Consider the following 121896-nt stretch of genomic DNA (forward strand, 5'->3'; position numbering starts at 1 on the left):
GCATAGCAAATGACATAAAAAATCTACTGCAATATTCGAAAACGTGCAGTCAGTAGTATCAAGGTCCTCCAACAATCTTAACAACATATCGTACCTCGAGCCAATTTTCAGCAACTTCCTCCTGGCCATCTTTTGTAATAAGCTGTTTGAAAAGGCCATATTGGTATCTAAGTCCATAGCCCCATGCAGGGTAGTTTAGCGTCGCCATTGAGTCCAGAAAGCAAGAAGCAAGTCTTCCTAAACCTCCATTACCTAAAGCTGCATCCGGTTCCTGTCAGTCATTACAGTAAACAGCTTAAGCTAATTACAGTAGACTACTATCCCGAGTGAAATCAATTGACATATATCACAATGTTAGAACAGTGGTGATGAGAGTGGGATAGTTTGACTACGTTGACGTGTTATTAAATCATTTTGGAAAAGCATATCAATCAAGAACTTGTGCAATCTAGAAACGGTAGCTAGTCGCCTTCAACATTTCTCATTTTAGAGCAGAGTTTCAGTGTTAGTAATAGTCAAACAAGGCAAGACAAAGACTCAATTGAACAAAAACTACTTCGAGTGGCTAACCGTCAACAGAAATAAGTAAGTTCCTACAGAAACCTGACCTGCCTGGCTACATCCTCTAAACTGTATCCGAGCTTAGTTAAAGCATCTGCATAAGGTCCGGTTAGCCCCAAGTTACCAATAGCATTGAGTAAAGCTCTTCCCTGCAAGCACCAAAAGCATATTAAAGCAACTCACTCCAACGAGTGGCGTCTGTAGTTATACTCGAAATAAGGGGGAAGCCTAGGTAATCTAACCTGAAGAAATTCCATAGACAAGTAATATGCCTGCTTTACATTCATCTTTTCATAGAATTCGTATGTGGCATTCCAATTTATAATGAGCGTATCTCGAACACTCTCTGCAGTTGCATAGTATGCCTTGGGAAGTTCAAACTTCCCAGGAGAAAATGATGGCGTGAACTCTGCGTGATACTTTATACTTGACAAAACAGACGTGGAGTCCGGCTGAAAAACATCTAATGTAAATCCTGAAAATACCAAAAACAAACATTTATAAGTCCAATTGGAATTGCTGATCTCCAATCAACAAAGGGTCCAAATAATGTATGTTGCTTCTCTACTTCCGCTATGTTAATAGTCGTTAAGGAGTGAGAACTCCACTATATACGAAATTTTCAAATTACACCTCTATAAACAAACACAACTTATTCCCTCCACCAATGCACGACTCTAACACCCTGGCACGTCCAAGGCTGAACATCTGGAGCATGGATAATATAACGTAAGGTCTCAATACTAATTATCCAAAAACAGAAATGTGTCTTGAGCCTAGGGTCTATCAGAAACGCTTTATCTACCTTCACAGGATAGAAGTAAGGTCTACGTACACAACATCCCTCACTCAGATCCCACTGTGGGATTACACTGGCTATGTTGTCGTTGTCTTTCTAATACCATGTTAAACAAATTAGTAGACCTAGGACCTAAGTCAATCTCAAAAACTAGTTAACGAGGTGAGCATTGCTAATACCGTATAGGAATCAACTCATTTCCTTAACCAATGTGAGACTCTAACACACACGAACCCAAAAGTTCAAAACTATAACACTCTCTCCATTCAATTTGTTTATCTTACTTTCATTTCTAGTCTATTTCAAAAATAATGCCTCACCCCTTTTATGACAACTCTTTAATTTTTTAACTTTTCACCTAGTACGTTTAACACCACAAGATTAAAGAACATTTTAGTACATTCAACATATCTTCGATTTCATACCACAACAGGTCTTTACTTTTTTTAACTCCGTGTCAAGTTAAAACCAGACAAATAAATTGAACGGAAAATTATTTCAAGTACCTTCATCAGAGGAAGAATCCTTAGACTTCTGCTTTTGATCACTAGCAACATTGCTAACAGAGAAACTTCTTCTTCTTCTTATAAAACTGAACAATAAAATCCTCCTTCTACTCAACAAAATGTTTGAGTTTTTGCTTCTGAAATTGTTATTAAAACTAGAAATACTTGAAATTGAGTTCAATCCAGAGACAGCAAAAGTTGCCATGATGTCTCTGAACTGAATTTCAAAATGCTAAATTTTTAGATACAAAATTTAATCAAAATAATTGTTGTGCATGTTGAAAAATGAGTGGAGCAACATGTGATTTGTTGTGTTTTTTTTAAACAAAACATGTACTATAGTATAAAAGCCTTTTGATTTTGATATTTTTGGGATTGTGTGGCTAGTAGCATTCAGGTTAATTGGACATGTAGATATTTTTTTCTTCCACTTTTTGGGAGTTAAGAATTTTTTTGTGTAATTTCCGCAATCTTAGTAGCTTAGCTATATGGTGGTTTGAGTTCAACAATTGTAATGGATTCGATTGAACTCAGTAACTTTTGTTCAAATTTTTTATTTATTTTTAAAATTTTCATCAAATTTGTAAAAATTATAATTTAGAACATAATAACTTAAAAGAACTAGAATTTCAAATTCGTAAACTTTAAATCCTGACTCCCCTCTGCACCCCCTCCATTCTTAAGAGTTTGAGCTCGAGAGAATATAGTCGTTTTTGGTAGAGAATATTGTTTTACCCCAATTTGAGATTTTATTCAGATTAGTCGGATCCTAAAACAGATACCAAACAACGAACGAAAATAATAAAAAAAGTAGGTGAAAAGGTGAGGTAAGAGGATAATATAACTTAGAGGTCGTTTGATAGCAGGGATAGTAACACCATTTTAAATACAAACTATGGGATAAAGTAATTCCAAAATTAGCTAATACCTCAATTCAAACCTGAAATAAAATTAATCCTTGAACTTATTATCGTTATCTCACGTACCAAACTAACGCTAAATGTTTGAAAAACAGGTAAAATTGCCAATAGCTGGTTTTAAGGGTAACCTTCCATTTTTTTTTCTCCTTAATATATTTGATCCATTGATAAAATAAATTCTTTGTGTCCATTGTTTCTTTCATTATAATTCACGACTTCTGAGAGGAAGAAATATCTGTAAAATTCAGTATTTCTTCCTCTCCCCTTAATTAATAATTCCCTCTTCATAAATAGATCCCATTCTTCAATCATTCAAAGGTAATTAATTATTTCATTCCAAAAAATTTTTAAATTGTTTTCTTCAATCTTGGTACATATCTTTATTTTTCCTTTGTTTTTTTGTTTGTTTTTGTTGAGGTTGGCTTTTGTTAGAGTACTTTTGACGTGGAACATAAATTTGTATATGTAAAAGTTCACGAATATTGCAACGAGCCATAACTTTGAAAATATAACGAGTGAAATGTTAAGCTAGCGTTTAACCATGGATTTTGAAAGATTATATTTAAATATTTATTTGGCCATGAAATTTGATCAAATTTTAAAATTTCAATCTTCAAATATTTTTCTCTTGATCTTGGTCATTTTTAAAAAATGAAATTTTGTAAATGGTTCTCCAAAAATGAAAAGTTATAGTGCTTTACCTTCTTCTAAAATTCATTCAGCTTTTTCAATTATTCGATTATCTAAGAGGGGTTGATGTCAGTCAACTAATAGTTATTATCTCAGAAAGTCAAGTTTCTTTTTTATTTCAACTTTTTTTCAGCAAAGAAAATGGTGTTCTGAGATAATAACTGCTAGTTGTATATATAGCTTGAAATCTAGTAATTTACAAGCAAATATGAGTGTTTTGGTTTATAATCTTGAAATTGTTTGCATTTCAGGTAAAGCTAAAAAAAAATCCCTTTAGTTTTGGAAAAATGTTTGGATTCAGGAAAAAAGCAGACTCTGCTACTCCTGATGAAAAAAATGGAACGAAACCTGGTCGGAGAACTTCCTCCGAGCCAGTTCTTGTCACACCAGATGACGATGATTCATCTGGTGTGACAAGGAACAAACATAAAAGTAAGACAGAGGATTTTGACAACATGTCTATGCAAGAATTGGAGGGGTATGCTGTAGACCAAGCTAAGGAGACAACAAGCTCGGTGAATAACTGTTTGAAGATAGCTGAGGATATTAGACAGGAAGGTGCTCAGACACTCGATACCTTGCATAAGCAAGGCGAGCAAATTCATCGTACTCATATGATGGCTGTTGATATGGATCGCGATTTGAGTAAGGTATTGATCATTTCAATTACTATTGCAATGAGAGTTCGATTACCATCTGGTGCACGGATAGTGTATACTTATTTTATAGACATAATGCATAAACAAACACTCGAGTATGCATATCCAGACACCTCAACTCGTCTCCACTGTGTCAATTAAACACTGCAACTTACAAAACATGTTATAACATTTGGAAAGTAGCTTAATTTTCTTTGCTCATTCAATGTATAATCGGAACATATGACATGAGAAAAGTTGACAATAATGAGCTTGTTTTCTGCATTTTAGGGTGAGAAGTTATTGAACAATCTTGGTGGCATGTTCGCGATGCCTTGGAAGGCAAAAAAGACTCACGATATTAAAGGGCCTCGAACTTCAAAAGGTTTTGTGTTCTCCTTCTTATCGATCGTGACTATGTAATCAACTTTACTGACTTTCATCTTCTCTGGCTTTCGTAGATGATAATCATAAAGGGAAAGGTAGTGCAAGTGAAAGGGAAAAATTAGGTTTATCAAATGGTAAAAAGGGGAAATCAGCCTCTAGTACACCTCCTCCTGAATCGATGAACGCTATGCAGCAAATTGAGGTACATTTCGTATACACAAAATTCAATGTAGCTAGCCTTCTTCCTATGGTAAAAAAAAACTATGTTTATGTTTAACTAGTCTGAGAAGTCGAAGCAAGATGATGCACTTTCGGATTTGAGCAACATATTGGGTGATCTAAAAGGCATGGCTGTTGACATGGGATCTGAACTTGAAAAGTAATTTTCTTCGAACTTAACTAACATTACATGATGTTCTTCTTCTTTGTTACTCTGTTGTTACGTTTCATTTTGAACACTTTCGACAAAATGTGACTTAGTTTTCGAAGTTAAAATGTGTTTTCATGAAGTGACTGTCAATTTTCATCTGTGGACTGTGATACTTTAACTAAGTTATAGCAATTGATGAACAACATGAGCCTCGATATCTTATTTTCTTTTTGTTTCTGCTTTACTGCCACCTCTTTTTCATCATTCGTTCAGTTGAAGGTCTATCAGAAACAACCTCTCTACTTTCTCAAAGTAGGTGTAAGGTCACGTGCACTCTCCACCCTGTGGGATTACACTGGTTTTGTTGTTGATGATGAACATGTAGCTCAAAACCGCGGTGATCAATGATCATACAAGTAAATGTATATACATTGACAATATAAAGAAGTTTTATGCTATTAGTGTAATTTAACATGTTATAGCACGTTGTCTGTTTCATTTTCTAGGTAACTAGTCTCACTTATTATCGATATGACATCATTTGCTTTTTTAATCCTTTTTTGTTAATAACACATGTTGTTGAAATGTGATAAATGCAGGCAAAACAAAGCTATAGATGATCTTGACAAAGATGTAGATGAATTAAACTCTCGAGTTAAAGGTGCAAATCGACGTGCACGTCAAATAGTTGGGAAGTGAAAGAAGAGGACTCTTGCTTTTCCTATGTTGCTCCGACTCTTCAAAATTGTTGTTGTACTCGTGTCAGATCCTCCAAAATGCACTACTTTTGGAGGATTCATGACATTTGTGAAGAGTCTGAGCATCATAACTTGCTTCGACGTCATATTTACTGAAAGTTTTTTGGCTTCAAGGTCTATTGGAAGTTTTGGTTGCTTCTTTTTTACTTTTTTTTTTTAATTCAATTTAATGTTATTAAGATTACCTTTTTTAATTCCAAGTTTTACTGTAAAATAATCAAATAGGCCTTTTCATGATTAGTTTACGGATCATGGATCGGTTCGATTCAATTCTTATTAATTTAACTTATTTGTCATCGTTCTATAAATATGCTAAATTGATGATCGAATTAATAAAGTACTCTATACTGATAAATTTAAGGAGTCATCAGTATGTTTTGTCCTATGATTTGATTCTACTCCAATTTTTAATATAGGATTTCTTAAAGGTTTTGACAACAGCAGCTATCATAATAAATACCATTTCTAAATTTGAAAATCCCTAGTGTGAATACTCACCACATATTAATCATTTTAAGAGAAAGAAAATTGAAAAAATATTAAATCAGACTTTATTACAAAAGATTATAAATAATCTTTATTTTCTATCATTAGGCTTTGACAACTCTCATATTAACCCCACATCTTTAAATACATGTCATTTTAAAGTTTAAGTCACTATAAATAAGAGGGTATTTTTCATCATCTTAATAAAAGTTATTAAATGAGTTTACATCTCAAAAAATATAGTGTACCAAAAAATTAAACTCAACTCGAAAATTGGGTCACTCATTTTCTCGTTAATGAAATTTTTGTTGAATGTCTTTTTCTTTAATAACTATTTAATATTTTATTTTATTGTAACTTACCCTTTCATATTATGATACTGAAAAAATATTTAATTGCGATCTAAAAGTTTGTAAGTTATCATAAAAGCATACGATAGCCTAATATTTTTACTTATAAAATTAAATATTTTGTTTATCTTAATTTATGTAAAAAATATTCAGGCGTTCAAACACTTAATTCTGACAACAAATTTTCAAATTGATTCTATAACTATTTTAGAATAAAATTATATTTAAAAACTACATGAAAAATACTACAAGTCAACATAACTGATAATCTTTAAAAGTTTTATAAAATCACAATCAAAGAAAAATTTGTTCGACTCCCAAATTAGCAACACATTCACATATTGGAATTTGATACGAAGGGAATACTCTCTCTATTCACTTTTACTTATTCAGATAAAAAAATAAATAAAAAATAATCGATCATTTTATACTTGTTTTACCTTTGTGATTAATGTTTTAGTTATGTTGAATTCATTTTTTTCAATAGTAAATGACTTATAATAATTAGAGGTAGTACGATAAAATTAATTTTTTTTAAAAAAATATGTCATATCTAATATGAGCGAGTAAATAATATATAACTCAATGTTGGGTTATAAAGGTGATTAGGGCGTTATGCGAAAGCTTATAATTTGCAAATCATATGACAATAAATTAGATGACATATAAAACTATACTAAAAGACATAATATTATTATATGATACGACCAATTGGCATACATAATTTAAAACTAATAAAAAGAAAATATTAAAACTGTTGAGAGAAAAATTTCTCCATAAACAAAACTCTCTAAACGACTATATTTTGGACTCTATTTTGTTATACTATAAGAATAAAGATCTTCAATCTATAATCTCCAAAAAAATTTGGAAAGAATAAACCAAATATGAAAGAAAAATATATTCATGAAAAGTAAAAATATTTATGGTAATTTTTTGTCTTTTACTTTGGGAAAAAATAAACTTCAAATAAAGTAAGAAAATCAGGGCAAAATCTAACGCTCAAAAACTCTGATTTTTTTTCATATATAAAAAACTTCTTCCGCCATATACAAAATCCTCTCTTTATATACATCTCTGTTTTACTCTGTTTCTTTGTTTTGCCTATAAAAAAGTTCAGAAATCACCATGAAAGCAGCTTTGTTTTCTTCTTCTTCGGGTTCAAGAATGGCTTGTAAATGTATATTTTTAGCTTATTTGATCGTTTTTACCTTCTCTTCAATGGCTTCAACACAAACCCAAAAATTCCCAATTCAACAATCAACGAAAAAACACGATCAAGAAGATCATCTTCATTCTTCTGTTATATGCTATCAACTCCAAAGAATTCGCTACTGCCCACCATTTCTACCGCCTCCGTCATCGTCATCGTCTTCATCAATGGATGAAATTGACCCAAGATATGGTGTGGAGAAAAGATTAATCCCTTCTGGTCCTAATCCTCTCACAACTGAAAAAACAGAGCATCACCATTTTCATGGAAAGAAAGTTCAATTCTTGGATTATTTAGTTACCCTTTTAGGATTTCACAGTAGAAAAATTGAAGAAGAAGAAGCCGATTCGCGTATGTCATCAGAGTTTTTATTTTTTGTCAGTACTATATACTAAGTTTTAAGTTTTTAGTTCTTGTTTTGTTTGTGTTCAGTTATGCTTTTAAATCTAGCAGACGATAACGAGGCTCGAGAATTGATGTGTATTCGAATCATAATAGCTAGTAATCGTCGTTTTTTCATCTTTAATAGCTTCAGAATAGGTTGAGAGAAAGAGAATAAATGTTTGATATGCAGTTAACACCTTGATTGGATGGTTGTTAACTCTATCTCGTATACTATTTTTTGATAGATTTATTTTGAAATTGTTAATGCGTGATATTATGTAATGATAGATAACGATACAATCTATTTCAAATGTTGTATTCATTATTACAATACAATCTGATACGATATCATATGATACCAACACTATAATATAATATAATATATTATCAAATAATACGCAAGAACCATTCAAATAGTGTTAGCTTGTTAGGGGTGTTCGTGATAGAGTTAAAAATAATTCAAAAAAAAAATCGAACCAAATTAAGAAAAAGTAGCTTAGAGTGTAGTGTTAAATTTCAGGGGGAGAAATTGAAATTCAACACAAAAAGAAATTTAGCTAGTTATTAGCTGGTGAATTCATTCTCAACATTATGAAAATTTCTTATTTAAATCGAGACAAAATCAAATTGTTAGCCTAAAAAAGAAATATTTGATAAATTGGTCATTTAAATTATTGTGTGTTAGTTCTCAAAACACTCTTAGTTTGATTTATAAACAATTTTGTTGGTTGTTAACTAATACATTCACTCTCGACATTTATGAAAATTTCTTTTTTTTAAATAGGGACAAAATCTAAATGCCGGCTTTAAAAAAAGGATATTTGTGTGAACTGCCTTTTAAACTTTTTCTTTCACTATGTGTTAGTTTTCAAAACTTTGTCCCTTTTTAGTTATAAATATTTCAGTTGGATGTTGGATAGACATTCACTCTGAATAATTATGAAGCTTTCTGTTCAAATAGGAACAAATCTGAATATTGGCATAAATTAACCTTTGGCTACGTGTTAGTTTTCAAAATTTATCCCTTTTAATTACACATAATTCAACTAACTATTAGATGACGCGTTCCTGAACATTTATGAAAGTTTGGTTTTTCATGTAGAAACAAAATTTGAGTATCAACCTCTTAAAAGGGATATTTACATAAATTAATTAGCCTTTTAAATTTTGCTTTAGTTCTCAAAATGCTATCCCTTTTATTACAAAGATTTCAGCTGGCACATTCACTATGAACATTCATAAAAGTTTCACTTGTTAAATAGGAGCAAAATTTGTATATTGGCCTAAAAAGAATGTTTGCATAAATCAGCCTTTTAAATTCTACATTTGACCATGTGTTAGTTCTCAAAACTATGTTCTTTTATTACAAATAATTCAGTTGGTTGTTAGCTGACGCAGTCACTCTGAACATTTATGGAAAAAATCCCTTTTAAAATGGGAGAAAAATTTGAATGTTAGACTCAAAACTTTATCCCTTTTAGATACAGATAATTTAGCTGAATGTTAACTTGCGCATTCACTATGAACATTTATGAAAAAAAATGTTTTCCAATAGAAACAAAATTTGAATGTTGGCCTCAAAAAGAGATATTTGCGTAAATTAGTCTTTTAAATTATGTCTTTAACTACATGTTAGTTCTCAAAACTCTGTCCTTTTTAGTTACGGATAATTCAGTTGGCGGTTCGCTGGCGCATTCACTCTTAACATTTATGAAAGTTTCCCGTTTTAAATAGAAACAAAATCTGAGCGTTGAAAACAAATATTTACGTTAACTGGTCTTTTAAATTCTATAACTATGTATTCGTTCTAAAAACTTTGTCCCTCTTTGTTATCAATAATTTCTTGATTGTTAGCTAGCGCATTCACTATGAACATTTATGAAAGTTTCTTTTTTAAAATAGTGGTAAAATTTAAATGTTAGCCTAAAAAAAGATATTTGTGTAAAATAACCTTCTAAATTTTACCTTTTACCTATATGTTATTTCTCAAATGGAAAAGGGTCAAAATTGCCCCTGAACTATGCGAAATAGACCACTTATACCCTCCATTACATTTTGGGATCAAAAATACCCCCGTAGTTATCTCAGGAGACCACAAATACCCTCAAGAGTTAACACCCCAATCTTTTAGTGACGTGACAAGCCACATGGGACTAATCCCTCCACCTAAGCATTGCCAACTAAGATTCACTACAAAAGAACTTGACTTTTAGTGGCGACAAAATCGCCACAAAATCCCAAAATATTGCCACTAAAGGTTATGAGTGATTTTTAGTGGCAACTAAGGCTCCAACAACCATTCGCTAGTAAAACCTATTTTTCAACAAAAAAATATGATAATTAATTTTCGATTGCGACCTAATTTTCTAAAATAAATAACTTGCAATATCCATATTAAAAACATCCTATATTATTACGAAAAATAATCAAAATTACTTCTCGATTCAAATCTCCTACTATATATATATATATATAATGCATCATTGTACATTTTATACATTTACATATGACATAAAAATAAAACATATAGTGTCTTCAAACTCCTTCTTAATCGATAGCATATTTGTTTTTTTAAAAACAATGAAGAAAAAAACACAAAATTAGAATTTAATGTTAAAAACTTTTAGTGACGATTTTTTGGGCTTTTGTGGCGATTGTTGTTGCCGCTAAAGGTCTAGTTCTTTTGTAGTGAATCCTAGTTGGCAAAGCTTAGGTGGAATGATTAGTCCCACGTGGCTTGTCACGTCAACAAAAATTTGGGGTGTTAACTCTTGAGGGTATTTGTGGTCTCTTAGGATAACACCTGGGGCATTTTTGATCCCAAAATGTAACGAAGGATATAAATGATCTATTTCATATAGTTTGAGGGCAATTTTGACCCTTTTTCGTTTCTCAAAACTCTTGTCCCTTTTTTCCATAAATATAAATCTTCTCCACCATATACAACCCCCCACCCCACCCCATCCCACCCCCCTCTCTCCCCTATATATTTACTCTGTTTCTTCTCTCTCTGTTTCTTAATTTTGACTCTAAAAATTTCAGAAAATCACCATGAAAGCAGCACCTTTTTCATCTTCTTCAAGTTCAAGAATGGCATGTAAGTGTATATTTCTTGCTTATTTGATCTTTTTTTCCTTCTCTACAATGGCTTCATCACAAACCCAAAAAATCCCAATTCCCCATTCAACGAAAAAACACGATCAAGAAGATCATCATTCTTCTGTAATCTGCTATCAACTCCAAAGAATCCGTCACTGTCCACCATTTCTACCGCCCCCATCGCCTCCGTCATCGTCATCGTCTTCATCAATGGATGAAATTGACCCAAGATATGGTGTGGAAAAAAGATTAGTCCCTTCTGGTCCCAATCCTCTGCACAACTAAAAAAACAGAGCATCACCATTTTCAAGTTAAGAAAGCTCAATTCTTGGTCATTTTTCTTAAATTTCGCAGTAGAAATCCTCGAAGAAGAAGAAGAAGGAAGGAATCGATTCGCTTATGTAATCAGATTTTAATTTTTTTTTTGTTATTACTATATACTAAGTTCTTAGTTCTTGTTTTGTTTGTATTCAAGAAAATTACTATTTCCTTTTTTGTTTTTGCAAAAAACAGAGTATTTGTGTCTGATAAAAGCAGCAAAAACAAGTCTGGAAATAGTTATGATTTTAAATGTAACAGAGGCTCGAGAATTGACGTGTATTCGAATCATAGAAATTAGCTAACTAGTTAGCTATCGTCGATATGCTCATATTGATGACGTTATTATTGATGTGATCAATTTGATGTTATTCAAGAGAAGTCCATGAGTTACATTTAATTTTTGTGGTAGCTAGCTAGCTACATTAAATATAGTCATGTAAATATAGTTTCTTTATGACATGTATTATTCAACTTCAATTTAATCTTGAATCCAAGTTTTTTAATTATTATTTCCAATTGTGTTGTTGACTTTGTTTTTTTCCTTATGTTGTATGAATGGTTGTTATTCGTTATTCATTTATGAGGTCGTTTGGTAGCGGATAAAAGTTATGCAGATAATAATAATAGTAATGTATTATATTTTGCTGGTATTAGTTATGTAACATGCATAAACTAATACGTAAATACATTCCTACATTAAATATCTTCTAATTAGCTATCAAACGAGATATTATGTTTACGAGATTTAAAACCTATGTAACGCATCTTTAAAATTGTTGCCAAACCACTCATTATGGTTTACGTGGCATGAAGAAAAGGAACAAAATGTATAGAGAAATTAATCAATGTGTCAGTGAAAAGAAGTCATGCACTGCATGAGATTCCTAGGTATTGACATTTATGATTTGGTTTTTATGCAGACATCTATACTTTGGTTTTCATAAGTCTTTTTCTCTTTAACCTGTTCGATATTTATAGCTCGATTAAATTTGAATTTATATTAGAAAGTTCTACATTGAGAATAAAATGTTTTCTAGTAAAGGCATTATCATACTTAAAGGGGTTCGAACTCCAAACATTTTGGTTACGGGTAAATAAATATGTATAAATTATAGGAACCACATATTATAAGTACTAAATAACATCCTATCCCTTCTAGTTTTCTATTTACCAAAAATCCCTTAAAAATGATGTTTGCGGGATACATAGCATTGTGCACGGGATACGTTAGGTTTGATACATTTCACATAGCGGGATACATAGCGTTGTGCACGGGATACATGCAGGATACATAGTGTCGTGCACGGGATACATAGCGTTGACATTTCACATAGCGGAATACATAGCGTTGTGCACGGGATACACATGTATTGGCTGTAAAAAAGGTGGGAAATCTTTATGTATCTTACAGATTTTATTAATTGGGGGAAATAAGGGATTTTTGAAATAAGTAGGGATAAATGGATATTAAGGTAAGTAAAGGAATGTAGTTAAGTAATTTGTCCAATAAATATTTACCACTCTATCACTAATTTCATAAATCATTTTATTCGAGAAGCAAAATGTGACAAGTAAAGCTGAACGGTGAAAATATACTTTGTATTCCAAACCCATAAATGCATTCCGTGTATCTGCCTGATGCATTTATCACTTGATCATGATCTAGTGGATCCATTTTATGGTGAGTTGAAATTAAAATTGGTTCACGTTTTAAGTTAATGTTTTAACTATTTTTTTATAATTTAACTTATCATGTCATAATTTTCTTCGAAAAAAATATAAATTCAGTTAAAATAACCACTAAAGTAGTTTAGGTAAAATAAAATAAACTTTGAAAGATTAGAAAAACAACATCGAGTGAACATTCAATCAATCAACTCAAGTAAAGCAAATAGTCTTTTATAATCAAGTAAATAAGGTTGGTTGATTGTATAAAATTCAGTTAATATAACTACTAACCGAAATATAAAACAGTCTATTTGTTTCTAATTTTGTTTTAGAGTGAAACTAATATTTACGCACTATAACTAAAACAGTTTTAGCGGAAGTAAATGTGTACATTAACAAAGAGTGTGAAAGTCTTTATCAATATAAGTTAATTGATATTGAATTCAGTGTCGTTATACGCTTTAGGCCTTTAGCGGCATGTACAAAGAGTGCTAAAATGTAATTGTCACTAGTAATTGCCTCCATAAATATATATAGCCGTAATTAAGTTATTGTTATTAATTAACTATTGCTGAAAATCATTTTTAACGTAGTAACAAACTATTTTAATCTAATTACAATCTCCATTTAGCTTCTATGAAAAATATTTAAAAGATATCTACAAAAAATGTATACCTCATCTTCTTTTTTACCATCCCCCCCTACCATTCCCACACTTCTCCCCAAATGAAAAAATCATGAAAATATATTCAAAAATAAAAACTCAATTATTTTCAACGGAAAAGGTTCAAAAATACCTCTAAACTATCGGAAATAGCTCAGAATTACCCTTAAACTATATTCTGGCTCAAAATTACCCTTTTCATCAAAGTATTGGGTCATGCTTACCCTTAAAAGTATGTTAAGTGCCACGTGGATGCCACATGGACGCCACATAAGCGACAAACATTTCCCACTTCCACGTAGACTAATAAGATCCCTAATATCTAATTTTCCCCTCATTTCTCTTAAGAGAGGACATTTGAGATATCTCTTCGTAACTTTCCATCCTTGTGGTGGCTAATTCAGTCATCGGAAAGTTACAAAGAGATATCTCAAATGTCCTCTCTTAAGAGAAATGAGGGGAAAATTAGATATTAGGGATCTTATTAGTCTACGTGGAAGTGGGAAATGTTTGGCGCTTATGTGGCATCCATGTGGCGTCCACGTGGCATCCACGTGGCACTTAACATACTTCTAAGAGTAAGTATGACCCAATACTTTGACGGGAAGGGTAATTTTGAGCCAGAATATAGTTTAAGGGTAAATCTGAGTTATTTCCGATAGTTTAAGGGTATTTTAAAGCCTTTTCTGATTTTTCAATTTGACCAAAAATAAAGAGACAATGAATATAGAATAAATGTCCTGAAATGATTGTGATGATGACACAAATGATGTGGTAGAGTCATAATATAACAGTACTAGTTGGGAATGTATATATGATTCATACGAACGTTTCCAAATTTATATAAATCATAGTAAGATTTCAATCGAATTGTTACGTTACTTCAATTTATTTTGACCCATTTATTTGAAAAGTCATTTTGAATTCAATAATCAAATCATGACTCAACCTGTAAAAACGTTAAGTGAGTTGAAATTGCTTTGTCACCTTAGAGTAAGAACTAGCTCACATGAAACACTTTTTTACTTTTCATGATTATAATGAATAGCTTTTACCATGCTCTGAGGATCATAGGAAGCATTAGTCATGTGACAAGGGGTGAAGCTAGCATTTCAGTTATGAATTTGATTGAACGAATAACGTTGTATTTGTATTTTTAAAAATTATTGAATATATATAAAATTTTAATTTAGAATTTAATAACTTTAGAAGTCTAAAATTCTTGTATGCAATTTATCCCAAAATATCCAATAAGGCAGTCATCTAAAATATAATTAAGATTACGTTTAGTGCATGTGTTGACATAAAAATTATGAAAATTCAAAAAAAAAAAGGAAAAAGAAGGAAGTATTTTAGTTTTTCTTTTGATTAGTTGAAAATAGTATTTGAAAATTTGAGTTATATTTGGACATGAATACGAATTGAAATTATCTTTCAATTTTTGTGAATAATTTAAAGTAAAAAATTATGACAATAGGGGTTTTTCAAATTCCAAAAAAAATCAATATTCAATTTAAAATTGAATTCTGGAATTTTTTTTAAAAATTATCCTCATCCATACAGAAATTGGTCTTGTTAGAAATTTATAGTTGAGATAATCTTTTAATTTATTTTTGAGGGAATGCCAATTATTTTCTTACCAAACCTCATTAGAATTAACTTTCCTAGAATCGATAGGATAATATAAAAAATCGATCTCATTATTATATACAAAAAAGAAGAAGTTGTGTTTGTCTTAAATACTGCTTTTTTTTTTTTTTTAATATCTTAGATACTGCTTAATCCCAAAATTAAACCTTTTTTTATTTAAATAACATAAAGCAGGAATTTCAGACCATAAAGGATAAGTTAAATTTGTGAAAGATATAATATAGTTAAAGTAGGTTTCAACTTTATAATGTCACAATATACATATTTTTTATACCATCATAGTAAACGTATATAATAATATAATAATACGGTGACCTAAAATTGACATTAAATAGAAAAAATATATTAATATTGTAAGAATTTCTTACACCGCTAGTGGATATTATATTATTTTACTTTATTTATACTATAACCTTTAATCTTTAGATTTTACAATTATAATACTTAATAATATAAATTACCTTCTATTACGAGTCAAAATTGTTGGTAGTGTAATAATTCTTTACATTGTCAATATATTACATAAACTCAAAATCCTACTTGTAATAATAAGACGAAATTTATCTTTATCATGTTGAGTCCTATCAAAATTTGAACTCTTAATATCTCGAATAAAAAAAGAATGATTAATATTTTTTCTTAAAAAGAATCGTAGTATATAATTTAATTTTGTAGTAGTAGTCAGCTAGGATTCATAATCCTTTAGCCACTGTATTTTTTTTTCCTATATAAACGTATCAAACTTCAAATTTTTTATTACATTCTTCTTCTTGCTCTCTCAATCTTTTATTTTTATTGATTGATCAATTAAAAAAATGGTTTCAAGAAGAACTAGATTTTTTTGTTTGGTTTTTTTAGTTTCATCATGTTTTTTTAATTTGTCTAATTCAGATGAATTAAAAGTTATGGTGAAAGGAGTTACATCTATAGCCCAAACAGATGATAATTTCATATGTGCAACTCTAGATTGGTGGCCAGAAAATAAATGTGATTATAAGCAATGTCCGTGGGGAAAAGCTGGTCTTCTTAATCTGGTAAATATTTTTCGATTTTTATTACCTCTCATAGTTTTGTAGTTCTGTTTCTGTCTATAGGAAACAATCTCCCTACTTTGTTAGGAGTAAGGTATCACACAGTAAGGGTAAGGTCGACTACTCTGGTTATGTTGTTGTTATGTAATTATTGAAGAGAAAAAAAAATTAGGAGATTTTTTTTAATTTATTGATTTTTATTTTTATTTTTTTTTGAATTATGTAGGACTTGAAAAACAGGATTCTTGCAAACGCTGTTAAAGGTTAGTAGTACTAGTACTATAGTTTATTGCATTAATTTCTTTATTATTATATGCGCGCGTAAATATTTTTAAAAAAAAATAGGATACCTATTAATATAGGTCGACATAATTTGAAAATAATATTAATTTTTTTATTCTTTGAACAAGAATCTAGCCTTCAAACAATCATGTTCATTTAAATTCGATATGTTTAACGTGAATATAGATTTATCATTTATGTATAACAATTCGTTAAAATTCTAACAAATATTATATCTGAAGCTATAATTTTAATTGTACTATGAGTTTTGTAATAAGTATCTTATAACTCGAACTTCATCAAGTTTAAGTTTTGAATCTATCCATTATATTACCCTGAACAAACTAGTATTTTTAAAATTTAAATTAGAGTTTAATTTTGAAAAGTTGTCTTTTACTTGGATGTTCTCATTGTTTTCATGCCAATCTTGTTTTTACTCTCTAAAAAAAATTTTGGTAAATATACGTTATATTTACACTTTTTTGTTTTGTTTTTGCTTCTAAATAATATTTTATAATCTTAATTTTTAAATTTTAATTTTTTGCAGCATTCAATCCACTAAGACTCAGAATAGGAGGTTCATTACAAGATCAAGTTTACTACAAAGTTGGAAATTACCCCAAAAATTGCTCAAATTTTGAGAAAAAATCTGATGGACTTTTTGGATTTAGTGATGGCTGTCTTCACATGAATAGATGGGATGAATTGCATGACATGTTCAACAAAACAGGGTAAGCAAAGCATTCCGCGTTCACCTAGGGTCCTGACCCTCTAACGGGTGTAACGTGACCCCCCTTCATTCTTGGCCTTATTTTATTTTGTTCGATTCAAGAATTAGTTATGCATGATAATAAACACTAACTTATGATCAATCAAACACGATATTACTTATGCTGGATTTTATGTTGAGATTATATTTGTTAGTATAACTCCTAAACCTAAGTTTTTTTTTTTTGTGAAATTTATGCAGGGCTGCAATAACATTTTCATTCAATGCTTTAATTGGAAGAATACCATCAGATGAAAATAATACAACTCTTTGGGTTGGAGATTGGAATCATTACAATGCAAAATCATTGATGAAATACACTATCAATAAGGGATACAAAATTGACTCATATGAGTTAGGTAAAAAATAAATTTTGTGCAAAAAATCGTTTTTTTTTATTTAAAAAAAATACTAACATCAATTTTTGATAGGTAATGAGCTTTGTGGAAGTGGAGTTGCTGCAAAAATAAAGGCTCATCAATATGGTAATGATGTTAAGAAATTGAAGAAACTTGTCACACATATGTATCCTAATCCTGCTAATAGACCAAAAATCTTGGCCCCTAGTGGATTTTATGATCAAAAATGGTTCCAAGAGTTCCTTCAAACAACCGGTCCGGGCGTAGTTGATGGATTGACACATCATATTTACAACCTTGGAGCAGGTATGTACTGATGTATGTTGTTGCATTCCGAGGCAGATCCAGGATTTAAACTCTGTGCTAAAAAAATGTTTGTATTGGTACATTGTAGGTGTTGATCCAACTTTGATTGACAAACTTCAGAATCCATTTTACTTGAGTCAAATAGCTCAAACTTTTAAGAATGTTGAAAATGATGCTAAGTTGTTTTCACCATCATCTGGACCTTGGGTTGGTGAATCTGGTGGAGCTTATAATAGTGGTGGCAAAACCACTTCACACACCTTCGTTAACGGTTTCTGGTAACTCTTCATATCAAGCCTGATAACACGTGATAACACGTAAAACAAATGTTCTTATGTTAGTATTGGTGTTGTTGTAGGTACTTGGATCAATTGGGAATGACATCAACTTTCAACCATAAGGTATACTGCAGACAATCTTTAATAGGAGGAAACTATGGTCTTCTCAACACAACAAGTTTCATCCCAAATCCAGATTACTATGGGTACTTAAAACGCGATTCTCGTGATCTAAAATTTCCTTATTTCATACTAAAGTTTAGGTATCTTACATGTTTCTTGATGATATCTGCAGTGCTCTTCTATGGCATAAGCTTATGGGAAAGAATGTGCTTTCTATTACTCATGAAGGCTCTCCTTACATCCGCACTTACGCACATTGCTCAAAGACAAGTGTAAGTTACAACAACACTATCAAAGATTTCAACTTTACTATGGTCTTTTTCTGAAACAGTCTCTCTACCTCGACGAGGTAGGAGTAAGGTCTGCATACACTTTTCTTGAAAATTCTTTGTTTTTGTCTTCAGGGTATTACAGTTCTACTAATCAACATGGATAAGTCAACTACCTTTGATGTCTCTGTTGTCAATGACTTGAATATGTACGCTGAAAGTGTTGCGTCTGTTGAGTATATAAATCCAAATCCTGATAGTGTTGAGTCTATACATCCAAGAGAAGAGTACCATTTGACTCCAAAAGATGGAAACATTCAGAGTGATGTCTTGTTGCTAAATGGAACTCCATTGAAGCTCACTTCCTCATTGGACATCCCGGTACTGAAGCCTAAGCTCGTTGATCCAACGTTGCCCATCAGTGTTGCTCCTCAATCTATCGTCTTTGCTACCCTGAGAGGGTTCCAGGCTCCTGCTTGTGCATAGAGAATTCACAGAGTTTAATTTATTAGTTTAGTTTTTAGATATGGATAAATACATTAGGTCCTTCTTATCAATATGTTTAGAGAAGTTTCAGATTAAACTTTAGTTTATTTTATTGTTTTAGTAAAGTTGCTTTATATTACATTGTCAGTTTTGCTTTCTTTATTTCCTCTGTTGGTTTCTGATTAAGGAATTTGAATCTATATAACCTGAAAAGAACTCAAGATTCCTACTTTTTCAACTTTCTTGACATACCTAAAGTACCGCGGTTTTTCGAGTTTCATACCTGAGTATCCTACCTGAACTGAGGTGTGCTTTGATAAATAGTAGGTGATAGTACAAGTAGGAAACTCGAAAAAATGGGATACTTAAGGTGTGTTTTTGACGTCAACTCTTAAACGGAATTTGAATCACTTCAAGAAAAAGCAAAGCATTTAGCACAAGAAAAGAATGCTTGATAACTTTGTTTGAAGATCCAAAACCAAAGCCTTACATGCAAAGATACCTTAACTTGGTCATTAAAATTCCTTCAAAAGCAGCAAAGCTTTTATACCTGACAAAAAAGCTTCCTTTTTTCTTGTGCTTCTTCAAATAAAAAGTTTGTCTGATCTTTGAAATAGCTTCAATATAAGGCTCCATTACACAAAGAAAGAATGGATATGCTTAAGCAAATGAGGTAACGACCGTCAACTTCAAATTCTAGCATAAGAAATAACTTTTTTCGTCGTGTTGCAATTAACACAACTGTTCTAGGGTGAAATTTACCGGTATAGGAGAAGAAGAGAAAGGAAGCAGCAGCAGCAGTACAAGAGATAGAACAATACCACCACAGAAAACTCAACCTTTTAAAGGTAGTAACTCAGACTCAAAATCTAAATCATGGGAAAACAAGAACATTCTTAAAATTTAGTTTTTGTTTTGGCAGACACGAAAAGATTACCTAGCTGGTTGCACAAACAGTTTATAAGGACAATGAGTCGTGATTATGATTCCAGTGATAGCGTTGACTATCCAGCTGCGGTGGCTGCAGCTGCATTTGCTGTAACATCAATTGAAGAAAAGAGCGAATATGACCACAGAAGGACAAATAGTGGAGGTGATAAAACTTTGACAAATATCAAAAGTAAAGCAGAGGATAATGATAAGAAACCTGAAAAGCTTTCAGGTAGGAAGAAATTTCAATTGTTTTCTCGTCTTTCTTAGTTCATAAGAATCATAATAAACGAGCTGTAGATGGAACGAGGATTAGAGGGCGTGGCTATGAACCATGATGTCAGGGGTTTGAATCCCTCTTCTCCTACAACTGGTCCAAAATGAAAATACCTTACCCTCTGGGGGTAGGAAAATCGACCCTTTTCCTCTCAATAACCAATTCCAGAACAAATACACATCCTCGTGATTTCTATCCAGTCACTTAGGCATTGAAAAATTGAATTACAAAATTGTGAAATGAATAAATAAGGAAATCAAGAAATAGGTTCAACAAATAGTTTGAACCATTGGATTTCTTAGTTAAATAAAGAGGACTAGTCATTTTATTTATCATCCTAACATGTTTCGCATTTTCTTCTTAACATTTTCTTGTAACAGATGAAGCTTCAAAATCAAGTTCAAAACTTCCATATAAAAGTGATCCAATAAGGTCAACAACAATCAATCCAGAGCCAGTTAAATCTGTGCCATCTATTAAAAAGAAACCAACTTTTGGAGATAGCAAACCTGAAAGTGAAGTTGTTGAAAAGGCCAAAAAAGCTCCATCCTTTAGGAAAATGCCAGCGTTTGGAGATAGCAAACCTGAAAGCGAAGTTGCTGAAAAGGCCAAAAAAGCTCCATCCATTAAGAAAACGCCAACGTTTGGAGATAGCAAACCTGAAAGTGAAGTTGCTGAAAAGGCCAAAAGAGCTCCATCTATGAAGAGAGCATCTACATTTCCAGACCAAAGCATTGATATCAGACCTCCCAAGGCTCCTGAGGTTCCTGTTTCAGCTCCTGCTGTTCCGCCAACTAGGCAATCTTCATCACAACCAGGCATGGCTAAAGCGCCAAATACAATAATGCCTGCAAGTGGAAATTCTCAGGCAGATATTTGGGAGAAAGAAGAAATGGAGAAGATCAGAATAAGGTACCTTGTTAAACTGATGTCTTACCATTGACATCACACTAGAAAACCTTCACTTATACCCTTTTCTCCGGAAAGGACAATGAAAGTGATATACCTGCATATTGACAGTAACATTTCATTGTTCTATTTTATGAACTACTTGTTACCCTTTTACTAAGAAGAGAAGTTTCAGGTACAAGAAGCTCATACATGAAATTGTGGACTGGGAGACAAAGAAGAAGAAGAAAGCAAAGCACGACTTGGAGAAAGTTGAGGTTGATTCTATCTTAAATTTCTCTTATAGTTGATCTTCTGGAATTCATTTATTTACCAACCACATACTGAATGAAATTACAGGCTGAACTATTATCAAATGAAAAAATGAAATTACAGGCTGAATTAGACAGGCGTAGGGCAAAAGCCAGGAAACATTTCAACGATGAGGTTGGAAGGATTGAAGGCATTGCAGGAGGGGCCAAAGAACAAGCAGATCAACATCGAAAGAACGAAGAGCTAAAGGTGATAGAGAAGGCAAATAAGATCAGAGTCACTGGAAAAATGCCATCAACTTGTTCATGCTTTTAAAAGTACCATTCATAAGAAATCTGTAAAAAATGTAAATTGGTAGATCCAACTTTAACTAAATTTGTTGGAAAAACATGCAAATATACTAAGGCACAATACTCACCATGTATAAGCTTTCATAAGATCATCACAAATCAATAGTGATGTCAAGTTGTAATCCTCTGGAGGGAAATAATTATATCTCAATACAATTTTAGTAGAAAGAGCAACCCCACGATATCATTCATCCATTAACAATAGCAGATACAAACTTTGAAGGAAAATTAACCTTTACCTCCACAAAAACCAATAACTATTTACACCATCTCTTGATATGAAAACTAAGATCAAACTGATGAGACATTGTTTACTAGTGCAAACAATACTATGTATTACATCCTCGAAACTCTAAGAAATAATTCTCAAACAAATTGAACAGAAATACTTCAAGAAGTAATCTCTCTCACCAGCCAATCTAGAGCAGGATAAGCGAAGTATATAACTAGCAAAGATGGAAGTCCAAAGAGAATTGTGATCACCAGGTATAGAATCAAGATGCCCACACTGGAAGGTATCACAAATATAACAACCAGAAGAAGTACAACAACCAACGGAAATTTGGATGTCAACCGGAAAAAGAAATCAAGGGACTTCTGAAGAGAAAACTGAGTCCTTTGCATTGTAGGGGTATCATTTGTATTGCTAGGACCACTAGTGCCAGACCCCGAAGAGTCTATACGATGAGCCCTCCTGCAGTTCATGACAGAACTCGGGGTCCTGGTATTTGAAGTACAAGGGGAGGAGCACATTAATTGATCCCTGTATATGGCAGACGGAGACTTCATCCTGTCACCATTTCTGCTCTCCACCATCCAGAGGAGGAAGAAGTTCTTGCTAGGAAACTTGAGATTTCCCTGGTAAAACAATCTAAGTGTCAACAAATTACACCATGGGCAGGAAACAAACAATGGAATCTGGATTTGTTGGGTGGATATCTTCACGGAAGCCGATTTAAGTCCCAACAGACAATTTTTACAAAGAGAGTGGCCACACCACAATACATAGGGAACATTCTCAACAATGTTAAATGATTCCCAACATATTGGGCATTCTAGTCCTTCCTCAGTGCTTTCATTAGAGCGGATATCATCGTCATCTGAGTACTCATGACAAGTTTGACTGGGCGTAGCAGAATCCTTTTTCTGACCAAAGCTTGTGATGACATTTGAAATGGATTTCCACATAGAGACGGAACACTAGTACAATAAGGATCTCAGAGAAAACACTTTGTTCAATTCAAAGCACCTCTTTTGAACCTGAAATATAGAATTTAAAAAATGTGACGTTTATCATCCATCTCTAAGAAAACAACTATGAAAAAGAGAAGAGCTGATGTTTGCACGCCTCATAAACAGCAATCACAGCCCCCTCCGATAGTTTTCAACAGAAATAATGAATAGCTTCATATCATTATGTATCAGCAAGAAGAAATTAGTTTTAATATTCACTAAATTGCTAGAAAAACAAAGCATCTAGACCCCCTCCCATCCAAAAAGAATACCTGAAATGGACTCTATTTTCCCTCCAAGTGGTGAAATTGTAACTAAGGTCAAACTTATTCCTCCAAACGAACCCTTTCGATGGTATGAGCAGATGGGCTATCGACTGCTATGTTGGCAGAAAAGGAGATTTTTACTGGTTTCTGCACCTTTGGTACTAGTCAAATCATACTCTTGACTGCACATTCAACCATTCATCTTAACATTCAAATCCTTACAACCATAGTCCTACGGATATTTTAGTGCTTAACTCCTATAAAACATCATGGGTTCACAACATTCTATAGAACTTGCCTTTCATTTCGGTAGATATCATCTAACCATATAACACTCCTGTAGCAATCCTCCATTCAGTCATCCTATTTTAATTTCATATATTATGTCTTCGTCTAAGAAAATAGCACCACCATTCTCTAAATTTCTACCTTATAATTTGTAATCATAATTCAGTTCTAGTTTCACCATTGTTGCCATAAATTGTGGTAATTTACCGGATATGCATACATCAATGTACTCCTCAGGTATATAGTTAGAATGTATCCTTTCACAACAAGATTATCCTTCAATCAAAAGGAGATATCTTGACACTAAAGATTCAGCTCTTGGGTAGTACTCCTTCAATCAGTCCAGTTTCGAACACACTCTTAAAGGAGGAAAAAACGACCTTGGCCACTCTAGCTCATTTTATTATAACAACAATGATGATGTCATTATCGCAAGTTAGTCAGGGTCGATTATATGTCTCCTCACAATTATAGAACTTCATTCAGACCCGAGAAATTTGACATGTACAATTAGATTCTCTACATTTTCTACTAGCATACGAATCTCTAACAACACTAAAAGCCCCCTAGCAAAAATTAGACCAAAATTTACTTTTTTTTAAAGATTTTACCATTACCTATCCCCTTTAACACATTCCATCACCATAGTTTCGCATCTATACACCGATGCATTAAGAGGTCGATGTTGAACATGACTAATCATCTCAAACGACCTTTTTTCATTTCACTCTTTATTTTTGCTACTTGCATATTCTGCCAAACATGATCATTTCTAATCATATCTAATTTTGTACAACTGCACATTAATTTTGAAAATGATGACAGTCGTAGGGGTAAACTTGCGTACACACCACCCTCCCCACACCCTACTTGTGGGATTACACTGTGTATCTTGTTGTTAATGACAGCTATGGGATCTGAAGCCATGTCCTTCCGGAACCAGAGCCTAAATTTGACACCTTAAACCACTCTAGTTCATTTCACACTCCCAAAATTTACTAATCCAATGACAAGAACTGATTCAAACAGTCATTAACAAAATACATAGCATTACAGGCACACCAGCAAAATTTCAAAAATCAAAACTTTTCCTTTATAAACTAAAATTAAAAACATAAAACAAGAGAAACCACACTAACAAAGCTCCAAACCCCCAAAAAGGGGTTAAAGCTAGAATCTTGAATTCCAATTTCCACAATACTTGGCAAATCAACAAACATTCCATCAATCACAAAATACCCACAAAAAAATTCAACCCCACAAACAGATTCATCCATCTCACATGTAACAAAAATTCCAAAATACAACAAATCCATAAAGTTCATAAAAATCCAATCTTGAAATCAAACAACCATCAAAACAAGAATTTTTTTTTTTATTGCAGAATCAGAAATGTAAGATTCAAGAAAAGATGAACTTACTTGAATTAAAAGATGATTTTCAGAAATTGCCAAAAAAAATTATACAGAAAGAGAAGAAAAAGAGAGACCAAAGCAAATAAAAACGGGATTTTTTTTGTGTAGGTCTCTCGTTTTCTTTCTTTCTTTCTTTCTGTATGTCTGTATTCGGAGAAAACTGTGAGGAGATTTTACGTGGGACTATACTGTAGATACCAGGTAGACAAGTGGAATGTTTTTCTATTAAAAAAAATATATTTTTAATTTTGATAAAACTTTTTTTTATGTTTTGTTTTGTTAGGAAAAATTAGTAGGTGTAGGAGTACAATTTTTTCTTGTGTTGCTATTTTTGGAATTTGTTGAAGAATGGATTTTTGCTATATTTTGATTAATATCTACTTTGACGGCTAAACTTCATTAAATGTGGGGACAAATATATTATCGGTTAAATTTCTTTCAATTTTACGTAATGTATCAAAATTATATGAATAATGTATATATATATATATATATATTTTTTGTGGAGAGGTTAAAAAGAATAATGCAAAACATTTTGATTCTTTGTTTCATCATGGCACACACCCCGACTACCACCATCATAAGCACCTTCCAGCTAAGAGGATCAGAAAATATCTTTTCGTCATACAATTTTATAGATTCGTATTTTTTAAATAGATGAATTTTTGTCATTCATTTATCATGTGACGATCATCTTATGATACGATAAGCATATTATGTTGTGATATTTATAGACGGGAAAATAGCTTTTTAGTCTTGCTTATCCTTGAGGAACTGAACTTCCTTGAGATAAAAAGTAAAGTATGAGGTAATAGACAATTAAGAAAAGATTATATTTTTAATACTAAGTTCTATAAATAAACTGACAAAACATTTATTCACGGATTTTGTTATAGTTTTTGTAGTTGCATAGCAATTTTATGGTTGGGTTGATTAATTACTTGCGTGTTAAGTTCTTTTCATCTAAATGGTTGTATGTCTCTGTAATGTATCAATTTTGTATAAGCAATATATAATCATGCATATACAATGCATAACTATGTATCAGTGATGTATATTAATTTATATACGTTATTATACAATATTTATATTGCAGTAGTTCATCTTTATCAATAAGCTGAATTTTTTTCTATTCTTGACCAGCTCAAATCTCCTTTAAATAGTTTTAGATTTTAGTTTTGAGTTCCTTTCAACATATCGGGTCTTTCAATATATGATTCACTCAAAACAATATAAGAAAAAGTGATGTAAATATCAGAATTTAGACTTAGCACAAACTTCATTGGTAGACCACAACTTCATTAGAAATGCAAAATGATGAATACCCACTTAATTATAAAATGACTTCAATACATTATTGAATTTATTATATTCATATTATAATTATCATTTTATCTATTATTTTTTTAAAAGTATATCAAATTAATTACATAAGTCACGTTACTTTTAAAGTTTTTATAGCCAAATTTTTTTTGAATCAAATCAAAATTATATATATTCTACTACTTGACATGTACATTAATATTTGCATGGCAACTCATAGCCACACTGTACATGTTACCATTATTACAATTCAAATCAAACTATAGCTAAAAATCCTAAAAAAAAAACTTTAGGAAAGAAATCAAAACAAAAGAATTGATCAACAGATGATGATATTCTATGTTACAATTAGTCTATACTTCTTATTATTACAATAACAATAATAACGTATCTAGTATAATCTCATAAATATTATTATTTGAAAAAGCTTCCAGCCATCTTAAGATAATCTGTTTTGTTCCCATCTTTCTCATTAGAATGTTTGGTGGGGCTACGATCGCCATCACGGTCGTCGGAATCTTTCTTGAACATACCTTGAGCCATTTTCATGACCCCACCCATCCCACCTCCAGAATCTCCATCCTCACCCCTTGGACTTCCATCACCGTTGTCCGACTTTTTCTTGAGAAATCCTTGAGCTTTTTTTATATAATCGCCATACCCTCCACCAGATTCACCATCACCTTTCTCTGGATTATCATCATCTCCAGATTTTTTCTTGATCATTCCTTGAGCTTTTTTTATGTAATCACCATACCCCCCTCCAGAGCGACTATCATCTTCATCTGAATGTTCATCATGTCCATGGCCCCCAGATTTTTTCGTGGGCATTCCTTTACTTTCACCACGTCCAGATCTCGAGTGATCATCATCATTTTCCTTTGAACGTTCACGGTTGTCACGGTCACCAGATTGTTTCCTAGGCATTCCCTTACCTTTCCTTGTGTGCTCGCCATACTCATCTCCGGAATGATCATCACCTTCCTCTGAACGTTCATGTTCATGTCCATGACGGTCACCAACTTGTTTCTTAGGCATCTCTTTACCCTTTGTCATATGTTCGTCGTGGCCTATGATATCATTAAATAATATGATCATTATACATTCAATTTAGATCAAACAAAGGTCCTCTTTTCAAGATTTCATCATCACTCAAAAAGCAAAAATAAAATTATTATGTGTTTGGTCAAGAAAAAAGAATAAAAAAATTGTAACATATAATACAATCAACTTAGGTATCTAACCGCTTAAGCTTTTAATATAACAATGACATGATATACATACTCACCTCTAGCACGATCATCATCACCTTCCTCGCGATCATGACCGTAATTGTCACCAGATTGTTTCTTTGATGGCATCTTCTTCTCTTTCCTGGCATGCTCTCCGCGCTCATCATCATCATCTTTTGCATTGCCCCGTGGGCGGGACTCCGATGAGTTCTTGCGCTCCGCATTACTGGAAGTACTTTTTTTGGATCCAGCACCAGCACCAGCTTTGTTGGGTTTCACATTCTTAAGCTCGTAGCCATGGAGATAATCCTCAGCTTGGCCGATATACTTACCGATTCCATCATCTCCTAGTTTCCCGTAATGGGTAGCGGCCGCAAGGAGGTCAGCGGCGGCTCCGGCAAGCTTTCCGGTGTCCAATTCTTCTTTTGGCTTGCCCTCGCCTCCGCCACCTAATTGGGACTGTGCAGCTGCAGCCACCAACTTCGCGCTAGCCATTAGCTCAGAGGTTGTTGGTTGTTTGTGCTCATTTGGGTTAGGAGCACCGCCTGCCGCCATCTTACCACCACGACGGCCGGCTCCGCCGGTCTTGACGCCACCACGGCCGGCGCCAGCGGGCCTCTCGCCGTCACTGTCGTCGTCCGACCGGCCACCACCTCGACCGCCGCCGCCACGGCCGCCGGACTTGACGGAAGTTTTCCTCTCAGGGCGGTCATCGGAATCATCCACGTCATCATGATGTTTTGTTCGATTGGAAGTTTCTTTGTCATCATCTTTATCTTTGGAACTAAGAAATTCTTTTCCTTTAGCAAAAAGGGCATCCATAATTTATTTTTTGTTTTAGATAATTAATAAGAAAATTAGTATAGTAATATTACAAATTGAAGCAAATAAATGTGATTCAAATGAAAAAAAATGATAAATGTGAAAATTTATATGAAAGCTTTCGAGATTTTTACTGAAAAAATGAGAAGTTACACAAAAGTTTCGTAATTTTATGGGTGTAGAGTAAAACTTATACAAGTGAACAACGATTATTTTCCGCATAACACTAAGGTCCCTTCCTCAAATTAAAAGAATAAAAAATGGATTATCTCACAATTAATATTAATTAGTACGCATTGAAATGTTGTCAACAAGTTCTCTTTATTTCTTTCTTAAATACTACGGTAAATCAAATTATACTTTTTTGATTTCTCATTTAGTGTGATATTCATATTTAAATTTGTGTTGAAAAAATCTTATGTAGGCAAATTATATCAAGTAAATTATGACGTAAGAAGTAATTCAAGGTTAGACGTGTATAAAAATAGACCAAGAAAAAAGGAAAATGGAAAGTTTAATTGAAGGGCTAATATAGAAAGAGCGTGTTTAAGTTGCTGCCTAACACTTGCTATAAATAAACCGACAGTATTTTTATGGAAAGCTTTCCAAAGATATAATGATTCTTGTCAAGGCTAGCTTTTGCTTTTGTTATTATTTTAGATTTAAAATTAGATTTAGCACAGATAGAGAATATAAAGTTTCTACTAATAATTATAATTTTATTCCCTTTTAAGACAAAGAAGATGTATAATTTAAGATGTAATTTAAACAAGTTCAAATATGTTGTGTAAATGAATAATCGATTTGTAAACACATTCAACTCAATTAATATATAAGATAGAGATGATATAGAATGATGATTAGATCAACAAATATGAGATAAAGTGATGATCAGTTAAAAAAAAATTAAATTCAGAAGATGTAAATAACAAAAATAAAAATGTTGAAATGGATATGTGGACATACATATACTAGAAGCAATTAGATATTCGAAGGTCTTGAATTTGTTATGTTTGATATCACTTCTTATTGTTTATAATATTTTATGATTTGAAGATCTATCAAAAATAATTACTTTATTCGATTTATAAAAATGATCTAATTTGACTTGACACAAAGTTTAAAAAAATAAAGAAAATTTTGAATCTTATGGTCTTAAATTAAAGTTATGTTAAATGTACAAAAATGTCTTTTAATCTTATGACCTTAAACATGTCACGTGGAAAGTTGAAATCAAAATATTATTAAAAAAAAAAAATTATTCTTTTTTAAACAGATTAAAAAAATAAACGGAAGGAGTATCTCTCTTCTTTTCGCAAAAGCAAAGAAGATATCACTAATAAATTCAAACAAACACAAACTTCACGGTAAAATCACACTGAAATACACACAACTTACATACATATTTTATTACATAAATCCAACTCCGGCGCCGGCGCCGGCAGTGGACAGTGGCAAATTAAGGGGAAAAAAAACTGAAATATAACATCAGCCATAATTAAAAGCATAGACCATAATTAAAAAAAGCTAATTAGACTCTAATTACTTCTTGCCTAAGAAATCACCAGCCATCTTAAGATAATCAGCTCCTCCACTTTTTTTTTCCTCCTCCTTGTCTTCTTCAACAACCGGCGCCGGTGCTGGATCCGATGCCGGAGCCGGAGCCGATTCCGGTGCAGGAGCGGGTGCTTTTGCTTCTTCAGCAACCGGAGCGGCGGCCGGAGCCTTATCGCCACCGTACTGGTGGAGATAAGTTTCGGCTTTCTCAACGTACTGTCCAATTCCTTGAGTTTCGTCTAATTTTCCATATTTCTGTGCAGCGTTGAGGACATCGGCAGCTGCTTCAGCTACTTTTTTGTTATCAATTTTGTCGGAATCTTTGTTGAATTGACTTTGAGCGGCATCTGCTAACACTTTAGCACTGGAGAAAAGCTCTGTTGTGGAACCAGATTCCTCGCCTCCGGCTTTTTTCTCATCGCCGGCTCCGGCGCTCTTAGCCAAAGATGAGAGAAAATTCATGATTGTTTTTAGAAGAAAATTGAATTGTGTGTTTATGTGTATGAGATATGATTTGAATAGTGAGGAGGTTGTATATATAGAGTGTTTCTAAATAGTTATTTTTCATTACTCTCCTTCTACCATGTATTTGAATTTGTTCTACTTGAGCTTCACGACAAATTATTAGTTTTATCTTTAAATTATTGATAGCTTTAAAAATATCATTTTATTTGATTAACTGAATTTAAATATATCACAGATTTTTTATTATGAGTAAAATACAATCCTAAATTCTCATCAAGTTTAGTGTTTCAACAAATCTTTCGACTTTTTATTAAGAGTTTCATACTTTTACACGAGTTTGAAACCACTTTTTATGTCATGTGACAGATCAAAGAAGTGTATCTAAATTTAATTAATCAAGTATCAGAGTGTTTTTAAAATTGTTAATAATTTAAAGACGAAATTAATAATTAACATTAAATTCAAAAATGTTTTTAATATTTCGAGAATAAATGGATGATAGTGAAGATTTTTTTTCTTGGGCTTTAATGGGAAGGTGGTGTGAACTGTATGAACGTGTCTAATGGGCCCCCACTCTTATGGAGGGGCCAATTAAACGTGACTGATCCAAATCAAGAGAGGTGTCGGCCACACACATTATACGCGATTTTTCCTCAAATAATTAAATTGCTTTCAACTACAAATAAAGTACTATCAAATTAAAGTCTCTTGATATTAATTAATGTTCATTAAAGACCATTTAATTGTCTATCCACTACACTTCAAGTCTACAACTACTCCCAAATTACTTTTACACCCCATCTTAACCATAACATATCTCGTATAATTCTATAAATCGAATAATGTATAGAAATATTTAAAAAAAATGTACAAAAAATTTGATAACTAGTTTAGAAATTTTTTCTCCTACACACCTTGACGTTATGATAGGATATATTAGAAAACACAATATTTGTATTCATTATACTATTGTCTAATTATTTGTTTAATAGGATTTTAAGATAGAGATTAAATCTGTATATATCTTTTAAAGTAACTATGGTGAATATATCATTCGTTTTCATATATATTACAAACTAATAATACATTTAGTGATAGCATGGCACGACAAGAAAAAGTAAATGTGATGATGGTGAAAAGGAACTCGAGATGACAAATAATTAAAAATATATATTTATATTAAATTTCTGTCGGCAGAATATACTATAACGATGCCACAAATTTTGGCCACTCCTTTTAATTATAACATGCATCATGTATAAACAAGGACAATTATGATTTGGTGGATAGAATTCATTCAGTACTTTACCTTTATTATAGATTTGAGTTCGAATCTTATTTTTATAAAAAATCTTGTTATCGAATACTTTTATTTTAAATAAATCTTAATCAAATTTCAATACGAATATGAAAGTTCTAACAGGAAACAAAGATATTATTCATTGTGACACAATGGCCCCATAGTTATTGCTTTGCAAGGTTGCCTCATCATTAGGATACTTTATTTCAATTTGACTCCATAAATGAAGGATTCAACTTTCTTCATTTGAATTAACAAATAAATAAATAGGCAACACCTTATTATATTGTGTTGTTTGTGTCCGGTTGATCACGAAGTTTTAAAAATCAATTTTAAAACCTATAGTATAAATAAAAATAAATCATATATTTGAGTAGTTATGTATTATTCATTTATTAAAAGTATAAGTAAAAAATAAAAAAATATTTATTTTTAATATAAAAATATGTTTTTTAGATTAAAAATAAATTGTCTCACATCAAATTGTGACAGAGGATTTTAGACGTATTTGATGGATTTTTAGGATCTCTTATTTTCATACTTCGTTTTTTTTTTTTTGAGGCAATGAGTATAACAATATTATAAATATCAACTTTGCTAAATGACATTTTAAAAAATGGGGATTTACAACTTGCTAAAGTCGAGTCAAGTCACTCCTTCAATACAAAAAGGATGTGGCCCGACTACGAGGGTCCCTATAAACTTTAGAGAAACTTACGTAAATAAGTTATAGTTTGAATTATAATTATTATTAATAGATATAGTTTGTATAATTATAATTCATAGCAATAGTTTGAGAAAAGAGAGAGACAGGTGAGATTCGTGAGAGAGAGGAGAGATGTTAGATACATAGAATGTATTCGATGAATATAGATTGTATCAAAAGGAATACATGTTGATACAAACTATATTTGATACATACATGTTGTTAGAGGGAGAAGAGAGATGAACACGATTTGCAAGAGATGCTAGATCTCTCTCTATGTCTATGTGTATATATAGTGTGATTTTTTATTGAAGGAGATTCGAATGAACCTGTTTTGACGCAGTTATATTTTGTATTGATCCAGTTATTTAACGGTCACTATCTTATATATCCTTCCACAAATACTTAAATTGGAGGAGTATTGAGTAAAATCAATCAACATGTTATAGAAACTTTAGCTACTTGTAAAATACGTTAATTTTCCTTAATTCTATTTCTTTATTATAACGTTTGTTTATTAAGCTGATAATTAGGCCAATTTTAGGAATATTAAACTATAGGTTATAACATTAATGATTTTGAAAATATGACAACATAGTATCCATATATTCTCCCTTGTGTTGATAGAATGACCACATTGTGATGCTCTAATTTGTTCACAAAAAACACTATAAATAAATGTCAATTTATGTTGATATATTCACATTATTAATATGATGATGATGAACAATGGTGAATCCCCAGAGGAGTGTGCCTGGAAACACAGGTGCATTTTGGTCCCTTTTTTTTTCAATTGCTGGACCAAAATATATTTGTGTTCTCAGGTCACCCCTTTGGGGTCACCTTGTTTTTTGTATCGTATTTTGATCTTATATAATGATAGTAATTATTTAAATATATTTGTATTCATTATTTATAGATTGTAATATTTTTTACTCTTTTATGAGCATCTTTGAATATTACTTGATCGATTAAGGTATTGTCATTATGTTACTAAAATTTTCTAAAGTTTCTTATACTTATAATAATTTATTCATATATTAGATGCAGCTAAAAAGGTCATTTATCTTAAATAGTGCATTAGCCGTAAGAAAAAGATGTGTCGAATACAATCACTCATTCGTTGAGCTGGTCAAAATTGAGACGTATCGATATATTCTTTATTTATTTTTATCGAAAATTTCATTGAAGAATTGAATTTCGTCAACTCTAGCACCATCAAGGAGTTGATGGAATTTTTTTTTTTATTTCCCACTGTTGTTCAACAAATTTATTTATCGATATTTTAAGAAATTCTAATAATGTTCTCATAAATTCATTTGTATTCACTTTTTTTTTGTTCATTTGAAAACGATATGTTACATGACGAGCAGCTCGGTGCACTAATAAGCTCCGTTATATGCAGGGTCCGAAGAAGGGCCTGACCACAAGGTAAGATTAGAGCCTTTGTTAGGGAGGTCGGACTTCAATGCGTGTAGCGGAAAAAATGTAAAAGCAGAAGAAGAAGGAGTAGGAGTGTAAATTCCCATATTACCCTCCATTTCATCTCAAAACTACACATCGGCAAATTCAGAGTCTTCAGTTTCAAAACCCCACCGGCGCCAGCTAAAACCCTACTGACACTCTACCGTCCGTACAAATCCCGGCGAAAATGGAATCGGAAAAATCCTCAGCTCAAATCAACGACAAAGATTTGTTCAAAGCTGCTGAATCTGGTGATTCATCGCTCTTCAAATCACTTCCCGAAGAACAGCTCCTCAAATCCCTCTCTCTCCGTAATGAAGATGCTCGTTCTCTCCTTCACGTTGCCGTCTCTTCTGGACACACTGAGGTCTTTCAATCTCACCTCAATTTCAGTTTTTTAAGGGCTTCCGAGCCCCCTTTGGCGAAAAATTATATTGTAAATACAATGTCAAAATTATTTGTTATGCATATATAATAGATATTGAATCTCGTCTGTGTATTTAGTTCTTCATGTTTTTGAACACCTTTATGAAAATACTGGTTCGGGCCCTGTGCTTTTTGAGATAAACTTGAGTATTTTGAGATTAGGACTCTCCTGGTATCTACATATTTGATGTTTAACCTTGTCCAAGATTCAAGGTTTGTGAATTTCAACCAATATTTTGAAATACATCTTTGCAACAATAATAGGATGTACGCACACCTTAATCGGGTCAAAAGAAGTGTAATCAAAGTAGGATTGAAAGGAAAATAAGGATAACAAAATAGCAAGATAAGCAAAGCAAATAAAGCAACTTGTAGTAGTAAAAGGGTGGGATTGAAATGAATCTTTCTCGGCAGTCAGCGAGTGTGCACACGCCAAAACTAATCCTCTTGTTTTAAAATGTATCATATTCTATGTTTCTCGGACTCTTCAAAAATGTTGTCAGGGTTCGTGTTGGATCCTTCAAACATTGTGTATTTTTGGAGTATCCAACATGGGTGCAATAACATTTTTGGAGAGTTTGAACAACATAGATCATATTACCAATTTGATACAGAGAATTGTAACTTATTGTACTTTTGTGTAGTAAAAGATGAATTAGTCTAGCCATATCTAGTTCTGGGAGTTAGTCGAATTGACTTTCAACAAGGGGAAGTTATTTAAAAAAATATTTGGTTAAAAGGGGGACTGACTGATATAAATCACATTTTTTTTTCGACATTTGGTAAATCATAGTAAAAGAATTTTATGTTTGATTCTCCACGTAGAAATGAAGTCAAACAAATTGGGGGAGAGAGAGAGTGTGTGTACAAATTTTATCTAATTCCTGAATGTGATGTTTATAAAGTTGAATATCGGGGTTGATGTAATAACTTTGTGAAATTTGGGTTTTGGTGATGGCATTTAGGTGGTGAAGATTCTTGCAGCTGCTGATCCCTCAGTGAGTGGTATAAATAGTGGTGATGAAGAAGGTTGGGTGCCGTTGCACTCTGCAGCAAGCAGTGGTAATGTGGAAATTGTGGAGATTTTGCTTAGCAGAGGTGAGTAGTATAACAATTTGCGTTTTGTTCTAAGCTGAACATTTTATCTATGTCATATAAAGGTTTTATCTTTACAAACTTCATCAAAAAGATTCTATCTTTACAAAACTGGAAACGATATGTCAAAATGAAAGTAAAAGATCCGAAAGATTTCTATGCATATAAGAGAATGGTTTTCTATAGAATTTCAACCTTTTGGAGTTTAATTAATTTGTGTGCAATAATTCCACTGACTTGTGGATTTGAAGGAGTAGAAGAAATTGAATTGATGTGCTAAACACATATGATCATGGATGTACAGTTAAAACTATAGCATTATTGAATTTTCCCTATGTTCATTGCTATACCATCATTTGCTCTGTTATACTCAATGGACAAGGTAGTAGTAGATCTAGCTGGCCATTACTATAAAAGCTATTCGACATCAATGGTATTATTGATTGTTAATTTATATACAAATCTTTTGCATTTTTCCCACCTGACATCGCAGTGGTCAGTCATCTAGTAATCAAATGATTCACAACAGAAACTGAATTGTAACAATTTGTGCTTTTTTGCCAGTCCATCTACGCATTCGTGAATTTCACTAACCTGTGAAAGTGTACCTGCTTTTGTCAGCATTGTTTAAAAAGTTTCAATGAATTCAGTTCACTCATTTTAATAGTTGAGCCATGAATTTGTGATGGTAAATGTGAATATATTTGTAAATAGGGGCTGATGTAAATCTGAAAAATGATGGCGGCCGCACTGCTCTTCATTATGCTGCTAGCAAGGGTCGAGCGAAAATAGCTGAACTTTTGATTTCACATGGTGCTAAGATCAATGCAAAAGACAAGGCTTGTAATCTTATGCTTTGGACTACTCATCTTCTTGAAAAGCTTAGTATGGTTAAAATTATATTTGAAAGTAAGGGTGTTCATAACTTCTTGCTTTTGGTTTTATTAACATGTGATATAGGTAGGATGCACCCCATTGCATCGTGCAGCTAGCACTGGGAACTCTCAGCTGTGCGAACTATTAATTGAGGAAGGTGCTGAAGTTGATGAAGTTGACAAGGCAGGGGAAACACCTTTGATGACTGCTGTTGTATGTGGCAATAAAGAGGTAATTATGCAGAACTTATTTCCTTCACAGGAGTTAAATGTCTTAAATCTTGTTCATGAGCTATATGGATCGAAAGGATCATAAATATCTGACAAGTGAACAGTTCACAGATCCCACCCCCTCTTTTTTTTTCTTTTCTTTTTTCCGTGTGTGTTTGTGAGATAAGGGAGATCGTCTTTTCTTGAAAACTACATTACGGGACAAACAGTGACACATTGTGATTATGTTTACTTGACAGGTAGCTTTGCTCCTCATAAGACATGGAGCAGATGTTGACGTTGAGGACAAGGAAGGGTACACTGTTCTTGGTCGAGCTTCTAATGATCTTCGCCCAGTATTGGTTGATGCTGCAAAGATGATGCTCGAAGGATAAACTCCATGACCTTATAGTAGCCCATCAGAAAATGCAAGCCAACTCTGTAAATGTTCAACATGAAGCGTGCTCAGCTAGATACAGACCAATGAATATCTTTCTGAAACTCTTTTAGTTGTATGGGAGGAAATCTAAATGATGTTCTGACTACTGTATTGTTTTCAACTAACTTAAACAGATATGTTCACTCCTTGAGGAAACAATATGTTGATATATTGAGTTTTAAAAAAAGCCTTGTTGAAGAAGACTTGAAGAAGGTTTTGGTTAGAATTTATCCATTGAAACTTGTTAGGATTGGTATTAAAATGTTGAATATAAATTTTGGATCAAATTTTGAAGTAAAAAATATGTTGGTGAAATTTCTTATGGTTGGTTCTATTTGGTCCTTAATATAACGAGAAAATAATATAAAGGACTATTTCAATCATGTTTGTATATTAAGGACCAAAAGGAACCAAACGATCAAAATGGTCCTTAATGTATAGTTTTTGGTTCCATTTGATCCTTAACTGATAAACATGATCAAAATGGTGTAGAGATTGGTACGTAACGTAGTTAGAGAGATTGCATCTGACTGACCCCGAGGCTCAAGGAAAAATGAGCAAAGGAAATACATTTGTTCTTCTTTAAAATGGTCCAACTAACAAATGATGGCCCAAAGCCCAACAAGATAACTAACACTTCCATTTGGTTGAAATGAAATGATGGCCATTTGTTTTCTTATGCTTCCCTATCTTCTTCTTCTACTTTTTGGTCTAGTGGAAGCAGAGCAAAAGCAGAAATATGACTATGGCTACTCATATTTCTCCAATGGCATCAATGAAGCAATTTCCTTCAACTACCTTCAATCTCCTTCAACCATTCCCATCAGTCTTTCAAAGAAAACCAGCACTAATTTCTTCACTTAGAAAAACTCCTCTTCTTCTCTCTTATTCATCTCCATCCCCTTTCGAAAACTTCACATTTCCCAAGTCATTCGTTCCGCTTTCTGCTTGCCTTGCTATTCTTCTATGGTCCTCTCCTGGTAATGTTAGCTTGATCAATCTTTATTTTGCCCCTTTTGTTATGGTGCTATTGTTGTTTACATAGTTTTGATGTTATATGTTTGAGCTATGATTATATAGGCGGATATAGAATTTGAATTTTAGGACGTATCATATAACCATTCCATCTAATTTGACATTAGTTGGTGGACAGAGTTACCTGGTACTCATTAAGCCCCACATTAACTTCACATTAATCCGATGTGGGACTCAAGTTCCACACCTTGCAATAGGATCATAAGAAATCACCATGCTTGTGTGTGTTAGACCATTTCTAACCCTGGGCCAACTCTGCAATACCAATGTCACCATCCAAAACATGACAGACACGAAGGGTGGTGGGCGTCTCTGATACCATTGGTACAATCCAAGGAGAACCACACCTCAAAAGCAATGTAGGACTTAAAGTCTCGTACCTTGCAATAGGATCATAACACGGACCTAGCATATATTTAGAGCCTCTCCATAACAGGCTTCTTAGTCTAGTACAAGGCTTACACTACTGCCAACTCATAAATGGTAACAATGAACATTTAGGTTTGAGGTTGCTAACCTTCTTTTCTTTCTTTTGAAATGTTTAGTTTGTTTTCCTTTACTAGTTGTACATTAAGATATTACATCAACACTAGAAACTTCAGCTAATGGAAGTGTATAAGCTTAGCAAGATGAAATAGTATAAGCTTGAGATGCAACGGAAGTTTAAGTCATCGAATTCCTATTGACATATAGAAATATCTTGAACCATGCATATACACCTTGTTTTGTTGCTTCAATCGATTCTCTCAGTTTCTTTTGGATAGTATTTCAATAGAACGTTACTCGTGATACATTGAGTTCCTATTTACTTCTTAGTAATGGACATACATTTCACATGATCCTTTCGTTTTATCAGTTGTCAATGCTTGACTGCTAATGTGTTTCTATTGCAGCTAATGCTGGATTTCTTTCGGGTTATACTGGAATAGAATCAGTTCCTGGCCCTGAATTACCTAAGATTGATTTTCTTAATCGTTGGAACGGTATATTCTCAAATAACATTGTAAAAAAACATCTGCTAACATTATGCAGTAAGATAATATGCTCTTTTGTTGCAGATGATAATCAGAAAAAGTATGCAGAACTTGATGAAAATTCAAAGAGTCACCCCTGCTTAAACAGTTACTCGAAAAATCCAAGCAAAACAAAGAAAAGTAAGTTTTCTTTCTTGCATAGATTTTCATTTCGAATGATTAGCTTTTTGGTTAATAGGTAGTAGAGGAACGTGGAGCGAAGAGTAATTTTATGAGCATTGAACAATTTTTGTATTCACAAAAGAAATGTTTTATCTCATTTCTGTAGTATAATTTTTCGATGAAGGGGTGACAAGTGAAAGTTGATTATGCGCTTTCATCCTGTCTCGTAAGGTTGCATTGCATATGTTGTATATGAAAAGAACTGAGTAAGATCATTTACATCAGGCACCAACCAAATGGTAATAGTTCGCGTATTTTTCAGGAACAAAAAGTCAATTGAAGACAAGTATTGTTTACGAGGAGCTGAATGGGGAGTTGGAGATTGCTCAACAGCAGGAATGACACCAGAAGATAGAGATAGCTTCATTGCCATGTTGAAACAGAAGGCTGGTGTAGAATGAACGCGCAATTATGTACTCTTTATCGATAATGCTGGTTTCAATTTTCGAATGCAAAGAGTGAAGATTGAATCGTAATGGTGAAAATTCGCGTTAGGAGACGGGGAGTTTGATTGAGCCTCCAAGACATTAGAAGCTTTTAGTATAAGTAGAAGAACATGTCAAGGGACATTCTTCCATTGTTCTATAGCTTGTAAATACATTGCATGAGTATACTATGAGCTTGAGAGTGACATATTGATATTAGGAAAAAGAGTATGATATCTCCTTAAATTTGTCATTTAGAGTCATATAGCTATCGTTATAAGAGTGGCTCAATATATCCCTACTGTTACAAAACAAACTCACATATATCATTATCGTTACAAAACAGACTCACATATATCATTATCGTTACAAAAGTTGTTCACATATACCTCTGCCGTTATAAAAATGAAAATAAATTTAAATTAATTTTCTAAAAATTATGTATTTGATTTTTTTCACACATAAATTATTTTTTAACTTCTTGCTATTATTATTTGAGCTTTTTGTTTTTTTTTTCTTTCATTTTTTAGTGGAAGAGATATAAAAAAAAGTGTAAATGGAAAAAGATTAAAAGTTTTTTAAAAAAAACTAAAATTAATTTTTTGCAGCTATATTGTAATTTAGTTTTAATATTTGTTAAAAAATATAATATTTGGGGCATCTATAATAAATGTTACAAGAAAATAAGCGGAAAAAAATTAACTTTGACCATTAAAATAATAAATTCAAACTAGTCGATGAATAAAAATAGTCAAAAGAAGAAGAAAAACGTGTGAGAAGAATCAATATACCCTAATATGAATTATCTTTTTTTTTAATAAAAAAAATTAAAATTATTTTCATTGTAAAGTATATATAAGCTCTAAATAACAAAATTGCGAAATATTATAAGTAAATATTTTTATTTCACATTTTAGCCGCAGAAGAAAGAGAAAAGAAGAGAGAGAAAACTGTTGCATCCGAATAAGGCATAAAACGCATTCACTGAATGCGATTTATCAAGAACATCAGTAGTGAAGTTTTGCACCTTCTCCTTTACCAATATTTATTATTATTATTATTATTATATTATTATTAATTATTATTATTATTATTATTAATTATTATTATTATTATATTATTATTATTATTATTATTATATATTATTATTATTATTATTATTATTATTATTATTATTATTATTATTATTATTATTATTATTATTATTATTATTATTTTATTATTATTATTATTTTATTATTATTATTATTATTATTATTATTATTATTATTATTATTATTATTATTATTATTATTATTATTATTATTATTATTATTATTATATTATTATTATATTATTATTATTATTATTATTATTATTATTATTATTATTATTATTATTATTATTATTAATTATTATTATTATTATTATTATTATTATTATTATTATTATTATTATTAATTATTATTATTATTATTATTATTATTAATTATTATTATTATTTATTATTATTATTATTATTATTTTATTATTATTATTATTATTATTATTATTATTATTATTATTATTATTATTATTATTATTATTATTATTATTATTATTATTATTATTATTAATTATTATTATTATTATTATTATTATTATTATTATTATTATTATTATTATTATTATTATTAATTATTATTATTATTATTATTATTATTATTATTATTATTATTATTATTATTATTATTATTATTATTATTATTATTGTTATTATTATAATAATTAGGGGTGGTCATGGTTTGGATAAAATCTTATTCAAATAAAAAAAACGAACAAAATCAATTAAATAATTTGATTTGGTTTGATTTTAGATTTTTAAAAATAGATAGTATATGGTTTGAGTCTGATTTTGTTTTAAAAAATGAAGAAATAATCGAACCGAACCGAACCGAACCGACAAATATATAAGTGTGGATAACCACACACAGGTGACAATCAACATGCTTGTATCATATGTGTGGTTCCACACCTACATATACATTTGCCTATTTTTTTTCTCCGTTTTAATTTGTTTGTCTTATTTTTTAATTTTATATATTCAAAAATTACATAAAAAATACTATAAATCATTATAATTGACAGCTTAAAATATTTTTACAAAAGCATATAAAAAATTTGATTGCTTATAAAAAAATTGATTGATTCATAAAATTAATCTATTTGTGTCACAAAAAATGAGACAAAAGAAGTAACATGTATTATTAAATTTGCAAACTACGTAAAAAAGTATTGTAAATCTCAATAATTAACAACATATTGACTCTTGAAATTCTAATTTGTGCTACATATATATTGGGACAAGAAAAATAATAATATATATTATTTATAGATTATGTAAAAGGTACTATAATTACAATAATTAAGAACTTAAAATATTTAAAAATCATATCAAAATATTATTGACGTTTTAAATTTTATCTATGTCACATAAAGTGAGACAAAAAAATACTTCGTGCTAGCATGAGCACTTGTGTTTATATATATATATATATATATATATATAATAAATTCAAATTAGTCGATGACATTTTAGTCGCAAAAGGAAGAGGAAAGAAGAAAGAGAAAACAGTTGCATCCGAATAAGGCATAAAACTCATTCGTGAAATGCGATTATGAAGAACATCAATACAAGTTTTTTGCACCTTCACCTTTACCCATATTAGTTTATTATTATTATTATTACCATATTGTAATCTAATTTTTATATCTATATGTGTTTTTATTAAAACTTATTTATAATTAATTTTAAATATCTTATATGTATATTTATTAAAACTTATTTATAATTTGTTTATGAAAGCAAAAACGTCCAAGACAAGAACATTTATCTTATTTATTTATGTATATGAGTGTCTATGACAATTCTTGGTAGTCACTGTTTCCTTTACCAATATTAGTACTCTTATTTTATAATAATAACTAGGGGTGGTCATTGTTTAGATAAAAACCGATTCAAACCGAAAAATATACCCTAATATGAAGTATCTTTTTTTTTAAAAATAAAAAATTGAAAATTATTTCACCGTAAAGTATATATAAGCTCTAAATAACAAAATTGTGAAATATTATAAGTAAATATTTCTATTTCACATTTTAGCCGCTGAAGGAAGAGAAAAGAAGAGAGAGAAAACAGTTGCATCCGAATAAGGCATAAAACGCATTCACTGAATGCGATTTATCAAGAACATCAGTAGTGGAGTTTTATGTGTGTTTTCATTAAAAATTATTTATAATTTATTTATGAAAGAAAAAACATCCGAGACGAGAAAATTTATCTTATTGGTCTTATGTATATGAGTGTCTGTGAAAATTCTTGGTGGGACTAAAAATGTTATTGTCGCTTACTTCTAAGAAAAATGGTGAATTTTGAAGCTTTATTCATAGTAAATTCAGTTATAGTCGTTCTAACTATTTTTTGTTTTGAATGAATTGTTATCTCCTCTTTTGAATGAATTGTTTCTTTTATTTTATGTATGGTTGATAATCGAATAACAAACCAAATCGAAATCGATAACAATCAAACCGATAAATGTATATTACATTTCATTTGGTTTGGTTTTGACCAATAATCGATCCGCGAACACCCCTAAATTAATAACATTGTCCATTTCTTCAATTTTAGTATTAATGTTGATTATTTCTATGTTGGTTATCTTTACTAGTTTTGCTGTCAATATTTCTTTTTCTAATTTTGTTTGTCAGATTCTAACTTACGTATATATATCATATAACAACACTCACATACATTAATGAAACGTAAATTTCGTGATGAATGTATGATTATGATTATAATCTAAATATAGAAAAAATTAACCAACATAATAATTTTTTAAACTGTATTTATTATAATTATAATTTCAAAAAGTTACAAAATGTAATTATATTTTTGGATTTTATAGTAAACACACAATATATCGCATGTTGATACAACTCTTTCGCGTGTCTTCAACAGATACAACTAACACCCGCCTAATTCAGTTGATACCCGCCACCTATATATTTTGCCTGATTCAGTGATAATCATAACCTAAATACAACCCTTTAATTACACAAACTCTCCCGTCATCCATTTAATACATCACTCAATTAAATCTACATTACGTAAATATACAAACTATAGCTATGTTTTATAATGTCGAGCTAAATTAAGCCGTTTATGAAATTTTCTATAATCTACCCAAAAAAATATTAAAAAATTAATAGGGGAAGTTAAAAAGTTTATTTTATGGAAATATTTTTCTTTCACATAAAAGGAAAAAAGAGGAATATTCACAAAAGGTCCTTATTTAATTTAAAACTCTGACAAGAATTCAGAGGGCACCTGACTAATTAAAGAAAAATTATTAAACAGTGATTACAAAGAATAGAAAATGACAAAACAACCCACAATGATAAGTTAAAGCTAAAAAATTCCACAAATTCCCAAATCCACCCCTTCATCTCCAAAGGGAGTCTCGATTTTGGCTATAGCTCATTTTTGGACCCCACCCCTCCAGCACAATTCCCTCGTATTGCCAACCTAGCTTATTGTCTTGTTGAAATTTCACATCCATTTACAGGTAATTTTCTTGAAGAATTCTGAAAGGGTATGTGTTTTTGTTGATGATTTTGTTGATATGTTAATTTTTTAATGTTTTTATCTTTGTGGGGTTATGGATATGTGATTCTTGAATCTGGTTGAAGAACTTGTAAATTGTGTTTTGTAGGTATAGGTTCTGTTGAGGTTGTAATTTTGTTAAGTTTGATCAATTGGATAGTTTCTTGGTTTAATTTTAAAATGGGGTTGTTTTTGTTGATTTTGATGTAGTGATAATGAATTAATGATGTATTTCTCAATTGAATTTGTGGGGGTTGAGGTTTAGTTTAGTATGATGAGCAATTTTAGATGTAAAGATTGGATTTTTATTGGGAATTATACCTATTTCCAGCTTAATTTTTGTGGTGTTTTGTCCTGTGTATGGAGTTGGGTAATACTTTGTGTTCTTTTCAGGGGATTTCATTCTTTTGGTGGAATAAACGTGGGGTTACTGAATTTTTTTCAGTATGTGTTTGACTTTAGCTGTAATCGAACAAAGGAGAATATTCTGTTCTTTATGAAGGAATAGGAAGTGAGATTGGAGTTAAGAGAAGGAAATTATGTATCGGCCTGTAGCAACTACTACCCGAGGAGGGGTACCTACTGATAGTGGAGATTCTGTGGTGACACTGGATCAAGTTCCACGTTGGATTGATTCTGACGTTAGGTACTTGTATGAGAATGAAGATCCTAATTCCGATTATGCAGATCCTTTGTCATCTGCTTCAGGGTCTGAGGGCAATGCGAATGGTATCGTTTCCAAGTTTCCTGTGGATCACGAGATTAACTCCAAGATATACCTGTGGAGAGGAGACCCCTGGAATCTCGAGGTAGATGCTGTTGTTAACTCTACAAATGAGGTGAGAAGTAACTTCTAGATAATTCTATGTTGTGCTCTTTATATTTATTTTGATTTGGTTTATTGACATACGTAGTATTTGCTTCTTCTGTGGATCAACAATGTGCATCGTTTGTTTTTAAATTTGGAGAGTAAGGGATCATATAGTATGTGTGCTTGCATCCGTCCATCTGAGATGGTGGCAGAAACATGAACTTGTAGCTAACAAATTAGCTAAAGAATTTGGGTTTTCATTGAAATATTGAGTTCCAAGTAGGGTAGTTTTGTCTGATTCGAGTAAATACAGTAGGGGGTAGGGGATGCTTAAAGTTATATGCTTTTTCATGAGCTAGTGATCATGGTCAATAAGTGGGTTCAAAACTCAAATACAAAAAACCCTGGATGATCTCCTCTCATCTACCTAACCTTGGTGGGCAGAGTTACCCTATATGTATATATACTGGTGGGAGGTAGCAGGTACACAGTGCAATAGTTGAGACTTGAGGTGCATATAGTTATCCCAGGCACCACTGTTATAAAAAAGAAGAAGACTTTAAAGAGCCAAAAAAGTAGAGTATTTTTCAATCCTGTTTCTATTTATTTTAAGGGACGGGGTAAGTATGGTTAGGGTACTTTATCCATAAAAAGTGGTACAAGTGGAAGTATTTTGATTCTATCAACAATGGTGGAGGAATATCTTCAAATTTGCATTCTATTTCTGCTTTGCAAGTTTATCATAACCGAGAAGTACCTAGAAACCGACACACGTATATGTAGGTTTTGGATAAATCGTCTGTTTTTTCCTGGAAATATGTTTCTTACTTGACATCTTCCCAAAAGATTATCAGGTCGACCAGTGTGATGATTAAATTGTTTCCATACATACCATCTATTTAAGATATGTCTGCACTTGTTCTATTTTGTGCAATTTCAGTAATAATATTTGTAGAAATGTAGAGACCAGTGATTATTGCAATTAACTGCATCAAGAAAACACTTTTCTGCAGTGGAATTGTTGACAATTATACTTCAATTTTGTGCTCAACAGAATTTAGATGAAGCACACAGCAGCCCGGGATTGCATGCTGCAGCTGGACCTGGACTTGCAGAGGAATGTGCTACTCTCGTAGGTTCCTCAATGTTTCATATGTTTTCCAGATTTTTCAAAACTTAATTCCCTAATGGATTCACAAATAGGGTCAGAAGCATAACTTGTGGCAAGTGGCAACCAATTAAACCACAAACAGTTTCCTTATATTTTTTATGGGAGCAGTTTCTTTAGATTTATTTCTTGTACTTTCTGTTTGTTCCAGCTTAAGAATGCTATATAACTTCTTTTCCAACTGTTGGCCCTTGTATTCAATTTATGATGGTGACACTAGAAAGATTTATGTACGGTTTACGTTGTTTCATAGGGAGGATGCCGGACAGGAATGGCAAAAGTTACCAATGCTTATGATCTTCCTGCTAGGTGGGTGATTTGGGTTATTTTTATAAACTTTGTGCATTATTGTTGAGTATGTTTGTAACTGACTTCTTTTTTAGTTGATCTGCAATACCTTATCTTTACATATGCAAAACGATCACTAGTAAATCCCTAACTAGTCAAAGTCAGCTATGTGAACACCCTACATCTATTCTACTGCATCAAGGCATAGTTCATTCCGTACTCAATTATTTGTCTTATAGGACAAATCATGGATTCTTAAAAATTAGGGATTTTCTCAATCTCACATCTGTCCCTGCATCGTCATACGATCGGAACCAAACTTAAACGATTTCTGCAAAAAATCGGGCTCAGTGTAAAGGCACCACCAACAACTAACCTTAACTGCAACTGGTTGGTGGTGCCTATATGGATCCTTTGCTTTCATTGTGTTCTATTATTCGCTGAATCTGCAAGAATTCAAAGAAATTCTATTTCTTTTGAGACAACTTCCCTTCATGTGATTTTTGGCCCCTTTTAGTACCTTCAGTGATCATGGTATCACACCTATGGACCGGCATCCTTATCCAAAAGAAAAACCCACCTATGGACCGGCGTATTTGGAACTCTCCCTAAGAAATTTAGCTGTTTCCATCAATGCCCACTTTTCGAGTATGTTCACATAGTAAAAAAAATAGGGGTGGAATCTGTGAACAGCTAAGCTGGTCTTCAGTAGGAAAAAAAGAGCATATGTATATTGAAGTATGACCTGCAAACCACTCAGGGATATCCATGACCTTGTCTACTTCACCGAAATCTCATAATACGTGGTGTATGAGTTGGTTATGGAATTTCTATATGAAAGCCAGGTTGCAATTATATCTGGCATAATGATAAGTTGTTTCATGTTCATGAACAATGTGATTGTACTTGTGTTGGATTATCTAAATAATGATCCGATAATGTGAGAGTCTAAACAAATATTCAATCTTATTCTTTGACATCATGGTTGGGAGGTAGTACGGCATATCTCAATTCATGCCATTAGCCTAACTATATTGTTTTTTCCAGAGCTACTGATCAAAACTGAAGTCGTCAAGCTCCTATATCTTACTTTTTACACTTTACAAATAAGAAAAATCGTCATGCCGCTTAACAATTTTTTACTTGAATGGTGATGGCTGGGTGTTGACTGTTGAACAGTAGTAGTAGTATTAAATGCATTTCTGTATCACCATATTTTTTTCGTAGTAAAGTAAAATTAGTTAAAATAAATAAATAAGTAAATTACAGTTGATTAAGGTATGAAAAAAGAAAAAGAAATATTCAATGTTCTCTTCCCGTTTGAACTTAGTTCATGATTTTTCATTACAATTTTAGCATGGGAACAAATGCAGCATAATCATAAGCCTTTGACGTACTGCTGATTGAGTTTCGTGTGCAGGAGGGTCATTCACACTGTTGGTCCGAAGTATGCGGTAAAATACCACACTGCTGCCGAGAATGCTCTAAGTCATTGCTATCGCTCTTGCCTTGAACTTCTTATAGAAAATGGATTACAGAGGTTGTCTAATGGTCATATGTTCTGCGGTTTATTATTAATGCCGTGATTTTGTTTATTAAAAGGAAAAAGGGAGAGCCACTCCCTTGATTTCCTTTTTATTTGAGGTTTCAACTATTTAAAACGCTACTTACTATGTTGGTTTATGTAGTGCAGCATTGCGATGGGATGTATCTATACCGAAGCCAAAACTTATCCGCGAGAACCAGCTGCTCATGTTGCAATAAGTGATACATCTCTCTGCTTTCTTAATTAATTGCTTATTTGTTCGTTATTTGATTTTCAAATTAAAGATAAAGATAATTCTTTCCGTGCTGAGACTGGAAAGAACTGATATCTCCATCAGAAAGATTCCTCATATTAACTATATTTGTATAAATGTTTTATCTGCCAGTTGTTGAATGTAACTCCATCTTTTATTGCTTTGATTAGGAACTGTACGGCGGTTTCTTGAGAAACAGAAAGATAAAATAGAGGCAGTCGTTTTCTGTACAACTACATCATCCGATACGGAGATATATAAAAGGTATACTTGGTACATTGTTTTCTACCATATACTTGAGAGGATGCAAGCATTCTGTGTATATTGTTTTTGCTGTTAAAATTCACAGTATCTTTAATTTTGCAGATTGCTTCCTCTTTACTTCCCTCGGGATAATCATGAGGAAGAAATTGCCCGGTTAAAACTTCCTGCAGATGTTGGGGATGAGAATGGAGAGACAACTACAGCTGAGCGTAAAATAAGAATAAAACCATTGCCAAATGCAAAAGTTTCTAGTCCAAGGACCCCCCAAGCCTCTGTTGATCTATCTGTCAGTAATCTTGGTTTGTCCAGAAGGTTAGTGATGAATTAAGCAGTTCATTCACAACAAATATCATGTGAACAGTGGGCTTGCAGGATACAGTTTGAAGTGTTAAAGTTAGTTACAACTTAAAAACTGGTTTCATTGCTCATATCTCCCTCGAATTTTTGAATCTATGTGTATTACGGTAGAACGAAATTGAACAAAGGAAATTATTGCTTACATAAAGAATAGCTCCTGCTAGCCCTAAGCTTTTGGCTGTCGCTTTATAATATCACTACCTTTCAACTTAGAGTGTCCATTTGAAACAAATGAATTAGCTCAAGGTTTATGACTGGTCCTTTCAAAAGTGAAGACGCTAAAACAAATGTCATGTTTTTTTTGTGATTACAGTTAGAGACTGGTGTAATAAGTAAGAAGGGCCTTCTGAAGTGAAGCCTTATTTAGGTGTGATTAAACAATTTTGTAGTTGAACATAGTGCTGCATTCTATGAGTTTTAATCGGATGAACTTCTCCACCATTGTTTTGCTGGAAATTTAGCTTGCATTCCACTTGATTAAATCCTTTGATGGTGGAAGTTCTTCGCTCTCTTGGTGTCGATCAATAAATAAAGCATGATCCCCAAACAAAAAGATTACGTCATATATCTTAATTGACTATCTTTAGGTACATTTTCATCCAGATGGCATCAGCTTCCGTTATTAAGGACTTTGGAGATTACTCCACATTCACGTGTTTCCATGCCAGTATAATAGTCAAACTAAAGCACTTTTTGTACTTACAGCTCATCATTCTGTTTTCTCATTAATGAAAACCATAATTCATTATTCTTAACAATAGTCCTGGGATTTTTTGGTTTCATGTTACTTCTGATCATATTGCTGCAGTGAATTCTGGTTGTAAATTATAATCAAGAGGAAATTACATTAAGAAAGATACTTCCTGTTACTTTTACATTGTAATATTACTTCGATTAAAAATTCCATTATTGTTGTTTGTTATCTAGTTTCTACATGTTGAAATCATATTTGTGTGGCATATGACTTGATTATATATCGTTAAGCCAGACTGAGAAAAATTTCTTAAACAGGAGTTCATCCTACTTGGGTGCATTTTTGGATCCTGCTTTTATGTCCCTGATCAAAGACCCAGATCAGCGACGTAGAGAACAATGGGAAAAAACAGCCCAAGCGCAAAATAGTTGGAACTGCTTTAAAATGCTTGGATATGGTGAACTTGGGGGACCTGCTTTATCAGCTGCAGAAGAATATACCCTTCATTCTAGATATCTTGCAAAAGCAAATTCTATGAATCTTTCAGAAATTGCGGAAATGAAAATCGTGTAAGCAGCTTTCTGTAAATGATGTCTTTGCTCTCATTGTTTCTTGGTCCATGCTCTTGTCATATGAATGAGAATACTTGCATCTAACTGTTTGGAGCCTCAGATATGCACTTGAATAGAGTGAAAGTAGGACGAGGTCTGCATTTACCCGATTGCATGCAAAGGTTTTGTTAAATTAACATGACTACTAGATAACTGAATTGTTATTAACATATCCATGAATATGCCTCGCCTCACCTCGCTTATGTTAAACTTATGTTTCTCATTGGCTGTGTTTTCAGTTACCGAGGAGGGGTTGATAGTGAGGGTCGTCCAGTTATGGTAGTCGTGGGAGCACATTTCCTGCTAAGATGTCTTGATCTTGAGAGATTTATCCTGTACGTTGTAAAGGTAGTGATAATTTCTTCTAGATTGCATGAGATCTATCCATAGCAATTGTATGGTTCATAATTTGTTTTACTTCAAATTTTTTCTGCATGATTTGGCAGTAAATAGTTATTCTGCTTGTCACATTTCAGGAGTTCGAGCCTGTGATTCAGAAGCCTTACTCGATAGTGTATTTTCATTCTGCAGCGTCTTTACAGATGTAAGTTTTAGCTTCTGGCCATATTTTCATTGGCTCATGTCCTTATAATGGATAGACCTCATGGTGAAGTTTGTTAATTAGTATAAGTGAAAACAATCAATAATTTAGATTTAGATCTTTCTCTGATCAGAATGATAGACGATCTTCACCATCTCCAAAACATCTTGTATGAGCTTCAGAGCTAATGTGTATACATTGCCAGACATCATCATTTTCCTTTCTGAGTCATTTTGCTTTGAGGATCCTTTTATCTACAGTTCTTTGTGTTCATATGATTGATCAGTATCACGAAACATACAAAATAGCTCCCCCTCAAACCTTTTTCTTTTAATGCAATCCTTGATCTCAATGTGGTTGATTCACTGGAAGAATCCTTTCATAATACTGATTAATGAACTTCTGTTTTGTTTTACTTTGGTGGTTCAGTTGTGTCACTAGTTTTTTTTGTACCTCAACTTTGGCAATATTTTTTCTTAGATGCTTCCGGACTTTGTTTCGTTGTAAAAAAACAGGCAACCAGATTTAGGATGGATGAAGAGATTACAACAAATACTTGGACGGAAACACCAGCGTAACCTTCATGTATGCAATGCCTTTCCCATTTTTCTTGTCCTTTGCATGGTTTCATAAAGCTGGACATTATTCCTGTTTCTTTTGTCTTTCTAAATCTCGTTTCTCTGTGAGCAGGCAATATACGTGCTTCACCCTACCTTTGGACTGAAGTCTGCAATTTTTGCTTTGCAACTCTTTGTCGATAATGTGGTACCTATTTTCTTAGCACCTTTTTTTTATCTTTTTATCTAATCCCATTATTACTTGTAAACATACTCCATTCCATTTTCTCTGAAGCCTTGTCTCTGGGTAACTAATCTGCAGGTGTGGAAAAAAGTAGTATATCTTGATCGTCTTCTACAGCTATTCCGCTATGTTCCTCGTGAACAACTAACCATTCCAGATTTTGTATTCCAGTTAAGTAATCATACCACAATCCTTCATTTATCACGTCAGAATGTACGAGAGTTGAGTGCAACATGCCAGTTTACTTGATAGTATTATGCATTGTCCATAATTTTGCTCTATTGGGTGGGAAGATAATAGTTCCTACTTGCTTATCTTGATTTTAGGCTGGCTACTGTCTCATTATAGTCTGAATTTCTTGTCGAGTTCTGGCGCTTTCACATGTAGCAACTCAGAGGCAGACGCAATATGTGTAGCAACAATTATCTCCCTTCTTGTAACGAGTACTTACATAAAGATAGAACCCATCAGTTTAAATCTTAGATTTGCCTTTGTTGCAACTGTCATCTCACGTGTTTCTTCGAGTACTACTTGCATAAAGATAGAACTCATCATCAGTTTAAATCATGGATTTGCCTCTGTAGCAACATCATCTCCCTTCCCTTCGTGTAACGTGTACTTGAACTACTTGTCATCTCGTGATTGCAGGCATGATTTGGAAGTGAATGGAGGGAAGGGCCTAATCGTTGATCCTAGAACAAAATATGTTTATCAGAGACCTTAGTGTCCATATCCATGAGAGCTTCAACTAAAAGATTCATCAGTTAAACCAGCTATGGAGTAAATTGTGAGATAATGAAGCTTGGTTATCTCTTGTTAATTTCTCTGTTGTTTGTAATTTTATTTGTTGATTAATTTGTGCAGACAATGTGTCTTGTCTCCTGTGACAATAAAATGACCCCCCCTTCCCCTAACATTTTCCATGTAATGAATGTATATTATATTTAGAATTTGATTTAATATTTAGTGGACATTAATGCTTGCATTATGGTAGGCTGCATCACATCCCTTGGTTGCGGCCATTTCCTATACCCTACGTAAATGCTAAATATTCATGGACTAACACATGAAAAACTGATAAAATTGTCTAATTTTTGTAAATTGACCCTAAATGTCCAAAATGAACTTTGTAAATGGTGAGACTGTACGTACTGTTTCTCAACTCCTTTATAAAAGTTTTGCAAAGAAATCGTCTGGAAGCCATATCACCAAACTATTCATGGGTTAACACACGGAAAAACTGAGAAAATCGCTTAATACTGTAAATTGGCCCTTAAATGTCCAAAATGGACTCTAAAATGGTGAGAGTGTAAATATTGAAAATGATAAGATTGTACATACTGCTTCTTTAACTCTCCACAGAGGATTCCATAAAGGTTTCGCAAAGAAATCTTTCGGAGGTCAACTCCCTACGAAGGGTTCCATAAATGTTTTGTAAAGAAATCATCCGGAAGACATATTACGAAAAACTGAGAAAGCCTCACTTTCGAACAATTACTTTATGAAACCTTGCGTAGAGAGTTTGGGGAGCAGTACATAAAGTCTCACCATTTTCAGGGTCCAGTTTGAGCATTTAGGATTCATCATACAAGAATTAGGCAATTTTTTTTTCAATTTTTTTGTGTGTGTTAGCCCATTAATATTTTGGTGATATGACTTTTTGACGATTTTTATTTAAAACCTTTACGGAACCTTCCGTAGAAAGTTGGGGGAGTAGTACATGAAACCTCACTATTTTTGCACATATTTTGGACATTTAGGAGTCATTTCTCAGTTTTTCATGTGTTAGCCCATTAATATTTTAGTGATATGGCTTCCCGTAGATTTTTTTGTAAAACCTTTATAGAATTTTCTGTAGGGAGTCGGGAGAGTAGTACGTACAATCTCTATCATTTTTACAATATATATTGGCATTTAGCGACCAATTTACAGGAATTAAACGATTTTCTCAATTTTTCATATGTGTTAGCCCATAAATATTTTGAAAGGAAAAAATTACCTAATAGAGCAAGCTTATGTTCAGTATCTACCTGAAATATCAATAGTTGATAAAAATTCAATACATAATGAGAGTTAGAGTTTTATCTGTTTAGCTAAAATACAGTTATTTCTGAAATTTACTATAAAATAATATAATCAATTAATCACCCATTTGATGTTGTAGAAGAGCCAAGTGGCAGTGCACTATAAATACCCAAAAAAAATAAAAATCAATGGGGGTAGAATGAAAAATTAGTGGACGCCATTTGTCCGGCAGAAAACACAACTTTCCGGTGCGTCTCCGATCTTCTTCTCAGGTGATATTTCTGCAAGTGAGTACGCTTCTACGCAGTTATTATTAATACACTGTTTATTTCAAATCAAAACAGTAGTAGAAATTCGAGGTATAGGATTTGTAGTATATTGAAAGTTCATGTTTAATTTTAGATTAATGGGAGCAAATTAATATGATTCGAAACTGAATAATCAAAAGGCGAATCAGAATTAGAGAATGAGAAGTTCCTATGTAGTGTTAATTTTTTTGACGGGTTGTCTAGTTGCAATAAACATTATCAGGTGGATTAGCTCTAGTTCTTTGTTGTGAGCTGAGACGATACATTTTTTTTCCTCCTTTTAGGAGTTTTGAAGAACTGAGGAGGTGATTAGTCAGGATATAACACAGGTTTAAGTTTACTGAGGACGTGACTCTAGATAGGAAGGTATATGTATGTCGAGGATTAGGGTGGAAGGTTAGTAGGTTGCCTAGTGTTGTTGCACTTCATTCATGTGGTAGAGGCAGGGGGGTAGGCTCCTCTACTATTGTCCTTAATAGTTATTATTTAGGAATCACATAGCTTTTTTGTTCGTTGGTATTTATTAATATTTGTTGCTTCATTTGCTTTGTATCTTGCTTTTTTGGTCTTATTTTCTTATAATCATGCTTCAAATTCTTTGGTCTATCGGAAACACTCTCTCTACAAAGATCAACGTCTGTGTACATGCTACCCTCCTTAGAGCCCACTTGTGGGATTGCACTAGCGTGTTGTTGTTGGAATTGATTGCAGAAATACTCGAATTGCAATTTAGAAGTTCTTCTTTAGCCTGAATTTGCTCAATGAACATGAATTTAGTTATGTTTGGAGCTGCAATAAACATTTAGAAGTTGGATTAAATGAACCCAAATAGGAGGGTATGGATATAGAGGATTCATGTAGTCTACCAAAGTAATTTTTGTAGTTTAAATGGTAAACATTTAGGTTTTTTGTGAAGTTTTGACAAGGGTTTCTCCTTTCTTTTCTTTTTGAACCTTTCTAAAAGTCAGTATACAAATTTAAATTCCCTGAATTGACTACATCGATGCTGAAGTTGAAATTTTGAAAAGAGTAACTTTATTTCAGAAGTAGATTGAACGGAAAGGAAACTAGGTTCTTTGAAGGAGTAGGGTGAAGGAGGAGTTGTCCTGAACAGTAGCCATGGTGCAAAGTATGTCAATGAGTACTCTTGCAACTTCTAGATATTGTGGGGTTTGTGGATCCACCTGTTTGAGGAGGCAGTTTGGTCGAATAAAAGAAACCGCAATAGGTTTTAGGGAATGTCAATTTGTTTGGAACGATCGTCGGAAAAGCTTGTCCTTTGCAACCCACATTGATATGCTAAAGCCGAGAAATTTGAGAGTTCAAGCTGGATGGTTGTTTAAAGGAGGTGACCAAAGCTCAGAAGCAAGCATTGAGCGTAGCGAGAATGCCAATGAAGATATATTGATGTTCTTTTTCCAGCTGGACCTGGCTACACGAGTGCAGGTTACCATCTATGTCTGTGATGTGCTGTAGTTTTTTTGCTATATCTTTGATCATTGATTCACGAGTGTCTATCCTGCTTTATGCACAGTATGCTTTGAATGTGGAGCAGTATGAAATTGCACAACAACTAAGAGAGAAGCTCAATGAGGTTAGTTTATGCAGATATCAAATGTCCTGTTTTCATCTCATCTTTTACTCATTTCCCATTACCAGCTTTAAGCAACTGTTCTTCTTGCGATTTTATTGGATTTGATTTTTGGAGTTTGGATCTCCGAAATTGGACAAGCCAACGGATAGATGAGAATTGTTTACTGACTAGAATCAGCGTGCTTCTTATATGCTAATGAAGGTGGAAACAGAGGTTTTGAAACAGCAGGAATCCAGAAGGGGATCAGCCTCAAAGAGTGAAGCTCAAGATATGGCTATAAGCATCTTGCGTCTACGGTAAGCATACTCACATTCCTTTTGTTCTTTTTTGCCATGAGCTTTGAGTGCTGGATATCAAGCTATTTCTTGAATTGATTATAAAGATTCCACCTTTAGTATGTTCCAAAGGTACCTTTTGAAGCACCTCTGATTAACTTTTGCTTCGTGCAGTGCAGACCTGCAGAATGCAGTTCAGAGTGAAAATTATGATTTGGCAGCTAAATTACGAGATGAAATTTCCAAGCTTGAGGCAGAGTCTCTGACTACATCAATAAGAGCTCAGGCATATGAAAATGCTCAATATGCATTTCGATTAGGCCAGAAAGTGAAGCACAAGAATTTTGGTATGGAATCTTTAACTAATTGTTTGGAGTGGAAGGAACAGCCTTTGTCTAATTCAAAAGATAACCAAATGTAAAAACAGATACACAAATCCTCATATGTTCTCCATATAATTAACTTGTAGCTAAAAGTGATATATAAATTTGAGAGCCTTTATGAAGTTTCCTGGTAGGATCGGCAAATTTGATGATTTGATTAATTCGCAGTCTTTCATGGCAGAAGTTTTACATAGTAAATGCATGAACTACTTAAACCTCACTGAGTGATCAACCCTTGCTTATTTCTGATGTTGACTTATTAGGATACATAATCAGGAAGTGCCTTCAATATTTATCTTTTAGTGATGTGCAATACCCTGCATGGAGTGATGTGCTATACCTTGCATGGACATCTTGTGGCTCAATGTATCGAATGATATAACTATTCTCCTGACACATTGCTTCCTCCTGTGAAGATGCATTCCCTTAACTAACATTCATGGAGCCCCTAGATTCAGCTCAATTAGTAAATGTTACTCAAGTTATTTATAGTACTGAACCCTTATGTTGTGACTTCAGGATATCGTGGTGTTATATGTGGGATGGACCCAATATGTTGTGAATCAAATTCATGGATGGAAACTGCTCAAGTAGAAAAGTTGACTCGTGGTCCTGATCAGCCCTTTTATCAGGTTTTTCTTGTCACGTAAAAATATGTTTCATCTATTGCAAGCAAAGATCAATTCAATTTATCTATCTGAGCATGGTCTGGTATCAACAGTAATGCTTTGCGACCACATCCCAAGGAAAGATCAAATAACTTTCTAGCTGTGTATGTCAAATTGTCAACTATCTTTTTGTACTTTGTAGTCCCCTATCCTCCTTAATATCTGAAATTTACTGCTTATGCTGTAGAGTTCCACTTCCTGGCTTCATCGTCTCATAATAATCATGAAATGTTGCATATGTACTGTGCATTGACCTGATAATTTACAAACTTCAATGTGGTCCTCTAGAACTGCTTATCTGTTTGCAAACATATAAAAATACTTTTACCATCTAGGCCCTCATTTTAGCAAAAGTATGCAAGCTCAAAGAACGATCCTGAATGATGTAGAAATTTGCTGCCTTTTAGAGTTCTGTTCAAGATTGACGACCTCCAGAGCAAATAACTGTTTAAGCTTCATCTAATAAACATTTTCCTGATACAATCAAAAGAATTGTTTGGAGAACTTCTTATGCATGCTGTACAAGTTCCTGATCCTAATCCATAGTTCAAACTTCAGCTCTCATTTTGCTGCGTTAAGTGGTGCTGCTCCAAGTGATAATTTCTTAGTTATTACTTCTGATCTTTTTAGTTTGACTAAATATAGACATATTTTCAGGTGCTGGTGGATGTACATACAGATCCCAATCTGTTAGTGGCATATGGTATGTGAAATTTGTGACTATGAATAAGCATTTCCATTAACTAGATAATCTAGTGTGAGCCAAGAAAGGTCCATATACTGTGTGGAATTGTACTATATCACCTCTTAGAACTTTTTGCAAAATTTATTTGCTGTTTGTGTCTCATTAGTCTGATAATTGTTCATCATGCAGTACCTGAGGAAAGTTTAGTGGTGCCTAGCGAACCAGATAAGGTATGTATACAACTAATCTAAAATTACAAAACAAAGTTGTCATTCAATCTCTAACTTGGTGAAAAATTCAACCACGTGCAGGATAGATTTGATCATCCCTACACCTCATTCTTATTTTTTGGGATGGATGCTGCCGGAGATTTCATACCAATCAAGCAGCTGCGCGAGAAGTACAACAAGCCTCGGCATGAGGTGCCTTATGATCCGGACAACGAGAAGAGTGGAGAAAGTTCGTAGATGTGACCAGAGGTTATGTTGTCCTCTATGCAAGATTTGGATATATGAGAAATTTTCTTGATTGAAGAGAAATGCCCTTCCCTTTCCCATTATGGTGGGGTTTACCTCATTTTGAAAGACTGCAAAATATGTTTCCTGCACAATGTCCTTAGAATACACAACATAGTTGTGGAGGCTCTTGTATAGTTCTGGAGATTTTGGATGACCATGACCAAAGTATATTGAGCTGCTGTTATTGTCAGCCTGTTTCAACAGAAAATGGTCAATGTATATTCATGTTTTACCTCAAAATCCCTTTATATTTTCCTGTTTTTTTTTTTGGCACAATACATAAATGTGTCATTTAACTCGGCCTAGATGTCGTTGTTCCCCGGCCGGTGTCCGGTTGTAGCCTGACTAAATTCGAATTCGCGCCTGAAAGTTCCACATTGATTGTAAAGCGCTCTCTAACAAAGGTGATTCTGTACCCAGGAGGACTCGAACATGAGACATCTAGTTAAGGATAAAGAAGTACTTAGTTACCAATTCACCACAATCTTTGCTGGTAATTTGAATCATTAATTAATCCCCGCTTTAGATTTTAACTAGCAATTGAAACATCAAATCAATTCAATTGATTGGACTTTATACAATACCATAGTTATTCATACAACTACAACAATAACAACATAGAGAAGTTGTTTGCGATTAGACGAAATATAGTATCGAATAATAAGATAGTAAATATGAAAGTTTAAACAAGCCTCGATTAGCTATGGATCGGGCTCTTATATAAAAGTTCACATATTTTTCCCTCCAAATGTCAGAAGAAAAATGAACAACTCTCATATATGCTCCCTCCAAAACTCTTAACCAAAATAATGAAACTCATTGAACTAAAATTCAAGAATGATACAGTATATGCCACTGTTCAGATCATGTTCAAGCTCAAGATCAGTAGCACAACTTCACGCACATCTCATCATCAATGGTCTCCGCAAAGATCCACTTGCTTCCACCAAGCTTATTGAGTCTTATTCCCAAATGGGTTCCCTCAAAACTTCAAGACTCATCTTTGACACATTCCCAAACCCAGATTCTTTCATGTGGGGTGTAATAATCAAGTGCCATGTTTGGAATAGCTGTTTTCAAGAAGCCATTTTTCTTTACCACAGTATGCTTTGTCAACTATCTGAAACCAGTAGCTTCATTTACCCTTCAGTTTTGAGAGCTATTTCTGCAATTGGTGATCTGGGTGTTGGTCGGAAGGTTCATGGAAGGATTTTGAAATGTGGGTTTGAGTCTGATTCTGTTGTCGAGACGGCGTTGTTGAGTATGTATGGTGAACTTGGGTGGACAGTTTATGCAAGGAAGTTGTTTGATGAAATGTCTGTGAAGGATGTTGTTTCGTGGAGTTCGATTATTTCGAGCTATGTACGTAATGGGAAAGGTAAGGAAGGATTGGAGATTTTTGGGGATTTGGTTAAGGAGGGTGTTGAAATTGATTCAGTGGCTTTGCTTAGTGCAGTTGAGGGTTGTGGTGAGTTGGGTGTATGGAGAGTTGGGAAATCTGTTCATGGTTATATATTGAGAAAGAATATTCAGAGTGATGGGTCTTTGATAAACTCGCTTGTTGCAATGTATGGAAAATGTGGCGATACGTGTAGTGCTGAGTTGCTTTTTCGTAATTCTGTTGATAAGAGCACTTATACTTGGACAGCAATGATGTCCTGCTACAATCAGAATGGTTGCTATCATGAAGCGTTGGCGTTGTTTGTTAAGATGCATGAGTCTGATGTGGAATACAATGAAGTTACTGTTATGGCTGTTTTATGTTCTTGTGCTAGGTTGGGTTGGCTAAACGAAGGGAAGTCTATACATGGTTTTATAGTTAGAAATGCTTTTGATTGTGGCAATGATCTTCTAGGCTCAGCATTGGTTGACTTGTATGCTAACTGTGGCAAGCTAAATGATTGCCACAAGGTATTTGGTTCGTCTCAAGACAGACATATCATCTCGTGGAATATGCTCATATCAGGTTATGTGCATGAAGGATTTTCTGATAAGGCATTGACGCTTTTTGTGGATATGGTTAGAAAAGGAATATTGCCAGACTCGTATACTCTGGCAAGTGTCCTCTCAGCTTCTGGAGATATTGGGTTTTCTGAATTTGGCTGTCAAATTCATAGCCACGTTATCAGGACTGGCTTTTCTACGGAGTTTGTCCAGAATTCACTGATTGACATGTACAGTAAATGTGGACTTGTGAACTATGCGCTCATGATATTCAATGATACACTAGAAAGAAGTATTGTGACTTGGAATTCAATGATGTGTGGACTTACCCAAAATGGTTTATCTCGGGAAGCTATTAGTCTCTTTGATGAGATATACTCAAACTCGAGCAGAATGGATGAAGTGACCTTCTTAGCTGCAATTCAAGCATGCTCGACTATAGGATGGCTGGAGAAGGGAAAGTGGATTCACCATAAGTTAATCATCTTTGATGTGAGGCATGATATGTATATCGATACTGCTCTGACAGATATGTATGCTAAATGTGGAGATCTCTGGATGGCTCGAAGAGTTTTTGATAGTATGTTTGAAACGAGCATAATATCTTGGAGTGCCATGATAGGTGGTTATGGAATGCATGGTCAAATCGATGATGCCATCTCACTCTTTCATGAAATGGTAAATAGTGGAATAAAACCAAATGACATCATTTTAACAAATATTCTATCTGCTTGCAGTCATTCTGGTTATCTGAATGAAGGGAAATATTTCTTTAACTTGATGATTAACTTGAACATTGAACCCAAACCCGAACATTTTGCATGTCTAGTTGATCTTCTTAGTCGAGCTGGTGATATTGATAAAGCCTATGAAGTCATCACTTCGATGCCGTTTCCTGCAGATGTTAGTATTTGGGGTGCCCTGGTAAATGGATGTAGAATTCACAAGAGAATGGATATTATCAAGATGATCCAACAAAGGCTTGAAAACATGCAAACAGATGATACTGGATATTATACTCTATTATCCAACATATATGCAGAAGAAGGAGAATGGAATGAATCTAGAATGGTGAGGTCAAAGATGCGAAGTTTAGGTTTAAAAAAGGTCGATGGATATAGTATGATTGAAGTTGAGAAAAGAATACCAGCATAAAGCAAATGTCACATACTTCATTTGCATAAAGGGAAGTCTCAAGCCTATATTGATGCTCTGATATTGGAAGTAGCTGCTTCCATTGTTTTTGGATTTAAAGAACTGATTAGCCTGGGAATATACAATATTTATTTCATACAGACTCTAAATGGGGAAGGGGAGCGTTGGCGTAATTGGTAAAGTTGTTGCCACGTTACAGGAGGTGACAGGTTCAATCTATGGAAACAACCTCTTGCAGAAATGCAAGGTGAGATTGCGTACAATAGATCCTTGTTGCCCGACCCTTCCCCGGACACCTCTTATAGCGGGAGCTTAGTGCACCGGGCTGCTTTTACAGGCTCTGAACTGGAAATGACTGCTGATCTGCCAAAAACTGGCTAAGAGGGGATTTAAAGTTGTCCCTGGATCATCAGGTAATTTTCTTGAACGGCAACTCAACGGGAATTATGTCTGCTACGGAGCTCAATACTGCCATTCTCTTTCTGTCAAGTAGCTATTCTCATGGATTGAGCAAAAACTTGATACATAGCCCACTTTTTATCTCCAACCTGCCTTGGACTTCAGACAGCACTATGCTAACTAGATGAGATGTCCCTGATGACAAGTGTGTAACTCATAAGTCATCTGAACCAGGATCAAGAAAGAGGAGAAATGGAACGAAATGCATATTTCAACCTACACCAGAAAGAAAACGAAAACGAAAACGAAGACCCAAGATAAGAGAGTCCATAATCCATATTTTGATGATGCATGGCACCACGCGTTCTACTTGAAGCATTCAGAAAACCTGACTAAACACAACCAAGATTTTAATTTCCATGTTAATGTCATTGTTTGTAGAATATCTTCAACTTTTAAATTCATGTTTCTCATTCCAACTAATTATTATTGAATTTTAGTACTCAAGGTTTCATCAAAACATTGTCTTATCATTCATATTCTTATTAAATATGTTCTATAGAAAAAGACTTGTGGTCCAACAGACGTAGCAGAGGGGTGTAAGGGGTTCAATTGAATCGTTTTTTGTTAAAATTTAAAATTTGTAAATAGGGTAAGAATAAATTTATTTAAATTTCTATTCTCAAAAAAAAAAAAAAAAAAAAATTTATTTAAATTTCTAGTTTCATCGTTGATCGTGTTGTTATATTAGTATTATTATTCATTATTCTGATGGTCCCTTCCTTTGGGCACAAAGGGAATTAAGTGTGAAGTTGTGAACCACAGAAGAAGTGGAGAACCAAACAATGGACAGAATGTGGGAGTACACTGTCCAACCTAATACTTTTGGTAGGCCCAAACTTGAAATCTTTTCAAGACTTTCAGATATGTGTTGTCATTATTATACATTGCAAGATAACAAAAACAAGAAATAGAACAAAATAAATAAAAAGGTAATATTTTGGTTATTATGTCTCAATTCCAAATAAGTAAAAATCGAACTGACCATGTGAATCTTGAGTTTCCTCTATCCTATTATTCTTCCAACTATAGAGTTAGTCACATCTCTTTGTTCATATCTGTAGCAACGACATTATTCTCATAGTTGTTTATTTTACAATTATTGTTATTATGTGTTACTTGAGCCAAGCATCTTCTAGAAACAACCTTTACTATCTCCACGAGGTAGGGAGTAAGATCAGCGTACACTAAACCCTCCAAAGACCACAGCTATGGGATTAGATGGGTATGTTGTTGTACTTGTAATTTTCAGAGGCCAACTCCCATGAAGATCTTATGTTAAGATAAGAGGGAAAAAGCATGTGGAAGCCAACAACATTCACTGAATAGCATTAATAAAATGCTAATAGCACAAGACATTATGCAGCATCTTGCTGAATACAGGGTCAGTAGATCCAATGGCAGAAACATAATAATGGGGGCTCCAAATTATGGAGCAAGAACAAAGACATGTACAACAACAATCCCCATGCAGCTAAAAAATTCACTCCTGAAATTCATAAAAGAAGCTCCCTAAATCCGTTAATCGGTTAATGTCACTCTATGAGCGATGAATGGATGAAATTACAGCCTCGTTTTCCCTGTGTTTTAAGTTAACAGGACAGCCGAAGGAGTGCCTGCAGGGCATCTTTGTCTCCGAGGGCGTCTAGGTGTCTTTCCCCACCCTGTTAGGCTTTTATTGTCTTCCAAACTGGCTTCAATGTTATTAAGTTGGTGTGTTAGTGGAGAACTCGTTGTTGTTGTGGTCAAAACCGGGGCTGGGGTACTGGTGTCCACAACTTTTTTCCGCCTTCCCCTAGTACCTCCATTTCTTGTCCCATTCCTTCTTGTCAAACTGGAGTTCCAAGTATGGCCTGTTGCTCTCATCAACCCTCCAAATATCTGAATGTCTTCGGTCACCTCATGCCTTGACAATGAAGCTAGACCGGGAAGGATATCCCTTTGGAAGTCCCTCCGCTGTCTTCCCCTCCTTGCATTCCCTCTTCGGGGTCGGTTTGTTAGTGAACTGGCTCCTGCATCTTCCACTGTTTGGACTTCAGGAACAAATGGCTTGGGCATGTAGTCTTCCTCCTTGGTCTCTGTTAATTGCAATGTCATTGCTTCAAAGTAATCAATTTCCTTAAAAGCACTATGTGTAACCATCATGTTGGTGTTCTTGCATGTAATTTCTTTAGCAGATGGAGTACTATCTAGCTCGGTTGCACAAGAAGAGACCACATCAACAAACCATCGAAGAGATGTCAGAGGATCATCAGACGTATCACTGTGTCTTTCCTCAGTCGAGATGCAATGAGTGGATGATGAGATGGCAACTATTGCTTCTGCTGCAGTCCTGAGTAATTCCTCCTGTGTTTGCTCAGGTTTATGGTTAGGCAGCTGCGAAGATGCCTCATGTTGCTTCTCATCGTCTTCTCCAGGCAAATCATCTTGTTCATTGTCCATAAGTACAGGGGCTTCGAGGTCTATATCCAGAATAGTCTTCACACTGGCCTTATCGGTTACAGCAGAAACTGGTTCTTCTTCATCCTCAGTAATACATGAGTTCAAATCAAAGTGATTCCTGATGTTCATAGCTTTTGTCTCCATCACTTTCTTAGTAGCAATTTGTTCTACAACATAAGGTTCCTCAGCCTCAAGCATAGAAAGGTCACAAGCCACGTTAATGTCGATCACCATACTCCTCTCTTGTTTGATAGTTTTTCTCTCAGGAGAGGTACGAAGATTAGCAGAAGCAAAAACAAGTGATGATGACGACTCATTTCTGGAAGCAACGGGAATATCGAGGATTGGAACACCAAGAATTTTTCTTACATGTCCCATCTCGCACACTTCTTTTGCGGTCTTCATATGGTGATGTTCCAAAGCTGATGGATCACTCTGGCAGAAAGGAGAGTTTGAGTAAGCCTGGACAAATCCTGAATCTGCTGAAGTTCCACCTATCCTTGTATTGACGTCCTCATTTTTATAATTTGCTTTAGCTTTAAGCCACGGCAAAACTGTCACAGGGTCTTGACGCTCTCTTTTTTCATTACTAAACTCAACATCTTGCCTGGGAGGTTCCTCACTGAGTGCACTTGTTGCTAGCACATTTAAGTTGAAACCTTTTGCAGATTTCACATCCGTATTGTTAGAACTAATGAGAAAATTCTCGCATGCATTATTAGAGGAATGTTCAGATGTAAACCGGTCCCCCTTAATGTAGCTCAAAGAGTCAAAAGCACCTGAAGGGACGTGAATTGGTGATTCTTTTGTCCCAGATGAGGACCCATGGTAGAAAACATTTCGGTTGGGTATCCCACTGGGACAGCCTGGACGCACCCTAGAACTGCCACCATTAGCTTGCCAATAGTCTCCAATTTGTCTCTGAGATGACTGTGAACCCATACCAACTGCTGCAGATGAGTTGAAAAATGAGTTTGTATGCAATGAGGATAACCTCTGAGTAAAGCTACCGTTTGGCTTCTCCCAAGAAGAGACAGAATGCGGCCACGAACTGCTAAATTCAGAGGAACTTGCACATGGAAATGGACTAGCCATCTTGGAAGTAACAAATGGTCCCACTTGAGTATAATTAGACTGCTCACCATTTCTGTGAGACATATCTAAACTATGTCCTGTTCTATCTTTCCAAATGCCATCCTTAATATGGTGAACTAGATGAGCGCCCGGAGCTTGATAGGCTTTGTTAATCATTACTGGTGCTTGATGGGAAGCTGCAGGGATCTTTTCTTCTTCGAGACCTCTTGGTAATGAAACTGAGCTACCTTTGATATTACCTGCAAATTGAAGCAACTCAAGATAGGTACAAATGAATTCCGGAAGCAGCTAAACTCAAGAAATATACAGAAGTTTCAGAAGAAACTATTACCGGTTTCATATGCCGAAACCAACCACTCCCTCTCTTTGCCTCTACTGCGATTGTATAGGTTACTTAAAGACTCATTTGGGCTGGCACAATTGGAATTCCAAGGCAAAGCCACAAATGGTGGATTTGATTTTGCAGAAGCATTTATGCTTCTAGTCTCTTTATGATTATTACCGTAACCAAGAAAATCAACAGGATCAGTTGCTTCATCAAGCTGCGCTGGTTCATTTAGGTCAGCCAACCCAATTGAGCTTCTCAAACATGAATTGGATGTTGAAGCATCTTTTCGGCTATCACCTTTTGCAGCCCCATCAACACCAAGAAAATTTTTTTTTCCATTCTCTTGAGGAACTACATAATTTCCATTAACAGGATAACTAGGATGTAAAGATCCTGCATTATCTCGCAACTGCCCACCATCTTCTGTATCTATGTAATCATCGGCTGGAAGGTGAAGATCAAACAACATTTTCCGGACCTTTGAGGGCCTAGCCTCCAAAATATCACAGGCTTTCGAAGAATAACCATTTTGCATTTGAACTCGACCAGGCTGTACAACATCTCCTTTTGAAGAACTAAAGGGAGAATTAACATTTTCAGTACCAGATGTAGATGGTCTAGTATAACTAGAATTTTCCAACGGAAAGTTTGCGATGTGCCATTTCCGAACATCCTCAGATGGTACTTGAGGTCCTAGGTGACTGGATGAACATGATGGCTCCATTGATGAGCGATATTTATGCATTTCCTTCCTTTTAAATTCGTCCATCATGTCCCTTTGAATTCTGTAAAGGCGATGAAGTTCCACCACCTACAAGCAAACCATTGCATAAGTATATTTGTAACACCATTGCCACAAGGCAAAAAAAAAAAAGGATTACATGACAGATGAAGAGATTTTGAAGCAGGAAGGTTTAAGAGACCACGGCATTAGGATATGTAGAACCATACTGAAAACCAAAATTTCCAACTAACCTCTCAAAAAAGAAAAGAAATGGAAGCATTACCTGATTCCTGAATATGGCCTCGTGTTCAAGCATTGTCTGCTTTAGAATGTCCTTATCATACCCTGGATATGCATTAGTTGTAGTCCTCGGGGTGAAACCATTACAATATTGCCCGTTTGGTAATGTCTTATCTCCATAAGATGGGGTCCAACTGCTGCTGTTAGAATCCTCATTAAGGTCCTTCATAGAGTAATAGCTTGGTAGGAATCCTTTGTAGTGCACTTGTGTTCCCATTCCTGCCAAGATTTGGCATCAAAGAATTTAATTAAAACCAAACAGTTTATTCTGAATAAACTTTGAAATTGTTCTAAAAAGATGACCACAATGAAACAGAATTGAGATACTCAGAATCTACACATCTATTTACGAACATATGATCCCAACAGATTACAGCAAACACCAACGGCGGCATTATGTAAAGCACATCTATGTTGAGAGGGCCAACATTCCTTACACATTTAGCAAAATGAAGGTTAAGTGATTTAGACAGAACTTTGGTATCAAACACGTGCTAGGGGAGTGTATGACTTCAGAAAAAGATGTGCTGTAGAATAGATAAGAACAAGTAGAACACAAAGATGATCAATTGAGGAACAAGCCTAAGATGGTTTAGCTATATCCCACGTAGACCTCCATATGCACCGATTTACAGGTGCAACACCATGATGATTGAAAATAATAAAAGAGGACTTATCTAAATCACATGACGGTAGTTGTATCAGTAGACATACAATTTCTTGAAATGATGCCGGAGTTGGATTAAAAAAAAAAAAAAAAAACAGGCTCAATAACTGATAGCAGGGGTAGAGATTAAGACTAAGTTGTGGTTACTCTTACATAAAGTTCGGTGTTCCTCAAGAGTATTTTAGTTATGCGTTGAGACTTGTATGTTTGTGTAGGGGTAAGTATGATTCTCTAATTTTAGAGAACCCCTAACTTGCCTTGAAAGACAAACTATTTTTGCCAACTAGAGGATATCTTCATTGACGGGCCCATGGGTTATACCCTAAAACAGAAAAGAGGAAAAGGAAAAAAAGAAACTATTCTGCTTCAAGTAACATCTTTCAAAAGCAACCACGACAACTTTCCCTTACATAAATCAGCAATTGATATTTTATTAACATTTCCATATAACCGGTTGTACAGATTACAAATTAATGAGGCCAGATCAGCACATGCAAAATTATCTCCAGGATTAGCAGAGTTTGCCCACGGTGTCTGAACTTGTGGACTTCTTCTCTTTTGTACTCTTTCCTAAGTGTAACATGCAACAATTCTTGGATACTGGAGCATGTAGTCAGCATCGAAAGATAACTATGTTTATACCAAGTAAAACAATCCAAAAGACCTTTAAAGGAAAAATTGCACAAGAGCAACCCCAAGTACTGCACGCACTCTGCACGGTTCTCACCAGCAACATGGGGGAAAACTCCTTGCTTTTTTTTTCTCCTAGAGCATACTTTGTTAAAGTTATGTTCACACGCACCCATTTCAAGATTTCAAATTAATTATTCTGTATAGCATACAGTAACGAGGAACCAACTCTTCTTTTTTCCATAATTAATTACAACCACAACATAGTGCCCAAGGATAGCAGAGGAAACAAATAGTAATAAGAATTTCAGGACACCTTGAAGAATTTTATGAAGAGAAGATCAATAGCATAGATACTATCCTGGAAAAGACTATTACAGGTTGTTATTTTTTCCCAAAAAGAGGAAACGCAAAAAATTGTTCTGCTTCAAGTATATCTTTCAAAAGCTAACTTCGATTACTTTCTCTTTACAGTTTACATAAATCAGCAAGATTATCTCTGGGAGTAGAAGACTTTGACCACTATGTACAAGAGACAATTCTTGGATACTGGAACATGTCACCAGCATCAATAGAAAACTGTTGTTTCTACCGAGTAAATAATCCCAAATAGACCTGTTGTAAATATTCTTAGAAACCTAACCGTCAAAGGACAAATTGCACTAGAGACACCCAAGCATTGCACGCACTTTGCACGATTCTCACCAGCAATATGGGGGAAAACTCCTAGCTTACATCAAATTACTTACAAAATAGAATCAAACAATACAGCAAATGTAATACACAAGTAAGGGTAAGAAAGCAAATGATCAAATATCTGAAATGATATGAGAAATAGTAAAAGGTGATGGAGTACTGCTATCTGAAGCTTAGAAACAGAATCACTTGTCTGCATCACTAATGATATCTTCCTCCATTTCTTTCTTACCCTGTTTCTTTTAAAGTTCTTTCACACAGATAGAGAGAGGGGATGGAGGAATAAAGGGAAGAGGAGAAATCGACTCACGAGATGTAAGACGACTTTCTCTATTTAAAGATGCCATAACCTTTAGAGATGTATCACAATAAAATGATAATTAATGAACTATTCCTTCTTGATTAATTCGTTAATGTACCTCTCTTGCATCGAGTTTAACATGCGATGTTCTTGGATATTAGAGCATGTAGTAAGCATCAAAGAAAAATGTGTTTCTACCAACTAAAATAATTCCAAATAGACCTGCCAAAAATATTCTTAGAAACCTCACCATCGTGATTTTTAAAGGACAAATTGCATGAAAGCAACCTAATTACTGCACATACTCTGCACGATTCTCATAGGCAACAAGGACAAAAAAAACCTCCTAGCTTTTTTTCTCCTAGAGACTTTCAACATCCAATATGTGAGAATTCCATGGACATTTTCAATTACTATTCTGTTAAAGTTGTGTTCACACGCACCGGTTACAAGACTTAAAACTAATTACTCCTGACAGCATAGGGTGATGAGGAACCAACTTGTCTTGTCCATTGTTAATTAGAACCACAATGTAGTGCCCAAGGATACAAGAGGAAACAAACAAGACAACAGATACTGATCAAAATTGCAATTAATTTGGAAATTTGTCTCTAAGCAGCACCAAAATCCAAAACTATCCAATTACCGTAATCTACTCATGAAGACAGAAACAAGACTATCAGAACGCCTTGAAAAATTTTATGAAGAGAAGATCAATTGCATGGATACTAACCTGAAGAAGATTCTTTCAGGTTTATTTCCCAAAAAGAGGAAATGGAAAAACCTATCCTGCTTCAAGTATATCTTTCAAAAGCTTAACTTTGACGGTTTTCCCTTTACATAAATAAGCAATTAATACTTTGTTAACATTTCCATGTAATTGGTTGTATAGATTACAAATTAATAATGCCAGATCAGCACATGCAAGATTATCTCTAGGAGTAGAAGACTTTGCACGCAACGTGTGAATGTGTGGACTTCTCTTTTGTACTCTTTCCTAAGCTTAACATGAGACAATTCTTGGATACGAGAACATGTAGTCAACACCTTCCCCTTCGCACTTCGCTCACCCTATCCATCCGTGCGCTGACAGGTAGGGCTTATCTATGTGATTCGCTACGCTTGCCTGCGCCTATCGGCTGATTCTATTGCCTGCCGGTTAGCGAAACTTTTCCGGTAGTCAAAAGATAATTGTGTTTCTACCAAGCCCTTATAAAATAATATTTAAAAACCTGTATTTCTACCAGGTAAAATAATCCCAAATAGACCTGTTAAAAATATTCTTACAAAAACCTTGCCATCATATGTTTCAAAGGACAAATTGCACCAGAGCAGCCCGAGTAACGCACGCACTTTGCATGATTCTCACAAGCAACATGTGGAAAAAATCCTAAACTTTTTTGTCTCCTAGAGCGCACTTTCAACAACACACGAGACTTTCGTGGGCATTTTCATTTACTGTTTGTTAAAGTTGCGTTCACACGCACCGATTTCAAGACTTAAATTAATCGCTCCGTATAGCAAGGGTAGCAAGGAACCAACTCGCCTTGCCCATCATTAACAAGAACCACAATGTAGTGCCCAAGGATGCTAGAGGAAGCAAACAAGACAATGGACAGTAACCGAGATTGCAATTAATTTAGAAATCCATCTCTAAGCAACATGAAAATCCCCAACTCTCCAATTATCATAATCTGCTAACAAAGACTAGCAACCAATCTTGTAATAGCATATAAATTGGATTTTAATCTACTCCACTCTCACCATGAACTTCCTAAATTGGATTTTAATAACTAGTATAGGTCTTTCTTCTAATAAAGTCTCACTCTTTACTCATGCAATTCAAAGTTTAAACCATTACCCAAAACAACTCACTTTATAAGCAACAAAGTTCCAATCTTTTTCAACTGTAAGAGTAAATGAAGCACAAATCACTTTAAAACCAACAAAGTTCCAATCTTTTTCACTTGTTAGAGTAAATGAAGAAATCATAAACACAAAAGCCACAAAAAAGATCCCAAATAGAGAGGATCACTAGTAAACTCGAGAACTTAATCAAATCTACAAATAACATTAAAAAAATGTATAAACACAATTACCCATAGAATCTAAAACCAAACAAAAAAACAAAATAGACTTATTTTGTCCTTGGATTTTTAAAGTCAAATAAGAATAAATCAAGCAAAATATACAAGAATTTACCTCAACCCCACATCTTGGCAGCACTTGTTCTCAACACCCTTTTTCATGGATTGAACAACACTTGCAGCAATTCAAGAATCATGGAGAATTGAGTGACCCCAAAAAAAAAAAGAAGCAGAGGAACAAAAGAGGACAAAGTAATAAATAGTACACTAATAATACTCCCTCCCATTTTACATGATGTAGTAATAATAATTATGAAAGAATTAGAAGAAAAGAACAAAGTGGGTAGTTTGCTAACACCATTGAAGAAACTCAGATCCTCATAAAACTGAAAAAAGATTGGAGATTTCGATTTGCTGGGGCCACAACTTCTCAGAAACAAAGAAAAAGAAAGCTCTTTTTTTTTAGAGAGAGAAGGGAAAATCAAGAAGAAGAGAGAGAAAGACACAAGTTCTATGAGACTTCAAAGGTTGTGTAGTACTATATTTTTGTAAAATATGAAGAAAGAAAGAGAGATCCCAGATAAGAAAATCTTCACACAAACAAACGAGGCTTCTGTAATAACAGTGGACATGAAATTTGTCAACATTCGGTCTCTTTTTATTCCTCCGTTTCAATCTATTTGATTTAACACAGAGTTTGAACATTACCAAATAGCATAACTAAATATTATTATAATATAACATGATATAAAAAAAAATCATTAAGGTATAAATAAACTCTCAAAGTAATCTTAACTTATGAATATGCCCGTCTAAATAGTTTAACTTCTCTACACTATATTAGTTAAACATTCAAACTTATAAAATGATTATCAAGAGTCAAGACTTGTATAAAATGTATATATTACGTCAATATCAAATTTTTATGAGGCATAGTAAAAATAAATTGAAGTGTTTAATTTATTAGTTATTGATTTAAATCAAATTGAGGTGTATAGATGTGCACTCTCAAAATTGATGTCAAATTTGAGAGTATGTTAAACGTATTGCGCCAGTAAAAAAGTTAATTTGAACTAAAAAGTAATTAGCTAAATTATCCCTATTTATTATGTATCTCAATTCATTACTCTTCCTTATTGATCATATTGATTTGTTTCCCATATTTATTGTCATTATAAATAAATAAAATATGTGTGTTTTTTAGGAAATGAAAAAGAAATGGACATTTTCTAGATTCTCTCCACCTTCCTTGCTTTTAGTACAGATATTAGAGTAATAAAAAAAGAAAACTGATAACCCCCTTCCCTCTTTCCTTGTCACATTATACTATAGATATAATATATAAAAATATGTCTTTTAATTGCCAATAAATCTATTTAAAAAAAATAATTTGAATCTTTGAGAAAAAAGGTGACTAATAGCATTAATAAAATATTTATAAAAAAAAATGCACGCGTGTTTTTTCAGTTAATTTTGAGTGCCTTTATTTTTGTTCAATAGGAATTTCTTTTATTCCTCATATATTTGCAATAGAATATTTCCTTTATAAACTTTACTTGTACCATTAAAATACTGTAAAATGATTCTTTTATGGTCTTTATGTCTTAGTCCTATATTTCTTTTATTTAGTCTAATAAACAATTCATACTTATAATGTTAAAACACGAGAATATACATATAAATCAAAAGGACGATCTTGTATATACAGTGTAACTTTCCTACGACAACGAGGTTACATCATAGAGATTTAACCCTGAGGGGTAGCTCAGCTGGTAAAGGTCTGGGACAAAGTCCTTCAGGTCGCCGGTTCGAGCCCCAGCAGGGCCACTGGAGGCATTACAAACCGGCCGCGTCTCCAGGGCCCCGTGGAACTAACCGTGGTGGACCCGCCTTGAAACAGCGGGACCCGGTGGGTACAGCTAGTCGGGTTCGCAAAGCGACGCCCGGAAACCACGGTAAAAAAAAAAAAAAAAAAAAAAAACATCATAGAGATTAGATTAACACAACACATGAGGGATATAATAGATGCCTATGAATTTTCCATCATTTCATTCTCTGAAACAATTCCTGCAATCACAAAAACATGTACAATGACAATCCTCATGTAGCTAAAAAAAAATTCACTCCAGAAATTCATAAGATGAACGCGAATCGGTTAATGTCATCTCTATAAATGATGAATGGATGAAATTACAGAGTTATTTGCCCTGTGTTTTAAGTTAACAGGACAGGAGAAGGATTGCCTGCAGGGCATCTTTGTCTCCGAGGGCGTCTAGGCGTCTTTCCCCACCCTGTTAGGCTTTTGTTATCTTCCAAACTGGCTTCAATGTTGTTAAGTTGGTAAATTAGTGGAGAGGTTGTCGTTGTTGTAGTCAATACCGGGGTACTGGTGTCCACGACTTTTTTCCTCCTTCCCCTTGCACCTCCATTTCTTGTCCCGTTCCTTCTTGTCAAACTGGAGTTCCAAGTATGGCCTGTTGCTCTCATCAACCCTCCGAATATCTGGATGTCTTCAGTCACTTCATGCCTTGACAATGAAGACAGACCAGGAAGGACATCCCTTTGGAAGTCCCTCCGTTGTCTTCCCCTCCTTGCATTCCCTCTTCGTGGTCGGTTTGTTAGTGAACTGGCATCTTCTACTGTTTGGACTTCAGGAACAAATGGCTTAGGCATGTAATCTTCCTCCTTGGTCTCTGTTAGTTGCAATGTCATGGCTTCAAAGTAATCTATTTCCTTAAAAGAACTATGTGCAAGTGCAACCATCATGTTGTTGTTCTTGCCTGTAATTTCTTTAGCAGATGGAGTACTATCAAGCTCCGCTGCACAAGAAGAGACCACGTCAACAAACCATCGAAGAGATTCCAGGGGATCATCAGACGGATCACTTTTTGCTTCCTCTATTGCAGTGCAATGAGTGGATGATGAGATGGAAACTATTGCTTCTGCTGCAGTCTTGAGTAGTTCCTCCTGTGTGTGCTGCGAAAATGCCTCATGTTGCTTCTCACTGTCTTCTCCAGGCAAATCATCTTGTTCATTGTCCATAAGTACAGGGGCTTCGAGGTCTATATCCAGAATAGTCTTCACACTGGCCTTATCGGTTACAGCAGAAACTGGTTCTTCTTCATCCTCAGTAATACATGAGTTCAAATCAAAGTGATTCCTGATGTTCATAGCTTTTGTCTCCATCACTTTCTTAGTAGCAATTTGTTCTATAACATAAGGTTCCTCAGCCTCAAGCATAGAAAGGTCACAAGCCACGTTAATGTCGATCACCATACTCCTCTCTTGTTTGATAGTCTTTCTCTCAGGAGAAGAACGAAGATTAGCAGAAGCAAAAACAAGTGATGATGACGACTCATTTCTGGAAGTAACGGGAATATCGAGGATTGGAACACCAAGGATTTTCCTTACATGTGGCGTCTCGACCACTTCTTTTGTGGTCTTCATATGGTGATGTTCCAAACCTGATGGATCACTCTGGCAAAAAAGAGGGTTTGAGTAAGCCTGGACAATGCCTGAATTTGCTGAAGTTCCACTTATCCTAGTATTGACGCCCTCATTTTTACAATTTGCTTTAGCTTTAAGCCATGGCAACACAGTCACAGGGTCTTGATGCTCTCTTTTTTCATTACCAAACTCAACATCTCGCCTGGGAGGTTCCTCGCTGAGTGCACTCGTTGCTAGAACATTTAAGTTGAAGTCTTTTGCAGATTTTACATCCATATTGTTAGGGCTAATAAGAAAATTCTCACATGCATTATTAGAGGAACGTTCAGATGTAAAACCGCCCCCCTTAATGTAGCTCAAAGAGTCAAAAGCACCTGAAGGAATGTGAATTGGTGATTCTTTCGTCCCAGATGAAGAACCATGGTAGAAACCACTCCGGATGGGTAGCTCACCGGCACAACCTGGACGCAACCTAGAACTGCTACCATTAGCTTGCCAATAGTCTCCAATTTGGCTCTGAGATGACTGTGAACCCTTACCAACTGCTGCAGATGAGTTGAAAAATGAGTTTGTATGCAACGAGGATAACTTCTGAGTAAAGCTACCGTTTGGCTTCTCCCAAGAAGAGACAGAGTGCGGCCACGAACTGCTAAATTCAGAGGAACTTGCACATGGATATGGACTAGCCATCTTGGAAGTAACAAATGGTCCCACTTGAGTATAATTAGACTGCTCACCATTTCTGTGAGACATATCTAAACTATGTCCTGTTCTATCTTTCCAAATACCATCCTTAATATGGTGAACTAGATGAGCGCCCGGAGCTTGATAGGCTTTGTTAATCATTACTGGTGCTTGATGGGAAGCTGCAGGGATCTTTTCTTCTTCGAGACCTCTTGGTAATGAAACTGAGCTACCTTTGATGTTACCTGCAAATTGAAGCAACTCAAAGATAGGTACAAAAGAATTCCGGAAGCTTTTAAACTTGAGTAATATACAGAAATTTCGGAAGGAACTGTCACCTGTTTCATGTGCCGAAGTCAACCACTCCCTCTCTTTGCCTCTACTGCGATCGTATAGGGTACTTAAAGACTCATTTGGGCTTGCACAATTGGAATTCCAAGGCAAAGCTACAAACGGTGAATTTGATTTTGCAGAAGCATTTATGCTTCTAGTCTCTTTATGATTATTATCATAACCAAGAAAATCAACAGGATCAGTTGCTTCATCAAGCTGCGCTGGTTCATTTAGGTCAGCCAACCCAATTGAGCTTCTCAAACACGAATTGGATGTTGAAGCATCTTTTCGGCTATCACCCTTTGCACCACCACCAAGAAACAATTTTGTTCCACTCTCTTGAGCAACTACATAATCTCCATTAGCAGGATAACAAGGATGTAAAGATCCTACATTATCTCGCAACTGCCCACCTTCTTCTGTATCTAAGTAATCATCGGCTGGAAGGTGAAGATCAAACAATTTTTTCCGGACCTTTGAGGGCCTAGCCTCCAAAACATCACAGGCTTTCGAAGAATAACCATTTTGCATTTGAACTCGACCGGGCTGTAAACAATCTCCTTTTGAAGAACTAAAAGGAGAATTGACAATTTCAGTACCAGATGTAGATGGTCTAGTATAACTAGAATTTTCCAAGGGAAAGTTTGCGATGTTCCATTTCCGGACATCCTCAGATGGTACTTGAGGTCCTAGGTGACTGGATGAACATGATGGCTCCATTGATGAGCGATGTTTATGCATTTCCTTCCTTTTAAATTCGTCCATCATGTCCCTTTGAATTCTGTAAAGGCGGTGAAGTTCAACCACCTACAAGCAAACCATTGCATAAGTATATTTGCAACGCTGTTGACACGAGACAAAAAAAGGATTACATGGCAGATGAAGATATTTGAAGCAAGAGAGTCCAAGAGACCACGGCGTTAGGATATGTAGAACCATACTGAAAACCAAAATTTCCCACTAACTTCACAAAAAAGAAAAGAAAGAAAAAAAGGGAAGCATTACCTGATTCCTGAATATGCCCTCGTGTTCAAGCATTTTCTGCTTTAGAATGTCCTTATCATACCCTGGATATGCATCAGCTATAGTCCTTGGCGTGAAACCATTACAATACTGCCCGTTTGGTAAGGTCTTATCTCCATAAAATAGGGGCCAACTGCTGCTGTTAGCATCCTCATTAAGGTCCCTCATAGAGTAATAGCTTGGTAAGAATCCTTTATAGTGCACTTGTGTTCCCATTCCTGCCAAGATTTGGCATCAAAAAATTTAATTAAAACCAAACAGTTTATTCAGAACCTATGCATCTATTTACAAACATATGATCCCAACACATTACAGCAAACACCAACGGCATTTCAAACTCCTGTGGGCATAATGTAAAGCACATCTATTTTGAGAGGGCCAACATATCCTTACACATTTAGCAAAATGAAGGTTAAGCGAGATTAAACAGGACTTTGGTGTCTAAATGCAGATAGTTCAAATATCTAATTCCAGGAGGATTAAAAGATAAATTTTATCCAAGAAAACGTAGAATAACATGATACATGAAAGCACACATAGAATTAAAATAGATATTCTGTAGCACACAAATATGACAAATTGAGGGAGCTAGCCTAAGATGGTTTAACTATATCCTACGTAAACCTTCATATGCACCGGTTTACAGGTGCAAACACCATGATGATTGAAAAAAATATAAGGACTTAGACCTAAATAACATAAAGGAAGTTGTATCTATAGACATACCATATCTTAAAATGATTGCAGAGTTAGCTAAAATCTAAGCACAACAGGTTCGATAATCGATAGCACGAGTAGAGATTTAAGACTAAGTTGTTGTTATACTTACATAAAGTCCGGTGTTCCTCAAGAGTCTTTTAGTTATGCGTTGAGACTTGTATGTTCGTGTAGGGGTAAGTATGAGAATTAGAGATTCTCTAATTTTAGAGAACCCCTAACTTGCCTTGAAAGACAAATTATTTTCACCAACTAGAGGATATCTTCATTGACAGGCCCATGGTTATACCCTAAAACACAAATAAGAACATCAGAACGCGTTGAAGAATTTTATGAAGAGAAGATCAATTAATTTTATGAGTTCCCTTTTACATAAATCAGCAATTAATGTTTTATTAACATTTCCATGTAACCGGTTGTACAGATTACAAATTAATGATGACGAATTAGCACATGCAAGATTATCTCCAGGAGTAGAAAACTAACAATTTAATAGAATCAAACAATACAACAATTTAATACACAAGTAAGGATAAGAAAGCAGATGATCAAATATCTGACAAAATGATACGAGAAATAGTAAAAGGTGATGGAGTATGCTATCTGAAGCTTAAAAACAGAATCACTTGTCTGCATCACCAATGATATCTTCTCCATTTCTTTCTTTAAAAGTTCTTTTACATAGATAGAGAGAGGGGACAGAGGAATAAAGGAAAAAGGAGAAATAGACTCACAAGATGTAAGACGACTTTCTCTATTTAAAGTCACCATACATGAAAACCACCTTTAGAGATGTATCACAATGGAAAATGATAATTAATGAACTATTCCTTTCTAGATTAATTAGTTCTCTTGCGTCGAGTTTAACATGCGACGAGTTAAAGTACTTCTCTTGCGTCGAGTTTAACATGCGACGATTCTTGGATATTGGAGCATGTAGTCTGCATCGAAAGATAAATGTATGTGTTTCAACCAAGTAAACTAATCCCAAATAGACCTGCCATAAATATTCTTAGAAACCTCACCTTAGTATTTTCAAAGGACAAATTGCACCAAAGCTACCCAATTATTGCACGCAAGCAGCTTAATTATTGCACACACTCTGCACGATTCTCATCGGCAACAAGGACAAAAAACACCTAGTTTTTTTTCTCCTAGAGAACACTTACAAAATCCAATATATGAGACTTGCATATACTTTTCCAATTATTCATTTGTTAAAGTTATGTCCACCAGCGGTTTCAAGACTTAAAACTAATTGCTCCCTATAATAGCATACAGTAACAAGGAACCAACTCGTCTTGTCCGTCATTAATTTGAACCACAATGCAGTGCCCAAGGATACAAGAGGAAACAAACAAGACAATGGACACCAGTCAAGATTGCAATTCATCTGAAAATTTGTCTCTAAGGAGCACCAAAATCCAAAACTCTCCAATTCCGTAATATACTCATGAAGACAGAAACAAGAATATCAGGAGGCCTTGAAGAATTTTATGAAGAGAAGATCAATTGCATAGATATTGTCCTGAAGAAGACTCTTTCAGGGTTTTTTTCCCAAAAACAGGATATGGAAAAAACTATTTTGCTTAAAATATATCTTTCAAAAGCTTAACTTCGACGGATTTCCTTTTACATTAATCAACAATTAATGTTTTGTTAACATTTCCATGTAATTGGTTGTATAGATTACAAATTAATGACACCGGATTAGCACATGCAAGATTATCTCCAGGAGTGACTATGCACGCGACTTGTGAACGTGTGGACTTCTCTTTTGTACTCTTTCCTAAGCTTAACGTGCAAAAAATCGTGGATACGGGAACATGTAGTCAGCATTGAAAGATAACTTTGTTTCTACCAAGTAAAACAATCCCAAATATACCTGTTAAAAATACTCTTGGAAACCTCGCCATCATGATTTTCAAAGGACAAATTGCACCAAAGCAGCCTAAGTATTGCACACACTCTGCACGAATCATACAAACAACATGTGGAAAACATCCTAACTATTTTGTCTCCTAGAGCGCACTTCCAACAACGCACGAGACTTTTGTGGACATTTTCAATTACTGTTTTGTTAAAGTTGCGTTCATACGCACCGGTTTCAAGACTTAAAATTAACTGCTCCCTATAGCATACAGAAACGAGAAACCAACTCGTCTTGTCCATCGTTAAATAGAACCACAACGTTGTGCCCAAGGATACAAGAGGAAACAAACAATAATCAAGATTGCAATTAATCTAGAAAGTCGTCTCTAAGCATCACAAAAATCTTAACTTTTTTTCTCCTAGAACACACATTCAACAACACATGAGACTTCCGTGGACATTTTCAATTACTGTTTTGTTAAAGCTGTGTTCACACACACCGGTTTCAAGACTTAAAACTAATTGCTCCCTATAGCATACAGTAACGAGGAACCAACTCATCTTGTCCATCATGAACTAAAACCACAATATAAAGCACAAGGATACAAGAGGAAAAAACAAGACAACGGACAGTAATCAAGATTGCAATTAATCAAGAAATTCATCTCTAAGCAGCACGAAAATCCCCGACTCTCTAGTTATCAAAATCTGCTAACAAAGACAAGCAACCAATCTTGTAATAGCACATAACTTAGATTTCAATGTACTCCACTCTCACCATGAACTTCCTAAATTGGATTTTAATGACTAGTATAACTCTTTCTTCTAATAAAGTTTCAATCTTTACTCATGCAATTCAAAGTTTTAACCTTTACCCAAAACAAATCACTTTATAAGCAACAAAGTTCCAATCTTTTTCACTTGTTAGAGTAAATGAAGCAAAAAAAAGATCCAAGATCAAAAGTAAAATTCAATCTCCAGATAACACAATAAATACCAAAAGAAAATGTTAAACACAATTACCCATAGAATCCAAAACTTGCTAAACAAAGCCAAAAAATAAATAAAAAAAGAAATATTCTGCTCTTGGATTTTCAAAGTCAAATAAGAATAAATCTAAAAAAAAGTAAAATATACAAGAATTTACCTCAACCCCACATCTTGGAAACACTTTTCCTCAACACCCTTTAAATGGATTGAACAATGAACAACACTAGCAGCAATTTAACAAATTCAAGAATCATGAAGAATTGAGTGACCCCAAAAAGAAGAAGCAGAGGAACAAAAGAGGACAAAGTAATAAATAGTACTTATAATAATAAGTACACCCTATATAAAAATATGTCATTTTTTTCAATACAGTATAAAATAAAATAAAAAGTAAGTCATATAAATTCGAACAAACAGAATAATAATAATTAAATAAAAATTAGAAGGAAAGAACAAAGAGGGTAGTTTGATAATACCATTGAAGAAGCTCAGATCCTCATAAAACTGATATAAGATTGTAGATTTCAATCTGCTGGGGCCACAAGTTCTCAGAAAGAAAGAAAAATAAAAAACTTTTTTTTAGAGAGAGAAGAGAAAATCAAGAAGAAGAGAGAGAAAGAGAGACAGACAGAAGTTGTATGAGACTTCAAAGGTTATGTTGTGTAATAGTACTATATTTTTTTTTTGTAAAAAAAGGAAGAAAGAAAGAGAAAGAGAAAGAGAAAGAGAAATCCCAGATAAGAAAATCTTGACACAAACAAACGAGGCTTCTATAACAACAGTGACATGAAATTTGTCAACATCCGGTCTCTTTTTTAATTCCTATGCTTCTTTTTTTTTTTTCCTATTTATATATTATCGTCAAATCTCTCTATAACGTATATAATAGACATATAAATATTTTACTTTTAAGTTGAGTATGTAAATTTAGACACTTCAAATCAATTTCACTGTGTATAAATATACATATTAACAAAGAGTGTTAAAGTCTTTACCAGGAGTGTTAATTACCGCTTAAAGTACATATTTAGTGACAATTAAGTTATTGCCGCTAAAGATCATTTTTTATGTAGTGGCAATATCGAAGCGTTCACAAGATATCATAAAAACAAGTTGAAGTGTTTAGCTAATGGTTGAGCAAATTGAGGTGTTTAGATATGCAATATTGAGGTGCTTATTTATCGGTTGAAACTAAGTTTGAGCGTATGTATATATTATGCTTATAAAAGTTAATCATTACTCTTTGTGGTCTGATTTACCTGTCTTTTTTTTTCCTTTTATACAAGGCCTTAAGCAAATCTTGATTAAAAAGGTAATTAATTAATTATTCTTATTTACTAGTATTTTATCTCAATTTATTACTATTATCTTTTTCATCGTATTAATCCTTTTCCATATTGAATAAGGATAAAAATGAAAATTAATAATTAATTATATTTTGATTTTCTTAAATAATACTTAATTATTTTAAATGAGTTGTTTTTAATAAGTATGATAACTGAAATAAATAAAAGGAAATATAAATTAAAAAAATATTAAACTTATTATAGAAAATGAGTTATTGGAGTTGTAAGTTGTAACACTCCCCTTTCTCTATCTTTAATCTTTCATGTTCCTTAGTTTCATTATAAATAAATAAAATATGTGTAAAAAGAAATGGGCCATTTTCTAGATTCTCTCCACCTTCCTTGCTTTTTTAATAAGAGTTTTTTTATAAACCCACCCTCCCCCTCCCCCTCCCCGCGCTTTATATTAAACGCATAATAAATAAATATGTTATTTTATTTAATTTTAATTGTCAAAAGTTTAAAAATAAACACAAAAATATTTTGAATCTTTGAGGAAAAGCTGATCAATAGCATCAATAAAAGACAAAAAAAATAAGTAAAAAATTGGACACATGTTTTTCAAATTTGATTTTTGAGTGCCTTTTTTGTTCAATGGGAATTTATTTATTCCTTATACATTTGCAATAGAATATTTCATTTAAAGTAGTTTTTTTTTTAAAAAGTTCTCACCGTTAAACATTACTTGTGTTGTGCTAGTCGAATTCTGTAAAAAAAAAAGATTCTTTTTATGGTCTTTATGTCTTTCTCCTATATTTCTTTTTTTACTTTTTTTTTTATTCGATGTGTGGTATTTACACGTATATTCGATTATATGTTAATATTAACGTTAATGTTTGAAAATTCTGATGCCACCTAAAGTGGTTAGCTATAATTAAGTTGTAGTTTTCTTATTTGATTTTCAACTTTTATATTGAAATCTTAATTGATTTAGATTTATGTCGTGTAAGATTTGTTCAAAGCTGAAAAATTATTTTATTAAGTAATAATTGGCATACTCTTTAAAAGATTTTTTTTACATATTTAAAAACTCAAATTCAAGATTTTTGATTGATGGTAGATAATAATAATATATACGGTTTTGTGACTTCGTAAGAATTGAATGGATTTAATTCAAGTTAGTGTTTTAATTTAATATTGTACATAATTATTAATACTTAGAAGTTATATGATGTTTTGCATTTTAATATTTTGTACGTTACACTAACTTAAAATTATGAACTTTCTAATTATGCATCTATGTTGTAATGTGCTGGTTTGCTCTAGTTTAATTGCTAGAACAAATTTAATGTTGTAATTTATGTTACAAATTTGAGGCTTGCTCATACATATTATAAGAAAAATAATATTGCATTACATGATAATAGCTTCTTTTGATTTTCTTATTTGATATTCAGTAATTTTTTTATCCAATTGATTTATATAATCATGTTACATAAGGCTTATTGAAGAGTAAAATTACTTTTTACCATGATTTTTTTCATTTCAAAGTCCGAACACAAGATTTTTTTATGTTTCTCAATGTTCATTGAGCTCCGACTAATCCAAATGCACACCTATAAGGCCCCATTAAAGTGGGGTCAGAATCGCTCTCTTATTAGAAGTTTTCAACTTGCTATCATTTAATTAAGGTTTACCTAACTCGTAAATAATATAGACAACCAACTTGATTAACCTTCTAAGCTAGTTGATAATCAAAATTTTAGAAGAATAGTAAGTATTTTAATAAATTACTCTCTTTGTTTCAATTTCTGTGATTTACTTTTTTTTTAGTCAGACCCAAAAGGAGTGACACATTTCTATATTAAGTAACAATTTAACTTTAAAATGTCTATTTTATCCTTACTGAAATGATTTCTAGTCACACAAATTTTTATCATTCATTTTAGAATACAAGTTTTAAAGTTTTCCTTTATTTTTTAAATTACGTGCTGAATTAAACTACCTCACATTAAATGGGACGAATAGAGTAATAATTATAAGGTATATTATAATGAGGCTTAATTTTTTTATTATTTTTTGCCATTTTAAGTGATATTTCAATTATCTAGATAGATTACTTAATTCAGTATTGTAGCAGAGTACTAAGAAAATCAGACAACAATGGGACCCACTAACATTATGAGTTTTAAATAAGAATATTTTATTTTTTATTTCTTCTAGGACTTAGTGATTTTTGCTAAAATAGCCCTCGGAATTTAAGTTTATTTACTAAGAAAAAAGGGAATTTTTTTTTTTTTTTTATGCTTCTGATTTTGTCTGATTGGTCGATACAGTACTGTACTGTTTAATAAAAAAATAGAAAGAAGTACTGTACAAAATACCATTTAGATTTTAAAAGTACCAACATGGTATTTTTGTTGCAGCACGAGGACTTGGAAAAAATCACAAAAGGGCTTTTTGATTAAAAAAAAATAAAAATAAGTTTGATGAATTATTTGACATAAAATAATTTGATGAAATAAAAGTTGTACCACCAATGGAACACCTATAAAAATTACTATGTAGGAGTCATAAGTATTTATACTTTTTTTTGGACGAATCAAAGCAATAAAGGACTGAATCTTAGTAGATTGTGACAGTAATGTCGCTTTGCCACTTATAATATTTCATCGCGTATTTACGTCGTCTGCCAAGAATTCTACCTGTCGATGAAAATTGTACTCCAAGGTGGTCCACACGACTCTTCTACCGCGATTCCCTTGGGGGAAATCAAAAGATTCAAATTTTTTCCTTAAATTTTGATCAAATGAAAATCAGAAAATCAAATTAAAATGAAGGGAGCAATAATTTTGTGTATGTTTTAACTTTTAAATTAATAGCACTATTATAAATCTCAATTTTAAAACATAAAGATATTGGCGTTGAGTTTACCAACATAAACTTTTGTTTTTCTTTTTGGAGACGTGGTATAGAATTTGTAACATGGATTTAGTAAGAATATATTTTAGCATTCTATCATTTCAGTTAATAATATTCTGAATTAATTATCTTGAACTTTATCTTAATGAAATCCTAATTAGTTGTGGATTGCATTGAAGAAATAATTTACTTAGCTAAATTAGACCAATTGCCTTAATTGCTTTTTTTTAATAGTCAAGTTGAGAATCGAATTAATGTGCGTTGGCTTTTACTATAATTGAATATTTAGATTCTACTTGATCTAATTATAATAATCATTATTTGATTATTTTTTCATTTACTCTTGTTTAGTTGGTGATTATTAAAGTTTTCTCTAAATAACTAAAATCTTTGATGGTGACTTTTGACCTAAACTAAAAGATGAAGATTAATAATTAGAATGGTTGGTGCATATTCTAAATCAAACCCGTACAATTTTCTTCAAAAAGTCTTAAACAATTAAAGGCAATACAATACCATATTTGTAGCTTCTTCCTATTTCTTTTAAGCTAATAATGTAGGATTTTGTTCGCACATCCAATAATTTCTTTCTCGAACTAAGTTTTGATCCATACATCCATCGTTAAGATAATATTAATGGGATAATATGAAGATTTATTTCGTGTCACTCACATCATTCGAATATTTGCGACAACTATAGTTCATAACTCACATACTTCTTATGTGTTTTCAAGCTAAGAGTAAAGATAGTTATAACCTATGAAAGGGTAAATGTGGTAAAGATAATAAAGATAGTTCATTCTCATCTTGATGATTAATTGACTCTGATATTAATTGTTGGGCTAAGTCAATCCAAATATATTCATAACATAATGTGAAATACATATATTATTCACTTTAGATCAAGCCTACATGATTTTCTTCAAAATGCCTCATACTATTAAGAGTTTCCTCAATATAGAACTTTATCCACGCATCAAACAATTACTCATTCTTTTTTTCCTTTTTAATACAATAATGACGATATAATTTATCTACTCGATATTTAGATCAAATTATATATTCCACAACAATGAAAAAGTTATAAAATTGGTAGGATACACTTTGATGAAAGAAAAGTGTATATGCCAAAGTTACCCTTCCTTTTTAGCAGTGTTACAGAACTTATACCAACCTAAAGCTTGGTAGTCAGTGGTCACACAGTCAATGTTGATTTCTCATTTTATTTTTATTATTTGCTTTATCAAGTGGATTTTATGTGCGCTTAAATTTTTTCGTGATTTGAGGATCGTTAATAGTTTATTTTTTCAAATATAAAATGATTTGAATCTTCTTATAATGCATTTGATCGTCAAGAGTGATTATCAAATAGTATTTCAATAATTTATACAGTTCACTGAATGTGACACTTCTGAATGTCTCACCCCACAAGTTATATCACAACTAATTAACGAAAGACGAATAAAGAAAACAACAAAAGGAAAATAGAAAAAAAAATATGTAAATTTATTTTTTTAGAATCGAAAAGAAAACTTGATCAGATAGTTCATATCGAAAACTTTCTACCTTAAGTAGATTTTGTTTTTTCTTCTAAATGAATTGAAATGTATTGAATGCAACAAATTTCTTTTAGCTCGTACCCTCTCTCTGTGTCTAGGGATTCCTGGGGCATGAGTTAAGCATATAGTTGATGGTTGTCTAACGAGATACTATTTAGAATAAGATCGTCAGGTGAGTCACATATTGCGCTGTGTCCAAGATCAGAACGAGCTTGCCGGCGTTTTGCACTAGAGGTCTTACATCACCCTTCCAATTAGACACCAGGTCTCACACACTAATCCCTACAGGTGCCCGTAGTAGGCCGGCCGCCCCAGCCCAGCATTCATTCGCAAATCCTGTAGTGAAATTGAGCATTTTGGTTTAACACCACGCAGGCAGCTGGTACCTTCCCAGCCAGAGGAATCATTACCGCAAGTAGAGCTGTCAAAATGGGTTGGCCCAACCCAACCCTAACGGGCTAGAGAGTTAAATGGGTTGGGACGGGCTGGCCCTTTTAATTAAAGGGCCGATAAAATAGCAGCCCAACCCAGCCCTAAGCGGGCCACGGGTTGGGACGGGTTGACCCTTCAACCAAAAAACGGACAACATTTTCCTCTTAGAAAGGATACAAACGTCGATGTTCGATGGACACGACATCAATACATACATAAATTCATTCATGAATTACACATACTTCAGTGAATATTTACAAAACAAATACATAATAGCCAAGATACAACATTCATAAGATTCATCCGAACAAAAAAAACATTACATGATCATTATTTTCATAAACAAGACAATAAAGGAGAAGTGAAAAATTAGGCATAAAACAAAAGTAAAGGAGGTCAACGATTCATAGTTATAATGGAGCAATGAACTTGGGCTAATAAGAAAATTTAGTGGGCTAATGACCCTAAAATGTAAAAGATATATAAAAAAAATAGTCTTAATTTTATATTGATATTTTAAAAATATTTATTGATAAAATCTTTACTAAAAATATATATAAAAAATATTTTAAAAAATTAATAGCCCACGGGCTGGCCTCTGAGGCTTGCGGGTTGGCCCTACGAGGCTACGGGCCAAACGAGGCTGGGCTAAAAAGTCTCGTTCCTAAATGGGCCAAAAAAATTAAGCCCAACCCCACTTAATTCAAGGGCTGGGTTGGGCCGGCCTCGCGGGCCAAGCCCATTTTGACGGCTCTAACCGCAAGGCATAGAGGGGCCACACTCCACAATTGTTGCAAGATTTGATTTTGTAATTCATTACAATTTTTTTTTTATATTTATCGGTATTTGATATCTGCATTAAAGTTCGATTACTTCAAATTTAAGCAGAGTAAGACTCGTTCAAAAAAAGTACTCCCTATCAAGAATTTTTTCATACCCATAATTTTGAAAGTGAAACATCTAACTAATGAATCTTTATTATTATACTTGAGAAAATTTCTAAAAGAACGTCTTCTTCTATTTCATTTGTAAGTGATCATACCAGATTATTTACACCTACAGGTAAAAGGGTCACTTTTACTAGATGAGTTTTTTATTAAGAAAACAAACAGGCTACACAAATATGTTATTCTAGCTCAAATCAAGCTATTTACAAGAAATAGGGTTTTATATCAGTGATCGAGTTAAATTTTTTATCAAAATAATTTAAAAAATATAAAGAAAAACATATTTAGAAAATTAAGAAAATTTAACACCTGCTATATAAACATAAAAATAAATTCAACTTTATATATATAATAATGTAATTATTCCACCAAAGAAAGTAATCCTCTCAAATTTCTATGTTAAGAATTAAGTTGATATATATTGACTTCCTTCTAAATTATATAGAAATAAAAATAATGTTGCTACTTGACTAAGTTGAGCTTGGAAAATTTAGTTTAATTTGATTTTGTCACTCATTTCTAGCAAACATCATCCTAATTAGTTTAAAATACCCCCCCCCCCCCCCCAAATACTTGGTTTGAGTTCATTGCATGTACTTCCCAATATAGAATTCATATTTATGATGCTCATTTAAGTGTTCGCTTGTACATCCCTTTGATCGCGGAGTCAGAAGTTTCATTAAAGGATATTTTAGTAAGATTATGACACACGATAATACTGGACTAAACTTTCAACTTATGTTAAGATATGTCAATACTTGTATATATATATATATATATATATTTATGAGATAAGTGTCAAAAATACACCTAAACTATACATTTTTTTTAGTTTCATACCTAAACTATTGAGAGGGTGAGTTTCATACCTAAACTATCACTTATTATTTTAAATTAATGAAACTTGACTTTGGTACCGTATAATTTTTCTCTCACTTTATTAATCATTAAATCGCACTCTTAAATGCTTCCTAATATAAAAAAAATATCCTCGTTATTATCTTGATTTTAAAATAAACTTTTAGACGGGTGATATTATAATGAGATATTTGTTTGTTTAATTTTCTAAGATAATAATCATCTTAAATGTAACTTTAGAATTAAACGGTTAAACAAAATTTTATTGCATAAAAATCTCATATGATTTGAATTCAATTAGGAGTTTAATTAGCTAATTAAGTTCTAGTCAATCTTTGAATTAAGTTGTTTAATGTTATGCCTATTTTAACATTCAATTTAACATATCACTCATTTAATCCATTGAAGTTTGGAGATTCTTTTTTGGAAAATAATTTTGGAGATTTTATATTTTCATTTTATTCAAAATTAATACCCCTACTAACCATATTTAATTTATAGGACCTTTATGGATGTACAATAATGTCACTAGAGGGCTATTTTGCGACAAAAAAAAAATAACTATGTAATTACTACTTTTTTAAAGGTGGCCACAAATCACTTATATTTGGTAACGGTCGTTCTCCAAATAAATGCACAAAGACGTAACTTATAATGAATAATTAAATAAATCATCAATAACGTGCTCAAACTAAAATTTACCTTAATTAATATTGGAGAAAAGTTTGTAAAATTGCACACCCGTCAATATTAAAGATTTCAATTTTGTATTTTGGTATGCAAAAACTTAGTCTAGCGCTCCACTTTGTTTAGATAATTGTTACGTATTATTTTGTATTGTACTAAATTGTTGTAATGAATACAATATTTTAAATAGATTTTTATTATTTTCATCGTTAGATATATATAAGTATGCTACATATCAATAATTTGAAGGTTATACTTAAGAAAAAGGTCGATAGAGGAAAGACTATTATAAAAAAAGGTAAGTTCAAAATGAGGTAAATCGACGTAATCATACAAATCGGTCGTTACATAAAATTTGATTTTTCATCATTATATGACGCTGAATTTTAACTATATGATACAGTAAAATTTAAGTAACAAATATTGTATTTAAACTAACACAATACAATAAGTAACAACCAGAGGCAGAAAAATTTTAACCTTATGAAAATTTTATAATGACGATTTCAAGTGTTAATTATTGGGTTCTAAATTTAATATTTATACATATTTAATAAACTTCGTAACATGAATATACTAATTAAGAAGTTATTGAATTCAGTCAAACCCGTGCCCGTACCAGAATTTCAACTACGCCCTTAATAACAATCATGCAAATAAGTTGTGAGCCTTGAAATATTTAAATTAATCAAATCATTATAAATATCGAACACTAAATAAAAAATAAAACATAATACTAGTAAAAATAGTTGTAAAAAAATTTGATCCATTTATGTGATGGCTGGTTGTTATTGGTGAAATAATAGATAGAGGGGGCTGTCATTATCAACTTATTAATCAACTTATGAATTCTCAGTACATGCGATAGGTCATCAGTCAATTAAACTTAAGTATTCTTAGATTTTATTACTCATATAATGTAAATTAATTATTTTATCCCCATTATACTTTCAATCTAAATATCTAGAGTTCAAACCAGCCTTGCTATAAAAAAAAAATATTATGAACAAGTGAAACTCCTAGACTCTATCCTAAAGTTCAAATTAACTTATAAAGTTGAAGCCTATATATTTATATTATCTATGTATATTGTGATTGGATGGTAACAAATTGATATAAATATTGATTTGGTGGTACATAATAAATATAATATAGTATAGTTGTTGTGATCCTATAAACAAGAAAGTGGTCCCTTGAAGACATGCCATGGTCACTTTCATGGAAAATGTGTGACACTTTACAACTAGTACAAGATTTTGCTTGAATTGATACTAAGGGCCCCTCACTAATTACAATATATAACTTGTTCATTTTAGGATTTAGGGTGTGTTTGGTATGAAAAATAAATAATTAATGAAGAGTAAATGAAATTATTATATACATTTTTTGTGTCTAGTACATTTATAAGAATTTTTTTTTTGTTTCAACAGTATTTAGTTATATGTAATCTTATCACAAAAATAACTTTTAGCGGTAATAGATATATACTTTAATAAAGAGTGTTAAATTCCTCTTAAAACATATTTAGCAATAATTAAGCTATTACTGTTAATTAATTGTCGCTAATGATTATTTTTGGTATAGTGCATTGGAATGGGCGGGCAGTGAGAGTTTGGAGGTGACCGGGGGTAGGGTGGTCAAAGGATGAGGGTTAGGTGGAGATAATGAGAAACTCATTTTACACTAGAAACAATCATTTTTCTCATTTTTAAAAAAAATCTTTTTTTTTCTAAAAAAATATTTTGCTCATTTATTTGTTAATTAATTAATCATTTTAGATTTTGGATTATTCATTGGAATATCTTTAAATTTGGTGAATATAAATGAGGCCTAGGGGGCTTTGTTTCTATTTCTGTTACTAGTTGCTAATTAACATCCCAATTTAATTGCCAACCACCACCTTATAAATTGCCTAGAAAAAAATAAAGTGACATCATGACTAATTTCCCTTGTCATATTATTGAAAAATAGTCTCCAAAGCTCTATAATTAATATTATAAAAAATTTACACATGAGATGTTATATTGTCAAATCCATTTTCCTCTTAATTACTAAAAACATTCAAAGTATTGTAATGTGTGTTAAATTGTAAATACTTTGCTTTGGTGTGAACTCAAGGTTGCACCATTTCGAACTCGAAAAATACATCATGAATGGTACTTAAAACGTCATGAAAAAATACGAGTAATTCATGATAATATAATGAATTTTTTTTATGGATAATACCAAAGACTAGTAATTTATGAGTATAACGGAAAAATAATTGACCGTATATCGCACGGGTATGAAAAATATATTAGTTTTTTTAAAAAAATAAAAATTAGTTATCTATACCAAATTTGACCTAGTGTCTTTTGTAAAAAAAAAATCCTCTTTTTATTTTTAAATTTTTCTGTGGAAAATTGAAAACTCTGGACTTCTTTTGCTCAATTATCAGTCCAAGCCCAATAAAAAACAATAGCCTTCATTATTATTTTAGTTTCTATACTTATATTGTTATTTATTTTTTTGGTCTTTTAACTCCAACAACACAATTTGTCTTATCCTATAAAAATAATTATTCGAAAACATAAATAAATAAATATTATAGTAAACGAAGCTCAACTTCCTTGGTTCATTTTATTAATTTACTATTGTCAAATCTCTATTTAATGATGATATATGTTTGTTATATTCTTGAATTCTATAGCGATATAATATTACATAAGTTGAAAGTCGATTTCAAAGAAACTTAACCATTATGATGAAATGTTGTTATGGAGGATGATTTGTTATAGAGAGGTTTAACTGTATAACAAGAATTTCAAGAATTTTTTTGAGGTAATTTACCTTTTATATATAGTAAATATTGAATCCCCCGATTTTTTTATTGAAAATCCTAATTCTGACACCGATCAAAAAGACGATTTGTTCGTTGTGCATATCTAGTTGTACTTTTGTTTGGCCATTATCTTTTTTGGAATATGAATACTTTCACCTATCGTTTTCTTTCCATCACTCCAATAGCAATTTTTCTCAAACTTGTGGACTTCACGTGGGAACATCAGCCATCTTGTTTGCTAATTTCTAAACACTCAAAAAATCTACTCCTTCACCTTTCACAAAGTTCACTCCGAGTCGTCAGACTATACTAATTTATCGTGATTAAATTAAATTATATAATTGACAGTTGAATTCAAAAAGGAATTTATCGTAAAATTCGTCTTTATGAATTATTCGTTTTAAAATTTACTCTGAGTCTTGATGTCAAACTGTACTGATTTATTAGGATTAAGGAATACATATATTATGCACATATAAAAAATGTCTTTAGAACTTATGATATAAGTACATTTCTTTGGCTACAAAATCATAATTTCTAAATATGAAAAATAATATATTTTCTTATAATAAATAAATTATAATGGAAAAAAATGTCATACACAATTAAATAGATGAAGTAAGATCACTTAATAATAGTGTTAATTAAGGGATAAACTCTTATATGAAGAATACATATTATGCACTTATTGAGTACTTGTGCGGTGTAATTTTGTTAGTAAATTTTTGAAATGATAGAATATACATAAATTTTACGTCTATGATTATTTTATATAGATTCCAGGCAATTTCAAGATTCTCACTATTACTACATCAGTCCAAGTAAATTTGACCAGATCCTTCCTTCATAATTATGAAAAGTTAAAACTTTAGGTTATGTTATTTAATTTGATTGAGTTTGACAGAAAGATGCTTGGTAACACAACAGTTTTGGAATATATGAAAAAGGAAAATGCTAGCTACCAAGGTATAGAATTAAGTTTGAAGAAATATTTATGAAGTAATATAAACTAGAATATAAAATAAAAATATCTTATATTATTTGCATTTTTGTTTGAATTGACGGAGAAAGAATCATGTAACGAAAAAAGTTTTAAATTTCATAAAATATTAGATGATTTCCTTTCATTTATCCTAGCATTAGTGGATTTGTTATTAGGTGGAGATGAATATCTCATGAAATTACTCTGAATATGCTTAAGCTAATCTAGATTTCATAATTATTGAAAGAAAAAGAGAAAAAAGTTAAATTTCTACTACATACTAAGAATAATGAAATTATTACTAGTTAACTCCCTTTCTTTTGGCGTACAAATTATTGTTCAAAATATTTCTCCCTCGTTTTAATTTATTTGTCAGAATTTGACTTGACACAAATGTTAAGAAAGTAATATTTTTTAAAAATCTTATGACCTTAAGAAAATGTCATTTAAATATATCATTTGAAAATTAAAAATAAAGAATTGCAAAAAAAAATTAAAAAAATTGAAAGAGAACAAACAAAAAGTAAGAAAAATTTTATTTACTTTACTCTAGAAAAAAAAGCCTAAAGTAGCTTTATGCTTGAATGGATTGAAAAAACGTAGACTTTAATAGTTGTTAGCATTTATATTCATTTTTAATTCACTCTTTTTTCTTACACTTCATTGAAAATATAGGTGTGTATTACACGATGTGATAGGAGAATATCATAATATTTTCAAGAAATAATTAAAAAGGACAAATTTTAGAAATTATAAGCAAAAGGAAAACATGTTCCAATAGTTTTTAATTTTTTTAATTAAAAAAACTAACATTCAAATTCATTAAAATCTAGAAATTTCGATACAAATCTCTTGAATATGTACATATAATAAACTCCAAAACTTAAAATTTTCAAATTTCAAATTCTTATTTGCCACAAATTAAAAAAACTTCTCCACCCAAATATAATTTTTCATATACAAATATGATTTACTTGATTTTTTGTATGTTTATTTGTTTTAATATTTGAATTGTATTAAAAAATTTGACTTCGCTATTAATTAAATCTCTCGTATTTTCTAGAGAGAGAATGATATGCACATGGAGAATTGTAATTAACATACGTGGAAGCTTCTGTAACGCATAATATTTGTTTTTGATTAGTTTAGACTATACTATAAAATAGTAAAAAGAATAATCCAAATACCTAAACATTAATTGATAAGTCGTAATCATCAATTAGGTATGCCTAGTTGTAGCTGTCATTAGTTATTTAGAGCTGATTTTCTCAATATTCACTAATCACTTGATATTTTAATTCATGGTCATAAAAATTCTAATTTAAAATTTATGGTTTCTTTTTATTTATGATTCAAAAGTAAAATTTTATAATAATTAAATTTGCAGTGAAATATTTTTAATAATATATAATTTAAATAATTGAAATAGAGTCTTGACGTAACTGTTAAAATTGATATCATGTGGTCAAGAGGTAATGAATTCGAGCCGTGAAAACAATCACTTACAAAAATATAGAATAAGACGGTAGAATAGACCCTTGAAGTCCATCTAGCATATTACCCGATTTCCATGTCCATCGAAAATTTAGTGCACCAAATTATCTTTTTTATATAATTTGAACAATAACTATTATATTCATATGGTAATTAAATCTGTTTATATATTCAGAAACTTCAAGACAAAAGCAAGTTTCTCAAATATTTGGTTATACATAAAATAAGAAGACCAATTTCTATACTTGTTTTAATCGTTTGGTGTCTGATCATGACTCATTTCTAAAGGTAACGTTCTTAACATATTCGAATGTCTAAATTGGATTCACTAACAAATTTAAGAGACACTCGATATATATCATCGTCTTTTTATTAGAAAGGGCAAAAATGTAAAAATCCATATTATCAACCAACAATCAGAGGATCTAAAGGGGTAGTTTTTTTTTTCCGTACCAAAAAAAAAAAAAAAAACAACTGCTGATCGAAGTGAAAGTCTTATTAATTGCGGCGAAAAATTCTCGCAAATCTCGAAATCTTTCCTTTTCAAATCCCGAGGTAGATTCCTGTCCACGAATCTTGGGCTTTCATGTTTTTCTTCAATTACGTTATTACCCTTTCGAATAAGTTTTCTGACAGAAATGCCATTTGTGGTCCCACATTATTCTGCCACGTGTCAGACAGTCTCTATCAGATCTCATCCTTTAATGTCGCAATAACCAATGTGTTCTTTTTTTTTTAATAAAAAATATTTAATTGAATTTTGAGGTTATAGTTCTTTATACGTTTAAGATTAGTTTGGTGTGAGTATAAGGTATAAGAAACACATAATAAAATATAGTACTATTTTATTCTAAGTTTGGTTAAAGGTATTAGGCAGTTATGAAATAATTTATTTCACTATTTATGTCTTAGTGATTAAATTACGTTATCTCACATAGATGGTGGAATAACTTGTTCCCAACCAAATGACTTCTTAATGTTAGTTGCCCACTTATTTAAGAGATTATAAATAAGAAAAGTTTTATAAATTTACTCTTACTAAACTTTTTTGAAACTTTATAATATCATTAATTTTTTATTACTTAGCGTGTTGAAAGACATATTGAAGACGATCAATTTAAAAGCAAAAATTAAAGACCGTCCCAAATACGGGTATTCGTGCAATGACCCATAATTAGTTGTTCGGGTCTGAAGCCCACTCATAGTAATGGGCCATATGGCACATGTGGTTCTAATTGGGCTCAAGTTGGACCCAAAGCAAACAAAGTAGACTTATATTTTCAAGCCCAAACTTGTTATTTTCTTGAGTTAGCCCAAACCTTGAGTCATATTGGGTTAATTTGCTCTTATAAGTTGGGCAAGTTACACATTTGACCGATCAACTAAAATGAATTATGTGTGTTAGCTAAATATATAAAAATTATATAAATATATCTATGTTTGTCGGCTATTATTTTAATTCACTAACGCTAAATCTTGGATTTGTATTTATTTCAAGGAATTAATGTTGTCTAAGAGTGGAAGACTATAGCAATGAAATAGAGAAGAAAGAAGATGTGCAAGTAAAGTTAAAATTTTGGTCAACATTAATATGCTATATATAGTCTATGTTTTAGAGCTCAAATATGTTAGGTACATACATATTATTCCACATTCTAAAAAATTGTCTAGTTTAAGTCAATAAATTGGCCTAGGATGTGATTAAATTGACTTTGGACAAGGTTGGTTTCTAATTCTTGGATCATTAATGTATGTTTTGCAGCCATTTTGACTAGTCTTATTTGATTAAGCCTTTATCGTGTAGTAGAGCTCCCTTAGTCTTGCCCTCTTGTCTTTTTTATCTCCGCCTTCTTCTTGTTAATTGACCTTTTAATTTGTTATGCCTAAAGATACTTTAGATATGATGTGATATCATCTCCTGTAAGCTAAGCCTCTGTGGTTTTTTCTAATAGGCCTCAAATTATTAAGAGTATTCAACACATTATAAGTAAGTTTGCTTTTCTTTCAGATGTTAATGTGAGACTTTGTTCACACGCACCTAACAACCTCCTATTTGAGTTAAGTTCCACATGGCCCGAACCATCACCATTTATGGGTTTATTTGGAGATGAACTGTGTGCCACCCCCCATTAAACGAATATTTATTGCCACCAAAGTCTACTAGCTTCTATTTTGTGCATGCGTCTTTGAAGCTATGGGTAAAGATATAAAATCAGTATGTAGACGGGGAAAGGCACTAAGCCGTACCCTACATTATTATCATTCTACTAAAACAACTCAAAAATACTCTTAACATGATGTGATGTTATTCGCTTTGGATAAACTTGCACGATTTTCTCCAAAAAATCTCACACCATTAAAATATTATTAGTTATTTTTAAAAAATAAAATCAAGAGAGAGTCAATGATCTATTGTTACTCGATAAAGATTCCATCTTATTAATTCCATAACCGACTTTTGTCTCACCTACAATAATCTCACACACACAATTACACCAATAACTGCACATACACATTCATATACGTTATTTTCTTGGCTTCATTCCTTTGTTTAGAATGTTTAATATGAAGTTGAATGTTACTATATAAGATATGAAGATTTTCAAAGATGCCAAAAATATATATGAGCATGCTATGAAGTTGCACAAAATTCATTTAATTTGAATTTTATTCAACAACTTGAAAGTGATATATCCAAGTATTTCTCCATTAATTTTTCTTCCACTCAATCAGCCAAACAAGAAGTTTCAATTTACTACCTCCTTGTGCCAAGTGGACAAGTCAACCTATTCAAACTTTGACTATATATGTTTTTTTTTTCTTATTTGAAATTTAAGTTTTATGCACTTTGTATAAAACATGACAACTAATTATTACTCACTAAATTATTCTTATAAAATAAAAAGATATAAAGCTCATATATATATTAGAAGAAAATTCTCATTTACTTGCCATCTCTCCTCTTCTTTTCTTCTTCAAAAAACCCCTCTATTTTTCCTCACTAAATTTTCCTTCCTTTTTTTTTTGGAAGTTGAAAGAGCGTGCTAGAAATAATGAAGATTAATGTAATAAAGAAAAAAGCTTCAAATTCAACAACGGCGTTGATGGGAGTTATGCTCTTCGTCTTGATAATTATAGTGTTGAGGCAAAATCAAGTTTTCTTCAACTCGAAACCTCATAATTCTTTTATTATATCAACTCCTCATGCAATAAGTCGTCATAATTATAACCATGAAGGTATGTTGCTTCTATCTCTTTAAAGAGTTTAAGTTCTATGTATCCATGCATTTATTGAAGATATTAAGTTATAAAAATATTTAATCATGTTAGTTATACAATAATATAGTATGTAAATATTTACATAATGCTCTTATTTGTTGGAAAAGCTAAGAGAAATGTTCCGCAATAACAACAACAATAACAATAACATATCCAACACAATTTCATAAGTGGGATCTCAAAAAGGAATATACAAAAACAAACCTTACACTTACCATTATGTGTTAAACAAGTCGTTTCTGATAGATTCTCGGTCTTTCAGACCTCGTTATTCATGAGTTCCTCAGGTTTAATGTGTTTATTTTCAGTTTTTAAGTTCGAGCAAGTGCCTTTATTTTATTTTTTAAAAGAATAAAATAAAATTATTTGGACTTGCATGTTCAAACGGTGTAAATAATATATTTGAATATAGTTTTAAGAGTAAATAAATTACACGTGTCATTTTGCTAACGTCCCAACCAATTTTATTTTCCGTGATTTCTTCATTCATCATGCATCCGTTACGGAAAATTAGAGTACTTTTTTTTTGTATGGACTTTTTTCGGGACACTTATTTCTTTTAGCCGATATATGTTGATCTAATTAATTTAGATTTACGTCACAAAAATTCAATAAAGAAGGAAATGTTGGAGGAAGTATACAAATAGTCGATTTTGAGACTATATATAAACTTTTTATATATATTATAATATATATATAAGTTTTGCTTGGGCATAAACAACTTCCGATCAGACACAACTAAAATTATACAAATTTATATTTGACGTTTAAACTTTGTCTGGATTTTGCGCAAGTAAATATTAGATTCTTTTTTTGTATCGGATTCAAGTGTATAGACAGATAAAACTCGTGTTACTCATGCATTGTTAATATTTCTAACAATCTTTCTTTTGTTTTTTTTTTTTCAGTAGAAAAATCAAAGTCAATAATCAATTGCAATAGGTCTCAATATTCCTATGATATTTGCTCAATCAATGGGCCAACAATTTTTGACCCATTCAAGTCAACATTTTATGACATGGGCTCAACCAATAATAATGAGACAAATATCATAGTTGAAAAGATTAAGCCCTATCCAAGAAAATGGGAGAATTTCACAATGGGCCAAATCAAAGAATTCACTCTTACTAAAGGCCCAATAGGCCCAAATTGCTTGATCCATCATAAAGCCCAAGCACTTGTATTCAGTCTGGGAGGGTACACTGGTAATTTCTTCCATGATATCAATGATGGATTTATTCCCCTTTTATTACTGTTAATTCTTTGTTTCCTAATCAAGATTTCATCTTAGTAATCTCCAAATTAGAAGATTGGTGGGTCCACAAGTACAAAGATTTACTACAAAGTTTTAGTAAACACCCAATTATTGATATTGACAAGGAGATTAATGTCACACATTGTTTCCCTAAAGTCACAATTGGACTTATGTCACATGGTTTCATGAATATTGACCCAAAATTAACACCAACCCCAAAAACCCTAATAGATTTTCATAAATTTCTAGCCACCACATATGGCACCGTTCAGGGTCAGGGTCAGTCTCAGCTTCAACTTCAGCTTCAACCTCAGTCTCAACATAGGCCTCGACTTGTCCTAGCAAGTCGCGGTGATAGCATAGGGCGTCTGATACTAAACCAGGATGAATTAAAATTGGTCGCAGAACATATAGGTTTTGAGGTGATTTTATTCGAGCCGAGCAAAACAACATCATTGCATGAGTCATTTGGATTGATTCATTCAAGCCATGCAATGATTGGAGTGCATGGAGCAGCGCTAACACATGCATTATTTTTACGACCTAGTTCAATATTCATACAAATTGTTCCAATTGGAGCAGAAGGTGTATCTGATATTTGTTTTGGAAAATTAGCCAGGGAAATGAAGTTGGTTTATGAGGAATACAAAATTGAAGTTGAAGAAAGTACCTTAATGGAAAAATTTGGAAAAGGAGATAATTTGGTGTTGAAAAATCCAAAGGCTCTTCAAGAAAAAGGTTGGTCTCAAGAGATAATGGATATTTATCTTAGAGAACAAAATATAAATTTGGATTTAAATAGATTTAGAATGTACTTAGAGAAAGTATATCAAAATGCAAAAAAATTTATGGCTATTAATGGTTAGTAAATAGAGGGTTGGTGAAATTTTCTTTTTTCTTTTTCTTTATATGTATATACTTTTATTTGGTTATCATCACCTCTTTTCTCTATCTCATATTACCTATTCATTTTTTATTTATTTATGCACTCTTAAAAATTGATAAATAAAAAGAATATTTTTGTTATTTTACCATTTAATTATTTTCAACACCTTTTATTAATGTGTTTTATCCATTAATATCAAGATTAAGAATAGAAAACTTTTTTAAAAACTAATTTAAGGGCATGAGATAAAATAATTAATTCAAAATAAATGTTTTTAATAGTATGAACAAATCCAAATTTTTTATCTTAAATTAAAAATATCACTTATTTTAAAACCTAGACTGTACCGTTTGTCAGACTTATCAATAGTGTTGACTAGGTCCCTCAAATCTTGTCTTCATGTTTATATTGATTGCTCCTTTATTTATTGTTGGTGGGTTGTTGGTGTTACTTTGAAACCTACTTCCCGTTCTATTTCATTTGTCGTTTTAATTTTTTCAATGCTCATTAAAAAATTTCAAAACTTAAAGTATAGTTTATTAATTATTTTAAAATATCAAATCAAATATCATATACTTAATATAATTAATGCAAATATTACTAATGTCAATATTTTAATTATTTTCTTGATTTTCCATTCAATTTCCAATACTCATCTTAATTAAATTCATATTCACATCGAAATGTTATGGTAAAATGTTTTTGAACAAAAATAACTTCGTACTTAGAGAAACTTGAATATGATAAAAAATAAAAGAAATACTATTCTGATTTCTGATACACCCTCCATGGAATTGATGAATTTATGTTAAATTTTTGGGGGTCCACCTGATAATTTGCTTTGAAAATGTACACACGTTTTTAATTAATTCTGGCCCCCCATAAATAAAAAAATCTCACAGAACGTTAGAAATAAAGACTTCCTCCGTTTCATTTTATGTGGCATTTTTCAGATTTTGAGATTCAAATAAATTTAACTTTAATTGTAAATTTTTCATAGATCTTTTAAACATTTGAAATTATCAATTATTGTGACTTATAGTACTTTTTATGAAGTTTACGAATATATAAATTTCATTTCAAAAAAATTGAAGATTTCGTGCGTAAATTTCCGATCACGTGTAGTTGAAATTACTATGTAAAGCATTGATTGATATAGCAGTCTCGAGATTGGTCCTTTTGTGAGAATCTTTACAGACGACCACATGTAGTTGAAATTACTATGTAAAGCATTGATTGATATAGCAATCTCGAGATATAAATAATGTCACATAAAGTCTACTTGTTTAAGTTTAACTGTCTATTTATGCATACATAAAGTTGGAGAAAAATAAATTTATGTAATATGCCTATTTTGAACAATAAAAATGTCTCAACAATTCAGTACTTACACTTCACTTTTTTTTTTCCGACCCAATGGCTAGGAAGTTCCACATTGAGAGTAAATCGCTCCGTAACAAAGACGACTCCATACATAAGGGAACTCGAATCGACAACCTCTAATTAATGATTAAGAATGAAAGAGTACTTATCCCTTCACCGCAACCCTTTTTTTTTGGTATTCCATTCTGTGTCCAATACCTACATTGGAGCGTGACTAAAAAAAGAGAGTAAAACACTTCCTAACAAAGACGACTTCATACTTAGGAAAACTCAAACTTGTGACCTCTAGTTAAGAATGAACGAGTACTTATCTCTCCACCAGAACCATTTCGTGAGATCTTGGACTTCACTTGGAACAGGGGGAGTATATAGTAAGTAAGCTACTACTATTATCATCCTTCATTATTTCAGAAATTGTAAAGCAATACACACATTTCCAATGGCATCCAACTCCAACCTTGTGGTAGTTATGGTGCCCTTCCCTGAATATGGACACCAAATCCCTCTTCTTCGTCTCTCTCAACTCATCTCTTCCTACAATATACCAGTCCATTATATGAGTGTTGGTGCACGAAATCAAGAACTGAAACAACGACAACAAGAAGAAGAAGAATTTCCCAACATACAATTCCATGATCTTTCAGTAACATCAAAAGAAAATGACGAAGAAAACTATATGCCTTACTTGGAATCCTTGTTACAAATTACAGAGCCTCTTTCCGCGATTTGTCATAGCAATAATGATAAAAGAGTAGTCGTTATTCATGACGCTATAATGCAGTTTGTTGTTGAATCTGTGTATACAATATCACACGTTGAAGCATACTTTTTTCATGCTGTATCTGCTTTCACTACTTACTCAATGCTCCAACAAATTAAAGAGAATAACGAAGTAAACAATTGCAATGATGATGCATTGTTTACAAGTTTGCAAGCTTATATTCCCTCTATTGAGAGCTGTTTCAAGCCTGGAATGGGGGAATTGACGAAAATGCTACGAGATTGTAAGTTCAAATGTGGAGAAATTTTGAATACTTGCAGAGAAATTGAAGGGCCTTATCTTGACGAACTCTGTAAACAGAGCAATACCCCATTTTGGGGGCTTGGTCCGTTTAATCCTGTCAACATCGTCCAAAACTCTGATAAAACTCACAGATGCATTGAATGGCTTGATAAACAACAGGTTAATTCTGTTATATTCGTTTCGTTTGGAACTGCGAACAGTTTCTCAATCGAACAAATTCATGAGATTGCAATTGGTTTAGAGAGATCGGAGCAAAAATTCATCTGGGTTTTACGAGGAAAAGATAAAAAAGGGGAAAATGTTGGAGATATTACTGGGAAGATTGAGCTGCCAAATGGATTCGAAGAAAGAGTAGAAAACAGAGGAATCATCGCGAGAGAATGGGTACCTCAGCTGGAAATTCTAGCGCATCCTTCTACAGGTGGTTACTTTTTTCATTCGGGATGGAACTCTTTTCTGGAGAGTGTAACAATGGGTGTGCCAATGGCAACCTGGCCATTGAATTCGGATAATCCGTACAATGATGTGCTTATTACAAAGGTGTTGAAAGTTGGTTTAGTGGTGAGGGATTGGGTAAACAAAGATGAATTGATCAAATGTGATAAAATTGAAACTGGTGTGAGAACATTGATGGATTCCGCGGAAGGGGAAGAGATGAGGAAGAGAGCAATAGAGTTGAGCAGAGCTATTAAGAAGTCCGTTGGAGATGGTGGATCACAAAAGAAGCAGATGGATTCATTCATTGCTCATATCACAAGATGATTAGTGACAGAGTTGATTTCTCGTATGGTTATTCGAATAAGGTTATTTTGTTGTGGAATCTGTTTGTTTTTGTACTACTTATGAAACTACTAGATGTGTTATTGTTATTGTTGTTGTCGGTTCGTCTTTAATTAAGTGGGGTGTTTTTGTTTAACTACATTGTGTTATAGCTCTCATGCATGTGAGGGGTGAAATACGAGAAGATATTGAATGCTATTTCCTCTTCTTCATAACTACTCATACTCGTTTTTTAGTGGTGAGAAGTATGCGTTTTTGAGTATTAATATGAACACCTTGTTTGAGTTCAGGAATTGTGGGACTTTGTTGATGTAGATGAGTCGGATCCAGAGGAAGAGAGGAGATTTCAAGAAGTTAGAAAGAAATGTCATACTATATATTTTATATAAATATCGTTAAAGAATTTAACAATTCTGAATATAATAAAATTGATGTTTATCATACTTGACAAGTTGGGCATAAATAAAAATCTTCGAGTAAAACAAGCATGTGATACAGGGCCCAACTTTGTTTGGATGGTTGTTACATCATTTGCGATATATTATATTATATTATTTTGATGAATATGATTTGAATGATTTATATATCACTTTTTGTCTTCTCTCCACCTATTCAACTAGTGACGGAGTTAGAATTTTTAATAAAGGGGTTCAAAATCTAAAAAAATAGACACACGAAGTAGGCGAAAGGGGTTCGACATCTATTATATATACTTAAAAAATTATTTTAACCATATATAAATCATATAATTTTTCACCGAAGGAGGTTCGGATGACCCCCCTCATTCTAAGGTGGCTCCGCCACTGTATCCAACCCTCACCTCTTGATCATCTCATCCCTAACTATCCCTGAACCCCCACTTCCCGTTTCTATAGTCTTCATAACATTTTGCCTGATAACATATAAAAGCTCTCAAATTAATATTTTCTTACTTATTTATCAATACTAAAAAATAAGTAACAAACACAATTTTGTAGAGAACTTCTTTTAGGAAATTATTTTCCTTCATATCAAACAAACTCTTATGGCCCGTTTGGCCATAGATTTCCCAAATAATATTTGGAGAAAATTTTGGCAAATAATATCTGTACATATAATTTGTCATTATTTGACAAATATCCCAAATTCCCAATACTAGTTTTTTCTAGTATTTGGGTCAAATCTCATTATTTGGGATCTTTTGAAAATTGAAATTTTACATCAAACTTTTATCTTTTACATAAACACCCTTTATAGTAGTTGTTTGCGTTGTATACATAATTTTTTACGTGAACACCAAAGTAGTGATGAAATATTCAGTGAATATGAAAATGATAATATGATTGTTGATGAAAATGATGAACAATCGGCTCAGGATAACAAAGTCACGTGCTTTGTCTACTTCACGATGTATGGAATGATGCTTGTTGCACTCACTCCAAACTAACACATTGCTCTAGTGTCATGGACACTACTTGTTATTTGTTGCAACAAAGATCCAATTGACTTGTAATACAAACTTATGGTTAATTTTGATAATTTTTAAAATTTATGGGTATAAATCATATTTTTCTAAAAAGTGAAATATATTTTTCAAATACTATGGCCAAAAACATGGTGAATTTTCACCCAAATAATATTTGAAAATCTATGGCCAAACGCTAGCTTAAACTTGTGTAGACTTGAACAAATAGACACACACATCTTACATGATAATTCACGTCCTATGTTGTATTATGCAAGTAGGACGCGTATGTTTCTATTTATTCAACTTTATACAAATTTATGTGTTTACTCGTATATTAAGTAACAACCATCCAAACAAGCTGGAGTTAATGTCCAAACTGCTTTTTTCTTCTTCATACTTTTGAGTTGTACATTTTTTTCCAGTTTGGTGAAGCATAGATGCTCTTGTTAGTGCTTTGTGCTTTTTAAAATAAGTAGAATAATATTCTAACATGCATCTACTCTTTTCACTAAAAAAAAATGATTTAAAAAAAGCATATCCCTTTTTCTCTTATTTTAATTTCATCTTAAAATGATATTCTTTAGAGTTTCTTTTTTTCTTTTTCAGATTTTGCTGACTTCAAACCATAAAAAGGTAAAAGGAAATAAAAAGAAATGAAAAAGGAAAATATCTTATAATTTGATCAACATTTTTTATGGCTTTAGTCACTCTAATCTTTAATTAATTAAGGGTATGCATATATATACTTACATAAATATTGAATTACCAATTCAAAATTGAAATTTTCTATACTTTTGTTTTGGTATTCTAATATCTACTATATATATATATTTTCAAAAAGACAATTAGTTTGATATAATATTAAGTACTTATAAAAGAATATATACGAATATCTCGAAAATCATACTAAAATACTTAATTAAATATGCAATTCAAAAATTAAAATCCTAAAATTTTCCTACTAAAACTTTCTAATCCATTTTTAAAAATCATTAATTACCATCAACTCAAAAAGAGATAAAGTTTGATTAGGGGTAAATTAGTAAAAACAGTTTAGTTAAAAAAGAATGAATAGTTTCTTAAGAAGCGTGCACGCCCAGACAATACTAACACTACTTAATTTGGAATGGAGAGACTAATAACTAAGAGGGTTAAAGTGTTTGATTCAAAAACTTCAAGGGGTTAATATGGTAAAATTTCATTTTTACTAGTTGTGTGCTTTATTGGGTAAAGTGAAGGAGAATTTCAAATACAGCTAGCTGCACACCACATTTTGTTTGTCTTATTCACACTCTTTTTTTTAGTATGCTATACACCTCTGTTTGTTGAAGGAGGAAGAAGAGGGTTTTTTTTGTGGGTGTGGAGAAGAAAGAAGAATGGAGAAAGCTTTAACTAAAGTTGGGAGTATTAAAGTTGGAAGCTTTTGGCTAACCAAGAAAGCTAAGGCAGAATTCAACAACATATCTCAAGACATCAATGTATGTTCCCTCAATTTCTCTTTTTTTCTCATCAAGGTTTCATTTTGCTTGTTATTTCTTCATTTGGGGTATTGTTAATTTACTTTTTGGATTTTTTAATTGTATACACTAAACCCCATATGCTCATTTTTCAAATTGGATGTTTAATTCTTGCTCCAAAATGCATAAAGGGTAGGTTAGAGTCTTAGTTGGTTGAGGAATGGACTGGTAATGTGCTTATTTGAATATGGTTATTCCTCGTCTCATGAGTTAGCTTTTGGTTGAAGGCTCAATTGGGAGCACAAACAAGAATGGACTCGACTCTGATACCATGTAAATCACAAGTAGCTTGAAGTTTACATTTTTTGCAAGTTATTTGAAATTTGACTATATAGGATTCTCTATGTTAGGCATTGGTTGTTGCATATCTTTGATTCTTGAGTGTTGGTTTACTTGTTAAATTGCGAGATTCTAATGTATAAGGTTGGAGCTTTTGATGAGTTATCTTCTTTCTAACTATCATTATTAGGCCATTGAGGAAATTCTTAAATAGGAAACATGAAAGACTAACAATTTCTTTAAGGTCTCAAATATATGTGCCTTGGATTAGACTACCAGCTATTGGAAACTGCCTCTCTACCTCTAAGGTAGGGGTAACGTCTTGCGTACATCCTATCTTTCCTAGACCTCACTTGTGGGATTACACTTGGTATGTTCTTGTTGTTGCATTAGGCTACCAGCTTAAACGAAATGTGATGAGACTTCCTTTGTAGGTGATCTTTGTCCTTCCATATCTGGCATCTTAGCTAACAGTAGATATACACATTGAATTTGAAAGAAAAATCTGTGTTTTTACATGCTAAAACCAGAATCAATTAGCTGTCCTATTTATACCATTGAAGCAGATTGTACTATCATCTGACTTTCCAAACACTGAATACAAAACTTTAATCTGTCTTAACACCAACAACTTGCACTTAACTCAATGGTTATTTATTGTCACAGAGCATCTCAAATACTGTTGAAGAGAAGGCGAAATGGATCTTTAACAAGCTAAAAGGTGCATATTCATTTTACACTCTTGTAGTCACTTCTCTGAGTATTATTTATTTGTTTGATCATAGTAAATTGTAGATCTCATTTAACACATGTTAACCGCACAAAGAATTCTGAGAAAACAAATCTTTTTTCCTGATCAGGAACGCCTATGAAGAGTTTGACAGATCTTCTTCGAGAACACAATCTCCCACTAGGCCTTTTCCCCCAAAACATAACAAGTTATGAATTAGACGAGTCCAAAAAGCTGACCGTTCACCTTCCCTCCCCATGTGAGATAACCTTCAAGGACGGCTCTCTGATTAGGTATGCTACGAGGGTGAAATGCATTTTACTAAGAGACAAGCTTATTGGCATAGAAGGAATGAAGACTAAAGTCTTAGTATGGGTGAAAGTCACAAATGTGTCTGTTGAAGGCAACAGATCAGAGAAGATTTCGTTTACTGCTGGTGTAAAGAAATCAAGGCCAAGAGAAGCTTATGACATTCCTCGTGATGCAGTTAGAGTAAAAGAGTTTTGAGAGGCCGATTATTCATACAAGTACAAGTCCTCAACAATCAAAAAGATTTTCGAGTAGGCTATGTTTTGATGGTTTTATTGGTCGGTCACTCCTCATCGTAGCAGAATCGTTCTGATGAACACTTCAGGAAAGAAGTATATGGAAACATGTTACAAAATTCATGCAAAATGGTGTTTGGCAATTTAGCATACTCAGCTAGATTGTAACAGTAGTTGGATGGTTAGACATCTAATTTTTTTTTTCTGGAATTTTTTGAGATGCTATTAATTATGGTTTTTATTTGAAGAAAATTATTCAGCTGCCTCATGTTAGGGGAGTCTAATTGAGTTGTTGAGTGAATCAATCTTGAGATGTTCTCCATTCTCTTAACAAATTGTGTTTGGTTTATTAACAGTTTGCACTTTAAAGGGTCGTTTGGCATGCGGGATGAGATAGGAAAGGAAATCCCACCTTCTGTATGGAACAATAATCCTACCATTGTAGTATAAACGTTGGGATAAAATAATCTCAAGACTTATTAATACACGTAACCAAACATGGGATAAAGTTAATCTTTAACTCTATACTAGGATTATTATCCTCATCCCACCCATGTACCAAACGACTCCTAATTCTTTTGCAGCACATTTTATTCTACTTTACCAAACAGGAAAGGCCAAAGCTTAACCTAAATTCTCAAAAAAAATAAAATGATAATCAAGTGTTGAGATAAATGGGCAGCTTTATCAATTAAATTGATATTCAAGAGTATTCTCAGTTATCAAAGAAAAAGAAAACTTGTCTAATGAGGCTAAATAGAATTTTGCAACAAAAAAGACTAGATCACTAATTCACAATTGTGTTCTATGGATGTATAAATAACAAAATTGCAATATGAATGCCCAGAAATGTGGTTTCTTTCTTTTGGCATCTGCTATGTTGATCCTATCATGTATCATTGCCACACTTTTATTTCCCTGTCGTGTTCTTGTTTACACAGGGATTACACTTGACTCCCGGATAATCTCATATATACATACCGCATTCTCAACAACCAACAAAACGATGATGCACCATTCTAGTAGATCCGACTTTCTGTTTTGAAGAACTTCCTGAAGAAAGTGAATGTTATGCTGCAACAAGGAAAATTTCATTCAGAAATAGTATCAAAGAGTACTGAAAGAGGTTGTATAAGTGCAATTGCACATATTGTTATGAAGTACATAGATAGAGCTTGCCTATAATTAAATTCACAACAGCAGTCGGTGAATGAGAGTTGAAATGAATATCTTGTACGAAATAGTAATGAGTTAAGAGGTAAGATCATCTACAAACAGAGTCATAAACCTGCCCAAAGTGGCTTTGATATATTGTTATTCCTTTTTAAAGGAACTGACTGAGACCTATCTGATGTATCAACATAAATATGTGTTTGTGCACAGCCGCGTGCATGTCATAACAACTAAAGTCAGCTATTTCCTTCCCTTTTTCATTACTTATTCTTTGGTTGAGCAGTCACATTTATAGACAAGTCATGTTAACACAAAATTGGTCTCGGAAGCAACAAAAATTTAAGAGAATCTACAAATAACATGGATCTAATAAAGCAAAATAGGTCAAACAAAGGAGATCAATACCTCGACAAACTTTAGTTTGAAGTTGAGGTTCCCAAAACGTTGTGAGACCTCGTATTCCTCCCGAAGGTACTCAAGTATCTGAGCATACTTTGCATCTCTCCAAGCAATTTCAGATCTTAGCAATGAGTTGCAAAACAATAGAAAGATTATCAATGACAACAACCACTCTACATCAACTCAAAACTTAAAAGTAACAGGTAGCTCTACCATTCTATAATACACAAATTTCTGAAACTGTGAACATTTGGTTACTCTATAAAGTAAACATTGTCTTTTAAACAAGCACGTCAAACCAGAAGAAAGAACCCGTAAAAAGCTAGGAAGCTTGCTGGGTTGGAAACCTCATAGCAATTGTGAGATTGTAAGTAATCCAGAATCTCCAAAAGGCAAGTTTGGCTTCTTCTTGCAGAAGTCTTTGAGAGCCCCAAAAACATATCTGAGATTGCAAATAATGCCTAAACATAAATTTTCCTAAAGGTTGAGATGTCGAGTCGCTACAAGCTCGTGTATACATGGATTACCACACACAGAATCCAAATGCAAATGAAAGTTAAGAATTGTAACCAAAAATAAGCTTCAAGAGAATTTGTTCAGCATATGTAAGAATCAGGACTCTGTTCAGATAGTTCACTGCCACAAATACAGGTTTCAAGGCAGATGTTGTGTAAATGATGCAAGTCTCACGTTTAGACTAATGGAGACATGATGGTCTATTTCTTATCCTTCTATCACCAACCAAAATCTGACAAAAGAGGAACTTATCCTTTCTAAAAGAAAAAAGTAAAACATATTGACCAACAGCAAGAAATGTCGAGCAGTACTTGGCCACTTTCAGGAGTAGAGAAAGCACACAAAGGCACTTTTAAAGCATTACCTTTCAAAGATACCTACTTTCAAAATTACATCAGCTATATTTGAGTTAGCCTTGCCCACAAGTTGGAACAATTTCTTCCTTGTCATTGTGAAAGTCCCTGTTTTCTCCATTTCACGATTTATCCCAGCAAACTCTTCAACCATACCATCAACCTACAAGCAGGATAGCATCCAATTTCATTGAAGTTAGAATTACTAGCCAATCTCTTTCTACTTATCATTACAATTTTGTGCTGTCTGTTTTATTGAAACATGCTTCTCAGCTTTTCCAGATGGTGACAGTAAGAGTTGTATGATTCTCAAACAGTTACCATTAGTTGGTTCAACCATAAACAAGTTCTGGAATATTTACCTGTGAGACAAAGTAATCAAGGGCAATACTTTGGCCAAGCACACTGCTTATTATACGAATACTATCTGTGTCCAAATTTTTCAGAACTATGTGATCTGCGCCTCCCTGCATATCCTCAACTAGCAATGGCTTCTCTTTTACGGCATAGTCTGATAGAAAGTGAAGAGGCCTTCATAATAAGAGAAATATTGTAGCTGGTAGAAAGAATGCTCGAAAGAGAAGATTACAAGTAAGCAGTGTAAAGATGCAGCATTTGGCATGTATATCTGTATTAAGTGGAAGAAAATAACCAGAAGCTATTTAGAGAACATTTTGTTTTAGGTGTCATCAAAAAATATTTATGTCATCAAAAAGAACATTTTGTTTTAGGCACTGCTTGAAATGCCACAAAGAATCATATGGTTTTCATTCTCTTCAGTCCAAGCAAGCTCCCAGTATCACATAATTGACCTTAATTAGCTGACCGAAATTGTTAGTTGCTAAACCAACCATGTTATCGTAGTCTAACACACATAGAATGAATTAAGATCTTCATATGCTTAATTAGTCAACTCAAACTTACTTTCTATTTCCCCCCACTTTTTCCTATGTATGTATGAGTATATAGGAAGGGAGCACCCCTTATATATCTATATTAATTATGTTTGGTTTCCCATATATCTAATTCTCTCAGATAAACAATTGCAGAAGAACATAAGATGAAACTATGAAGTTTCACATAAAAAACAAACCATCTTTTTTCATTTCACGTAGCAACCCAGATGCAAATCTTCTCACAATTTGCAAGTAGTACTCAGCTTCATCATCCTCCACATTGAACAGGACAACTGAACCATACTGGAATACAACCATATAACTGCAACCATTTGTGTTTCCTCCAAATCTAAGGAGCTGAAAACAAAGGTTAAATTATGAAAAAAAGACCCAGTGCATTGATAGTCCATTCAGGCACAAGAATTTCATATATGATACTGCATACTCCAAATAAATGGTGCCATCATGGCAATGCATAACTAAATTCCCCTCCAAAGAACAGAACAAAAGCCAGGACAAATATAATCCTCTCTCTGTTGTTAATTATGTGCATAGGAAAGGCTACAAGAGAGAAAATTAAACAAGTATCGTTGCAAAGAGAACTTATAGTTTAAAAATAACAAAGATATCAAGCTGTTATACTTTTTCTTAAAAAAAAGAAAGAATAAAGACTGCAAGATGTTCAATGAAGAGGTTGATAAAATGTAAAGCTCAACTGGCCAACCAAAAGCATAAGACGGGCCAACATAGACTAAATAGGTAAATCATTCAGTCTTCATTTTTTTTTCAATTCAAATAAATGAGCAAAAGATCAACAACAACATATGAGCAAGACAGACACCTCTTTTTTATGTGTTGTAGTAGCCATTATTATACAACATTAAAGGTTGAGTTGCACCTAAACACACACAATATTTCAAACTCGCCTAATGGTCTTAATAAGTCATGCCAGCTGGCTGAAGTGCCCCATGAACTAACTGGTCACCTACAACAGGCTCACTAACTCAATTTGGGGTGCGGACTGTGGGGTACCTATGATTCAACGGCAGGCAGCAGTTGACACACCCCTACTATATTAAGCCATCGCCCCGACTCACTAAATGTACACGGAATGCGCACATAAGGAACATTTGTTTTATGTTACAGAACACCTCTACAAGCTTTATGGCTTTCTACTGTTAGTGTTGCTTCAAATGAGCAGCAGAAGGAAGAAGAATTGATATGAATGTAGACTCTGAAATCTTGAGCAATTTAAGGGTAGTGAATAGTTGTTATTTGTTTGTTATTGTGTGAAAGCATAACCTATGTTTATTATTGAGGAAACATTTTCAGAAAGTACAAATTAGCTGAAAAGAAAAAACTTAAAAATAAGAATATAATCCTTGGTTGTATAAGAAGTTTGAAGAATTCTAACTGTTTCATGGTATGTACTTGGACTGAATGGTTCTCCTCTTAAGAATCATCTATTGATGTTAGTATATCCTACTTCTATCATGAATGACGTATGGAATTTGCTTCTCAAATTCAAGACTAAACAACTGTTTTCTCTTATACAAGGTGAAAAGCAAATGAGAGATTCATGAATATGAGTAATCTACTAAACTATCATGTTACTGATAAGGCTTTTTACTATTCATAAAAGTAATAGGAGCCTACCAAAATACCTGACGACAATAACATGATTGTTTCTTGACACTATACATATGCACACATAATATATATGGGCTTGAAATAATCTTGAAAGATGCACTTCTAATCATAGAATGATAGAGACATAAGTTCATTACTTCAGGCCATAACAACAAAAGAGCTTGGTGTCTAGAATTTCTTCTTACAGTATTTGTTGGTAGAAGATTGAAAAATCTGAGGGCAATATGATTGGGTGAACGGGAGGATGACGGAAGAACGTCTCTTGGAATTTCAGCTTGCATGCGCTTCAAATCAATACTGCCAAAACGATGAATCTGAGAAAGCATGAAATAAAGAAGAAAATGCATTGATAGTAAATAGTGAAAGAGGTAGTGAATCCCAAAACACTTAATATACAGGACGAGTGACGAGGTCATCTTTTTGTGACCATGAAATAGCACCACAGAAAATTGTCAGTAGGTTACTATAAATGAATTGTATCATTAATAACAACTATTATCAAGTGGCCTTTTGCAGTCATTTGTAAAGTAGGAACACCAACGCAATTAGGCCAGCAAGGCTTAAGCTTGAATACACCATTCCAAGCAAAGGGGATCCAAAATTTAAACTTTATAGGTTCAAAATTCATAACTATACCACAACCCATCTAATTTACAATATTCAAAATCTTTTATTTATACTTATTCCGTTCTTACACATATACATAGTCTAAACCAAAGCTACTGTATACACACCCATGGCTTATTCACTAGATCCGCCAATGATTCCAAGGCCATAATTCTAGACCTCAAATCACACAATTTACTCTACTACTACCTGAAATCTTTACTAATTATACTAAAACAGCAAAGCATGCAGGGGTGTTAAACAAAAACGGTTTCTTGATTCATTCACCAATAACAAACACCCTCCTCTTGAAAACCCCTCTTTTACGCATGATATAACTACAAAACGAAACAAACAAATAAATGACAACGTATTATTTGCACTTATAACATTGTTACACATAAACAGTCTAAACCAAAGCTATTTTATGCACCCGTAGCTTATAAAATAGAACCGTGGTGTCTGTACCAGTTGCACACACCTCGAGTACCACCCGCTAGCAAAGGTAACTCTGTCCACCAAGGCTAGGACATATGGGAAGAAACTACCTAGTGTTCCAATGCCATAATTCTAGACCTCCGATCACACAATTTACTCTACCACTACCTGAAATCTTTACCAAGTATACCAAAACAACAAACCATCCAGGGTGTTAAAACAAAAAAATCATTTCTTGATTCATTCTCCAATAACAAACACCCTCCTCTCGAAAACCCCTCTTTTTATGCACGATATAACTACAAAACAAAACAAAACAAATAACTAAATCACAAATCTATTATTGTACTTATTCCGTCGTTACACATATACCTAGTCTAAACCAAACCTATTGTAAGCACCCGTAGCTTATAAAATAAATCTGCCCATTATTCCAAGGCCAAAACTTTCTTTTGATAACTGTGGTGTCTATACCAGCTTGCACACACCTCGACTACCATTGCTAAACTCTATTCATTAAGGCTAGGACATATGGGAAGAAACCACCTACTGTTCCAATATCATAATTAATCACACAATTTACTCTACCACTACCTCAAACCTTAACTAATTATACCAAAACAGCAAATCATCCAGAGGTGTTAAAACAAAAAAATCGTTTCTTTATTTATTCGCCAATAACGAAACACCTAAGCAACAAACACCCTCCTCTCAAAAACCCCTCTTTTTAATCATGACACAACTATATAACAAAACAAACAAATAAAAAATCACAAATCAATACCTCGTGCAAAGGAAGTAAGCTTTGACAGGAATTTTTCCGATTCCATCATCATCTTCGGACTCCAAAGATTGTGTATTATCAATCTTATAAGGTTTATACTCAAAATCATCCACATATTGTGGATATGTAGCTGGGGCAGCAGAAAAAGACCTGAAATTCAAGAATTGAATCGTGGGTACTGAAACTGATGAAAAATTGCGGATTTTTTGAAATGGGTTTTGAGGAGTGGGTTGGATTGATCTAGATTTAGCAACAATACGAGCTACAAAGTTAGCAGCTCTCCATCTCCCCATGAACTGGGTATAGGCTCTCTCTTGCTTCTTCTTCTTCTTCTTCTCTTCCTCCTCGGCACGATGTGTTTTGTTTCAATGAGTGGTGAAAAAAAATAAGTACTTTGTTAATTTAGAGTTTATTTCTTAGGGGTCACTCAATTAAATTAAGCTTGGTGGTAGATTTCGGATTGAATTTTAAAAATTTATCTTTCAATATTTGTTTGGCTGTATGTTTTTTTTTTCATTCGGTGTTCGTTACTCACATTGAAACCCGACTAAATTCAAATTCGCATCGAAAAATCTCTTGATAAAACACTCCCTAACAAAGACGACTTTGACTTCGTACCGTTTGGCTATATGTTTTAAAAAAAATATGTCTTATACACTTTTTATTCAGATGAATCAATGTTTATTTATTTCTAATTAGCTAATGCATGTTACACCTTAAGTTTTTAAGAAAAAATAAAGCTATGAATTCCAAACTCATTTATTCAAAAATATGACTACTGATTTGACTAAAGAAGTTGTATTTCTTAGTAATTTTATTCACCAGATTAAAGATGATAAATTTTAATACAATATAATAACATACATACAAAAGATAGGATGAATTGTATTTAAATCCAAGTACAATATTTTTTTCTTCACTATCACCCACAAACTTAACAATTGCAGCTATTTTGACATCAATCTATAGAGCTACTAATGCAACTGGCTTCTAACATTAACACTCCTACTGTCATGATATCTGGCTTTGCAACTCCTGAATAGCTGTGAAAGGGGACATGATCAACTCGACTCAAGGTCTGGCGCTAATAGAAGTTGCTTACGTTCCTAGTAGCGAAGGAAAGGAGCTGACTTGACTGTAGGGCGAGGGCTGATGGCTTTATGTTCATCACTCTTTGATACATAGTCGATACACTTCATTTCCCTTTCTTTGAGCCAAGTGTAACATCCTAATCATGGCTCTTGTTTAGTGTATTATTGCTGCTCAAGTCTCTTGATCAAATCAGCTTTTTCTTCCTCTGGCAGATCGTTGAATATGAATACTGATTTGTCTCCTATATCATCCTGAAATATAAAATCCGCAAAGTGGATTAGATCTTGTCACTGGGATCCTGAAATATGCTACTTTTGTTAAATTTGAAAAAATAAGGATAAAGAGTACAATAACAAAGCAAATGGATGAGGTCTTACCTTGATAGGCTGAGTGAACTTCCTCCCAGCAAAGACCACAAACAGTGCCAACCATGTGCTCAATAGGGTAATCTTTACTCCGTCATCCATAAAACCAGTCTACAATCCAGAAGATAGTCTAGTTGGATCATTAGTATATATATGAAACGAAACAAATTCAACAGGAAAATATAATGTCCTTAATTTCTTGGGTGGACAAATAGAACTATGAAGTCAAATTCTATTAGTTTCAATGGTTTTGTTAACTTTTGAAAGCCTAGTCAAACAATCTGAGTGCTGTGGAAAAAGAAGTTCTGATTGGAACATCTCGAGATCTTTAGGTTGTCATTTTCGGATGATGAAGGATTGATGTTTCAATTGCTAAGGTTGGAGAAGTATATTTCAAGTTTATCACTAAATAACTCTGTATGGAATGAAATTTTAGGACTAGCAGCATAGCTGAAAACGTTACCAGGTGCCCCAGTAGGAGGGAAGGGATGACAAATGTCAGAAGACCAGCTTCCAACTTTCCATAGCAAAGTCCTGTTCCAAGATAACAAAAATAAACTCAGAGATCCTTAAATGAACGAGTGTTCTACAGAAAGTGTAAGTTAAGAGAAGTATAATTTGTTACATATGAGTTATATATCATAGCTGCACATGATAACTACAGCTAAGGGACAATCAGTAAGTTCCTTTATTCAGATAATCAGCATACATTTTGTTACATCTCCAAAACCTCAACTTGCAAACAAAAATTACTATTTCTACTAGCTAATGTGGTATCTAAAATGAGTAACCATTTGATAATACTGTGCTGTGGTAGGTGAAATTGTAACTGCATGTTTATAAAGATGTAACTGGAACCTAACCTTCCTTGAACACAAGTCCTGTCAATGATGCAAATAGTGGTCCGACAAACCAAACAGCTATTGGATTCTCGATAACATATTGAACTAGATTCATGCCAGCTGGGTGAGCAAGCGTAGAATATGTTGCCAATGATCCGATAGCACCCAGGAACCATAAAGCTTGAAGAGAGCGTTTGATTTCAGTCACATAAATGTGAATAAGAAATAATGACAGGCCAAGTCCACACGATCCAATTGCATAAAACAAATCAAGGTTTTTCTCAATCAAGTTACTCAAAACTGAATCATTGGGAAGCAAAGCCGTAGAAGAAGCAAGAACAAATGATGCAGCCGCAGTTACTAACCCTGATCTATATAAAATTACCTGCAAAGTTGTTAACATTAACTTTGCATCATCGAAAGTTAGCCTTCTTGATTGTTGCTAGAAGAAAGAGTTGTTTTATCTAGAAAAAATTCATTCAGGCAGGGAACATGGTAACAAAGACAAAACAGAAAAGAATTAGTGAACACGAACGGATAATCTTTTTCTTCATTAACATTGTCAAAACGAATGCAAACCAATTTCAGTGTGTTAGATTGCTAATATTAGCATCCTTCCTTTGGGAAATAGTAAGCATAAGTATATTATTGTATGAGCATAAAGTGCCAGAAACCTTCAATTAAATTTAAGGTATGCTGCATACATTTTCTTTAACAGTGTTGTGAAACGAATTCAAATGGTACAACTCCAAGTTAAACTAAAATATAAAGTGCGCAGCACAGTAGGGTGGAGTTGGTTCTACCTCTCGAATATCAGAGTCTTCGATTGTCCAAGGGCCATAAACGCCTTGATAAATTGTAGGTTGGGTCGTCTGGGACTGCGTCTCTGACTGAGAGCCTTCTCCCAAAGCCCTGCACTTGCAGTCAAAATTGGATGATATTAGGGGTTTGCATTTTCCTGGCAGAAATTTAGACCACGCTTTTCTAGTAGGAGGCGAGATGCTAAGTGAAAGTGAAATGTATGCTGATGCTGATGCCGATGCCGTTACTGAATTCATGCTCCCTGGCTAGCTGTTGTCGATCAATGAACTCAAAACTGTTTCCCCTTTTTCTTCTACTCCTGTTAAACCCACAAGTCAACTAAATGAGAATGTGTGAATGTTATGCCTAATACAAACGAATTCTACATTTACAAAAATATGTCCACAAGAAAAAAATCTTACAGCCATACTTGGCATCAGGAATGACTATCCATTCTTCAATCCAATAAATCAAAAAGTGATAGCAAAGGAAAATACAACAACAACATACACAATATAATCCCACAAGTGGTGTCTGGAGATGATACTGTGTACGCAGACCTTACCCGAGAGGCTATTTCCAACAGACCCCCGGCTCAAGTAAAAATAACAGAAAGCAGTTTTGAAAGAAGAAAAACAGAAGTGAAGAAATTTCATGTCATTAAATGAGGACCGGAGTAGCTCCACAAAAATATGTGTTTATGAAGAACTATCTAACATGTATAATTGAAGAAAATAAAGAATCTATCCCCTACTAAAAAATCATTATATCCCCACTATTTCAGTGAGATTCTGTTTTCCATCGTGCATTTTCCCAGTAAGCTGATTCGGTGGAAATCATATGCTATAGTACAAATTTCCCACTGATTTGCGGTGGAAAAACCTTTGTTTCTAGTAGTGTACAAATGAAGTTGAATAGTTTTATAAAATAACTTATATGAACTATACCTTTGTATTTCCTCTTCTTTTTATGCCTACAAAATACTAAAAATCAAACACCTTGATTACTTGTTTAGTTTAATCCTTGTTATACTCAGATTCTTTCAGCTAAAGTTTTGAACAAAGCAACATCTAAAAATTTAATGAAAAAACTGATTTCATTCAGGAAATTTATCAAACAGATAGGATACAAATAGTTTACCAAAAGAGTTAACAATATTCAATTCTTAGCTAATAGAAGAGAACTCACCGGAAAAATTAGCAAATAGAAGAGGACTCACCGGAAAACTCATAGCTAAAATTGGACAATTTTGGTCGATGAAGAAGAATGCAAAGGCTGGTAGTTGTGGATACACGTGGAACTGATCCAACACGGATTTTTGTTGATAATAAATATTCCCTAAATTAATTGACGCATAAAAAAATTGACCGGACATAACGATTATTAAAAAAAATCAAATGTTTTTTATTAAAAGTAATAATAATAATAATAATCATATATATATAAAAGAGAATCTTAGGTTCGCCTACGTGGCGCCATCACAAATCAGGATTCCTTTTAAAATTTATTTATTTTCAAAACTAACATTCCCCTTTCATGAAACGTTGTGATTTTTATTAACGGTTGCGACTTTAATGAAAAACTGTGACTTTTACGAAAAATTGTGACTTTTATGAAGAGTTGCGACTTTTATGAAACGTTGTGACTTTTATGAAAGATTGTAACTTTTCCAAAGAGTTGTGACCTTTTCGATAAAGCACACAATAAACATTTGCTGACACTTTCCTTTGTTGTCTATAAAAAGATGGATTTTCTCTCATTTTAAAATAACGAAAATTCTGAACATTTTTTTCTTCTTCTACACAAATAAATATTCGTGTATTTTGCTCATATTGAGTGGCTTACTACACCATTGTATTTGTATCAATACACTGCTGAATAAAATCGTTTTATCCTTAGAGGATCTATTCCTTTAAACCTCAGGTACTAGAGGAGAATAATTTTCTTAAGGGGACATTGTGCATTCACCGGGCTCAATTTTTTCCTTTTTAATTCATTTTATTGTTACAGATCCTGCTATGTTTTTTTACAGACATTAGTTTATGCTTATGTTATTAATATAACACTTTTAAGATTTCGGAGGAATGTTTTGCCTTAAGATAAAATATTATTAACAATGTAGAGTATGTATTCAAAATACAGATATTACCTAATAATCATATGTAAGCTTAATAAAAGAGTCCAATCCCGTGCGAAGCACGGGTAATTTACCTAGAATGTATATAAAAGAGAACTTAGGTACGCCTATGTGATGCCACTACAATGCAGGATTCCCTTTTAATTTATTTATTTTCAAAACTAGCCTTCCCTTTTCATGAAAAGTTGTGACTTTTATGAACAATTACGACTTTTATGAAAATTTGTGATTTTTATGAAAAGTTGTGACTTTTATGAAATGTTATGACATTTTCGAAGGGTTGCAACGTTTCCAAATAGTTGTGACATTTTCCGATAAGACACAATAAACATTTGTTCACACTACCCTTTGTTTCACTATAAATAACGACATTTCCTCTCATTTTAAAACAACAAAAATTCTGAACTACTGCTTCTTTTTCTTTTGCATAATTAAATATTAAATATTCATGTACTTTGCTCCTGTTGAGTAGCTCACTAACACCATTATTTTTGTATCAATACACTGGTGAATAGAATCGTTCTATCATGAGAGAATATATTCATTTAAACACCAGGTACTAAAGGAGAATAATTTTCATAAAGGGACATTAAGCATTCAGTAAGCTCAATTTTTTTACTTTCTGTTTCATTCTATTGTTACAGATCCTGGTATGTTTTTTACAATAATTAATTTATGCTTATGTTATTAAGGATAACTGATAAGACGTTATTAACAACGAAAAATTTGAACTACTACTTCTTCTTTTGCATAATTAAATATTAAATATTCGTGTATTTTGCTCATGATGAGTAGCTCACTTACATCATTATTTTTGTATCAATACAATGTTGAATAAAATTGTTCTATTTTGAGAGAATCTATTCATTTAAACATCGGGTACTAGAGGGGAATAATTTTCATAAGGGGCCATTGTGCATTCAGTGGACTCAATTTTTTCCTTTCTGTTTCATTCTATTTTTATAGATTCTGATATGCTTTTTTACAATCATATAAATATGCTTATGTTATTAAGGATAAATGATAAGATATTATAATTTTCATTTTTCTTTATATTATTAATGTTCGTTACTATGTAATTATGTATGTAAGATAATATAATGTTTTAATTTTAATGACTGATATGTTTTAAGTATTGTTTTATAAATTTCGTGATATTAAATTTTCGCGCGAGACACGGATAATTTTACTAGTATATATATAAAAGAGAACCCTCAATCCGGCGATGTGGCGTCACCAGAAACAAAGATTCTCTTTTTATTTATTTCCAAAACTGTCATTCCTCTCTACAATAGGAACGTAGTTTCAGCCTTCAATCGCCGCTACTCCCGTGCATTTTCTAACCACTCTTGCCGCTCTTCATAAACGTTGCGCCTTTTTACAACAACCGACTCCCTTATGCGACTCCCTCACAAATCACGATTATTATTCATTTTATCCTTTTTAAAAGTCACTACTTTACAAAAAAAGTCACTACTTTCACTGCTAATACATATAGTAGTCGCCACTAATAATTTGTTTTAGTAGCAAGAATAATCACCGCTAATACTCATAATAGTCGGCTCTAAAAGAATGTTTTAGTGGCAAAATTAGTCGCTGCTAATACCTATAATAGTCGCCACTAATAGTCTGTTTTAGTGGCAAAAATAGTCGCTGATAATACCTATAAAAGTCGCTACTAAAGGTGTGTTTTAGTGGCGAAAATAGTCGCTGCTAATACTCATAAAAGTCGCCACTAATAGTATGTTTTAGTGTCAACAATAGTCGCTGCTAATACCTATAAAAGTCGCCACTAATAGTGTGTTTTAGTGGCGAAAATAGTCGCTGCTAATACCTTAAAAGTCGCCACTAATAGTCTGTTTTAGTGGCAACAATTGTCGCTGCTAATACCTATAAAAGTCGCTACTAAAGGTGTGTTTTAGTGGCAAAAATAGTCGCTGCTAATACCTATAAAAGTCGCCACTATAGTATGTTTTAGTGGCAACAATAGTCGCTGCTAATACCTATACAAGTCGCCACTAATATCTTGTTTGGTATTACCTTGCGTCCCTAGTTCCGTTCCCTTTCCTATTGAAACTTTCAATAAGGTCAATACTTATATATTTTTCTTTACTACATTTGGTTTTCAAAGACATCGATTAGAAAACATGAAGATTAAATTAGATAAAACTAACAAGTTGAGCTTAAATTTAAGTATCTATTTATGTATTATAACTATTAAAATTGGATAAAGACGGTCAATTGTATGTATAAAGTAAATACTTTGTTATAGATGTATTATAATGTAGAGGTTGTTTATGTGATTATTAATAGTGAAGATTATTATGCGGTAATTAATACTGAAGAGATTAATGTTATATATGAATTATATACTTTAAAGGAGTAGTTTTCCACAATTAATCGCGCTATGTTAATATACATTTCATATTATACTCTGCATAAAATAATGCATTGATTCGTACATAATTTATACAAATATTATTTAAGATAACCGTCAAAACACTATTTTAAAATTTTAAGGCAATTCTTTTTACCACGGTCAATTAAACACTATGTTTGTAAATAAGTC

At 33.0% G+C, this 121896-nt stretch overlaps 19 protein-coding genes across 28 annotated transcripts in view; 11 read left to right on the forward strand and 8 right to left on the reverse strand.

The window, feature by feature from the left end:
• Positions 1 to 2150, reverse strand: part of LOC125829685 (alpha-1,4 glucan phosphorylase L-2 isozyme, chloroplastic/amyloplastic) — a 6172-nt gene extending 4022 nt beyond the window's left edge. Inside the window, exons 1-4 of the mRNA XM_049508870.1 lie at positions 1867 to 2150; positions 804 to 1036; positions 609 to 710; positions 95 to 271 (exon numbers count right to left, since the gene is read on the reverse strand). Of these exons, the coding sequence (XP_049364827.1) occupies positions 95 to 271; positions 609 to 710; positions 804 to 1036; positions 1867 to 2071 (717 nt within the window). The 5' untranslated portion in view covers positions 2072 to 2150. The remainder of the gene's footprint in view (positions 1 to 94; positions 272 to 608; positions 711 to 803; positions 1037 to 1866) is intronic.
• A 1613-nt stretch (positions 2151 to 3763) lies between these two features.
• On the forward strand, positions 3764 to 5663 carry LOC125829718 (putative SNAP25 homologous protein SNAP30). The gene is made up of 5 exons (XM_049508910.1): positions 3764 to 4126; positions 4406 to 4499; positions 4576 to 4703; positions 4783 to 4880; positions 5471 to 5663. Exons 1-5 carry the CDS (start codon positions 3764 to 3766, stop codon positions 5568 to 5570), a joined length of 783 nt encoding a protein of 260 aa, XP_049364867.1. The 3' UTR covers positions 5571 to 5663.
• Positions 5664 to 16279: 10616 nt separating this feature from the next.
• On the forward strand, positions 16280 to 19367 carry LOC125829814 (heparanase-like protein 2). Its single transcript, XM_049509009.1, has 9 exons — positions 16280 to 16498; positions 16722 to 16758; positions 17325 to 17508; positions 17748 to 17905; positions 17978 to 18211; positions 18300 to 18489; positions 18570 to 18695; positions 18785 to 18884; positions 19017 to 19367. The coding sequence occupies exons 1-9, from the start codon at positions 16280 to 16282 to the stop codon at positions 19365 to 19367; spliced, it is 1599 nt and encodes a 532-aa protein (XP_049364966.1).
• Positions 19368 to 19967: 600 nt separating this feature from the next.
• LOC125829815 (uncharacterized) lies at positions 19968 to 22051 on the forward strand. The gene is made up of 6 exons (XM_049509010.1): positions 19968 to 20040; positions 20118 to 20215; positions 20290 to 20529; positions 20955 to 21486; positions 21659 to 21740; positions 21859 to 22051. Exons 1-6 carry the CDS (start codon positions 20018 to 20020, stop codon positions 22048 to 22050), a joined length of 1167 nt encoding a protein of 388 aa, XP_049364967.1. The 5' UTR covers positions 19968 to 20017; the 3' UTR covers position 22051.
• A 190-nt stretch (positions 22052 to 22241) lies between these two features.
• LOC125829740 (uncharacterized) lies at positions 22242 to 25388 on the reverse strand. The gene is made up of 2 exons (XM_049508931.1): positions 25294 to 25388; positions 22242 to 23345 (listed from the first exon to the last, which is right to left on the reverse strand). The coding sequence occupies exon 2, from the start codon at positions 23271 to 23273 to the stop codon at positions 22476 to 22478; it is 798 nt and encodes a 265-aa protein (XP_049364888.1). The 5' UTR covers positions 23274 to 23345; positions 25294 to 25388; the 3' UTR covers positions 22242 to 22475.
• A 1636-nt stretch (positions 25389 to 27024) lies between these two features.
• On the reverse strand, positions 27025 to 28692 carry LOC125829675 (uncharacterized). Its single transcript, XM_049508863.1, has 4 exons — positions 27899 to 28692; positions 27630 to 27680; positions 27363 to 27590; positions 27025 to 27272 (listed from the first exon to the last, which is right to left on the reverse strand). The coding sequence occupies exons 1-4, from the start codon at positions 28662 to 28664 to the stop codon at positions 27025 to 27027; spliced, it is 1293 nt and encodes a 430-aa protein (XP_049364820.1). The 5' UTR covers positions 28665 to 28692.
• Positions 28693 to 30025: 1333 nt separating this feature from the next.
• Positions 30026 to 30725, reverse strand: LOC125829896 (nodulin-related protein 2-like). Its single transcript, XM_049509118.1, has one exon. The coding sequence runs from the start codon at positions 30681 to 30683 to the stop codon at positions 30207 to 30209; it is 477 nt and encodes a 158-aa protein (XP_049365075.1). The 5' UTR covers positions 30684 to 30725; the 3' UTR covers positions 30026 to 30206.
• Positions 30726 to 34206: 3481 nt separating this feature from the next.
• Positions 34207 to 37351, forward strand: LOC125829701 (uncharacterized). Of its 2 annotated transcripts, none has more exons than XM_049508891.1 (5): positions 34207 to 34523; positions 35548 to 35680; positions 36392 to 36520; positions 36638 to 36784; positions 37023 to 37351. In XM_049508891.1, exons 1-4 carry the CDS (start codon positions 34344 to 34346, stop codon positions 36667 to 36669), a joined length of 474 nt encoding a protein of 157 aa, XP_049364848.1. In that variant the 5' UTR covers positions 34207 to 34343; the 3' UTR covers positions 36670 to 36784; positions 37023 to 37351. The 2 variants fall into 2 exon arrangements, with proteins under 2 accessions (XP_049364848.1, XP_049364849.1); XM_049508892.1 differs by having other exon boundaries at positions 36642 to 36784.
• A 531-nt stretch (positions 37352 to 37882) lies between these two features.
• Positions 37883 to 40083, forward strand: LOC125829709 (uncharacterized). Its single transcript, XM_049508901.1, is given in 5 exon segments — positions 37883 to 38181; positions 39130 to 39219; positions 39295 to 39324; positions 39327 to 39390; positions 39695 to 40083. Coding segments are annotated over 5 exon segments (564 nt in total). The 5' UTR covers positions 37883 to 37940; the 3' UTR covers positions 39834 to 40083.
• A 4183-nt stretch (positions 40084 to 44266) lies between these two features.
• LOC125829692 (uncharacterized) lies at positions 44267 to 52722 on the forward strand. Of its 4 annotated transcripts, none has more exons than XM_049508880.1 (15): positions 44267 to 44467; positions 44872 to 45317; positions 46344 to 46421; positions 46711 to 46766; positions 48166 to 48285; positions 48439 to 48509; positions 48715 to 48808; positions 48911 to 49120; positions 50177 to 50428; positions 50710 to 50818; positions 50947 to 51014; positions 51527 to 51596; positions 51702 to 51776; positions 51891 to 51982; positions 52461 to 52722. In XM_049508880.1, the coding sequence occupies exons 2-15, from the start codon at positions 45018 to 45020 to the stop codon at positions 52534 to 52536; spliced, it is 1671 nt and encodes a 556-aa protein (XP_049364837.1). In that variant the 5' UTR covers positions 44267 to 44467; positions 44872 to 45017; the 3' UTR covers positions 52537 to 52722. The 4 variants fall into 4 exon arrangements, with proteins under 4 accessions (XP_049364837.1, XP_049364838.1, XP_049364839.1 ...); XM_049508881.1 differs by having other exon boundaries at positions 44267 to 44440; XM_049508882.1 differs by lacking the exon at positions 44267 to 44467 and having other exon boundaries at positions 44566 to 45317; positions 51702 to 51773.
• Positions 52723 to 54021: 1299 nt separating this feature from the next.
• Positions 54022 to 58500, forward strand: LOC125829818 (clp protease adapter protein ClpF, chloroplastic). 5 transcript variants are annotated; one of them, XM_049509013.1, is made up of 9 exons: positions 54022 to 54124; positions 55190 to 55591; positions 55680 to 55739; positions 55941 to 56035; positions 56189 to 56361; positions 56917 to 57029; positions 57723 to 57768; positions 57940 to 57980; positions 58062 to 58500. In XM_049509013.1, the coding sequence occupies exons 2-9, from the start codon at positions 55265 to 55267 to the stop codon at positions 58215 to 58217; spliced, it is 1011 nt and encodes a 336-aa protein (XP_049364970.1). In that variant the 5' UTR covers positions 54022 to 54124; positions 55190 to 55264; the 3' UTR covers positions 58218 to 58500. The 5 variants fall into 5 exon arrangements, with proteins under 5 accessions (XP_049364970.1, XP_049364971.1, XP_049364973.1 ...); XM_049509014.1 differs by having other exon boundaries at positions 55193 to 55591; XM_049509016.1 differs by having other exon boundaries at positions 54022 to 54085.
• Positions 58501 to 59038: 538 nt separating this feature from the next.
• On the forward strand, positions 59039 to 61412 carry LOC125829897 (putative pentatricopeptide repeat-containing protein At1g69350, mitochondrial). The gene has a single exon (XM_049509119.1). The coding sequence runs from the start codon at positions 59106 to 59108 to the stop codon at positions 61365 to 61367; it is 2262 nt and encodes a 753-aa protein (XP_049365076.1). The 5' UTR covers positions 59039 to 59105; the 3' UTR covers positions 61368 to 61412.
• A 1716-nt stretch (positions 61413 to 63128) lies between these two features.
• LOC125829629 (uncharacterized) lies at positions 63129 to 80484 on the reverse strand. Of its 2 annotated transcripts, none has more exons than XM_049508823.1 (4): positions 80320 to 80484; positions 66699 to 66934; positions 65695 to 66502; positions 63129 to 65602 (listed from the first exon to the last, which is right to left on the reverse strand). In XM_049508823.1, the coding sequence occupies exons 2-4, from the start codon at positions 66930 to 66932 to the stop codon at positions 63414 to 63416; spliced, it is 3231 nt and encodes a 1076-aa protein (XP_049364780.1). In that variant the 5' UTR covers positions 66933 to 66934; positions 80320 to 80484; the 3' UTR covers positions 63129 to 63413. The 2 variants fall into 2 exon arrangements, with proteins under 2 accessions (XP_049364780.1, XP_049364779.1); XM_049508822.1 differs by lacking the exon at positions 80320 to 80484 and adding an exon at positions 71212 to 71313.
• On the reverse strand, positions 73210 to 80721 carry LOC125829631 (uncharacterized). The gene is made up of 4 exons (XM_049508824.1): positions 80639 to 80721; positions 76566 to 76801; positions 75566 to 76367; positions 73210 to 75472 (listed from the first exon to the last, which is right to left on the reverse strand). The coding sequence occupies exons 2-4, from the start codon at positions 76797 to 76799 to the stop codon at positions 73311 to 73313; spliced, it is 3198 nt and encodes a 1065-aa protein (XP_049364781.1). The 5' UTR covers positions 76800 to 76801; positions 80639 to 80721; the 3' UTR covers positions 73210 to 73310.
• Positions 80722 to 97203: 16482 nt separating this feature from the next.
• LOC125829676 (xylan glycosyltransferase MUCI21) lies at positions 97204 to 99653 on the forward strand. Its single transcript, XM_049508864.1, is given in 3 exon segments — positions 97204 to 97387; positions 98338 to 98670; positions 98673 to 99653. Coding segments are annotated over 3 exon segments (1395 nt in total). The 3' UTR covers positions 99551 to 99653.
• A 1739-nt stretch (positions 99654 to 101392) lies between these two features.
• LOC125829677 (zeatin O-glucosyltransferase-like) lies at positions 101393 to 102739 on the forward strand. The gene has a single exon (XM_049508866.1). It carries the CDS (start codon positions 101393 to 101395, stop codon positions 102737 to 102739), a length of 1347 nt encoding a protein of 448 aa, XP_049364823.1.
• A 2773-nt stretch (positions 102740 to 105512) lies between these two features.
• On the forward strand, positions 105513 to 107559 carry LOC125829710 (uncharacterized protein At5g01610). Its single transcript, XM_049508902.1, has 3 exons — positions 105513 to 105682; positions 106667 to 106721; positions 106861 to 107559. The coding sequence occupies exons 1-3, from the start codon at positions 105581 to 105583 to the stop codon at positions 107235 to 107237; spliced, it is 534 nt and encodes a 177-aa protein (XP_049364859.1). The 5' UTR covers positions 105513 to 105580; the 3' UTR covers positions 107238 to 107559.
• Positions 107560 to 107940: 381 nt separating this feature from the next.
• LOC125829750 (protein RETARDED ROOT GROWTH, mitochondrial) lies at positions 107941 to 114463 on the reverse strand. Its single transcript, XM_049508941.1, has 7 exons — positions 114091 to 114463; positions 112448 to 112559; positions 110810 to 110969; positions 110079 to 110227; positions 109728 to 109879; positions 108854 to 108968; positions 107941 to 108349 (listed from the first exon to the last, which is right to left on the reverse strand). The coding sequence occupies exons 1-7, from the start codon at positions 114381 to 114383 to the stop codon at positions 108209 to 108211; spliced, it is 1122 nt and encodes a 373-aa protein (XP_049364898.1). The 5' UTR covers positions 114384 to 114463; the 3' UTR covers positions 107941 to 108208.
• A 409-nt stretch (positions 114464 to 114872) lies between these two features.
• On the reverse strand, positions 114873 to 118568 carry LOC125829816 (uncharacterized). The gene is made up of 6 exons (XM_049509011.1): positions 118410 to 118568; positions 117193 to 117509; positions 116411 to 116774; positions 116011 to 116081; positions 115560 to 115658; positions 114873 to 115433 (listed from the first exon to the last, which is right to left on the reverse strand). Exons 2-6 carry the CDS (start codon positions 117445 to 117447, stop codon positions 115344 to 115346), a joined length of 879 nt encoding a protein of 292 aa, XP_049364968.1. The 5' UTR covers positions 117448 to 117509; positions 118410 to 118568; the 3' UTR covers positions 114873 to 115343.
• Positions 118569 to 121896: the final 3328 nt, after the last annotated feature.

Source organism: Solanum verrucosum, unplaced genomic scaffold (assembly GCF_900185275.1).
Source record: "Solanum verrucosum unplaced genomic scaffold, falcon-dt-bn FXZP01000008.1, whole genome shotgun sequence".
NCBI classification, from domain to species: Eukaryota; Viridiplantae; Streptophyta; class Magnoliopsida; order Solanales; family Solanaceae; genus Solanum; species Solanum verrucosum.

What these genes read in the sequence shown, in the direction of transcription:
- LOC125829718 (XM_049508910.1), top strand. Translation starts at nt 3,764, where the DNA reads ATGTTTGGATTCAGGAAAAAAGCAGACTCTGCTACTCCTGATGAAAAA. An exon ending in ACGCTATGCAGCAAATTGAG is followed by an intron (nt 4,704 to 4,782) that starts GTACATTTCGTA and finishes ATGTTTAACTAG; the next exon opens with TCTGAGAAGTCGAAGCAAGA. An exon ending in ATGGGATCTGAACTTGAAAA is followed by an intron (nt 4,881 to 5,470) that starts GTAATTTTCTTC and finishes TGATAAATGCAG; the next exon opens with GCAAAACAAAGCTATAGATG.
- LOC125829814 (XM_049509009.1), top strand. Translation starts at nt 16,280, where the DNA reads ATGGTTTCAAGAAGAACTAGATTTTTTTGTTTGGTTTTTTTAGTTTCA. An exon ending in TATTTACAACCTTGGAGCAG is followed by an intron (nt 18,212 to 18,299) that starts GTATGTACTGAT and finishes GGTACATTGTAG; the next exon opens with GTGTTGATCCAACTTTGATT. An exon ending in ACCTTCGTTAACGGTTTCTG is followed by an intron (nt 18,490 to 18,569) that starts GTAACTCTTCAT and finishes GTGTTGTTGTAG; the next exon opens with GTACTTGGATCAATTGGGAA.
- LOC125829815 (XM_049509010.1), top strand. Translation starts at nt 20,018, where the DNA reads ATGGATATGCTTAAGCAAATGAG. An exon ending in GAAACCTGAAAAGCTTTCAG is followed by an intron (nt 20,530 to 20,954) that starts GTAGGAAGAAAT and finishes TTCTTGTAACAG; the next exon opens with ATGAAGCTTCAAAATCAAGT. An exon ending in ACGACTTGGAGAAAGTTGAG is followed by an intron (nt 21,741 to 21,858) that starts GTTGATTCTATC and finishes ATGAAATTACAG; the next exon opens with GCTGAATTAGACAGGCGTAG.
- LOC125829740 (XM_049508931.1), bottom strand. Translation starts at nt 23,273, where the DNA reads ATGTGGAAATCCATTTCAAATGTCATCACAAGCTTTGGTCAGAAAAAG.
- LOC125829675 (XM_049508863.1), bottom strand. Translation starts at nt 28,664, where the DNA reads ATGGATGCCCTTTTTGCTAAAGGAAAAGAATTTCTTAGTTCCAAAGAT. An exon ending in TGATGATGATCGTGCTAGAG is followed by an intron (nt 27,681 to 27,898) that starts GTGAGTATGTAT and finishes ATGATATCATAG; the next exon opens with GCCACGACGAACATATGACA. An exon ending in GATGCCTAAGAAACAAGTTG is followed by an intron (nt 27,591 to 27,629) that starts GTGACCGTCATG and finishes GTTCAGAGGAAG; the next exon opens with GTGATGATCATTCCGGAGAT.
- LOC125829896 (XM_049509118.1), bottom strand. Translation starts at nt 30,683, where the DNA reads ATGAATTTTCTCTCATCTTTGGCTAAGAGCGCCGGAGCCGGCGATGAG.
- LOC125829701 (XM_049508891.1), top strand. Translation starts at nt 34,344, where the DNA reads ATGGAATCGGAAAAATCCTCAGCTCAAATCAACGACAAAGATTTGTTC. An exon ending in TCTCTTCTGGACACACTGAG is followed by an intron (nt 34,524 to 35,547) that starts GTCTTTCAATCT and finishes GATGGCATTTAG; the next exon opens with GTGGTGAAGATTCTTGCAGC. An exon ending in CAATGCAAAAGACAAGGCTT is followed by an intron (nt 36,521 to 36,637) that starts GTAATCTTATGC and finishes CATGTGATATAG; the next exon opens with GTAGGATGCACCCCATTGCA.
- LOC125829692 (XM_049508880.1), top strand. Translation starts at nt 45,018, where the DNA reads ATGTATCGGCCTGTAGCAACTACTACCCGAGGAGGGGTACCTACTGAT. An exon ending in GATACGGAGATATATAAAAG is followed by an intron (nt 48,809 to 48,910) that starts GTATACTTGGTA and finishes TTAATTTTGCAG; the next exon opens with ATTGCTTCCTCTTTACTTCC. An exon ending in TCTGCAGCGTCTTTACAGAT is followed by an intron (nt 51,015 to 51,526) that starts GTAAGTTTTAGC and finishes GTAAAAAAACAG; the next exon opens with GCAACCAGATTTAGGATGGA.
- LOC125829818 (XM_049509013.1), top strand. Translation starts at nt 55,265, where the DNA reads ATGGTGCAAAGTATGTCAATGAGTACTCTTGCAACTTCTAGATATTGT. An exon ending in ATAAGCATCTTGCGTCTACG is followed by an intron (nt 56,036 to 56,188) that starts GTAAGCATACTC and finishes TGCTTCGTGCAG; the next exon opens with TGCAGACCTGCAGAATGCAG. An exon ending in CAATCTGTTAGTGGCATATG is followed by an intron (nt 57,769 to 57,939) that starts GTATGTGAAATT and finishes TTCATCATGCAG; the next exon opens with TACCTGAGGAAAGTTTAGTG.
- LOC125829897 (XM_049509119.1), top strand. Translation starts at nt 59,106, where the DNA reads ATGATACAGTATATGCCACTGTTCAGATCATGTTCAAGCTCAAGATCA.
- LOC125829629 (XM_049508823.1), bottom strand. Translation starts at nt 66,932, where the DNA reads ATGGGAACACAAGTGCACTACAAAGGATTCCTACCAAGCTATTACTCT. An exon ending in AGGCCATATTCAGGAATCAG is followed by an intron (nt 66,503 to 66,698) that starts GTAATGCTTCCA and finishes GTTTGCTTGTAG; the next exon opens with GTGGTGGAACTTCATCGCCT. An exon ending in GGTTTCGGCATATGAAACCG is followed by an intron (nt 65,603 to 65,694) that starts GTAATAGTTTCT and finishes TTCAATTTGCAG; the next exon opens with GTAATATCAAAGGTAGCTCA.
- LOC125829631 (XM_049508824.1), bottom strand. Translation starts at nt 76,799, where the DNA reads ATGGGAACACAAGTGCACTATAAAGGATTCTTACCAAGCTATTACTCT. An exon ending in AGGGCATATTCAGGAATCAG is followed by an intron (nt 76,368 to 76,565) that starts GTAATGCTTCCC and finishes GTTTGCTTGTAG; the next exon opens with GTGGTTGAACTTCACCGCCT. An exon ending in GACTTCGGCACATGAAACAG is followed by an intron (nt 75,473 to 75,565) that starts GTGACAGTTCCT and finishes TTCAATTTGCAG; the next exon opens with GTAACATCAAAGGTAGCTCA.
- LOC125829677 (XM_049508866.1), top strand. Translation starts at nt 101,393, where the DNA reads ATGGCATCCAACTCCAACCTTGTGGTAGTTATGGTGCCCTTCCCTGAA.
- LOC125829710 (XM_049508902.1), top strand. Translation starts at nt 105,581, where the DNA reads ATGGAGAAAGCTTTAACTAAAGTTGGGAGTATTAAAGTTGGAAGCTTT. An exon ending in ACATATCTCAAGACATCAAT is followed by an intron (nt 105,683 to 106,666) that starts GTATGTTCCCTC and finishes TTATTGTCACAG; the next exon opens with AGCATCTCAAATACTGTTGA. An exon ending in GATCTTTAACAAGCTAAAAG is followed by an intron (nt 106,722 to 106,860) that starts GTGCATATTCAT and finishes TTTCCTGATCAG; the next exon opens with GAACGCCTATGAAGAGTTTG.
- LOC125829750 (XM_049508941.1), bottom strand. Translation starts at nt 114,383, where the DNA reads ATGGGGAGATGGAGAGCTGCTAACTTTGTAGCTCGTATTGTTGCTAAA. An exon ending in ATCTTCTACCAACAAATACT is followed by an intron (nt 110,970 to 112,447) that starts GTAAGAAGAAAT and finishes CTTTGTTTTCAG; the next exon opens with CTCCTTAGATTTGGAGGAAA. An exon ending in ACGTGAAATGAAAAAAGATG is followed by an intron (nt 110,228 to 110,809) that starts GTTTGTTTTTTA and finishes ACTTTCTATCAG; the next exon opens with ACTATGCCGTAAAAGAGAAG.
- LOC125829816 (XM_049509011.1), bottom strand. Translation starts at nt 117,447, where the DNA reads ATGAATTCAGTAACGGCATCGGCATCAGCATCAGCATACATTTCACTT. An exon ending in AGGACTTGTGTTCAAGGAAG is followed by an intron (nt 116,082 to 116,410) that starts GTTAGGTTCCAG and finishes ATCTTGGAACAG; the next exon opens with GACTTTGCTATGGAAAGTTG. An exon ending in CCCTCCTACTGGGGCACCTG is followed by an intron (nt 115,659 to 116,010) that starts GTAACGTTTTCA and finishes TCTGGATTGTAG; the next exon opens with ACTGGTTTTATGGATGACGG.